This window comes from Molossus molossus, unplaced genomic scaffold (genome assembly GCF_014108415.1).
Source record: "Molossus molossus isolate mMolMol1 unplaced genomic scaffold, mMolMol1.p scaffold_m16_p_2, whole genome shotgun sequence".
NCBI classification, from domain to species: Eukaryota; Metazoa; Chordata; class Mammalia; order Chiroptera; family Molossidae; genus Molossus; species Molossus molossus.
Window position 1 is genome coordinate 48,585,706 of NW_023425355.1, and position 144,179 is coordinate 48,729,884.

The 144,179-nt window shown below is 39.4% G+C and overlaps 1 protein-coding gene, 1 non-coding gene and 1 pseudogene across 2 annotated transcripts; 2 read left to right on the forward strand and 1 right to left on the reverse strand.

Moving 5' to 3' along the window:
- Positions 1–11,595: 11,595 nt before the first annotated feature.
- On the forward strand, positions 11,596–96,769 carry IL13RA1 (interleukin 13 receptor subunit alpha 1). The gene is made up of 11 exons (XM_036270432.1): positions 11,596–11,723; positions 23,270–23,409; positions 35,962–36,100; positions 37,930–38,050; positions 54,848–55,035; positions 63,009–63,160; positions 70,181–70,228; positions 70,506–70,638; positions 73,407–73,503; positions 75,878–75,962; positions 94,113–96,769. Exons 1-11 carry the CDS (start codon positions 11,651–11,653, stop codon positions 94,203–94,205), a joined length of 1,269 nt encoding a protein of 422 aa, XP_036126325.1. The 5' UTR covers positions 11,596–11,650; the 3' UTR covers positions 94,206–96,769.
- On the forward strand, positions 37,540–37,644 carry LOC118636790. The gene has a single exon (XR_004960771.1). It is a non-coding gene; the product is annotated as a U6 spliceosomal RNA (small nuclear RNA).
- Positions 68,420–68,841, reverse strand: LOC118635676 (annotated as a pseudogene).
- Positions 96,770–144,179: the final 47,410 nt, after the last annotated feature.

Consider the following 144,179-nt stretch of genomic DNA (forward strand, 5'->3'; position numbering starts at 1 on the left):
TTAAAAAATGGGCAGAGGAACCAAATAGACACCTCTCCAAACAGGACATACAAATGGCCAAGAGACATATGAAGAAATGCTCAACATCACTAATCATCAGAGAGATGCAAATTAAAACAACAATGAGGTATCACCTCACCCCTGTCAGAATGGCCGCCATCAACAAATCATCAAACAACAAGTGTTGGCGAGGGTGTGGAGAAAAGGGGACTCTAGTACACTGCTGGTGGGAATGCAGACTCCTGCAGCCAATATGGAAAACAATATGGTGTTACCTCAAAACAATCTGTATTGATTCTTTAGAGCAGAGGTTCTCAATCTGTGGGTCGCAACCCCTTTGGGGGGTCAAACAACCCTTTCACAGTGGTTGCCTAAAACCATCGGAAAACACATACTTCCGATGACAATTTATAACAGTAGCAATATTACAGTTATGAAGTAGCAATGAAAATAATTTTATGGTAGGGGATCACCACAACATGAGGAACTGTATTAAAGGGTCACGGCATTAGGAAGGTTGAGAACCATTGCTTTAGAGAGAGAGGAAGAGAGAGGGAGAGAGAGATATGAACATTGATGAGCGAGAACATATATTGGCCGCCTCCTGCATGCCCCCCTTTGGGGATTGGGTCCACAACCTGGGCATGTGCCATGACCAGGAATCAAACTCTTGGTGCATGGGTTGACGCTCACCACTGAGCCACACTGGACAGGAGATTATATCTTTTTTAAAATAAATCCTATTATCTCCTAAACACCTTAAGAAATTTAAAGAATATGTTTACAAAATCTATAATCTCCACAAATGTCTAGAAGTTATTAAATTTAGTTTGTTTAAAGTCAAGTCTACCTGTAACTAAGGAAATTGACTGCTTCAGTACTTTAAGTATAAATATGGTAGGCACTGTGTTAGACACTTTTCACAGGTTAGGTTCCCCTGTACATAACCCTTGAGAGAGAGTTTATAATGTAGGCTGTTAAGTAAGACATGTTTTTGGAATGAATACCTGTGGGAGAGAGGGGAAGAAAGTAGGATTGGGTCTTCAATAATTTTTAGAATTTAATGGGGTCCTGAGATTTTAGAAAATTTGAGAGAATACTGGGGGAGGTAAAACCCCCTTACACTCACTTCAAATCAAATATTTATCTGACTACTAAATTTGGAAGACCCTCTCTCCCATTTCTTATCCTTCTCTCTTCTCTTCTCTTCTCTTCTCTTCTCTTCTCTTCTCTTCTCTTCTCTTCTCTTCTCTTCTCTTCTCTTCTCTTCTCTTCTCTTCTCTTCTCTTCTCTTCTCTTCTCTCCTCTTCTCTTCTTCCTCTCCTCTCCTCTCCTCTCCTCTCCTCTCCTCTCCTCTCCTCTCCTCTCCTCTCCTCTCCTCTCCTCTCCTCTCCTCTCCTCTCCTCTCCTCTCCTCTCCTCTCCTCTCCTCTCCTCTCCTCTCTTCCTCCCTCCCTCCCTCCTCCATTCCTTTTCCCACTTGTTCCTAAAACTGTGTCCCCTCCTAGATTGTTTCACTCTGCATCCTTGTCTATAGCATATGTTTATGTCACCTTCTACTCCATATTCTTTCTATGGATTGCAAGAAATTCAATTGCTCCTGTTTCCATGCTGTAGTTGCATTCTCTTTGATGAAGGCAGATCCAATACTTTCATGAAGACAGATCCAATACATTATATAGAGTTTGGTTTTCTTTTCTTAAAAAATAATTTTCAATCATGGAGAGGCACTTTGTTATTGTATTCAGTCAGAAATGTATTGCATTTCATCTACATTGTAAGTTGAAATTGTACTTTTATAATAAATAAATTTTAAAATACCAACAGCATCTATTTAAAATTTACAGTGAAGAATAAAAGTATATGCTTAATTGCCAAAGGGAAAAAAAGACTTATGGACACAGACAATAGTATGGTGATTGCCAGAGGGAAGGGGGTTAGGGGAAGTGGAGGAGAATAAAGGAGGGATAAATAGTGACAGAGGGCGACTTGAATTGGGGTGGTGCACACACAATACAGTGTATAGATGATGTATTGTATAATTGTGCACCTGAAATCTATATAATTTTGTTAACCACTGTCACCCCAATAAATTCAATAAAAATGAAAAGATTAGACTCTCATTTTCTAGTGAGGTACATTTAAAATATGGAAGTTCAACACCTCTTTTTATTTGTTTTTTTAAATTTTTAATTGCAGTTTAAATTCAATATTAATTTGTATTAGTTTCAGGTGTACAGCATAGTGGTGAGACAATCTAATACTTTACAAAGTGTTCCCCCTGATATTTCCAGTATCCCACTGGCACTGTATGTAGCAATTACAATATTATTGACTATATTTCTTATGCTGTACTTCACATCCTGTGACTATTTTATAACTACCAATCTGTACTTCTCAATCCTTTCACCTTTTTTGCCTAGTCCCCTTACCCCTCTCATCTGGCAAGACACCAGTTCAGTCTCTGTGTCTATGAGTCTGTATCAGTTTTGTTAGTTTGTTTTGTTCTTTGGATTCCATATATAAGTAAAATAATATGGTATTTGTCTTACTATGACTGTCTTATTTCATGGAGCATAATCAAGTGTGGAAACCCCCAGAGAACAACAACAACAACAAAAAATGCCCCAAACTCCACCAAGTGACCACATTCCTTCTTGAAAAAATGTCATGTTACAGAAGACACAGAAAAAGTAAAGCTCTGAAGTAACTGGAGTAAGGAATCACCATGGCAATCAAATACTAAATTAGAAGAGGGCTTTTTTGGTCTGGGGAGGTTTTTCTTTTGGGAAACATAATGTGTTGCTTTTTCCAAGCATCACACACACACACACACACACACACACACACACACACACAACTATACAGCTTGCTAAATTTAGTTGTAGCTATGTCACAACAATGATGACAAAATCTTCCTCTGACCACAGTGTGTTTGAGCACAACTGGTTCCTCTTTCCAGGCTCTAGTTTGTACATATACAAATTTCTAGTGGGTGACTCCCACTCTTTCACAGCAAGATTCTTTCTTGAGAGTGGACAGTGATCATCCAGCTATACTCTACAGGTGAAGGTGCTAAGGAAGTAAATGGTATACTAGCTGGAGAGTTCTCTGGCCTTATACCCATTTCAGAGAAAGTGATGATTCCAGCTGATCCAATTTCACCATGGCCAGCCTAGAGTGATAGACAGAGTTGGCTGTGTATTGGGCAGTACCTTTGCCATCTGGTGGAATGGGAATTAGTGGACAAGGCACCACTGTCTCTCCTCCTGTCCCTGCTATGCCATCAAACCCCTCCACCCTGACTCTCTTAGCCAAGAGGCTTCACCATGGAAGCTTACATATGTGGCTGGCCTGGAGATGAAAGGGTAAGAGGAAACAGGAAATTGAATGGCAGCAAAGGAGAAATGAAAGAAAAAGGACTGAGAACAAATGGGACAAAGTCAGCAGAAAGGAGAACAACTGAAGCGGAACTGCAAGAGATGAGGGAACCCTAAAGATGAAAGAGCACTAGAACCTCTAAAAGTAGTTCTCATTTATTGGTGCTTACTATGTGCTAGGCAGAATTTCTTCAGCTCATTTAATCCTTACAAAAAACACTGTGGTAGACACTACTATGATGCCTATTTTATAAAAGATAAAAATGCTCTTGTAATGAAAAAATAAATAAGCCCCTTCTTCCCCAACAACATTTAAAAGAAATCAAGAGGGGAGAGGATAAAAAGAAAGAAAAATAAGACACATTTCACAAAATCAGATAGTAGAAATAAGTATAAATATATTAGAACTAAACTCTACAGTTAAAAGACAATGACTGCCTATCAGATAGAATAAACAAATATGCACTATATATTGTTTCCAAGAACATATCTAAAACAGAATGGTAGACATGGGAAAGTAAAGATGTGGGAAAACATATCAGACACATACTAATGACAAGAAAGCTTATTAACTTATAATAAAATTTCTTTAAAATAGACTTTAAGGCCAAAAGTATTACTAGATTAATGAAAGTTGCTTCATAATGATACATGACTTGATTCACTATGAAGCTATAAGAATTCTAGATTTGCACACATCTGATGAAATAGCCTCATCAGATATCTATCTATCTATCTATCTATCTATCTATCTATCTATCTATCTATCATCATCTATCATATATCTATCGATCTAGCAAAAGTCAACAGAATTATAAGAACTTGACCAATCCTTCATCATAGTATCATAGTGAGAGATTTTAACACCTCTCTTAGTGATAGGTCCAACAGACCCCCAAAAAATACCAGCAAGGACACTGATTTGACCAACACAATCCACCAATGAGGTTGGACTATAGTCCACTTGCTCTAAGTAGCACACAACCAGAAGGGGCAATTCAGGTGAAGTGTTGTGGGAGAGATGGAGTAATTTGTAGACTAAATTGGGGTGGATTTTGCTACTCCCCCATCCCAACGATCAGTGCTTTCCAAGTGTAAAGTGAGGCCTCAATTCCTTGCTTGCATAGGGAACTGTCCAACAAGCAGATAGGCAAAGTGTCCTCTGGGGATGTGCAAATTAGAGCATTGATTCCTGGTACGAAGTCACAACTGTGCAAAGAGCCCCTTCTTCAGAGAGGCTTTGTGGATTGAGGGGACAACAAAGAGACAAGAAGGACTGGAGGTTTTTATGTTCAAATATAAATATTATGTAAATATAAATTACCCTACATGTCCACAACAAACAATGGAGACTTTTCAGGGCAAGGAGGTGCAGGTGACTAACATGCAAATGATGTTTGAATCTTTATTTTATTTATTTATTTTTTAAATCCTCACCCAAGGATATTTTTCCATTTATCTTCAGTCACAGTGGGAGGAAAGGAGGGAAGGAGGAGGGAGGGAGGGAGGGAGGGAGGGAGGGAGGGAGGGAGGAAGAGAGAGAGAGAGAGAGAGAAAGAAAGAAAGATCTATGTAAGAAAGACACATTGCCTCCAGCATGACCCTGACAGGGCCAGGGACTGAACCATAAGGGAGATACATGCCCTTGGCTGGAATCGAACCTGTGACTCTTTGATTTGCAGGCCAACGCTCTAACTGTTGAGCCAAACTGGCCAGGGCAATGTTTGAATCTTTAAAATGAGGAGCCCTGCCCCACCAGTGTGGCTCAGTGGATTGCCACGGACTGAGAGGTCCCAGTTCGATTCCTGGTCAGGGCGCATGCCCTGGTTGTGGGCTCGATGCCCAGTAGGGGGCATGCAGGAAGCAGCTGATAGAGGTTTCTCCCTCACATCGATATTTATATCTCTCTCTCCCTCCCTCTCTCTCTAAATCAATAAAAAAACAAACATTTTAAAATGAGAATTCCTGAGGCTGAGAAGAAAGGGAGAGAGAGAGAGAGAAAAAGACACTAATGCTGCTAGGGAGCTGAGTGCTGAGGCACCAATGGAGCTGTTAAAGGCTGCCTGTGACAGTATGCAAAGATTGGACCTGTCCTGGGTGAGCTGGGGAAGGGGACAGGGACTAACTAGGGTTGTTTATCTGTGGTGGAGAAGGTGCCACAAAAAGGTGTCAGGGGATCCTGGCTGAGATGTTGGGGGTAGTGGTAGCAATGACAGCACCCCAACTAGAAGCCAAAGGAGGCTGATATGATGCACAGGAGTGTATCCTCTTTCAGAGACCGAAGTGTGGGAAAGCAGAATAGGGCCAACTTGAGAGGAACATTTTCAGCCTGAAGGGAGTGAGGCCACAGAGCCACTGGAATGGATATTGAATGCTTTCAAATAGAACAAGAAAGAATAGGGGTGCCAGGCCCTAGGGGTACACTCTTTCTTGGAGCAGCACCCCAAGTCATTGGGCCCAGGGAAGAATCAGCCTCACAGCCCATGGGTCTGATGGTGGTAGCAGTTTGCTATAGAGGCTGACTAGGTCCCTGAATGTTAACACCTCAAAGGGTCTTTCCCCAGCCTTCTTGCTGCTCAGCAAGCATTAAAGAAGTCTGGTAATTCGTCTTAGAAACCAGCTCTCCAAACACCACTTTTATTATGTCACCACCTTGCTTAGAAAAGTCTGCTATATGGCTCCTTATTGCTTGAGATCCAGCCATAAACTGACTGTTTCGCTCTCTCTCTCCCCCAGTCTCTCTCTCTCTCTCCCTCTCCTCTACTTCCCTTCCCCTCCCCTTCCCTCCCTTCTCCTCCCCTTCCCTCCCCTCTCCTCTCTTCTCTCAATGCTGGTCATACTTCAAGTTCTAGTTCAACTCCAATCTACTCCAAGAAGCCTTTAAATGCAATTCCAACCACACTGGTCCATTTTGCCTTTCCCACAACTTAGACTGGAAGTTTCCCAAGGGTAACAACAAGAAATGCTGCCTTATGTTTGTTGGTTGGTTGTTATCCCTCACAACACCTGACAAAGTGTAATTTCCTCATTCATTAAAATATTTATTGAATATGTACTATGCATCAAGGACATTTCTGAGTGCTAGGGATATAGCTGGAAACAAATCAGAAGAAGTTCCCTGCCCTCATGAAGCTTATATTCAAGTGTGAAGAGACTGAATCACGCAGGAAGGGGGATAGAGGTGAGTGTGGATGTGGTGCCCAGGGTGGCCTCAATCAAATATGAGGTTTGATTGAGGGGAGGGAGTGAGACCTGTGGCTCTCTTTGAGGTAGAGGAAATAGGCAGGGCAAAGGCCCTGAAGCAGGAGTGTACTTGGTTTGTGTGAGGAATGGCCAGGAGGTCAACATGGCTGGAGGAGAACAGAAGAAGAGGAGGTAAGGGATGTAGAATGGGGTAGGCCTTGGGGGCCACTGGAGAGTTCTGAGCAGAGGAGTGTCTTGTTGAATCCAAGAGCCAATTTTTTTTTTTTTTATCCTCACCCGAGGACATTTTTTCATTTTTTGTTCAGATAGAGTGGGAGGGAGAGAGAGAGGAAGAGAGAGAGAAACATCGATGTGAAAGGGACACATCTAGTGGCTGCCACCTGCACAACCCAACCAGGGCCGGGAACAAACTGCAACCAAGGTACGTGCCCTTAGCGGGAACCGAACCCGGGTCTCTCCGGACCGCAGGCCGATGCAATCCAAGAGCCAATTTAATAACTGCTATAAACTTTAGAGATCTAGAGGTGGATGGGCCTCAGCAGACTGACTCAGACACCCCAGCACCATGCTACTCTGCTTCAGGCTAAACCCAAAGGGTCCTGTCACAGCCTCCTGTGCAAACAGTACTCCCTTGAGTGAGCCCCTCTGTACCTGTAGAAGAAAACCACTTGCTGAAGAACAAGAACCTTCAAGTCAATTAAACCTGTACATGGAGGGCATGGTATGTCAATGACCATGTTACATTCATCTCTATCTTCCCTGTGGTGCCAGATGGTATCTTCCCTCAAGTTGCCCCAGATAAACTTAGGATCTAAGGAAGAGCGATGTACTTGCTCTATACACCTGACTTCAAGACAAACTCCCTGGTGTTGTCCCTTCCAATCAGATTACTGTCTCTAAGCCCCTCTTGTGTGAAAATCCTGGGGTCACCCTGGACAGGGTCTCTGTCTTCCAGGAGCTTGAGTCCAGTGGCAGAAATAGACATGCACACAACTCTCTGTATTATTTGCTATGGTATAGAATTTGTCAAGAGAATTTGAGCACACATAGGAGGGAGTAATGACTTTTACATTTTGGGGTTAAAGAATTTTTTAAAATATGACATTTGAGGAATGGAAATGCTTTCTGGGCAAAAAGATTTCTAGTGAGAACATATCAGAGAAGACAAGCAGGGGCCAGGCAAGTAATAAATGCCAAGACAGGCCAGGGAGCAAGTGCCCTGTTGCTATAATGGTCATCCCTGCTTAGCATCTACTGACTTTGGCACACTGGAATGCAGGTCCAATATTATCAGAATTTCTGATTTCTCAAGAAAAGCTGGAAATCTGGGGTGTTATGCAAAGCCTCCTGATTTTCTTTTCATTTTAAATTTATTTAAAAATAAATTTAAACAGGATGTAGGCCAAACAAAACTGCCTACAAGGGATATTCAGCCTAAAGATGGCCAGCTGGCTAGGAGTATGAGAGAGCCCAGTGACTTGGGGAGCCTGACTGGAGATGAAGCTGGGAAGAGTTAGGGGAATGTGCCACGAAAAAACAAGTCTGTAGACAAAGGAGTTGTGACTTCCTTTTGTGGCATTTGAGGGGAGGGGTGGTTACTTATGAACCTTAAGCCAGGAGTGAAATGATCAGATGTTCACATTGGGTAGATCCATCTTGGGGGGGGGGCTTGAAGACTGTATTGATAGTATAAGGGAAAGGCGATAAGGACCTGAGTAGAACAGTGGAGGTGAGGAGGGTGGAGAAAATATCTGAGAGATGTTTTATGATGTAGTGACTGCATGGCTAGATAATGGGGTTGAGAAACTACAAACACTAGATACAAGGAAAGGAGGTGTCAAGGATAAGTACTTTTAGCATTAATCTCTCAAGAATTTTTGGTGGGCATGAGGATAATGGGTGGTTAGGAGTGAAGTACAAAAGATAACAAAGAAGACATTAGCTCAAGATTTCTCAAATTTGGCACTATTGGCATTTTGAGCTAGATAAGTCTTTGTTGTGGGGATGGGCTTGTGCATAGTAGGATGTTTAGCAGCATCCCTGGCCTCTACTCAGTAGATGCCAAGTAGTATACCCACAACCCCAAGTCGTGACCACCAAAAATATCTCCAGACATTGCCCAATGTTCCCTGGGGAGGCAAAATCTCCCCCATTGGGAACCATTGCTCTAGTGTCAGAGGAGGGAAATTCCCTATTTGCTACTTCCCTTTTTGTTTTGCAGTGGCGATGATCTGTTCAGTTTTTGCTTAATAAAAGGTAGAAGACCCTTTGTGAGATTTTTGCCTAAGGAGCCATAATTCTCAGCTATGAACTCAGGATGCTGTCTCTAACTGGTTGGAAGAAGACTTGACTTTGGAAAGAGGGATATTCTTATTTCCTCTCAGATATTTTCTTGTTTGTGCCCTTTCTAACTTCAATCACAGAAAAGGAGAAAGCCTTAATGAGAAGGGGAAAGATAAAAAACAACAACCGCCAACTAGGGGGGCTGAGGTACTTAGGTCAGCATAGAACTCCAGCCACCTCAGGCTTAAGCGCAAATAAAGGCAAATGGTAGTCTCACACCCAAATCTTCAGGGATCAATAAATTAAGGGTTAAAGCAGCTAAACTTGATGTTGATTCGTCATGACTTTGATTACACAAAGACAAAATGAGAGCTCTGTGTTTATTGCATTTCCTGGAAAGCCTTCAATTTATTTTCATCCTCCTCAGTCCAGGACAGTGGCCTAATTTCATCCAATATGCTCATTGAGTAAAAGTACATAAAAATTACAAATAATGTTTGATATTGAAGAAACAGCATTCCTAACCTTGCCACCGCCTTACAATTTTTAAAAAATTTTGTTTAGGATCCAGAGGAAGTGGAACTGACTGAAACAGTCTTACTCACAGACAGCAGGCCAGAACTATTATGGCCACGCCACCACCCTTTGTCTTTTTGCTCACAGTGTTCAAATTTTCAGGGTCTTTTCTGGAGGCTAATGGCAAGTCCTGGACCCTTATTTTCCTAATCATTTCCTGCCATTACTGTTCTTTCATTAAGTACTCGCTTAGTCTATGCAGACAATGTACCCAATGGCACTCTGCCAGTTCCCAGGGAGGGGCTCCTGTTCTCACTGAAGACTTCTTAAAGGCACATGACATAATCATTTTTGTAGAGATTATTATAAAGTTATTGTATAATGTTTATGGCAAATGTCAACAAGTGTGCATGTGTGTGGTGATGGGGAGGGGAGGTCTTAGGTTAGAAAATGGCTAGCCTATTTGCAGGGGAATTTAGAAATTACATTATAAGAAATAATAACTGAGAAGTAACCTCGCAGTTCTAAGAGGCCTTTAAAGTTTACAAAGTGTTCTCATAAACATTATTTTGTTCAATAATATCTGCAGGCAAGGATTTATTATGACCCTTGAACTGCAGGACTCAATATCTCAAAATTTAGCACACGCAAGCCTGCCTCCTGGAAACCTCCCTTGTCCCTTCCCTCCCATAAGGTGCCCCTTCTTTGTGTCCCACAGTTCCTTGTTCTTGCCTTTACAATAGCCCTTTGCACTGGATGTAGCTTTTTGTTGGCAGGGCCTATTTTTAATGACTGTCTACCACAGTTCCTGAAAGGACAATAAATATTCATTGAATTTCGATAGGTTAAACATTCCCATGCCCTTTGGGGAGGGTCGGGACTAGGTGTATTATCAGAATTTTTATTGCTATATTTTTGCAACAGATTCAGGTACAATTCAACCAAAATACACCTCAGTTAGTGGGTCTTGTCTATTCAGACATGACCCTTTGGGGAGGTGGTAACAGGTCCATGTCCTAATCCCAGACAACTGTGACTATGTTACCTTACCTAGCAAAAGGGACTTTGCAGATGTGATTAAATCAAGGGTTTTGAGATGAGATTATCGTGGATTATCTGGTAGGTCCAATCTAATCAAAAGGGTTTTAGAAATGAAAAAGGGACAGTCAGAGAGGAGGAGATGTGACAAGGAAAGCAGAGGTCTGAGTGGCATAGCAACAAGCCAAGAAATGAGGGCCGTCTGTAGAAGCTGGAAAAGGCAAGAAAATGGATTCTCCCTTAGAACCTCCAGAAGGAAGGCAGCTCTGTCCATGCCTTGATTTTAGCCCAGTGAGACTTCTAACCTCCAGAACTGTAATATAACACTGTTGTTTTAAGTCAGCAAATTCGTGGTAATTCGTTACAGCAGCAATAGCAAACAAAGAGTTCCTGGTTTCCTCCATCCCCAGGCTCAATGACCCTCAGCCCCACTTTCCCTATTTAATGTGTATCCTTCTGACTCACTTTACAGCTTCTAAATACATACCCATGAAAAAGAAACACATAGAAAGTTAGTTGTGTGCTTCTTAAAAAATCCAAGTACACAGTATGGCACTGATCCCCATATTTAGAGCTGTGCTTGCCCCCCCTCAACATTATGTATTGTTCAAATATAATTCAAATATACCTTTAGTCCTTTTCACAAAGCCACTCCCGCCCAGTCCAATCTGTGGTCTTCCAAGTCCACCCTATGAGGTCGGGCTGGGATTACTAACCCTGGACTCACAGTTTAGGAAACAGTGGCTCAGAGGCCAACGATTAGAAGCCACGTCTCTAGACTCCCAGGCCAAAGCTCTTTCCCGTAGATGGCCCTGCCCTGGTGCCCAGCAGGGCACAGTCCTTAGCACTCCCGAGGCCCCGCAAGTTGGCAAGCAGCTGCGACGCGGGCCTGGGCGCGGGGAGCGGGGAGCGGGGACCAGCAGGCGCTAGGGCTGGGCCACGACTTGGTCCAGAAGTTTTGTTTGGCCGGTGAATGGACCCGGGAGGGTCCGAGCTCGGAGGGGCCAGGTGTCGCGCGGCTGAGCCAGGGAGCCACTGCGTCCCGCCCCCACCCGCGGCGGCCGGCTAGGGTTACCTGCGGCCGGTGGGCGGGGCGGCCCTTCCCGTCTACGCCGGCCCCAGCCTCCAGGGCGGCGGAGTCGGGAAGTGGGAGCGGGAGCGAAGGAGGCGGAGACTGGCGAAACTGCCGCAGCCGCTCGCCGGGCGAGGGGCTCCGACGCGAGGGGCTGCATGGAGCTGCCGGTACGGCTCTGCGGGCTGTGGGCGCTGCTTCTCTGCGCCGGTGTGGACGCGGCGCCCAGGGGTGAGTGCGGACCCCGGCCGAGGGGCGGAGGGGGGCTCGGCCGAAAGGCAGGCGAGGGCGCCCCGAGGCCTAGGGCCGCGACTGAGGTGGGCGCCAGGGTCTCTTCATCGACGCCCAGTGATCAGCGACGGCGGCCTCCGGCGCCCGCTTCGAGTTGGGGGACCCAGGGGCTGCGGGGCTTTCCGGATCCAGGGTGGCGACAGCAGAGCGGTAGGACGAAGACTCTCCGCCGCACTTCCCTTGCGTGGTAGGGAAGAGCTGAAGAGCTAAGGAGCCCGGCGCCGGCCTGGACTGAAACATGCCTGCGGCGTCAGGGGGCGGCGGGTCAGGACCAGGAATGTCGCCTAGGAGTCCAGGAGGGGATGAGGGGCCTGGAGCCAGTGGGAACCGCGACTGGGGGAGCTGGTCCAGTTCCTGCCAAGGGCCATTCGGACATTTATAACATCACTGGCAGACCATACAAAATTATCAACCTAAAAACAGCCTGCTGTATCTCGTCAGGCTAATTTGGTGAGGCGTGTGATCTTAGCTGGTGTTGATTTCGTGGGCCTTATGCGGCCCACGGGCTAGAGTTCCCCACCCCTGAGTGAAGGGGTGGGAGTGAAGGGACCTTTGAAGGTCCTAGCTCTCCTAGAAAAAGGGTGTGCCTGTCAAGGCCTCTTCTGGCGTCCAAGAAATCCATTGGGAATCCTGGAGCAGCACCCAGGTGGATGCTTTTTGTTTTTTCTTCAATAACCTTTATATTTTGGAATAATGTTTGATTTGCTGAAAAGTTGCAAAAAAAGTATAGAGAGTTCGCATACACCCCTCACCCTGCGCTGCAACTTTTATTGAACCCGTGAGAATCACTGTGAAAAGTTGGGGGCCAGTGACTTCCTCAGCTCCTGGCACTAGTGGCCTTCTGGACATTTTGGGCAATGACAGTAGCTCCAAATTTGATAGGTTTTATTATCACATTGACACGAACACTCACAATTTGCTTATTGCATTTTCACCTGCGTATTATGCTTTTCAACCCAAGTTAAAATGCTGAGTAGGAAACCTTGACGTCCTCTGTAGATTCAACAAAACATATGCAGAGTCTGCTCTGTACCAGTTGGTGGTCCCCTGGCTGAGGATGCAGGGTGAGTGCCCCATAGAGCTTATCTGCTATTGGCAGAGTTGGGAGGAGGGAGCATATAAGATATGTCAGATGGTGATAAGTACTATATAGTAAAACAAAAGCTGGGAAGGTGTTTGCCATTGTAAAGAAGATAAAGTGGCATTTCAGTAGAAACCTGAGAGAGGTTTGAAAATTGTCAATCAGTAATTATTCAACTCTCTGCTTATTACTCAGCCAGGCTCTGCTCCCTTTCAACCTCAGTGTGTACACCATCATCCTTGGCCCCAAGGTGCCTCTTGTTCCCATAATTATTTGGGGAAACTGCTGTCCAGCGACGGGAAGGGACTTAAGGTCATGGATCTCATCAGTCTGATTTTCACAGTGCTACTCTGGCACCCTCCCTCCTATACACATCCTCCCCCACACACCTGAAACAACAGCTGGCCTTCTAGACAATACTGGCAACCCCCAACTTAATCAGTTTTGTCACAAGAGTTCATTGGCAACTTGATTACTTAGAATACAGAAACTCTTTTCCCATTAGAAATCTTGATGGAATTGCATTGAGGTATGATAAAGAAAGGAAAAAAACAAAACAGTCAGGGGACTTGAGTTTTAGTGGCCAGACATTTCCCAGCTGTTGGACCCTGGGCTAGTCATTTCCCCTTATGCAGCAGTTTTCTGTGAACTTTGTAAATTCTAAGGGCTCTTCTAGCTCTAATCTTGCGAGTTTAGAAAATGATTAGGTTACCAGCTTAGTCTAGTCTGTTTAGAATGGTAGCCCACATTGTAGCATGAATTAATAACACCAACTAGTATTTATATAGTATTTACTCTATGTCAGGCAGTGTTTTAAGTTTTATGTGTACTATTTCATTTAATGTTTACACAAAACCTATCCTGTAGGTGCTGTTATTAGTCCCTTTTTGTATATGAGGAAGCCGAGGCACATTGAGGCTAAGAGCCTTTTTGAAGTCTCAGCTGGTAGAGCAGAAGAGCCAGGCTTCCAACACAGCAGCCTGATTTCAGAGGCCTTAACCACTGTATTGGTGCCTCTCTGTTTAGAAGTGAGGGGAGTCCTTGGCCTAGGAGAGGAGTAGAGTGCCTCCCAGAGTAGAACGGCAGGACTGGTTAGGACCCATAAAACTATGTACAGGCCACTTGTTATGAAGTGAATGATCATAGTTCGGAGACTCACTTTATAATGACCAGGCTGTGTCATCCAAACAATAGTAGGTATTGTAGACACTCAGAAGAGGGGAAACTCTGAGGGCTGGTAGTTTCATGGAAGAGGTAAAACTTGAACTAGACCTTCAGGATGGGTGGAATTTGAATAGGTGAAGTTATTTCCTTTCTGTGTGGGGGGAGAGGGGCGTGGGGAATAACAGGAGCAAAGGCCCTGGTGTGAGAGGGTGAGAGGGTGAGAGTGCATTGGCAAAGTCAGTCCAAGCAGAAGAGCTTCATTTGCCCTTGAAGGCCCTGAGTGGGGGGCAGAGTAGGAGAATTACACTGGAGGAGAAGCCAGCAAAGAGACTTAACTGGGTGAGGGGGATTGCTGGAGTGAGAAGCTATGTAGGAGTCTAGGTGTCTCACAGCTTGTAGAGAGGAGGGATCCACTAGAAAGTTGTGTTGTGGCCTGGCCAGTGTGGCTCAGTTGTGGAGCATTGATCCATGCATCAAGAGGCTGCCGGTTGGATTCCTGGTCAGGGCACATGCCCAGGTTGTGGGCCAAATCCTCAGTGGGGGGCACGCGGAGGCAGCCAATCGATTTTCTCTCTCACTGATGTTTCTATCTCTCTCTCCCTCTCCCTTCCTCTCTCTCTAAAATTAATAAAGAAAAAAATTTGAAAAAGAAAATTGTGTTGTGAACACTTCCTGTCCAGGACCATGACTGATTGCCTCACAGGGTTCAGCAGAGTACATTACTATGATTGGAATGACAGAGAGAGATGTTGGTACAAGAAAAAATTGACAGACATTGATGACTAAGTACATGCAAGGGAAGGAGATGGATGACTCATATGTGATTCTTGTGATTTTCTTCACTTTTCCCAAAATATGCTTGCAAAACTATTAGTTAAGCAACATGCCTTATTAGAAAAAGCATTGGTTGTGTTAATTCCTAATTAGAATAGGATATTGTGCTAGATTACCATACAAACTCACTTGAGGTTTGAAGTTTAGTTGGGGGAACTACTTGAGTCCCTCTCTTGTTCCCACTTTGCTTTCTGGAGTCAGCAATTAGTCTCTAAGAAAGGGGCGAATTAGATACCTAAGGAAAGTTTAGCAGGCAGAAGAGAGATGTTCTATCTCAAAGACCATGGGCACATCACTTCCAGAAAAAGAACCAAAGCAATTGTTTAGAACCATTTTGTCCCTTGAAAGAGAAAGAAGCTAGCTAACATTTATCAGTGCCAGGCACTGTTCTGAGCATTTTATCTGTATTAACTCATTTAATCCTCATAATTACTGTTAGGTTATTATAATCACCCTCATGTTAGATATGAGAAAACTGAGGCATAGAGAGTTTAAGTAACTCGGCAGCTAGTAGCAGAGCAGGCACATGAACTCAGGCAGTCTGGTTCCAGAGTCCATGTGCTTTAATTACTACATCATTCTGAAATTATTTGTCCTACTGTATGTGAGCAGCTGTTAGAGACCTTTACAAGAAGTACAGTCTCCACTTATTTATGTAGGTGTCTGTATGTATTATACACACATACAAATGTATTCATATGTATTTAAGCACTTGGAGATTGTATTTAAAGTTTCAGTGTGTATATATCTGTGTGGGTGGAGTATGTATGGGGGCGTGTTTTAAAGTATAGGAAGTAGAAACGTCTCAAGAAAAGTGGGAGGAACAATTAGGAGGGAAAAGAATGGCAGATATCCTCAAGTAGCCTAAAATGCAAAACAATGAGATCTAAAGGACACAGTCTAAAGGATACTTCAAAACAGTTGGTGAAAAAAATTAAACCCATTTGTGAGATTGGAAATAGGGCAGCCTATTTTTCTATTGAAATACTGAGGTTAAAGAAAGACTTTAAGAGGTCTTAAATTACTTGAAAATTGCAATCTGATTTAATCGAACCATAAGTAGGTACTATTTGATTATCAGGGCTTTAATTTTTGTGTGGGAATGGAGGTAAGTAGAAAGGTTGTTTCAGAAAGTTTGCTGCAGTGTGGTTCTGAAACCTGAAAAATAAGGCAGATAATCCTAAAGTAGATTATAGTCTTCAGTAGGAGCAAGTTTTTATTAGAGGCTCTATATCTCAGAAGTGATTTTTTTTTCCAAAACCATCATTGATGTGATATTAGAAGGCCAAAATGGAATAGCTGTACACTCCTGTAGTCACTTAAAATCCTGTTGCCTGAGCCATTGGTACTCCCTGGCACTAGCTGGTTAAGAATAAAGTGCAATAGGAATTTTCTGTTTCCACAAGGACTTGGTCTGCTGTGGGCTGCTCCTTCCCACATTTGGGCCTCTGGTCTACTTTGCTAAAAATCTAATGGTAGTAGAGTTGGGAAAGAGGGAAAGAGTATTGAGAGTTCAGGGCCTTTGGAGGCTGCTATGTACAAAACCAACTGTTGAGGAAATCCAAACTACGCAGTGCCTGTGGGGTTGATATTTTTTGGACACGTGGAATTTTTGGTTCAGTTAAAGAGGAAAGGAGTGCTATAAGTATTGCAGATTATGATTAAGTTTGCCACTTTATAGATAATTTGGGGGGGGGTGTTTTAAAAATTAGTTTAATAAAATTTATTTTGGAATAATTTTAAGTTTATAGAAAGGTTGCAAAGGTAGGACAGAGCATTCTTATACACCACTAACCCAGTGTCTGGAGGATGATCTTGGTAGTCTGGCCTCAGGGGAAGTTCTCAGGAAAGTTTGAAATGATGTCCCCCCCACCACTGTTCATTTCCCTGTGTTTGGCAGAAGTAGTAAACCTCCTTTCCCTGATTTTAGAGCTGGGTCCAAAATAATAGTCAGTAAATATTTGCTGGAAATAGTGGTGGGTTTTCGCCATATGAAACACATTTTTAAGATACTAGTTCACAGTTTCTCCTCTTTTCTTCCCTCTACTGATTAGCTAAAGCTACAGTTCCAGCTGCTTAGTGTCAGACCTCAGGAGAACAGCAAGGGCTGTTAAATATTTCTTAGTACTTCTTTGGAAGAGTTATAAAAACAATTGCCAGATTACATTAGCAAGCAGATGAGCCACTTAAACTCACTGGAAGAACTGCTGAGATGGAAGTGAGATATGGATCCTAAGTGTATGGAACACCAAATTCCTGCAGGAGGAAAACTCAGAAATTTAAGAATACACTCTTCTCTGTATAGCAATAGGTAAGAATGTGGCCTTGGAGCCACATGAATTTCTGGGTTTGCACCAAGCTCTGTCATTCACTAGCCTGAAGATATGGGACAAGTTACTTACGGTCCCTGTGCCTCAGTTACCTCATCTTAAAGATGAGGCTGATAATCCCTATCTGGTAAGGTTGTGAGTATTCAATGGATGAATATGTGGAGAGGTATTTAGAACAGTGCCTGTCTCAATAAATGCTAGATTTTTTTTCCCATTAATTTATTTATTTTTGTTACAGATGTTTCTCCTTTTCCCCCCACTGATACCCCCCTTGCTTTGTCCCCAGCTTTGTTGTCCATGTCCATTGTTCATGCATACATGCATATAACTTCTGTGGTTTATCTCTCCCGCACCACCCCGTCTTCTGGGGATTGTCAGTCTGTACCCCACTTCCACGTCTCTGGGACTACCCCATTCCTTAGACTGTTATGTTCATTATGTTCCACAAATAAGTGAGATCATAGGATACTTGTCTTTCTCTGTTGGGCTTGTTTTGTTTAGGATAATACTTTCCAGGTCACTCCATGTCATCTCAAAGGATAGAGATCATTCTCTTACAGCCGCATAGTACTCCATTATGTATTTATACCACTGATTTTTTAACAATTATTCTACTGATGGACATTTGGGCTGTTTCCAGATCTTAGCTATTATAAATAGTGCTGCTACAAACATGGGGGTACATATATTCTTTCTGATTGGTGTTTCAGGTTCCTTAGGATATATTCCTAGAAAGGGGATCACTGGGTAAAAAGCAGATAAATTTTTATTTTATTTATTTATTTATTTATTTATTTATTTATTTATTTATTTATTTATTTTTAATCCTCATCCGAGGACATTTTTCCATTTTTTGTACAGACAGAGTGGGAGGGAGAGAGAGGAAGAGAGAGAGAGGGAAACATTGATGTGAAACGGACACATCGAGTGGCTACCACCCGCACGACCAACCAGGGCCGGGGACAAACTGCAACCGAGGTACGTGCCCTTAGCGGGAACCGAACCCGGGTCTCTCCGGACCGCAGGCGGACGCTCTAACCGCTGAGCCAAACAGGCCAGGGCAAAAGCAGATACATTTTTAATTTTTTGAGGTAATACCATATTATTTTCCATAGTGACTGCACCAGTCTGCATTCCCACCAGGAGTGTACTAGAGCCCCCTTTTCTCCATACCCTCGCCAACACTTGTTTGATGATTTGTTGATGGCGGCCATTCTGACAGGTGTGAGGTGATACCTCATTGTTGTTTTAATTTGTATCTCTCTGATGATTAGTGATGTTGAGCATTACTTCATATGTCTCTCAACCATTTGTATGTCCTGTTTGGAGAGGTGTCTATTTAGTTCCTCTGCCCATTTTTGAATTGGGGTCTTTGTCTTCCTTTTGTTGAGCTTTATGAGCACTCTATATATATTGGAAATTAACCCCTTATCTGATATATCATTGGCAGTGATGCTCTCCCATACAGTGGGTAGCCTTTCCATTTTGATGATTGTATCTTTTGCTGTGCAGAAGCTTTTGAGTTTGATGCAGTCCCATGTGTTCATTTTATCCTTTGTTTCTGTTGCTTTTGGTGATATATCAGTGAAAATTCTGCTGCATATGATGTCTGAAATTTTGTTGCCTACATATTGTTCTAGGATTTTTATGGATTCATGAGTCACATTTAAGTCTTTTATCCATTTTGAGCTTATTCTTGTATATGGTGTAAGTTGATGGTCTAATTTCATTTTTTTGCATGTAGCTGTCCAGTTTTCCCAATACCATTTATTAAAGAGGTTGTCCTTACTCCACTATATGCTGTTGCCACCTTTGTCAAATATTAATTGAGCATATTGTCTTGGATCCATTTATGGGTTCTCTATTCTGTTCCACTGATCTATCTGCCTGTTCTTGTGCCAGTACCAGGCTGTTTTGATTAAAGTGGCTTTATAGTATAACCTGAAATCTGGTCATGTGAATCCTCCAACTTTATTCTTTTTTTTTCAAGATTGCTGTGGCTATTCGAGGTCTTTTTTGGTTCCATATGAACTTTTGAAGAATTTGTTCTAGTTCTGTGAAGTATGTCATTGGTATTTTGATGGGGATTGCATTGAATCTATAGATTTTTTTGGGTAGTATGGACATTTTAATGATGTTGATTCTTCCAATCCATGAACAAGGTATGTGCTTCCACTTTTTTATATCTTCCTCTATTTCTTTTTTCAATGACCTGTAGTTTTCTGTGAATAGGTCCTTTATTTCTTTGGTTAAGTTTATTCCTAGGTATCTTGATTTTTTTGCTGTGATGATAAATGGGATTGTTTTTTTAGTTTCTCTTTCTGTGCATTCATCATGGGTGTACAAGAATGCTGTCAATTTCATGACATTAACTTTTTATCTTGCTACTTTGCCAAATTCATTTATTAAGTCTAGTAAATTTTTGATGGAGTCTTTGGGGTTTTCTACGTATAGTATCATGTCATCTGCGAATAATGACAGTTTCACTTTCTCCTTTCCAATTTGTATCCCTTTTAATTTTTTTCTTGTCTGATTGCTGTGGCTAAGACTTCCAGTACTATGTTAAATAAGAGTGGCAAAAGTGGGCATTCTTGTCTTGTTCCTGTTCTTAAGGGAAATACTATTAGTTTTTGCCCACTGAGTATGATGTTGGCTGTAGGTCTTTCATATATGGCCTTTATTATGTTGAGATATGATCCCTCTATTCCCACATTGCTAAGCTTTTATATCAGAAATGGGTGGTGGATTTTGTCGAATGCTTTTTCAGCAACGATTGATATGATCATATGATTTTTATCTTTCATTTTGTTTATGTGGTATATCACATTTATTTATTTGTGAATATTGTACAAGCCTTGCATCCCTGGGATGAAGTCCACTTGGTCATGTTGAATACTTTTTTTGATGTATTGCTGGATTCGATTTGCTAGTATTTTGTTCAGGATTTTGGCATGTATGTTCATCAGGGATATTGGCTTGTAGTTTTCTTTCTTTGTAGTGTTTTTTTCTGGATTTGGAATTAGAATGATGCTGGCCTCATAAAACGAGTTTGGAAGTCTTTCTCCTTCTTGAGTTTTTTTGAAATTGTTTGAGGAGATTGGGTATTAGTTCTTCTTTGAATGTTCGGTAAAATTCCCCCATGAAACCGCCTGGGCCTGGGCTTTTGTTTGCTGGCAGAGTCTTCATTACATCTTCAATTTCTTTTGTTGTTATTGGTCCATTCAAATTTTCTCTCTCTTCCTGGTTCAGTTTTGGGAGACTATGTGCTTCTAGGAATTTATCTATTTCACTTAGATTGCCCTGGCCGGTTTGGCTCAGTGGTTAGAGCATCGGCCTGTGGTCCAGAGAGACCTGGGTTCAGTTCCCGCTAAGGGCGCGTACCTCGGTTGCAGTTTGTCCCCGGCCCTGGTTGGGTTGTGTGGGTGGCAGCCACTCGATGTGTCCCTTTCACGTTGATGTTTCTCTCTCTCTCTCCCTCTTTCCCTCCAACTCTATCTGAACAAAAAATGGAAAAATGTCCTCGGGTGAGGATAAAAAACAAACAAACAAACAAAAAACTTAGATTGCCGAATTTGTTGCCGTATAATTGTTCATAATAAATGTTAACAATCCTTTGTTTTTCTGTGTTGTCAGTTATTATTTCTCCTCTTTCATTTCTGATTTTGTGTATTTGGGTTCTCTCTCTTTGTTTCTTGGTGAGTCTAGCTAAGGGTCCATCAGTCATGTTTATCTTTTCAAAGAACAACTCTTTGTTTCATTGATCCTTTGAATTTTTTTTTTTTTTTTTTGGTCTCCATGTCAATTATTTCTGCTCTAATCTTTACTATTTCCTTCCTTCTACTTGCTCTGGGGTTTTCTTTTTGTTTGTTTCTAGATCTTTATGTTCTGAAGTTAGATAGTCCATTAGAAATTTTTGTTCCTTCTTGCGGTAGGCCTGTAGTGCTATGATCTTTCCTCTCAGAACTGCTTTCGCTGCATCCCATAGATTTTGTGTTGTTGTGTGTTCGTTTTCATTGGTTTTCAGGAAAATTTTAATATCTTCCTTGATCTTCATGGTAACCCTTTCATTGTTCAATAACATGCTATTTAGCCTCCATGTTTTCAAATGTCTTTGCATGTTCTTGTTGCAGTTGATTTCTATTTGAATGCCATTATGTTCTGAGAAGATGCTTGATATGTATTCAGTCTTCTTGAACTTGCAGAGACTGAGTTTGTACCCTAACATGTGGTCTATCTTTGAGAATGTTCCATGTGCAATTGAGAAGAACGTGAATTCTGAAGTTTTCAGGTGTAATTCTCTGTAGATGTCTATTATATCCATTTGTTCTAGCGCTTCATTTAGAGTCTGTGTTTTCTTGTTGATTTTTTGTCTAGAAGATCTATCCAGTGATGTCAGTGGGGTGTTGAAATCCCCTGCTATGATTGTATTGCTGTTGATTTCTCCTTTGAATTCCTCCAGAAAAATTTTAATATATGTTGGTGCTCCTATATTGGGTGCATATATGTTTACCACGGTTATATCTTCCTGTTGGATAGATCCTTTCAATATTATGTAATGATGTAGTGGCCTTCTTTGTCTCTAGTTATGGCCTTCATTTCGAAATCCTTTAATCAGATATGAGTATTGCTACCCCAGCTTTTTTTTTTGCTTTCTATTTGCTTGAAAGATTTTTTTCCATTGTGTCACTTTCAACCTATGTGAGTCTTTTGTTGTGAGGTGGTTCTCTTGTAAACAACATACATGTGTCATGCTTTCTTATCAGTCACCTACTCTGTGTCTTTTTATCGGAGCATTCAAACCATTCACATTTAAAGTGATAATTGATTTGTACTTATTTATTGCCCTTTTTGTTTAGTGTGGTTATATTTTTTTTCCTATTTATTCTAATAATTACAGCAGTCCTTATAGCATATCTTGCAGTGCTGGTTTGGTGTTAATATATTCCCTTAGCCTCTTTTTGTCTGGAAAGCCCTTTATTTGACCTTCTTTTTTGAATGATAGTCTTGCTGGGTAGAGTAGTCTTGGATTCAGATCCTTGTTTTTCATGACCTTGATTACTTCATGCCATTGCCTTCTGGCCTGTACTGTTTCTGTTGAGATGTCAGCTGAGAGCCTTATAGGGTTTTCTTCATAGGTAACCTGTTGTTTATGTCTTGCTGCCTTCAGGATTCTCTTTTTGTCTTGAATTTTTGGCACTTTCATTACTATGTGTCTTGGTGTGGGCCTGTTTGGGTTCTTCTTACTTGGGCCTCTCTGTTCTTCTTGAACTTGAATGTCTTCTTCCCCACAGCTCTGGGAAGGAGCACACTGGCCACTGTCTTTTGTGGCCACAACTTAGCAAAGACTCTAGTGTCCTCCAAATCTCGGGTGTCCCCACACAGTTCCAGCCCAGTATGCCCTCCCTCTGCCATAGCCCCCAAGTGAGTGGCTGTGGCTATTGTAACGCTCTGTCCCGGCTCTCTGCGCTGTGGAGCAGGCTTGGTGTTTATTCCCCAAGGTCGCTGCTCACAGCTAAGACTGCTGCTGTCCGACAGCTCCCAGCCCGTCACCCTCTTTCACCTCCACAAATCCTACCTGTGTCCCTGGTTATATCGTTCCTCCTGCTGCTTTTCTGTTGCTTTTTTCCAAGGATTTGTCTTTATTTTAGTTGTAATTCCAGTTTGGTCCTGGGAGATCATCTGTGTAGCTTCCATTCACTCCGCCTCCATTTTCACATCCTTTATGCCCATCTTGTGTGCGTCTGGGTCGCACGGGCCTCTCTGGTGACCTCGCACCCTGCAGGTTCCATGGGTAACTGGATTACACAGTTTCTTTGGGGACCTGGCTCTATGCCTATCTTATGGGCTGCTGGGTTGCACAGGCCTCTCTGGTGCTTCAGCACCTCACAGGTCCCACAAGTAACTACATCGCACAGTTTCTGCTGAGTTGCACAGGCCTCTCTGGTGTTTCAGCTTATTATAGATATTTCTATTCAGTTTTCTTCTTAACGTCTGGGACTTGGAGGAAAGAATTAAATGAACCACCCCAAACAGTCACTGATATTGATAAATTTATTTCTTATGCTTGATTTGAACAGAAACTCAGCCACCGGTGACGAATTTGAGTGTTTCTGTTGAAAACCTCTGCACGGTAACATGGACATGGAATCCTCCGGAGGGAGCCAGCCCAAATTGTAGTCTATGGTATTTCAGTCATTTTGGCAACAAGCAGGATAAGGTAAGTTTTCTGGAACATATGGCATTAATTATGTAAAATGAACACCTTGAATTGGAGCCAAGAATAAGCCAAATTCTAATCTTACTTCAAATTGAGAATTTTATTTTGGGTTATGTCTAAATTTTAACTGGGAAAATTACAGAAACAACTGTTGAGAAAATTGAACATATGAAATTATTTGCTAACTGATAAATGCAATTGAGATTCTCTGCTAGGAAAGACTACATATCTTTATTATGTTAAAATTGGTTTTATTTATAACAATAAATAATTATGGTAAAATTGGTTTCTGTGTTCCTGCCTAAAGCCTTGTATCTATATAACACATTCATTTTCTCACAGAATTTTCACATTCACCATCTTGCTAATCACATGCACAGATAGATACACAAGAACTATGTGATGCAAAGCAAAGGGCTGTATGGCAAGTTGCAAAAAAAAAAAAAGAGTTGTCAGTGGCAGGTAGGGTTATCCACATGATTTCTTGATGTCTGAGGGAAAAAATGAGAGGAATTTTCAGTTTTCAAGTCAGATGTAGTTGACCAATATAAGTGAATTTTTGTTAACAAGATTGGATAATTTCAGGTTCTTTATGATAATCGTATTTGATGGAATTTTCTCTTGGGCTTTATTGGTTTGTAGTGAAGTTGTTACTAGTGACAGTACTTTGGAGGAGTGAATTTGAAACAGGACAATGTAAATCTTGCCTATTACTACTTGAGCCAATTAAACAGAGACAAGGTTGAATTGTATATGAGCATTTATTCCAATATTGCTGGCAGTGTGGGAAAGCAGTGAATCATCCTGTAAAATCTGTTCTCCTCTCAGATATAGCTGGTTGCTTCTATTGGGCATTACATGGGGAAGTAGGCAAAGGGACTAACAATGATTAAAACAGTTACAGACTACAGGTATGGGGAAGTAATGTGAGCTGGGGGCTCCAGTGCACTACCTTTAAGAATTCAAGGTTGTCCATCTTTCCATCATTGGCGGGGGGGGGGGGGGGCAGCTCTCCAGTAAGGTAGATTGGACAGCATTCCTGGGGTAAACTGGAGTCTTCAGCCCCCAGTCAGTTCAGAATGGGCTTTCTTTCATCAGAACAAAGCAATCATGATTGACAGGCAAGGATGTTCACACTTTCTTCTAACTATGGCTAGCACCCCACTATGATTAGTTTTCTATTAGTCTATTATTCTCTCCCACGTCTTTCAAATTGTGAAACCACGAATTCAAGTAGTTAAGTGGCAGGAAGAGTCAGGAGAACTAGGTTCTAGTTGATGTGTTACTTAGCTAGTTCAGTGGCCTGGGGTAAATTACTTTCAATGAAAAGGCCTCTCTGAGCCTCAGTTTCCGTACATATAAAATGTTGGTCTACTCACTTCTCTGTTTTTTCTGGGACATGGAAAATAATGTATGTGAAGGCTTAATAAAGTGAGAATGGAACAAGGTTTTTCCCTTGAGGGAAATGTGCTAATCTATCTTCTTGGACTTCTCCTTGCTGAAGTGTTAATTAAGGTTTAGGTGTTAATTGATAAAGAATTGAGGCTAGGATACAAAAAACGGCAGCAGAGTGAATGGAAGCTACACAGACCATCTCCCAGAACCAAACTGGAATTATAATGAAAATAAAGACAAATCGTCAGGAAAAAGCAACAGAAAAGCAGCTTGGAGAACCACATAACAAGGGACACTGACGCAATCCCCGTAGACTTGCGAGAGGGGGGCTGGGAGCTCACAGTCGGCAGCGGCCTTAGCTGTGAGCAGTGGCCTTAGCTCTGAGCAGTGCCCTCAGGGTAAATTCCCAAGTGGCTCCACAGCACAGAGCATGGACAGAGGCTAAAATAGCCACAGCCACTTACCGTGAGCTCCGGCAGAGGGAGGGCAGACTGGACTGGAACTGTGTGGGGACACTTGGGATTTGGAGGGCACTCAGAGCTTTTGCTGAGTTGCGGCCATGCAGGATGGTGGTCATATCTCCTTCCCAGGGCTCTGAAGAGAGGTGGTGGCCCATCCCTCAAAGATTCAACCCCACCTGGTGGCCACTGAAATGCAAATTGAGGCCCATTAACAACCAGCATCTGCCCCACCCTCGGAAAATCCCCTTAAGCTGAGAACCAGAGGGAGTTTTTCATTTAACTCAGATTCCAAGGTGCTTCCGGTAACCACTACTAATAGCCTCCAGGCAAAAAGCTAGAGGATAACTGTACCATTCCCTGGGCTAACAACTTTAACCAGGAAAGTAAGAATTCACAGGGGTGTTTAACATGGGTCCTCCCTGACTCATCCAAACCCAGGAGAGGGAGCCACAAACAGCAGAACACCAACACCCACGTGGAAAATTGACAGGCTCCAAAGCCCACTGTGATAGCCAAAATGGTGAAACACAGAAACAAAAGCCAAATGAAAGAACAAGAGAACTCTACTGAAGACGAGATAAATGAGGTGCAGTTAAGCAAGTTACCAGAACTAGAATTCAGAGCCATGATCTTGAGGAAGCTCAAGAGCATGTGTAAGGACATGAGCACCATGAGTAAAGACATAGAAATGTTGAAAATCAACGAGTTGGAAATTAAAAACCACCAAGAAGAAATCAAGAATGACATATCAGAAATAAAGACCACATTGGAAGGTCTAAATAGCAGAGTAGAGGAAGCTGAGGACCGAATCAGAGAATTGGAAGATAGGGTAGAAAAAATCAACCAATCAGAAAACCAAAAGGACAAAACAGGAAGACAGCTTAAAAGAACTGTGGGACAACTGGAAACGTAATAATATTCGCATCATAGGAGTCCCCGAAGAAGAAGAATATGAGCAAGGGTTAGAGAATATATTTGAAGAAATAATGACAGAAAACTTTCCTATTTTGGTGAAAGAAAAAGGCTTTCAAGATCAAGAAGCACAGAGAGCCCCAAGTCACAAGAACCCAAACAGGCCCACACAAAGACACATAGTAATGAAAGTACCAAAAATTCAAGACAAAGAGAGAATCCTAAAAGCAGCAAGAGATAAGCAACAGGATACCTAAAAGGGAGAACCCATAAGGCTCTCAGCTGACTTCTCAACAGAAACACTACAGGCCAGAAGGGAATGGCATGAGGTAATCAAGGTCATGAAAAAGAAGAATCTGAATCCAAGACTTCTCTACCCAACAAGGCTGTCATTCAAAATAGAAGGTCAAATAAAGAACTTCCCAAGCAAAAAAAGGCTAAGGGAATACAATAGCATCAAAACAGCACTGCAAGAAATGTTAAAAAGACTGCTGTAATTAGCAGGAGAAATAAGAAGAAAAATAAAAACACACTAAACAAAAATGGCAATAAATACATACATATCAATAATCACCTTAAATGTAAATGGATTGAATGCCCTGATAAAAAGACACAGAGTAGCTGATTGGATAAGGAAGCATGACTCATCTATATGTTGTTTACAAGAGACCCACCTCACAACAAAAGACTCACATAGGTTGAATGTGAAGGAATGGAAAAAAAACTTCCAAGCAAATGGGAAGGAAAAAAAAGCTGGGGTAGCATTACTCATATCTGATAAAATAGATTTCAAAAGGAAGACCATAACTAGAGACAAAGAAGGCCACTACATAATATTGAAAGGATCTATCCAACAGGAAGATATAACCTTGATAAACATATATGCACCCAATATAGGAACACCAAAATACATTAAAAATCTTCTGGAGGACTTCAAAGGAGAAATCGATAGCAATACAATCATAGCAGGCGACTTCAACACCCCACTGACATTACTGGATAGATCCTCTAGACAAAAAATTAGCAAGGAAACAGAGACTTTAAATGAAGCACTAGACCAAATGGTTTTAATAGATATCTATTAAATTACACCCCAAAACTACAGAATTCACATTCTTCTCAAGTGCACATGGGACATTCTCAAAGATAGACCACATGTTAGGACACAAACTAAGTCTCCAAAAGTTCAAGAAGACTGAAATCATATCAAGCATCTTCTCAGATCACAATGGCATGAAACTAGAAATCAATTGCAACAATAACATGCAAAGACCTTTGAACACATGGAAGCTAAATAGCATGTTATTAAACAACAAATGGGTCACCGAGAACATCAAGGAAGAAATTAACAGCTTCCTGGAATCCAATGAAAAAGAACACACAACAACACAAAACCTATGGGATTCAGGGACAGCAGTTCTGAGAGGGAAGTTCGTAGCACTACAGGCCTACCTCAAGAAGCAAGAATAATCTCTAATAGACTACCTAACCTCACAACTTAAAGAACTAGAAAGCAAAAAAAGAAAAAAGAAAAAGAGAAAGAAAACCCCAGTACAAGTAGAAGGAAGGAAATAGTAAAGATCAGAGCAGAAATAAATGACATAGAGACCAAGAAAAAAAAAACAAAAAACAATTCAAAGGATTAATGAAACAAAGAGCTAGTTTTTCAAAAAGATAAACAAGATTGATGGACCCTTAGCTCAACTAACCAAGAAACAAAGAGAGAGAACCCAAATACACAAAATCAGAAATGAAAGAGGAGAAGTAACAACTGATACCACAGAAATACAGAAGATCGTTAACAACTACTATGAACAATTATATGGCAACAAATTCAATAATCTAAGTGAAATTGACAAATTTCTAGAAACACATAGTCTCCCAAAACTGGACCGGGACGAGAGAGAAAACTTGAACAGACAATAACAACAGAAGAAATTGAAGATGTAATCAAGACTCTCCCAGCAAACAAAAGCCCAGGCTCAGATGGCTTCACGGGGGAGTTTTACCGAACATTCAAAAAAGAACTAATACCCATTCTCCTCAAACTATTTCAAAAAATTCAAGAAGAAGGAAGACTTCCAAATTTTTTTATGAGGCCAGCATAAATCTGATTCCAAAACCAGAAAAAGACATTACAGAAAAAGAAAACTACAGGACTATATCCCTGATGAACATAGACGCCAAATTCCTGAACAAAATACTGGCAAATTGGATCCAGCAACATATCAAAAAGATTATTCACCATGGCCAAGTGGGATTCATCTCAGGGATGCAAGGCTTGTACAATATTCACAAAGCAATAAATGTGATACACTACATAAAGAAAATGAAGAATAAAAACCACATGATCATATCAATAGATGCCGAAAAAGCCTTCGACAAAATCCAGCATCCATTTCTGATAAAAATGCTCAGCAGTGTGGGAATAGAGGGATCATATCTCAACATAATAAAGGCCATATATGAAAGACCTACAGCCAACATCATACTCAATGGGCAAAATCTAAAAGCATTTCCCTTAAGAACAGGAACAAGACAAGGATGCCCACTTTTGCCACTCTTATTTAACATAGTACTGGAAGTCTTAGCCACAGCAGTCAGACAAGAAGAAAAAATAAAAGGGATCCAAATTGGAAAGGAGGAAGTGAAACTGTCATTATTTTCAGATGACATGATACTATACATAGAAAACCCTAAAGACTCCATCAAAATTTTTCTAGACTTAATAAATGAATTTGGCAAAGGAGCAGAATATAAAATTAATATCAAGAAATCGATGGCATTCTTATACACCAGTGATGAACTCACAGAAAGAGAAACTAAGACAACAATCCCATTTACCATTGTGGCAAAAACTTTAAGATACCTAGGATTAAACTTAACCAAAGAAATAAAGGGCCCATTTGAAGAAAACTACAGGTTATTGAAAAAAGAAATAGAGGAATATATAAAAAAGTGGAAGCACATACCCTGTTCATGGATTGGAAGAATTAACATCATTAAAATGTCCGTACTACCAAAACCAATCTATAGATTCAATGCAATCGCCATCAAAACACCAACGGCATACATAACAGAAGTAGAACAAATACCTCAAAAGTTCAAATGGAACCAAAAAAGACCTCGAATAGCCACAGCAATCTTGAAAATGACGAACAAGGTAGGAGGGATCACATTACTCAGGTTTTACTATAAAGCCATTGTAATCAAAACAGCCTGGTACTGGCAGAAGAACAGGCATATAGACCAGTGGAACAGAACAGAGAACCCAGAAATGGACCCAAAGCAATATACTCAGTTAATATTTGACAAAGATCGCAAGAACATACAGTGGAGTAAAGACAGCCTCTTTAATAAATCATGTTGGGAAAATTGTACAGCTACATGCAAAGAAATTAAACTATACCATCAACTTACACTATACACAAGAATGAACTCAAAATGGATAAAAGACTTAAATGTAACTCATGAATCCATAAAAATCCTAGCGGAAACTGTAGGCAACAAAATTTCAGACATCACTAACAGCAGAATTTTTATTAATACATCACCTAAGGCAACAGAAACAAAGGAGAAAATGAACACATGGGACTACATCAAACTCAAAAGCTTCTGCACAGCAAAAGATACAATCATCAAAATGGAAAGGCTCCCCACTGTATGGGAGAGCATAATTGCCAATGATATATCAGATAAGGGGTTAATTTCCAATATATATAGAGTGCTCATACAACTCAACAAAAGGAAGACAAAGAACCCAATTAAAAAATGGGCAGAGGATCTAAATAGACACCTCTCCAAACAGGACATACAAATGGCTAAGAGAAATATGAAGAAATGCTCAACATCACTAATCATCAGAGAGATGCAAATTAAGACAATGAGGTATCACCTCATACCTGTCAGAATGGCTGCCATCAACAAATCATCAAACAACAAGTGTTGGCGAGGGTGTGGAGAAAAGGGGACTCTAGTACACTGCTCGTGGGATTGCAGACTGGTGCAGCCACTATGGAAAACACTGTGGTGTTACCTCAAAAAATTATAAATTGAACTTCCATTTGACCCAGTGATCGCACTTCTAGGAATATACCTTAAGAAGCCTCAAACACCAATCAGAAGGAATATATGTACCCCCATGTTTGTAGCAGCACTATTTACAATAGCTAAGTTCTGGAAACAGCCCAAGTGTCCATCAGTAGATAAATGGATAAAAAAGCTGTTGTACATATACGCAATGGAGTACTATGCAGCTGTAAGAAAGAAAGATCTCTTTCCTTTAAGAGGACATGGAGGCACCTGGAAGGTATTATGCTAAGCGAAACAAGCCAAACAGAGAAAGACAGGTTTCATATGATCTCACTTATTTGTGGAATATAATGAACATAACAGTCTGAGGAATGGGGTAGTCCCAGAGACATGGAAGTGGGGTACAGACTGACAATTCCCTGAAGAAGGGATGGTGGGGGAGAGAGAAACCACAGAACTTATATGCATGTGTGCATGAGCAATGACATGGACAACAAAGCTGGCGAGAGGACAGGGAGGACGAGGGAGGGGGAAATCAGTGGGGAAAGAGTCGAAACATCTGTAATAAAAATAAGTAAATTAAATAAGGAAAATAAAATAATCATACTCCAAAAAAAAAAAAAAAAGAATTGAGGCTAGTCAAAAATATTTGCATTTGGAAAGAGTTCCTCTATATGCAGAAGCCTAGCTCTGCTAGGTTTGGCTCAGTGGTTGGAGTATCGGCCTGCGGACCAGAGAGTCCGGGTTCAGTTCCAACTAGGGGCGCGTACCAAAAATAAAGAAAATAAATAAATGCAGATGCCTGTAATATTTCCTTTCACAATATTGGTTTCCTGTTGTTCCTAAGGAGGGGCCTTAGGCATTTAAAATCTTAGTAGCAATTTTTGGAAGTTCGGTCTTGTGAAATTCCCAGAAAGACCCTTGAGTCTCCCCTAAGTATCTAACTGAAATCTCGAGGAGAGGTCAGTTTTTTTCTAACGGGTTCCTATTTGTTAACCTGTTAACTACAATCAAGGATCAGTCAGGTAGACATGCTGATATTTATTCTAGCCTACAAATGGCGTTAATTACTCAGTGTACTTACAGAAATTAAACTTAAAAGTAACTTGAGGAGGCAGTGGAATCAGAATTAGATTTGTAATTTTGTGTCTTCCCCTTTCAAGCTGCGTCATCTTGGGCAAGTAATTTAACCTTTCTGAGCCTCCATTTCCTTGTTTGTAAAAGGCTGGTGGGGGGATAAGCTAATAATAGTACAGTTGACTCTTGAACAACATGGTTGAACTGCAGAGGTTCACTTATATTCAAATTTTTTTCAATAAATACAGTTGGTCCTTGGTATGTGCCTGGTTCGCATCTGCAAGTTCAACCAACTGCAAATCAATAACAGCATTTCTGCTGTTTCCTAACTACGGATCAAAAATACTGTTTTCAATCTGTGTTTGGTTGAATCTACCTATTCCCCACTCACACCCCACCCCCAGTTGTTCAAGGGTCAACTGTACGTACTTCATATGAAGGGCACATGTATTAAAAGGAGATGATCTGCCCTGACCAGTTTGGCTCACTGGTTAGAGTGTTGGCTTGCTGACTGAAGGGTTCCTGGTTCAATTCCTACTGAAAGGCATGTACCTGGGTTGCATGTTCGATCCCTGGCCCTGGTCAGGGTTGTGCGGGAGGCAACCAATCGATGTGTCACATTGATGTTTCTCTGTCTCTCTCTCTCCCCCTCCCTCCCTTCCCTTCCATGCTATCTAAGGGTCAATAGAAAAATGTCTGGGTGAGGAGTAACCAAAAAAAAAAAAAAAAAGGGAGATGATGTTTGTGGGCTCTGGCTGGGTACCTTAGTTGGTGGGCACATACAAGAATCAACCAGTGAGTTCATGAATGGGTGGAGCAGCAAATCGATGTTTCTCTCTTTCTCCCTTTCTCTGTCTCTCTCTAAAATAAATAAATAGCCCTGGCCGGTTTGGCTCAGTGGTTAGAGTATTGGCCTGCGGTCCAGAGAGATGTGGGTTTGGTTCCCACTAAGGGCACATATCTTGGTTGCAGTTTGTCCCCGGCCCTGGTTGGGTCGTGCTGGAGGCAGCCACTCAATGTGTTCCTTTCACGTCCATGTTTCTCTCTCTCTCTCCTCCTCTCTCTCCCTCCTACTCTATCTGAACAAAATAGAAATGGAAAAAAATATCCTTGAGTGAGGATACAAAAAAATAAATAAGAAAAGGAGATGATGTTTTAATGCACCTGGCACAGAGTTAGTATTCAATAATTGTAAGCTTTTATTATTATTACTGTTGTTAGGTTGAACCATAAGCAATTTGACACTTTTGTAGGTAATATTATATGGTGCAACCTAATATTACCATTTGATCTTGTTCCTTCCATTTTGCCCCTGAAGAGACCAAATGGAGACCATAAAGGGTGACCTCTACTTATAGTCATTTATTCCTGCCATTTGACAGCATTGGTGGTTATCAATTCTGCATTTGTGATAAATAATGGATTATTCCTTCCAATCAATGCTGGGGTATTTCCTGTCTGGATCTTTTGAAGGTTACAATTTTGAGGCTGAGAATTAATGGTGGGAGTAATTTTTCTTTACTCTTTTTGTGCTTTGGACACAGCATTAACATCATCAGACAAAACTAGGGTGCATATATCCTTTGAAGCATGTTGAAGAAGTGGCATTATGATATTTTGTACATGTGAAGGGGCTTATGTGAATGTCTAAAGGTCTCAAGTTGCTAAATGAGATAAACCCTTGAGGTCATTTTTAGTCTTTAGATTGGAGGACCATTAAGATGAGCCAAGGATTTATAAATAATTCTTAAAAAACTTAAAAAAAAATAGCTTAAGTGGCTGTCCTCCATGACTGTATTAATAGTTTCCCAATCTGGCAAATAAAGAAGGATCTGGTATCAGAGTTTTGATAGTATCTTTCACCATCAAGAGATAGGCAAGTCTCACCAGGTGAATAAGTTAAAAGACTGTTGTTCTATGCAGGCATTCAGAGAGGCAGAGCTGAAGCTGACACCCATTTCCTTCTGAGAAAGAAATCTGCAACAGGGAAAGTTTTGATCCAGCTAAATGAACATTGATCCTAATGGGGAGGGATCAGGTCAGGACCATTGCCTTGATTTTTTTATTCTCTGAGGGGTGGAGCATAATGTCATATAGCAGCTAGCTACCAGTGGAATGAGTCAACCATAGCTGAAAGTCACATGAGAGCCATAACACATACCTCATTCAGATCTGCTGGGAGGACTATAATTCCTTGTCTGACAGAAAGAGGCGTGCTTGACCTGGCAATCATTGACAATTAAGGTTTCTACTTTATCTATGCCAACCTAATATTATTTACCTTGAGCTTTGAAATAAGTTTTTAAAATGATTCTCTTTCCTCATACTGTCTCTTTTCTAAGTCATTTTATTATTCCTATGATTAAAACATAAGGTTCAAATTTAGATACTAAAGTATTTTTTCAATTAAAAAGTCTATTATAATAAAAATATTTGTGAAATAAAATTCTTCAGCCTTCTCCCTGGAACAATATCTAATATAATAAGAAAACTGAGATTTTTTCCATGATGATTTTAATTTATGGCATTTGACTGCACATTTTCTCCTTGGTGTCTTCAAAGGACAAATGCAGCTTCCCAACAAGAATTATCACTGATTTTTGGGTCAGGGTAGCATCCTGGAATAATGTTGTTTTGTTCAACGTTGTTTTGTTGTAACATTGATGAGATGCTATAAGAACTCAGCTCTTTAATATCTATTAGACTGCGTAAAACTAGTTTCATTATATGTTGTCGTTTCACTTAAAGTTGCAGAACCTACTAACAAAACAACATTAAGTGAGGACTTACTGTGTAGGACTTGTCCTTAATAAAATTGTGAGCTTGATGAAATTTGTTTGGTTTTTAGCTTCATAGACTGAGAAACTTTATTTCCTCAGTACACATTCATCTCTCAAGGGCCGCTTCCTTAGTTTGCCATGAAAACTATAAAGGTGAAATATTCTAGAAACTTTTCTGTTGGCCTGACTGTTGTGTTGCATCCCCGTTGGCAGCAACTGTATGGAAAGCCAAATGATAAGTAGGCTTCTTGGCAAGGATTTAGGAATTAGTTGTGAAAATGTACTTTGCTAAGAATAGCTAGAGGCCCCACTGAGGGTAGGCATAGCTTTGCTGGAATATTCAATGTCCATGGAGCTAAATTACCCTTTCTTGTCTTCCAGCCAGAATTTTGCTAGCAGACATTTCTTCTTCTTTTCTTCCAGAACTGAGAAACTAACTCCCTTTTTAGAGGGCTATCTTGTCTGGATCTAAGAGTTGTCGCTCAGTTTCTATAAAGTGATTTTTTTTCATGTCTTTGCTATTGTTCATGAATTCTTGATTTGCTAGCTACCTCTCAGAGGGCATCATTATGTCCTAGTTTTGGGAGTACCTCACAGTGCCCTCATGTTCAAGTAGTTCCTTGGGGTGGTAAATAGAGTTAGCTATGACAAATGTTTTCCCTTCGTAGCTATCAGCCTGTATATAAAAGGAAATTCTGTCTCCAACCTGAGTCAGAAACTGTTGCAAAACAGGAAACTCCTTGGCTCTCTGATTAAAAGCAACTCCATTCTTAATTATTCCAACTTCGTCACCTTGGAAGATGTTATTTTCTGGAGGAGTCCTTTCATCTCATTATTCTAAATCATAATAACCAGATTTGTGATTTATGTCTGTATGCTGTCTTTATGTTGGCTTTCTGTGGTTCCACAAAGCTTATCTACTTTACAGAATAAGAATGTGGTATACTCAGTACGTGTATCAATTCTTAAAATTTATATGGGTATGTAAGATAGTCAAAATCATCAAACAGTACAGAAAGATGTTTAAAGAAGTCTCTCTCTCTTTGACCCTGAAGTCCCCTTTCTTTACTTCCTGTCCTCGGAGGTGACCAGGATGACTAAGCAGTCCTTTTTCCATTGTTCTTTTTTTGAATCTTCACCCGAAGACATTTTTGCATTTATCTTGAGATAGAGTGGGAGGGAGGGAGAGAGGAAGAGAGAGAGAGAAACATCCATGTGAGAGAGACACATCGAGTGGATGCCACCCACATGACCTCAACTGGGGCCCAGGACAAACTGCAAACAAAGTATGCGCCCTTAGCAGGAACCGAACCCAGGCCTCTCTGGTCCGTGGGCTGACACTCTAACCACTAAGCCAAACCAGCCAGGGCTTTACCTTGATCTTAATGGCATACTGCATCTGCTTGGAATTTAATTTTGATAATCTTATTATATTTCCTTTAGAATTGCTTTTAGACAGTTGATGTTTTAGTATGGTAGGTTTTATAGGTAAATGTCATGGTGCTTATACATTTAAAATGTGGGAAATTGTCTTTTATCTATACCAGGGTTTCTTAATGGTGGCACTACTAACATTTGGCAAAGGATAATTCTTGTTGTAGGAGGAAGGGAGGGTTGTCCTGTGTATTTTAGGATGGTTAACAGCATCCTTTGCTTCTAACCACTAAATGCTAGTAGCAGGTCCCTTCAAGTCCTGACAACTGAAAGTGTTCTTAGACATTACCAAAGGTCCCCTGGGGTGAGGATTGGAGAAAACCACCCCAGGTTGAGATGAATTATCTATACCATTAGATAACTTTCCGTTTTTGTACATCTGGGCATGTTAATGTTTTATTACATAAGTCTATTTCAATGTGTTTGCTATAGCAATGCCTGTTTTTATTTTCTAACCTTAGCAAATTGCTCCAGAAACTCATCGTTCAAAAGAAGTGCCCCTGAACGAGAGCATTTGTCTGCAAGTGGGGTCCCAGTGTAGCACCAATGAAAGTGACAATCCGAGCACTTTGGTGGAAAAGTGCATCTCGCCCCCTGAAGGTAACAATGGAAAGCAATTTCTCTTGATATATAGGGAATAAATCCAAGTTATCCATATGCTTATATTCAGTGTTCATTAATTTATTCAGCTGCAAATATTTGCTGAGTTTAATAAGTTCTAAGCACTTGTACTAGGTGCAAACAACACAATGATCAATATGAGGACATCCCTGCCTTCAAGGTGCTCACCAACACCTTGAATAACAATGCCTAACAGTTATATAGTACTTAGTAATTTGTAAAATGACACACAAACATGCTTTTCCTAAATAAAATCTCATAAGCTTACCTTGTGAAATGAGCAATGCACATATTATCTTTTCCATTTTATGAAGGAACTAAGTGAGTTGCCGTAGGTTTTCAGATTCCAGACCCAGTGCTTAAAAAAAAACCCAAAATATGTACTATCTTCCTCATTATATAGAGACATTAGTTTGATATACAGGATATATTTGGGGAAAGATATTAAAAATGGAAAATGAATTGCTGGCCTGGCTTCTATTCAAGATTAGCCCTAGGAAAAGCTGTCAAGTAGTCAGGTTGACCATTGTCCCCCACCTGCCTTCCCACCCATCACCCAGTTTTCTTTTGGCTTTTATGTTGCATGCAGAGAGTAGCATGTATTGATTAAGAGCAGAGCTACCAGAACCAAAATGTCCAAGTTTAAAACTCAGTGCTACCAGTTTCTAGTTCTGTAACCATAGGTGGATCACTTAGCCCTTCCTCCCTTGTTTCCTCACCTGTAAACTGGAGATGATGGTACCTACCTAAACAGGACTATTGAAAGGATTACATATGTCAGTATAAGTGAGGCACTTAGAATAATGCCTGGCAAAGAGTATATGCTCTGTATATATTATCTATTAATTTTGTGTTGTCTCTTCGTTGTGCAGAGTCCATCTTCTACCTCCAAACCTTAGCACTATGTGGCGTGTTCTTCAGACCATTCTGTCTACCTGCCTTGCACTGATCAAAAGTATATAAAGAAATATTTATAAAATTTGGTACTGCTAGGAGGCTGGGAGCATGGTTAAAATCAACTTACCTCCCTATTCTCATTTCTTTAAGAGTTTAATAAATAATCTAAAAACAATCTAAGTTATATTATGACAGTACAATGGTTAGTGATGGCTCAGTATAGTAACGCTTCAAGGATCCTGAGGGATAACAGGTTTGCATTTTAAACAGAGGCATTTACTATAGAGACATGATGCCCCAACTCAAAAAGTTTTAACAGTAGGTATTTCAGATCATAAAGGTTTTAAGTTCTTAAAGTCGTAACACACAATAGACAACTACTAAGAATTACATTATGCTTAACTTTCCAAATTGCTTCAGAAAGAATGTTCAGTTTTTAAAACAAGATACGTCAGTATTAATCAAAAGATAAGGAGGTAAATTATAACTCAATAAACTGTTTTTAAAAAGATAGATAGATAATGCTCCCTCCGCATCACATATATTAAAATTGGAACAATACAGAGAAGATTAGCATGGCCCTGCTTAGTGATGACACACAAATTCATGGAAAAAAATGTAGATATACAGGATGTTTATATATTCACATTCATTTAGGAATTCTGTAGTCATTTCTTATGATGAAAATATTATTTGACCTTTCAACTCTCTCTCCAGTTAGGGATATAAGGGGGTGCCTCAATAGTAAAGGTATTTTCTTAGTATTGGGAGGTGAGAGAGAACATTGTGAGCATTTTAGATTTGGGTAAACCAGCATGAAACACACTCATCCTCCCCATGTCCCAGAGTGATTGGCTAGTCTCTGCCTTACAAGGAAAGGAGGGTCCTAAACTCTTGGTTGGGTATTCTAGGTGACCCTGAGTCAGCTGTGACTGAGCTACAATGTGTTTGGCATGACCTGAACTACATGAAGTGCACTTGGCTCCCTGGAAGGAACACAAGTCCTGATACTAACTATACTCTCTATTACTGGTAAGTATGGACAGGAGACTTACAGTGGAAGAACTGATTGTGATGGTGTTGGGAGCCTTTAGTCTAACCTAGTTAAAAAAGAAAAGAACAGCCTGGCTAGTGTGGCTTAGTGGATTAAGCATCGTTGTTCCATGGACTGAGAGGTCCCAGATGGATTTCTGTTCAGGGTACAGGTCCGGGTTGCAGGCTCGATCATCAGTAGGGGGCATGCAGGAGGTAGCCAATAGATGTTTCTGACATCCATGTTTCTATCTCTCCCTTCCTCTCTAAAAAAATCAAGAAAAACATATTTTTAAAAAATCTTTAAAAAGCCCTGGCTGGTTTTGCTCAGCGGTTAGAGTGTCAGCCCATGGACCAATGAGTTGCGGGTTCGAATCTGGTCAAGGGCATGTACATCAGTTGCAGTTCATCCCTGGATCTGGTTGGGGTCATGTGGGAGGCAACCAGTCAATGTGTCCCTCTCACGCTGATGTTTCTCTCTCCCTCCCACTTTATCTGAACAAAAATGGAAAAATATCCCCGGGTGAGGATTAAAAATAAATAAATAAATGAATCTTTTAAAAAAGATAGAGAAAAGAACAGCCTATTCTTTTCAGCACACCCAAGAAGATGGGCAGTTTGCTTGAGCGAGAAATGCATCTGATTTTGGTGTCTACTTTTTTTTTAAACTTAAAAAAATAATTGTAGACCCACAAGATATTGCAAAAAATGCACAAGGAGATCCTGCATACCCTTCACCTAGCTTCTCCCAGTGGTAACATCCTATATAACTAGAGTACAATATCAAAACTGTACAACTGGTATCAGTACAATCCACCAAACTTATTCAACATTTACCAGTGTTAAATACACTCATTTGTGTGTGTGTGATTCTATGCAATTTATCAGATGTATTGACATAGAATCGTTCCATTACCACAAGGATTCCTCAAGTTTCACTTTTATTGCCTTTTATAGAACTCTTTTACACCCCACTCTGCACTCCTCTCCCCTAAGTCTCTAGCCTCTGGCAGCCACTAATCTGTTCATCTCTATAATTTTGTCATTTTTGTTACTGGAATGAAATTATACAGCATATAACTGAGGTTGACCTAAATAAAAACTCTGCATGATACCCTTGAGATCTCTCTATCCAAGTTATGTGTATTAATAGTTCATTCCTTTTTTTTAATCTTTATTGTTGAATGTATTACAGATGTTCCTCATTTTTCCCCCACTGACCCCCTCCTCCCCACTCCTGCCCCCCTCCTGCCTTTTCCCACACTGTGTCTGTGTCCATTGGTTATGCATATAAGTTCTTTGGTTTATTTCATCCCACCCCCCAACCCCCTTCCCTTTGAGGTTTGTAAGTCTAGCAACCACTTGGTACTTCTTAATCCCTTCACCTTTTTCACCCATTCCTCCAACCCTCCTTCCATCTGGCAACCAACAAAATGTTCTCTGTATCTATGAGAATGTTTCTGTTCTCCCTGTTCATTTTGTTTGTAGATTCTGTTGTCGATAGATATGTATTCATTGCCATTCTGTTTGTTCATATATTTTATCTTCTTCTTCAAAAAGACCCTTCAACATTCCATATAATAAGGGTTTGGTGGTGATGAACTCCTTTAACTTTTTCTTGTCTGGGAAACTCTTTATATGGCCATTGATTCTAAATGACAGCTTTGTAGGATAGAGTAATCTTGAGTGTAGGTTCTTGCTTTTCATCACTCTGAATATTTCTTGCCACTCCCTTCTGGCCTTCAAAGTTTCTTTTGAGAAATCAGCTGACAGTCTAATGGGAAATCCCTTATAGGTAACCAACTGCTTTTCTCTTACTGCTTTTAAGATTCTCTCTTTGTCTTGAACCTTTTGCATTTTGATGATGATGTGTCTTGGTGTGGGCCTCTTGGGGTTCATCTTGTTTGGGACTCTCTGTGCTCCCTGGACATGTATGTCTGTTTCCTTCACCAAGTTAGGGAAGTTTTCTGCCATTATTGTTTCAAATAGGTTTTCGATTTCTTGTTCTCTCTTTTCTCCTTCTGGCACCCCCAAGATGCGAATGTTGGCACACTTAAAGTTGTCCCAGAGGTTCTTTACACTATCCTAATTTTGGGGGATTCTTTTTTCTTTTAGCTGTTCTGATTGGGGTTTTTTGCTTCCTTAGATTCCAAACCCATGGTTTGCTTCTTGGCTTTACCTATTCTGCTATTGAATCCGTGTAAATTATTCTTTATTTCAGTTAGTGCCTCCTTCATTTCTGACTGGTCCTTTTTTATGCTCTTGAGGCCCTCACTAAGTTCACTGAGGTTCTCACCAAGTTCATTAAGCATCCTTATAAGCAGTATTTTGAACTCAGCATCTGTTAGGTTGCTTATCTCCATTTTGCTTAGTTCTTTTCCTGAAGATTTTTTCAGTTCTTTCATTTGGGACCTGTTGCTTTGTCTCCTCATTTTGGCTGCCTCCCTGTGTTTGTTTCTATGTATTACTTAACGAGAGGTATGGGGCTATCAGAGACCAGATGCTGCTTGTTTGAAAGAATTTAGGAAAACCTGAAGCAGGATCCAGGACAGGCCAATCCTATGGTTAAGCAACTGGCAACAGCTTGGGTGGGCCTGAAAGTTGGGTGGGGTGGGCCTGAAAGTTGGGTGGGGTGGGCGGGGCCTCAGGGAGTCACCAGGGTGGGGGAACCAGTGTGAGCCAGGTTGCTGGAGTCCCAGATATGGCGGCTGTGTGCTGCCCCAGGGAATGGCTCACCAAAGGAACAAAGGCCTCTGACAGCACATTTATCCAGGAGAAAGTCCCCTCTCCAGTGCCAAACAGCTCAGTTCTTCCCTGTATGTTTTTGGCGCCCCCTTAGCTGCCTCCCCTCCAAGCTTAGAGGGAGTGAGTTTGATAAGTCCGTGTGCGGGCCCATTAAGAGGAGCTGCCAGGGGCTCCAGCCGTGTTAGCCTCCCTGAGCCTCAGTTCCCATTGGTTTTTCCAGCCAGCAGTGATGTGGACTTCTCTTCCTAGCACTGGAACCCTGAGCGGGGCACCTGGTGTGGGACGTGGACCCCTCAGTCCTTAGGGAGGACCTTCCCAGCCGAGGTATCCTCCTGATTTTTGTTCACCACACATGGGTGTGGGACCAGCCCCTCCACCTCCGCCCCTCCTACCAGTCTAGATGCAGCTGTTTCTTTAATTCCATAGTTGTAGGACTTCTATTCGCTTGATTTCAGGCGGCTTTGAATGATGGTTGTTCTGTAGTTTAGTTGTAACTTTGATGTGGTTGTGGAGGACACGATACCATGTTTACCTACGCCTCCATCTTGACCGGAAGTCCAGTTTATTCCTTTTTATTGCTGAGTAGTATTCCATGCTATGGATGTACCAGTTTCTTTAAGCATTAATTTATTGAAGGATTATCTTGGTTGTTTCTAATTTTTTGAATGAAGCCTCTGTAAATATTTTTGAACATTTTATTTCTCTGGAATAAATGCCCAAGAATACAGTTGTTAGATCCTATGGTAATTATGTATTTAGTTTTATAACAAACTGCCAAACTGTTTTCTAGAGTGGCTGTATCATTTTACATTCCCACCAGCAATGTATGAGTCATTGGTGTCTGCCTTGAAAAAGGAAAATCATATTATATTCAGGGTTAAAAAGTAGTTTAGGTCCCCACAAGATAACTTACATTTGATATTTGTTACTATAGCTACAAAATCTGAAAAATTCCTAAGTTGATCTTTAATCATTTTTCTTTAAAGGCTAGAATTATTAGCAACAGGACAAGGAAGAAAGGACTAGGTTAATCAATTCAATAAAACGTTAATTAGCACACATTGTGGGTAAAGAACTAAATGGGCAGCTGAAATAAGAAACATATATCTTTTCTTCTAAAAGCTTAAAATGTAGAGAGGTAGCCCTGTCACTTGGATGCCTCTTATTTATCATTATCTTCTTTTTTAAAATTTATTTTTATTGATTTTTTTTTTAGAGAGAGAGCAGAAGAGAGAGATAGAAACATTGATCAGCTACCTTCTGCATGTCCCCTACTGGGGATTGAGCCCACAACCCGGGCATGTGCTCTGACTGGGAATCAAACCAGGACCTCTCAGTCCATGGGATGATGCTCAATCCACTAAGTCACACTGACTGGCCTGTCTTTATCTATCTCAAACATCACTTCCTCTCCAGAAAGTTTTTCTTGACCTCTCAAGTCTAGCTCTCTGTACCCCATCATCATTGTGTCCCATGGTACCTTGTACTTTCCCATGCCACAGTACTCAGCACATTGTGTTGTCATTTCCTGTTTACTTAGTGCTAGCCCTCTCCAGAGTGCAGTCTCCCCTGAGAGCAGGGACTGTATCTTGTTTACCCCTGTGCCTGACATATGGTAGGTGTTCCATATATAAGTTTTGAATATTTGGTAGGATCCAAAGCAAGGGAACATTTGGGACTGGGGTGAGAATTTAGGAGGGATAAACAACTCATAAACATCATAATTCAGCACTACAAAGGGGATGATTGAGTAGATTTGACTCCATAGAGAATTATTAGTGAAGGAGCCAGAGAACTAAGCCTTAAAAGGAGTAGCCTGCCTCTGATGATGTTGCAGTGTAGTCTGGAGAGAGCTGTTATTACAGGCTTTTAAAAGGTCTTAAAAGTTGACAACATCCTGTGTTTATTGTGCTCTTAACTCCTCTTACTTTCCCTGGAATCCTTATTGGTATAATCACAGGGAAGACCTTTTAAAGAATCCATGTCTATAGAGGGGACAGGGAAAGGAAGGGAAGACGTCTTAAAACTGTCTTATTCCATGGCAGACTATGCAGGAAAGTAACCCAGATATAGGAATTGGGCTGACACTAGAGATAGATTGTGGTCTAGTCCTTGGATTTCTTGTAAGAAAAATAGGGAAGTGCCTTGGGTAATATATTACCACAAACCAAATCTTAGAGCAAATTGCAAAATGATTGCCCTCCTGGGTGAATAACTTACAAAAAACTGGACCAACTAATTTGAAAAAGCATTCTTCGTCCTCTGGGTTAATGCAGTGCCTTGCCAAAACTGACAGCAGACAGTACTTGGACTGCCTTTCGGCCTTGGTGCAGGGCATAATGTCCCATCATTGGAAGTGGCTCAAGAAGTCATCCCAAGAGAGTAGTGGTTCGCTGGCACATGAGGGTGCCGGAATCAGGGATAGCACTTCTTGTCACACACATTCCCAGAATTGGTCAGTAGGGTGGACTTTTGCTAGAGTATAGGCCTGTGCTCTCCAACACAGGAGCCACTAGCTACATGTGACTATTTACATTTTAATTAAAATTGAAGCAAATTAAAACTTCATTACTCAGTCTTTTTTTTTTTTTTTCCAAATGAAACATTTTATTGTAAATAGCTCCTTATAGGTATTCTTCGTGCTTCATTCCCACCCATCCTTGCTTTTTTTTTCTGTTTGATTTTTTTTAAATGATTTATTTCAGCACTAGTATTTCCATGGTGTGTGGTGTTACATTAAAATGACCTCCGTTTCTTTGTGACTTTGGTTCCATGTCTAAGACACATCTGTGTGATCTGCTGAAACTGTTTCCATTACTGATTTTTTTTTCTTTACACAATATATGTTTCTTTTACACAATATATGTCTATAGTTCTTCTGGCTTGACATATACATGTTTCATTCAATGCAGCATATATTGGAGATTTTTACCACAGTCATGTAGGAACTGTCAAATAAGAAACCTTTAATAATGGCTTTAAAATACACAGTTGTAGTCCTGGCTACAGAGTAGTTCTTAGCTTTTGATCTCCCTGTCACTGCTATAAACATTTCTATCATCTTTGAAGATTTAGAAGCACCTGTCTTTTTGGGGTCTTATCTGTGTTTTCGGTTACTCTTTAAGAGGCACCTTGACATCAAGGCCATAGAATAAGGGCAAGAGAGAAAAGAATTTCACATGTGGTTAGTGGCTCCGGTATCAGAAAGCACAGACATTGAATATTTCCATAATCCCAGAAAATTTTGTTGGGCAGTGCTGATATAGATTCTATATCTTCTGCCCTCACTATCCCATAACATATTCTTTTCTGGAACTACATCTCCTGGGTTCAAACCTTGGCTCTCTTCCTTACTAGCAAGTGTGATTTGGGGCAAGTGCCTTCTCTTGAGCTTCAGTTTTAGAAATCTGTAAAACAAGGATAGTAATAATAGTACTACTTTTTAAGGTTGTTGTGAGGGCTATTGTATGAAAAGTGTTTAGAGCCATGCCTAACCATTCACATGTATAAAGTAAGCATTCCATACATGATAGCTGTATTGTTTTGCTTTTTATTTTCAATTTTTTTTTTCCTTCATTGATTTTAGAAAGAGAGGGAGGGAGAAGGAGAGATAGAAACATTGATGACATCGATTGGCTGCCTCCTGCATGCCCCCCACTGGGGATCGGGCCCACAACCTGTGCACGTACCCTGACCGGGAATAGAACCGGTGACCTCTTGGTGCATGGGTCAATGCTCAACCACTGAACCATACCCGCTGGGCAGCTGTATTGTTTTTTATTATTCACCCACTCCTTTGCAGATGTAACCATTACACATTGCTGGCCTCCTTCTCCACCTCACAGGACTAGCACCTAGCCCATACTTCCTCTTTTTCTGCTCTCCCCTAGAGAGATTTTCTCCTATCAAAACCACAAAAGAGACACATGGCTTATTCCTTACCAAGCATTTGGAATTGATTTAGATAACAGTTTAAATCATGTCAAACTGCCAGACTATTTCCCTAATACCCAATCCAAAAATGTAGTGTCATTTTGAAGCCCAGAGCAGTGACTTGTGGCTCTGGAGGGATAGTCTGGCACTGAAGGAGCCTGATCTTAATAGCTATAGACTAGCCATGCCAGTGAATTTTAGGGAATTTCTTACCACATTAATCATCTTCAGAGTTGAGGAAACAGTCTTTAATTTGTCCATTCTCTCCTTATGTTTTCAGCGTGAGTCTATGGAGGATTTCAGTGTGTAAATTTTTAACACGAAGCACCTGAATGCCTTCTTAGGTTATCATCTGATCTTTCACAGGAAGCCCCCCCACCCCCCCCCCCCGCACCACCAAATTGTCTATTCAAAGCCAATATTTCTCATTTCCTTATTTTTTCTAAATTACAACAAAAATTTTAAATTTCATATCTGGGGTCCATGAGAATATGTGAAATACTCATGGTACAAAATTAAAAAAGGAATCTCAAAGATTACCCCTTAGAGGTAATCTAATTATTTGAAACAAAAAATGTTCTACATAGTTTTCTTTAGTTATGTAACAAAAATGTCATAAGTGTCTTGGTTTCTGTTTCTGGCTGTCTATGGAAAACATTCTAGGCCTGTCTGATCTAAAAGCTGGCCAAGGCAATGAGTTTTTAAAAGACTGTTTTCATTTATGAACCATTGGGGCCTACAACTAGAAGAAAAGCTTTATGTACTATTTCTTAAGGGATAAGAACATTTTTTTTATATTGAAGCAGTTTTTTTGCATAGCCTTTGAAGGATTAAATATACTAGATCTAAATTTTTATTTTCTTTTTTTAAATACTTTATTCTCTTGGAGCAGTTTTAGATTTATAACAAAAATTGAGAGGAAGATACAGAGATTTTCCATATACTTCCTGCCCGCACACATGCATAGCCTCCCCTATTATCAATATTCCCCACCAGAGTGATACATTCGTTACCAGTGATAAACTACATTAACACATCATTATCACCCAAAGCCCATATTTTATCTTAGGGCTCACTCTTGCTATGGGTTTGGACACATGTATAGTAAATAATATGCATCCATGATAATAGTATCATGCAGAGTATTTTCACTGCCTTAAACAATTCTTTGTTCTCTGCCTATTCATCCCTTACCCCAACCCTAACCCCTGACAGTTACTGATCTTTTTACTGTCGCCATACTTTGCCTTTTCTAGAATGTCATATTGTTTGAATCATACAGTAGTATGTAGCCTTTTCAGAGTGACTTCTTTTACTTAGTAATATGAATTTAAGTTTCTTCCATGCCTTTACATGGCTTGATAATTCATTTCTTTTTAGGGCTAAATAATGTCCTATTTTCTGGGTGTACCCCAGTTTATTTATCCATTCACCTATTGGAGGACATATTGATTGTTTTCAAACTCTAGCAATGATAGTGTATGTAGGATTTCATGTGGACATAAGTTTTCAACTCCTTTAAGTAAATACTAAGGATTGTGATTGCTGGATTGTATGGTAAGAGTATGTTCAGTTTTTAAGAAACTGCCAAACTGTCTTCCGAATTCTGGATTTTGGCCATTTTGATAAGTGTTTAGTGGTATCTTGTTGCTTTAATTTTTATTTCTCTGATGACCTGATATGGAGCATATTTTCATATGCTTATTTACCATCTGTATATCTTTGGTAAAGTGTCTGTGAAGGTCTTTGGCCCATTTTTTAGTTGAGTTGTTTGTTTCCTTGATAAGGTTTAAGAGTTCTTTGTATATTTTGAAAAACAGTTCTTTAGCTGGTGTGTCGTTTGCAAATATTTTCTGGCATTCTGTGGCTTATTTTCTTGATATTGCCTTTTGCAGGGCAGAACTTTTTAATTTTAATGAAATCTAGCCTATTTATTTATTTTTTAAATTTATTTTTATTACATATGTTTCTCCTTTTTCCCCAATTGACACCTTCCTTCCGACCCCCCACATCATTGTTATCTATGTCCACTGGTTATGCATATATGCATGTAAGTTCTTTGGTTTATTGCTTCTCTCAACCCACCCCCCTCTTCAGAAGTTTGTCAGTCTGAACCATACTCCTTTCTATGTCTCTGGGTCTATTTTATTCATCAGTTTATTTTGTTCATTATATTCCACAAATAAGTGAGATCATGTGATATTTGTCATTCTCTGATTGGCTTATTTCACTTAGCATAATACTCTCCCTCCATCTTGTCTCAAAGTGCTGCTATGAACATGGGGGTACATATATTCTTTCTGATTGGTGTTGCAGGCTTCTGAGGGTATATTCCTAGAAGTGGGATCACTGGGTCAAATAGCAGATCAATTTTTAATTTTCTGGGTTCTCTGTTCTGTCCATTGATCTATATGCCCATTGTTGTGCCAGTACCAGTCTCTTTTCATTACAATGGCTTTGTAGTATAACCTGATATCTGGTATTGTGATCCCTCCTACTTTGTTCTTCTTTTTAAAGAATACTATGGCTATTTAGGATGTTTTTTGGTACCATATAAACTTTTGGAGTTTTTGTTCTAGTTCTGTGAAATATGTCATTGGTATTTTAATGGAGACTGCTTTGAATCTATAGATTGTTTGGAGTAGTATGGACATTATAGTGATGTTAATTCTTCCAATCCAGGAACAATGGATATGCTTCCACTTTTTTATATCTTCCTCTATTTATTTTTGCAATTTTCTGTGATTTTATGGGAATAGGTCCTTTACTTCTTCGGTTAAGTTTATTCCTAGGTGTCTTAGTTCTTTTGCTGCCATGGTAAATGGGATTGTTTTTTAGTTTCTCTTTCTATGTGTTCATTATTGGTGTATAAGAATGCCTTCAAACACCAATCAGAAAGAATATATGTACCCCCATGTTTATAGCAGCACTATTTACAATAGCTAAGATCTGGAAACAGCCCAAGTGTCCATCAGTAGACGAATGGATAACAAAGCTGTGGTACATATACACAATGGAGTACTATGCAGCTGTAAGAAAGAAAGATCTCTTATCCTTTGAGACGACATGGAGGGACCTGGAAAGTATTATCCTAAGCGAAACAAGCCAAGCAGAGAAAGACAAATATCACATGATCTCACTTATTTGTGGAATATAACGAACATAACAGTCTGAGGAACAGGGTAGTCCCAGAGATGTGGAAGTGGGGTACAGACTGACAATCCCCTGAAAAGGGGGTGGGGGGGAGAGCGTATATGTTTGTATGTATGAACAATGGACATGGACAACACAGGTGGGGACAGGGTGGGGAGGGAGGAGGAAGGGGTATTCATGGGTGAAAAAGGGGAAACATCTGTAACAAAATTAAAGTAATTAATTAAAAAAAAATACCCCCCCCAAACAAGAATGCCTTCAACTTATTGATATTAGTTTTGTATCTTGCTACTTTTCCAAATTCATTGATTAAATCTAGTAGATATTTGATGGAGTCTTTAGGGTTTTCTAAGTATAATATCATGTCATCTGCAAATAATGACAGTTTCACTCCTCCTTTCCAATTTGGATCCTGTTTATTTTTTTCTTCATGTCTCATTTCTGTAGCTAAGACTTCAAGAATTCTGTTAAATAAGAGTGGCAAAAGTGGGTGTTCCTGTATTGTTTCTGTTCTTACGGGAAATGCTTTTAGTTTTGCCCATTGAGTATGATGTTGGCTGTAGGTTTTTCATATATGGCCATTATTATGTCAAGATATGATTCCTCTCTTTCCACATTGCTGAGTGATTTTATCAGAAATGGGTGCTGGATTTTGTTGAATGCTTTTCAGCATCTATTGATACATATGATTGAATGGTTTTTATCTTTCATTTTATTTATGTGGTCTATCACATTTATTGATTTGCGAATATTGTAACAGCCTTGAATCCCTCTTGGTCATGGCGAATAACTTTTTAATGTATTGGATGTACTTTTTAATGTAATGGATCCGATTTGCTAATATTATATTAAGGATTTTGGCATCCATGTTCATCGGGGATATTGGCCTGTAGTTTTCTTTCTTTGTGTAGTGTCTTTATCTGGTTTTGAATTAGAATGATGCTGGCCTCATAAAAGGAGTTTGGAAGTCTTCCTTCTTCCTGAATTTTTTGGAATAGTTTGAGGAGAATGGGCATTAGTTCTTTATTAAATGTTCAGTAAAACTCCCCCATGAAACCGTCCGGGCCTGTGGTTTTGTTTGCTGGGAGTTTCTTGATTACATTTTCGATTTGCTTAGTTGTTATTGGTCTGGTCAAGCTTTCTATCTCTTCCTGGTTCAGTTTTTGGAGACTATGTGTTTCTAGAAATTTGTCAATTTTGCCTGGTTTGTCCAATTAATTGACTTATAGTTGTTCATGGTATTTTGAAAAAAATCCTTTGTATTTCTGTGTTGTCAGTTGTTACTTCTCCTCTTTTGTTTCTGATTTTGTTTATTCGGGTCCTCTCCCTTTGTTTCTTGGTGAGTCTAACTAAGGGTCCATCAATCTTGTTTATCTTTTTGAAGAACCAGCTCTTTGTTTCTTTGATCTTTTGAATTGTTTTTCTTTTTTGGTCTTCATGTCGTTTATTTCTGCTCTGACCTTTACTATTTCTCTCCTTCTACTTGCTCTGGGTTTTTCTGTTTGTTTGCTTTCTAGTTCTTTAAATTGTGAGGTTAGTCAGTTAGAAATTTTTCTTTTTCTTGATGTAGGCCTGCAGTGCTATGAACTTCCCTCTCAGGACTGCTTTTGCTGTGCCCCTTAGATTTTAGGTTGTGTGTTCATTTAGTTGGTTTCCAGGAAGTTTTTAATTTCTTCCTTGATCTCCTTGGTAACCCATTTATTGTTTAATAACATGTTATTTAGTCTCAGTGTGTTTGAATGTTTTTGTTGTGATTGATGTCTAATTTCATGCCATTGTGATCTGAGAAGATGCTTAATATGATTTCAATTTTCTTGAACTTGTAGAGACTTAATTTGTGTCCTAACATATGGTCTATCTTTGAGAATGTCCTATGTACACTTGAGAAGAATGTGAATTTTGTAGTTTTGGGGTCTAATTCTCTGTAGATTTATCTATTTGATCTAGTGCATTATTTAGAGTCTGTTTTCTTGTTAATTTTTTTTAGAGGATCTAATCGGTGATGTGTGCGAGGTGTTGAAGTCCCTTGCTATGATTGTATTGCTGTTGATTTCCCCTTTGACGTTCTCCAGAGGTTTTTAAATGTATTTTGATGCTCCTTTGTTGGATGCATATATGTTTACTAAAGGTGTATACTCATGTTGGATATATCCTTTCAATATTATGTAGAGGCTTGCTTTGTCTCTAGTTATGGCCTTCATTTTGAAGTCTATTTAATCGGATAAGAGTATTGCTACCCCAGCTTCTTTTTCCTTTTCGTTTGCTTGGAAATTTTTTTTCCATTCCTCTACTTTCAACCTATGTGATTCTTTTGTTGTGAGATGAGTCTCTTGTGAACAACATACATATGAGTCATGCTTTCTTATCCATTCAGCTACTCTGTCTTCTGATCAGAGTGTTTAATCTATTTACATTTAAAGGTATTATTGATATGTACTTATTTATTGACATTTTTGTGTATTATGGTTATGTTTCTCTTCCTGTTTTTTCTACTTACTACAGAAGTCCTTTTAACCTTTCTTGGAGTGCTGGTTTTGTGCCAATATATTCCCTTAACCTTTTTTTATTTTTATTTTTCTCGGAAGCTCTTTATTTCACCTTCTATTTTGAATGAAAGCCTTGCTGGTTAGAGTAGTCTTGGATTCAGATCCTTGTTTTTTATGACTTTGATTATTTCATGCCATGCCCTTCTGGCCTGTAGTGTTTTTGTTGAGAATTAAGTTGATAACTTTATGGGGATTCCTTTGCTTATAACCTGTTGCTTATCCCTTGTTACCTTTAGGATTCTCTCTTTGTCTTTAATTTTTGGGTTTTCAATTATGATGTGTCTTGTTGTGGGCCTCTTTGGTTCTTTTTACTTGGGGCTCTCTGTGTTTCTTATACTTATGCCTTTTTCCTTCACCAAGATAGGGAAGTTTTCTATCACTGTTTCTTCAAAAATATTCTCTAACCCATTTTCATTTTCTTCTTGTGGTACTCCTATTATGTGGATGTTGTTATGTTTCATATTGCCCTGCAGTTCTCTTAGGCTGTCTTCCATTTTTTTAATTGTTTTTTTTTCTTTTTTCTTTTTGGTTCTCTGCTTGGGTGATTTTTTTTCTACCCTGTTGTCTAATTTATTGATCCAGCTCTCGGCCTCCTCTACTCTGCTGGTTATTCCTTCCAGTGTGTTCTTTATTTCTGCTATGTCATTCTTCATTTCTAATTGTTTGGTTTTCAATGTTTCTACATCTTTACTCATGCTGCTGAGCTTTTTACTCTTGCTGCTGAGCTTCCTTATGATTATTACTCTGAACTCTGCCTCTGATATCTTGCTTAATTCCATTTCATTTATTTAATCTTCTGTTGAATTATCTTGTTCTTTCATTTGGGATTTGTTTCTTTGTTTCACTATTTTGGCTGTCATTGGGTTTTAGAGCCTGCCAAATTTTCCCTGTGGGTGTTGGTGTCCTGCTGATTGTGGCTCCCTCTCCTGAGTTTGGATGAGTGTGGGAGCACCCAGTCTTACTTTCATGGGTAGATTTTCAGGCCAAGCAAAGGTTCAGTTATCCTCTAGTTTTTGCCTCTAGGCTACTAGTCTCAGTTACTTGGTGAGCCTGTGGTTATATCCATCAGCTGAATGAAACATCCCTCACGTGTACAGTATAAGAGGATTTCCAGTGGGTGGGGCAATTGCTTACTGGTAGTCTCTAGCTGTTAATGAGCCTCAATTTACATTTCTCTTGCCTGGCCTGGTGATGTTAAATTCCTGAGAGAGGGGCTGTTGCTTCTCCCAGGGGCTCTTTGAGTACGATGGCTACTGTCCTATGTGGGAGTGATTCAACATAAAACTCCCGTGTCTTCCTTCCCAATTCTTACCCCTGAGCCCCAACACCCCAACTCTCTTTACACAGTTCCAGTTCTCTCTGTCCTCCCTCTGCCAGAGGTGAGTGGCTGTGGCTGATTTAGTGCTCTGTCCCTTCAGGTAACTGCTGTTTTTTTTTTGTTTTTTTTTTTTTCTGCACCTCTCCTTCTTGGAAAAGCCTCATCTCTGGTGATCTCAGTCAGGTGCTATGCGGGCGCCTTTCCATGCCCCGCCAGTCTTTGCTGTGGAGCCAGCTTCGGATTTTAACCCCCAACTTTTAAGAGGTAACTGCTCACAGCTGAAACAGCCCTCTGCTGCTCTCTGTGGGCTCCCAGCCTGCCCTCTTGCCCCTCTGCAGTTTCTAGCAGGCTCGATTTGTTGTCCTCTTTGTATCCCTGGTCATAAGTGTTCTCTCCAGCTGCTTTTCAGTTGTTTTTTTCTTGATGATTTGTCTTTATTCTAGTTGTAATTCCAGATTGGTCCTGGGAGACTGTCTGTTTAGGTTCCATTCACTCTGCTGCCATTTTTTTCTCCTGTATGGTCTGCTTTTCACACAAATTTGGAAGATTGGATTGCCCCAGATTGGCTAGTGACCTAGACTTATAAAAGGCAATGCTTGCAAGTCAATGAGTTAATGGTACAGGATCTTTACTCTCACCTACAAGGCCAAGGTCACAATGCTTCTAAGAGGCAGGGCTGGGTATCCCAATCAGTATTCAGGTTCAAGCTTATCCAACACACAAGTCTAATCATACCTCACAAGTGCAGAAGGTCTTAATATATCACCAAAACTGTTCTGTGTGGAATTCAGGGAATGATCCTTGAGAATTTCCTGTTTTAGTGAGAACTGAAGGATGCACAGGTAATTCGTTCTTTTATAGATCATACCTTTGGGTTATATCTAAAAAGTCATTATCATGCTTAAGTTCATGTAGGTTTTCTTTGTCATCACATAGGAGTTTTATAGTTGAAAATTTTACAGTTAGGTCTGCGATTCATTGTGAGCTTAGTTTTTTGAAGAGTGTAAGGTCTGTGACTAGATTTTTTTTTTTTTTTTTGCATGTGGATGTCTAGTTGTTCTGGCACCATTTGTTGAAAAGACTATCTTTGCCCTGGCTGGTTTGGCTCAGCGGTAAGAGAGTCAGCCTGTGGACCAGAGAGTCCCGGGTTCAGTTCCCACTAAGGGTATGTACCTCAGTTGCAGTTTGTCCTTGGTCCCGGTTGGGGTCATGTGGGTGGCATCCACTCAATGTGTCTCTCTCACATTGATGTTTTTTTTCTCTCTCTTCCTCCCCCTCTCCCTCCTGCTTTATCTGAAGATAAATGCAAAAATGTCCTCAGGTGAAGATAAAAAAAAAAAAAGAAAAAGACTGTCTTTGCTTCCTGGTACTGCCTTTGCTTCCTGGTACTGCCTTTGCTCCTTTGTCAAAGATCAGTAGACCGTATTTATGGGAGTAGACCTGAGTTTTATAAAACCTGATTTGCAGCAGAATCCTCTGGAGAATTGCTGTCAAAGTGCTTATTCCTAGCATACTCTCCCAGAGGATCCTGTTTAGAAGGCTTTTCCCAGGGCCTAGAAATCAGCAAAATGAGTACAGATATCCCAGCCGGTGTGGCTCAGTGGATTGAGCGTTGTCCCATGGACTTAGAGGGCCCAGCTTAATTTCTAGTCAGGACACATGTCCAGGTTGCATGCTCCATTTCCATTAGGAGGCTGGCAAGAGGCAGCCAATCGATGTTTCTCTCTTACATCAATATTTCTATCTCTCCCTTCTTCTATCTCTAAAAAAAATTAGTAAAACCATATTATAAATAAATAAATGACTACAGATGATTCTGCACTAACAGGTCAAGGGTTTGGGACTCTTTACTCTTAGTCCATTATTTAAACAGTTTCCCTTTTCTGCTGAAAATTTGCACAGTTCCCATTGTGGCTGATGATATAAAACTCAACTCTATGTCTTCTGCCAGTTACTACAAAACAGAATCCTTTGATAGTGTAGACAATAAAGTGTAATTAATCAGCATATTCTCTCTGCCTGCACTCTGCTAGGTGCTGATGATATTTGAGGAATGGTATGTGTAGAGGTTTTTGAAATGGGAAATAATATACCAGCAGTACAGGTATTGGAAGAGAGTTAAAGCCACATGGTGAGTAAGACACTTAGAAAGCCAGTGTGTTCTGGAACATAGAGCTGGCAGTAATTGGAGGGAACTAGTAATGATGATCCTAGAAGTCAGTCTGGAGAATACATGAAGCCTGAAGTGATTAGGACATGAAACTGGGTGAGGGCAATGGGAATATCACAGAAGAGAATCCAAGAAGCTTTGCAAAGGAAGAAATACCAGAATTTGGTGATAGAATATAAAGAAAGGAGGGGGCAAAGGTGATTTCAAAGGCTGTGATTGAGGAGCCTAGAGGAAATGAGTTCTGACTGGTAGAAATTGGGAACATTAGAAGAAAAGGCAGAATATCAGGGAAGAGGGCGTATATGTTTTGGATGTTAAATTTGAGGCAAGAGTAGAACACTCAAATGGAGCAGTTGGAAATCTGGCACTGGATCCAAGGTGAGAAGTCAGGACTAGGCATCCCTAGCATAGAAATTCTAGTCAGGGGATGGAAGTGATAACTCTGGGGTGAACAGATGAGGGAGTAATAAATAAAGAGGAATGTGCAGATGGCTGTAGACTGGGTGGGAACCCTCTGAGAAGAGGAAAAGGGAAAGGAACAAGATAAGAAAACAAGGAAGGAGCAGAAAGAAAGACCAGAGGAGGACTGTGGAATTCAGCACACGGGATATTTTCAAGAAGCATAAAACTTCTCAGCCTGGCCTCATAACACCTAGTATTCAGAAGAGGAAAAAGAACCAGTACTCATAGCTTCCATAGCTATTGAAAAGGACCAGTGTTCATAAAAAAGGAACATTTGTTTCTTCTTGGGGTATAAAATGGAACTATATAAAATAGGGTTTTAGAAAAAGCTATCTAGCCATATTGTAAATATTGCTTTTTGTGGTCATCTTTAGTCATTAAAAAACAAAACAACAACAAAAACTTCTACCATTGTTTCTTGAGTTCCTTTTTAAAAATAATGCAGAAAATTGTCTCATTTTACCTTTTAGGCACAGCAGCCTGGGAAAAATTCTTCAATGTGAAAACATCCATAGAGAAGGACAACGTATTAGCTGTTCTTTTACTCCTACTAAAATGAAGGATTCCAGTTTTGAACAACAGAGTGTTCAAGTGATGGTCAAGGATAATGCAGGAAAAATTAGACCATCCTTTAATATAGTGCCTTTAGATTCTCATGGTAAGTTTTTGGGTTTTTTTTGAGATTTTTAAAATTATTAATTTATTTTTGTTACAGATATTTCTCCTCCCCTCCCCCCCCAGACACCCTTCTCCCTATCCCACCCCCAGCATTGTTGTCTTGTCCATTGGTTATGCATATGTGCATATAAATTCTTTGGTTTATCTCATCCCTCCCCCACGTCCTCCTCTGAGGTTTGTCAGTCTGAACCGTACTCCTTTTATGTCTCTGAGTCTATTTTGTTCATTATTTTCCACAAATATATGAGATCATGTGGTGTTTGTATTTCTCTGATTGGCTTATTTCAGTTAGCATAATGCTCTCCAGGTCCCTCCATGTCGTCTCAAAGGATAAGAGATCTTTCTTTCTTACAGCTGCATAGTACTCCATTGTGTATATGAATCAGCTTTTGCATCCACTCATCTGTTGATGGACACTTGGGTTATTATCAGATCTTAGCAATTATAAATACTGCTCCTATGAACATGGGGGTACATATAGTCTTTCTGATTGGTATTTCAGGCTTCTTAGGATATATTCCTAGAAGTGGGATCACTGGGTCAAATGGCAGATCAATTTTTAATTTTTAAATTTTTAGGTAACACAATAGTGTTTTCCATAGTGGCTGGACAGGTCTGCATTCCCACCAGAAGTGTACTAGAGTCCCCTTTTCTCCACACCCTCATAAGGACTTGTTGTTTGATGATTTGTTGATGGCAGCCATTCTGGCAGGTTTGAGGTGATACCTCATACTTGTTTAAATTTGCGTCTCTCTGATGATTAGTGATGTTGAACATTTTTTCATGTCTCCTGGCAATTTATATGTCCCTTTTGGAGAGGTTTCTATTTAGGTCCTCTGCCCATTTTTTAATTGGGTTCTTTATCTTCCTCTACGTATTTTGGAAATTAACCCCTTATCTGATGTACCATTGGCAATTATGCTTTCCCATATAGTAGGTTCCCGTTCCATTTTAATGATGGCTTCTTTTGCTGTGCAGAAGCTTTTTAGTTTGATGTAGTCCTATGTATTAATATTTTCCTCTGTTTCTCTTGCCTTAGGTGTTGTATCAGTGAAAATTCTACTGCATGTGATATCTGAAATTTTGTTGCTTACAATTACTTCTAGGATGTTTATGAATTCACGGGTCACATTTAAGTCTTTTATCCACTTTGAGTTTATTCTTGTGTATGGTGTAAGTTGATGGTCTAGTTTCATTTTTTTTTTTTTTGTATGTAGCTGTCTAGTTTTCCCAACACCATTTATTAAAGAGGCTGTCTTTACTCCATTGTATTCTCCTGCCACCTTTGTCAAATATTAATTGAGCATAACGTCTTGGGTCAATTTCCAGGTTCTCTGTTCTGTTCCATTGATCTATCTGCCTGTTCTTGTGCCATTATAAAGCAGTTTTGATTACAATGGCTTTGTAGTATAACCTGATACCTGGTATTGTGATCCCTCCAACTTTGTTCTTTTTTTTCAAGATTGCTGTGGCTATTCAGGGTCTTTTTTGGTTCCATACAAACTTTTGAAGTATTTGTTCTAGTTCTGTGATACATGTCATTGGTATTTAGTGGGGATTGCATTGATTGCTTTGGGTAGTATAGACATATAAAAAATATTTTTCTTTATTGATATTTAGCAAGAGGGAGAGAGAGATAAAAACATTGATGAGAGAAAACATCGATTCACCGCCTCCTGCATGCCCCTCACTGGGGATTGGGTCCAGCACCTGGGACTGTGCCCTGACCGGGAATTGAACGGGCAACCTCCTGTTGCATGGGTTGACACTCAACTACTGAGACACACTGAACGGGCAGTATGGACATTTTAATGATGTTAGTTCTTCCAATCCATGAACAAGGTATTTGTTTCCACTTTTGTATATCTTCCTCTATTTCTTTTTTCAGTGTCCTATAGTTTTCTGTGAATAGGTCCTTTACTTGTTTAGTTAAGCTTATTCCTAGGTATCTTAATTTTTTTGCCACAATGGTAAATGCAATTGTTTTCTTAATTTCTCTTTCTGTGAATTTATTATTGGTATATAAGAAAACTGTCGATTTCTTGATGTTAATTTTCTATTTTGCTACCTTGCCAAATTTGTTAATTAAACCTAGCAGATTTTTCATGGAGCCTTTAGGATTTTCTATGTACAATATCATGTCAACTGCAAATAATGACAGTTTCACTTCCTCCTTTCCAATTTGGATCCCTTTTATTTTTTCTTCCTGTCTGATTGCTGAGGCTAAGACTTCCAGTACTATGTTAAATAAGAATGGCAAAATTGGGCATCCCTGTCTTGTTCCTGTTCTTACGGGAAATGCTTTTAGTTTTTGTCCATTGAGTATGATGTTGGCTGTAGGTTTTTCATATATGACCTTTATTATGTCGAGATATGATCCCTCTATTCCCAGATTGCTGAGCGTTTTTGTCAGAAATGGGTGTTGGATTTTGTCGAATGTTTTTTCAGCATCATATGATTTTTATCTTTCGTTTTGTTTATGTGGTGTATCACACTTATTCATTTGCAAATATTGTACCAGCCTTGCATGCCTGGGATGAATCCCACTTGGTCGTGGTGAATAATTTTTTTGATGAATTGCTGGATTCGATTTGCTAGTATTTTGTTCAGGATTTGGGGATCAATATTCATCAGGAATATTGGCCTGTAGTTTTCTTTCTTTGTAGTGTCTTTTTCTGGTTTTGGAATTAGAATTATGATGGCCTCATAAAACAAATTTGGAAGTCTTCCTTCTTCTTGAATTTTTTGAAATAGTTTGAGGAGAATGGGTGTTAGTTCTTCTTTGAATGTTCGTTAAAATTCCCCCATGAAGCCATCCAGGCCTGGGCTTTTGTTTGCTGGGAGAGTCTTGATTACATTTTAAATTTCTTTTGTTGTTATTGGTCTGTTCAAGTTTTCTATCTCTTCCCGGTCCAGTTTTGGGAGACTGTGTGTTTCTAGAAATTTATCCATTTCGCTTAGATTGTCGAATTTGTTGCAATATAATTGTCCATAATATTTGTTAACAATCCTTTGTGTTTCTGTGGTGTCAGTTATTATTTCTCCTCTTTCACTTCTGATTTTGTGTAATGGGTTTTCTCTCTTTGTTTCTTGGTGAGTCTAGCTAAGGGTCCATCAATCTTGTTTATCTTTTCAAAGAACCAGCTCTTTGTTTCATTGATCCTTTGAATTGTTTTGTTTTTTTGGTCTCCATGTCACTTATTTCTGCTCTGATGTTTACTATTTCCTTCCCTCTGCTTTCCTCTGAGGTTTTCTATCTGTTTGCTTTTTAGTTCTTTAAGATGTGAGGTTAGATAGTCTATTGGAAATTTTTCTTGTTTCTTGAGGTAGGCCTGTAGTGCTATAAACTTCCCTCTCAGAACTGCTTTCGCTGCATCCCATAGCTTTTATGTTATTGTGTGTTCATTTTCATGCTGTCCAGGATTTTTTTTTTTTTATTCTCACCCGAGGACATTTTTCTATTTTTTGTTCAGGTAGAGTGGGAGGGGGAGAGAGGAAGTGAGAGAGAAACATCAATGTGAACGGGACACATCGAATGGCTGCCACCCACATGACCAACCAGGGCCGGGGACAAACTGCAACCAAGGTACATGTCCTTAGTGGGAACCGAACCTGGGTCTCTCGGGACCGCAGGACGATGCTCCAACTGCTGAGCCAAACCAGCCAGGGCTCTCCAGGAAGTTTTTAATTTCTTTCTTGATCTCCATGGTAGCCCATTCATTGTTCAATAACATACTATTTAGCCTCCATTTTTAAAAATTTCTTCTCATGTTCTTGTTGCAATTGATTTCTAATTTCATGCCATTGTGATCTGAGAAGATGCTGAGAATATATGATTTCTTTTTTAATTAACTTATTTAATTAATTAATTTATTTATTTTTAAATTAAAGTATTTATTTTTGTTACAGATGTTTATCCTTTTTACCTCACTGATTCCCCCCTCTCTCTTCCTCTCTGCTCTATCCCCAGCTTTGTTGTCCATGTCCATTGTTCATGCACACATGCATATAAGTTCTGTGGTTTATCTCTTCTCCCAGCACCGCCTCTTCTGGGAATTGTCAGTCTGTACTCCACCTCCACGTCTCAGGGACTACCCCAGTCCTCAGATTGTTATGTTCATTATATTCCACAAATAAGTGAGATCATATGATACCTGTCTTTCTCTGTTTGGCTTCTTTCTCTTAGTATAGTACTTTCCAGGTCCCTCCATGTTGTCTCAAAGGATAAGAGATCTTTCTTTATTACAGCTGCATAGTACTCCATTGTATATATGTACCACAGCTTTTTTATCCATTCGTCTACTGATGGACATTTGGGCTGTTTCCAGATCTTAGCTATTCTAAATAGTGCAGCTACAAACATGGGAGTACATATATTCTTTCTGATTGGTGTTTCAGCCTTCTTAGGGTATATTCCTAGAAGTAGGATCACTGGGTCAAATGGAAGTTCAATTTTTAATTTTTTGAGGTAACACCATATTGTTATCCATAGTGGCTGCACCAGTCTGCACTCCCACGAGCAGTGTACTAGAGTCCCTTTTCCTCCACACCCTCGCCAACACTTGTTGTTTGATGATTTGTTGATGGCGTCCATTCTGACAGGTGTGAGGTGATACCTCATTGTTGTTTTAATTTGCATCTCTCTGATGATTAGTGATGTTGAGCATTTCTTCATATGTCTCTTAACCATTTGTATGTCCTGTTTGGACAGGTGTCTATTTAGTTCCTCTGCCCATTTTTCAATTGGGTTCTTTGTCTTTTTTTTTGTTGAGTTGTATGATTTCAGTTTTCTTGAACCTATAGAGACTTAGTTCGTGCCCTAACATGTGGTCTGTCTTTGAGAATGTCCCATGAGCACTTGAGACGAATGTGAATTCTGCAGTTTTGGGTTGTAATTCTGTGTAGATACCTATTATATCCATGTGATCTAGTGCTCCATTTAGAGTCTCTGTTTCTTTGTTAGTTTTTTGTCTAGAAGATCTATCCCGTGACATCAGCAGGGTGTTGAAGTTCCCTGCTATGATTATTGCTGTTGATTTCTCCTTTGAAATCCTCCAGATGATTTTTAATGTATGTTGGTGCTCCTATATTGGGTGCAGATATGTTTACCAAGGTTCTATCTTCCTGTTGGATAGATCCTTTCAATATTATGTGGTGGCCTTCTTTGTCTCTAGTTATGTCCTTCATTTTGAAATTTACTTTATCAGATATGAGTATTGCTACCCAAGCTTTATTTTTCCTTTCCCTTCGCTTGAAAGATTTTTTTTCATCTCTTCACTTTCAACCTGTGTGAGTCTTTTGTTGTGAGGTGGGTCTCTTGTAAGCAGCATATATGTGAGTCATGTTTTCTTATCCAGTCAGCTGTGTCTTTTTATCGGAGCATTCAAACCATTCACATTTAAGGTGATAATTGATATGTACTTATTTATTGTCATTTTTCTTTAGTATAGTTATATTTTTCTTTCTATTTCTTCTACTAATTACAGCAGTCCTTTTAGCATATCTTGCAGTGCTGGTTTGGTGTTAATATTATCCCTTGGCCTCTTTTTGTCTGGAAAGTTCTTTATTTGACCTTCTATTTTGAATGATAGCCTTGCTGGGTAGAGTAGTCTTGGATTCAGATCCTTGTTTTTCATGACCTTGATTACTTCATGCCATTCCCTTCTAGCCTGTAGTGTTTCTATTGAGAAGTTAGCTGAGAGCCTCATGGGGTTTCCTTTGTAGGTAACCTGTTGCTTATGTCTTGCTGCCTTTAGGATTCTCTATTTGTCTTTAATTTTTGGTATTTTAATGACTGTGTCTTGGTGTGGGCCTGTTTGGGTTCTTCTTACTTGGGGCTCTCTGTGCTTCTTGAACTTGAATGCCTTCTTCCTTTACCAAGTTAGAAAAGTTTTCTGTCACTGTTTCTTCAAATGTATTCTCTAACCCTTGCCCATTTTCTTCTTCTTCGGGGACTCCTATGATGCGAATGTTATTACATTTCCAGTTGTCCCACAGTTCTCTTAAGCTATCTTCCTGTTTTTAAATTGTTTTTTCCTTTTGGTTTTCTGATTGGTTGATTTTTTTCTACCCTATCTTCTAATTCACTGATCCGGTCCTCAGCCTCCTCTACTCTGCTGGTTGTCCTTCCAATGTGTTCTTTATTTCTGATATGTCATTCTTCATTTCTTCTTGGTGGTTTTTAATTTCCAGCTGGTTGATTTTCATTATTTCTATGTCTTTACTCATGGTGCTCATGTCCTTACACATGCCGTTGAGCTTCCTCAAGATCATGGCTCTGAATTCTAGTTCTGTTAACTTGCTTAACTGCACCTCATTTATCTCCTCTTTGGTAGAAGTCTCTTGTTCTTTCATTTGGCTTTTGTTTCTGTGTTTCAACATTTTGGCTCTCATAGTGGGCTTTGGAGCCTGCCAAATTTTCTCTGTGGGTGTTGGTGTTCTGCTGTTTGTGGCTCCCTCTCCTGGGTTTGGATGAGCCAGGGAGGACCCACATTAAACACTAGTGTCATGTGTTACTTTCCTGGTTATAGTTACTAGCCAGGAATGGTACAGTTATCCTCTAGCTTTTTGTCTGGATGATATCAGTAGTGGTAACTTGAAGATTATTGGCTTCTCAGTTGAATGGAAAACTCCCTCATGTGTTCAGAGTAAGGGGATTTTCTGAAGGTGGTGCAGATGCTGGTTGTTAATGGGCCTCAATTTGCATTTCTTTTTTTTTTTTGATATTTTCTTCAGATAGAGTAGGGGAGAGAGAGAGAGAGAGAGACAGAGAGAGAGAGAGAGAGAGAGAGAAACATCGACGTGAAAGGGACACATCGAGTGGTTGCCACCCTCACAACCCAACCAGAGACGGGGACAAACTGCAACCGAGGTACATGCTCTTAGCGGGAACCAAACCCGGTTCTCTCTTGACCACAGGCCGATGCTCCAACCGCTGAGCCAAACCAGCCAGGGCCTCAGTTTGCATTTCAATGGCCACCAGGTGGCGTTGAATCTGGGAGGGAGGGGCCGCTGCCTCTCCCCAGTACCCTAGGAAGGAGTAAGATGACCAGGGTTCTTTGTGGCTGCTACTCAGCAAAAGCAGCTCAGCAAAATCTCTGAGCATTATCCAAATCCTGAGTGTCCCTACATAATTCCAATCCAGTCTGCCCTCCCTCTGTCGGAGCCCAAGGTAAGTGGCTGTGGCTATTTTAGCCTGTGTCTCGGCTCTGCTCTGTGGAGCCGCTTGGGAGTTTAACCAGAGGGCGCTGCTCCCAGCTAAGGCCGCTCTTCACAGGTATGGCTGCTGCCAAGCTGCTGACTGTCGGCTCCCAGCCCCCCTCTCATGCCTCCACAGTCCTACCAGGATTGAGTCAGTATCCCTGGTTATGTGGTCCTCCAAGCTGCTTTTCTGTTGCTTTTTCCTGACGATTTGTCTTTATTTTCGTTGTAATTCCAGTTTGGTCCTAAGAGATGGTCTGTGTAGCTTCCATTCACTCTGTCGCCATTTTGGAATCCACCTCTTACTAGGCAATTTAAATTAAGCTTCCTACATTAATCATGGCTAATCAGAAATCCAAAACTGTATGTCTGACCATGTAAAGCCATTAAAACTATCAGCCCTATTTTGATTAAATTTTGTGACCTTCGTTTTCTGTACTCACATATATATCTCATCGAAATATACTCTGGGCCCTGCATGGTGTGGCTTAGTTGGTTAGACATCATCCTGTGCACCAAAAGGTTGCTGTTTTGATTCCCAGTCAGGGTACATGCTCAGGTTTCGGGCTTGATCTTCAGTAGGGGGTGTGCAGGAGGCAGCCAATTGATGTTGTGCTCTCACATTGATGTTTCTTTCTCTCTCTTTCCCTCTCCTTTCCTTTCTCTCTAAAAATCAATAAACCAGTCTTTATAAAAAGGATTAAAAAATAAACTGTGGAACCTAATTTGTATTCTTCTGTTTGTATCTTTCAGTACAACCTGATCCTCCACATATTAAAAGGCTCTTCTTCCAACGTGATGGCTTATATGTGCTAGGAAAAAAGTCACAGAATTTTCGTAGCCGTTGCTTATCTTATCAAGTAGAAGTCAATAACAGCCAAACTGAGATGCCTTTGATTTTATCCGTAAGTTTTTTTATTGTTGTTTTTTTAAAATATTTTCTCACTTGATTTTCTTACACTGTAACACATTGATATATCAGTGAAATTTAGCTCTTAGATTTGTCACATGATTATTATGATACTGAAACTTCTTACCTGAAATTGGGTGGTAGAAGGTCTGAGGGTTTATGATAGTATTGACTTTGAGATTCAAGCCATACATTGATTCACTTGCTCAAAAATATTTTATTAGCCCTGGTCGGTGTGGCTCAGTGGATTGAGCATCATTCCATGGACTGAGAGGTCCCAGTTTGATTTCCAGTCATGGCACATGCCCAGGTTGTGGGCTTGATCCCCAGTAGGATGTGTGCACGAGGCAGCTGATAGATATTCCTCTTTCACATTGATTTTTTTTTCTCTGTCCCTCCCTCTCCCTTCCTCTCTCTCTAAAAATCAATAAAAACATATTTAAAAATTTTATCATGTATCTATCATGTGCCATGCACTATTTTATGTGTACGTGACACCCAGTGAAAAGTTTTTTTTTTTCCATGAAGCTTATATACTAGAAGCAAAATATGTAAATGAACAAGCTAATTTTAGCGAATGGATGCTTTGAAGAAAATTAAACAGGGTGATATAGTAGAGTGATAGGAGGGCCTGAGGGAACGTAGAGTAGTCATCCAAAGTGATGACATTTAAGATGAGACCGGAATGATGAGCAGGAGCTAGCCATGTGAAGATCCTGGATTGGAGGGGATAGTAAGAACAAAGACTGAAGCAGGAATGAGTGTGGCATGTGTGAAAAACAGAATGGACGCTGGAGTCAGATCAGGCAGATACTTGGAGGCTCTGGTATGGCCATTCAGTTTTCTTGGAGTTTGTGGCAGCTAAAGTATTCAAATTTGAGTAGTCAGTATTGGTTGGATTATACAGTTTTGCTATTCAGAATCTAATACAAAACATGCTGATTAGGGGTCCCTGTGGAGCACTGGGCATAACAGCATGTGGCAGCCTCAGGATATCAATCTCATTGATACATTTCAGAGTAGAGGTCACAAACTAGGGCTCAGACATTTTTATTTGGACCACAAAGTGGAGTTTTGTTTGTTTGTTTTTTAAATTTGAATTTTTTTGCCCAGGTTTAAAACTGTGGTACCCGAGGAATATAGTTTCCATAGGTGGTGCCTTAAGACTACAGGGACTGTGGCACTCACTTGTGTGCCACCCACTTGTGTGCCACCTGCCCCAGCCCTATGTGCATTTGAGTTTTAGAAGTTTGAAACCAAGTATTTTGCATTAGCTTTTAAAGTAGCCCAACATCTCACATGTGGGCAAATTTCTTGGTTCACTTGCTTTAGCTCATGGGAGTTTCAAAATACAGACTTGCAATGCTTTGACTTATGATGAGGCCAAAAACGATATACATTTGGTAGAAACTGTACTTCAGATTTTGAATTTTGATCTTTTCCTAGACTAGCGATATGCAGTAAGATACTCTCTCGTGTGTAATTGATTTTAGTTCAATGCTTCAAACATTCTTCAGGCCCACTGTGCTTTTAGCTGTGTACATGAATGGTGATTACCCATACATCCACTGTTTTTCACTTTCTGTACAGTATTCCACAGATTACATGAGATATTCAACACTTTATAAAATAGGCTTTGTGTTAGATGATTTTGCCCCACTGTAGGTAATATAAGTGTTCTGAGCACATTTAATGTAGGCTAGGCTAAGCTATGATGTTCGGTAGGTTAGATATATTAAATGCATTTTCAACTTATGATATTTTCAACTTATGAGGTGTTTTTTGGGATGTAACCCTATTATAAGTTGAGGAGCATCTCTACTTACTAAAATAAGCCAGTGTTGACCGGCTAGTAACTCCAGAGGGAGCAAACAGGCCCACAGCTGAGCAGAGCTCTTCTGGGCATTTGCAGTTGAATCCATTTCTGAAATAAGAGTAACCATTATCTGAAACAGAAACCAGTGTCCTCATACAGTACTGCAACGAGGAAAAGCAAAGGGCTTCCAGCATGGGGGTGCAGCTTGCATTTCCAGCTAAGTGAGCTTTCAGAAAGCTGAAATCTACTTGACTACTCCAGCCTTTACTCCTGTCTTCTGTCAAATCCCGAATACACATGCTGCTTGTATTACTCATTTGGCACAGAATTATGTCCTGCTACTTACCCTGATCATGTGTGTAGGCCGGTTCTTTCCACTAAAACTATAAGCTCCTGTAGGGAGGAGTTAAGTGGTGTTTACTTTTTGCTGTCCCTTCTATTAATAGCAGTAACTAACAAGTATTGAGCAATTATTATGTACTAGGTATTTTAATAAGCATTTCATCTGAATTGTCTCATTAAGTCCTCACAGTAGTAACCCCAAGGATCTAGATCCTGTTTCCCCCCCTCCATTTTTTACAAATGAGAAAACTCAATCTCAGAGGTTACTCCTAAGATCACATGTCTAGAAAGTGGTAGATTCAAGACTTCAGCAAAAGTCTAAGTTCAAAGATTTTGTTCTTAACCACAGGGGATCACAATACTTTCTCTTAATAGTAAGAGCCATCCTTTATTAAGTATTTATGATATGCTACAAATATACTCTTCTGTGTACTTCTTATACAGTAGCTTATAACAATTCATGAAATAGGTTGCATTTTATTGAGAAACAAAGGCTCAAAGAGGTTAAGTAACTTACTACAGGCCACACAGCAATAAATATGACTTCAAAAGTTGGTCTCCATGTATTAAACTTTGACAAAGAATACTTGACATAACAATTGTGTAATCATCACTTAATGAATTTTTGTTGAATTATAATTACCTTTTTTATAAAGTTCTGAATGGAAGAGAACACACATACTATAGAATTTATTCACCTAAATCAGAACTATAGTCTATGTGGAATTAACTCTGTTTATACACTTGAGTTTAGTGTACTCTCTCCTAGCAGATGGTCACCAGCTGCTTCCTCCCCTAGAATGTCATCAGCTTTTTATGTGCTCCCTGATCTTGAGCTTTGTTGGTTAGATTTTTTTTCCTTTTTGCAAGACTTTTTGAGGAATGATTTTGCCTACTGTTCCATTTAAGAGGGGGAAGTAGGCTGGAACATGAACTGGTGCCATCACATGGGGGCTGTAGTCAGACGTAGCTCATGACAGAATCACAAAGTAAGGAATGACTTGTCTCTGACCACCCCTGTCCCTGCAAACTATCTACTTGCTTCTCTGTGTCTTTGTTTACATTTTCTCATAGAGGTACCTGAGCAACTGATAAACAACACAAGAGGATTTACATTTAAACAAGAGCCCAGAGCCTTTAATTTACACAGTGATTTGCTGATTTTGGAATATGGAATCTCTCAATCTCTTTCTCTCTCTCTCACTTTCTCTCTCTCTTTCTCCCTCTCCCTCTTTATCTATATCCATCTCTATTTATATTTGGGAGATGGTCCAAGGAAGGGACGACATTAACCTGCAACCTGATCCCTCAAGTAGTAGTTGACACTTGTGATTCCCTAGCAGGTTTCTGATTCCAAATGGCCAGCTGTGGGGTACAGTAGTCCCTGAGTGGCTTTTTCTCTGCCCTTATATGAAGTATTGATAGGATGGCCCTTCATCATTCAGTTGCCCTTTCAGCTCTTCACAAGTGCTGGTAGGAACCATTTAGTGAATGACATTGAATGCCAAAAATCATAGCTATGTGTTCTGGTCTTTGTCTCATGTTTAAACATCTCTGATAGAAATAGAATATTTTTATATTAATGTCTAAAAACTATGTTATACACCTGAAACTAATATAATATTGTATGTCAACTGTAATTGAAAAATCATATTTATTTTTTTTAAAATTGACTATTTTTCCACTCCCATCCCCTCAGGCACTGGCCAGTCTGTTCTATGTGTCCATGCTTCTGGTTCCATTTTGTTCATCAGTTTATTTTATTCATTAGATTTTACATATTATACCATATGGTATTTGACTTTCTCTGACTGGCTTATTTTGCTTAGCATAATGCTTTCCAAGTCCATCTATGCTATCGCAAAGGATAAGAATTCCTCCTTTTTTACAATTGCATAGTATTCCATTGTGCAAATGTACAATAGCTTTTTCATGCTGATTTCATTTCCTTTGGTTATGTACACAGAAATGGGATTGCTGGAATGTATGGTAGTTCTATTTTTAATTTTTGAGGAACTGTCATTGTCTTTTCCATAGTGGCTGCACTAGTTACATTCCCAGCAATAGTGCATGAGGGTCCCCTTTTTTCTATATCCTTGACAACTCTTGTTATTTGTTGATTTTTTTTATGATAGCCCTTCTAACAGGTATGAGATTATATCTCATTGTGGTTTTGATTTGCATTTCCTACTGATGAGTGATATTGAATATTTTTTCATATACCTATTGGCCAGAACTAGACTAAGCAACAGGTTTTCATGTGTTGACTTTTTACTCATTTTTGAAATATTTGTATTTCAGGAACTGATTATTCTCTTTACATCAGACAACAAGCGATGTAAATTGTGTGGAATTAAATTTTACATTAACCCAATTATTTTTCATATATTATACTCTTCACAAGACAGAATAATTTATCTCGTTCTTCTTTTAAACTTCTAATTGATGTAGGAGAAAAATTATACAAGTTATATACATTTCAATGATTTTTCACGAGTGATTTTTGCGAATGATATTTCACTTACATAACCAGCACCTCAGAAGCTCCATCGTGACCTCTTTTGGTCACTACTCTCCCAAAGAGCAACTATTAACCTGATTTCTAATCCCATAGATTAGTTTTGTTGACTCTTTTTAAACTTTATATAAATGAATTATAGTGATTTTATTTTTATGTGTGTCTGCCTTCTTTCATGCAGTGTTATGTTTATGAGATTGACTGATACTGTTGCTCGTAGTTGTAGATGGCTCATTCTCACTGTATTCATTCCACTGTGCCAATACAATACATTTAATTTATCCATTCTCCCATTGATGGACATTTGGAGAGTTTGGAGTTTTATGAATTTTTTTGTTGTTGTTAATAGAATCTTTTTTATTCAGAAAAACAATTTTTTTTTCCAACCACACACAGGAGGGGTATGGGTAGGGGGAGGTGTCTGTCCATCCATTCTTGGCTCCCAGCCCATATGGTTTTGGCAGCAATAAGGGGTGTAGGGTAATGGCCCCCCAAAATAAAAATGGTGTTTGTGTCTGTATGGGAGGAAGAAGGGTGCAAAAGCAGTGGGGAGTGGTAGTGGTGGGGGGAAGATGAAGTCAGTACTGGGAACGCCACAGGTGGGAGGCCATTTCATAACATTTCTTGTTGATCATACCACCGTGGACACCTTCTTTGCCCATCAGCAGGACTTGCGTCTTGGCAGTCATGGTTACAGTGATGTTGAAGGTGGGGGCTCCCCCGGTGCTCTTAGTACGAAGATCCATGGTAAATTTCCCATCCTGCAGCAGTGAGTCCTGGATCACAGAACATTTCTGGCCCCCAAGGGTAAACCCATTCAAGAAAAAACTTGACAGGTCTTTGCCAACCAGGACACCAACCTCAGCTGGTGTGATGTTGACGAAGGTTTTCCCAGGGATGGCGGCCCAGACGGAGGGCGAGTCCTTATAGCCACGATGGCCGCGTCCTGACAGGTCCCATCTGCCATGAGGTTGTCGATGTAGGCCTTCCACCCGGCCATGGCGCTGCTACTGGGGCTGCTCTTGGCGCTGCTGCTGGGACCGCGGGCTAGGCTCGGGCTGCCTCGGGCTGGCAGGCGCCGGGAGGTGGAGAGCTCGGGGCATGGACCACGGCTCTGCTAGCTGTTATGACCAGAATTTGTATTTTATTTTTAATTTTTATATTTTATGCTCACCCGAGGACATTTTTGCATTTATCTTCATATAGAGCAGGAGGGAGAGAGGGGGGAAGAGAGAGAGACACACGGACTGGCTACCACCCACAAGACCCCAACCGGGGCCAGGGACAAACTGCAACCGAAGTACATGCCCTTAGAGGGAACCAAACTCGGACTCTCTGGTCTGCAGGCCTACGCTCTAACTGCTGAGCCGAACTGGCTAGGATTATGACCAGAATTTTTATGAAAATTTTTATGCTTGTCTCTTGGTGCATACATTTTGGTTGGACATATATGTGTTGTAGGGTTACATCTAATTTTCTCTGGTAAATCATATCACTTTTCCCAAGTGATTTTGCAAATTTACACTACTAAGAGCAGAAATTGAGAGTACTAGATCCTTCATATCCACATCAACACTTGGTATTTATTGCCTGGTAGGTGTGTGTATTGTTATCTTTTGGATTTAATTTGCATTTTCTGATGAAATTGAGCACTTTTTCATGTTTGTTAGTGATTTGGATATCTTCTTGTGAAATGCCTATTCAAGTCTTTTGCCAGATTTTCTGTTGGGTTGTCTGTCTTTTACTTATTAAATTGTGGGATATACGTATATATGGGTGTGTATTATGTATAAATGTAAATATATATTATATAACACATATATGTAAGTCCTTTGTCGGAAATTGCAAATATATTCTCTCACTCTATGCCTTACTTTTTCATTCCTTTATTAGGATACATTTTGATGAACTGAAGTTTTTAATTTTAATATAGATTATTTTATAAAAAATTGTTTGTGGTTAATATTTTTGGTCCTATTTCAGAAATATTTTTATTTTGCTTCAAGGTCATGAAGATGTTCTATGTTTTTATCTAAATCTTGCTGTATTTATGTATTTATTAGCTTATTTATTTTAACTTTCACATTTTGATCTGCAGTACAATCCATCTGAAATTGACTTTGTAAATAGTGTGAGGTGGGGGGGGGTCAAGATTCTTTTTCCCCCCCATATGGATATATAATTGACCCAGCACCACTAATTTAAGCACCCATCTTTTTTCACTTCACCTGGTTCTTTTTTAATGGAATAAAGGAAACATTGTTGAAAATGGTTAAATGATGTAAAATGTGGTACTTTTAATATTTTTATTTTATTCATTTTTTAAAAATATTTTTAAGGTTGAAGAATCCATATGTGATCATTCAAAATTTGAAGGAAACCTGGAGGTCAGTAAATTCAACTTTAGCTATTTGGGGTTAAACTCGTGAGTAGTTGGGGGTGGGACCTGGTGAGCCTAAATTTGAACTGCTTTGAGAAAGATGACCTATTTTGTTCTGTGTGTTATTGCCAGTTTTATCCAGGAGTTAAGATCAGATAATTTGGATTACAATTCAAGTCTTAATCATATATAGCATTTGTGTGATAATTAGAATTAAGATTCAGAAGCAGAGAAAGAATAAACTGTTAATCTCCCTTGTGTTTTTTTTTTTTTTTTAATTTAAGGGTACAAGTTGTTTCTGGGTTCCTGGTGTTCTTTCTGATACTTTGAACACAATCAGAATGAGAGTCAAAACAAATAAGATATGCTATAAGGATGACGAACTCTGGAGTAATTGGAGTCCAGCGATGAGTATAGGTAAGGGATCAGTATTTCATTAAAACTTAAACCATTGATGCATGGAAACGAAGCTGAAGCAGAAAATAGGATGGGTGAAAGGGACTGTTCTACATTCTTATTATCAGCCAGAGAATATTACAGTTAAAATGTATTTTCTGTTTAATTACTGTTAAGTCACCCAGGTTTAATTTGCAATATATAGCACTTTGGAAATCCATAATCCAAATGGTATTATCTTCTCTTCTGTTCTGTCTCCATCTTTGTTAACAACCTGAAAAAAAATAAGAAGTAGGCATGATTAAATCTGCAGTGCTGGAGGACTAGACTTTGTGCTGGTGATAGAATCAAGACTAGAGTAGTGACCCTTGATGGCATTTAATGGAGATAAACCTATTATCTAGGTTTGAAAAAATTAGTTTCATTTATTGAGAGGTGAACAAGCTATATGTCAGGCTCAAGTATAGGATTGAAAAGACCCGTGATTTATGAATGTGTGTGTTGTAGGGTGGGATATAGGGATTTATTTGACTATAAACTCAAAGTGACTCAACATTGAATGCTTAAGTATTCCTAAAGGCATATGCAGTCACAGGCAGCAGTGATAGTGCAGCACCTAAAACAAGGGAGTGCTGCAGGGTGTGGCATAGTGTCCTGGCCACATCAGAAGTGTGCTATATTCATTCTGGGTACCACATTATAGGAGGTGCATCAGCACACTGGAATATATCCTTGAAAGGGTAATCAGAATGTTGAAGAATCTCAAAATTTAGGGAGAAACAGTTGATGAAGTAAGCTTTGGGAGTCATGATTGATTAGTTCTAATATTGAGGTATTGTCAGGTAGAAGAGGGAATAGGCTATCTTTTCTGTGGCTCCATGGGGCAAAATAGGACCAACTTAAGGACTTTCTAACAGCTATATAAACAATCAGAGAGACAGGTTGTTGAGATAGTCAATTCCCTATTAATTGAGAAACTGAACAAACTATGTGCCAGATAGGGTTGTATTAGTTATCTATTGTTGTCTAACTACCCCCAAAATACAGTGGCTTAAAAAAACACATATTTACCATCTCATAGTTTCTTTCTGTATGAGGAATCTGGGCACAGCTTAGCTAGGTACCTCTGGCTCACGTTCTCTCATGAGGTTACAGTCAAGCTATCAGCAAGGACTAGAGCCTCATCTGAAGACTTGACTGGGGCTGGAGAGTCCACTTCCAAGTTCACAACTAATGTGGTCATTAGAGAGCCTCAATTGCTCTCTGGCTGGTAGAGGGGGAAATATAGCAGGTTGAATAGTATCCCCCCAAAATATGTGTTTAAATTCCAACTCCTGCTATCTGTGAATGTGACCTTTATTGGAAATACAGTTTTGCAAATGTAATCAAGTTGAAATGAGGTCATACTAGCTTAGATTAAGCCCTAAATCCAATGACTAGTATTCTTATAAGTAGAAGAGAGAATTCACAGAAACACAAAGACACATAGCAAACAAAGACCATGTAAAGATGAAGGAAGAGATTGGAGTCTTTATCCAGTCCCTTGGATGTAACTTGATGTAACTACAAGCCAAGGAATACCAAAGATTCTGGTCCCCACCAGAAGCTTAGAAACGGGCAAGAAGGGATTCTTCTCTAGAGTCCCCAGAGGGAGCATGTCCCTGTTGATACCTTCATTTTGCACTTTTAGCCTCCAGAACTGTGAGAGGATATATTTCTGTTTATGCCAACCAGTGTTTGGTGATTTGTTAACAGCAATTCTAGGAAAATAACACAGAGCTCCCCCATCTCTGTTACTTGCACATGGAGCTCCTCACAGGGCTACTTCATGACAGAGCAGCAGCTGACTTCCCCAAGTGAGTGATCCAAGCAAGAAAGAGTGTATGAGAGAACACCCAAGGTGGAAACCACAGTCATTAATAACTTGGTCTTGGAAATGACATTCTATCACTGTTGCTGTTCAGTTCTTTACAAATGAGTCAGTTAGTCCAGCCCATCCTCAAGGGGAGGGGATTACATCAGGGTGTGAACATCAGAAAGCAGGGATCATTTTGGGTCATCTTAGAGGCTGCCTGAAACAATGATGCTAGGCCTTGATAATGCTTTCTAAATGTTCATGCCCTAGTGGAAAAGATAAGCAAATAAATAGACATACGGCATTTCATGTGTTAGGTGTAACAAGGCAGTTAATGAAAGACTTTGGAATTGGATGGTGCTGGATTTGAGGCTTGACTCCATCATTTACTAAACCTTTAGGGACAAGCCAGTAAACTCCTCTGAGCCTTATCCTTCTCATCTGTATAAATGGGAAACAATAATATCTATTTCTATAGCATAGATATAAGCATGTAGAAGCACCTAGTATGGTATCACACATATAGTAGGTGCTCAGTTAGGAATAGTAGTAGTGGTAGTTAGGATTATTTTAGGTGTTCCAATAGCATTAAGTAACCAATAAGAAAAGATACTCACTCTTAATGAGATAACATATTTAACAGTTATAACATCTTTGTTAATAGTGTCTGAAACCTGTTGAGATATCTTGGTTTCAGATAATTTTTAAGGTGTTTATTCATTCATAGAATTTTAGGCACCAGAGCAGGACTCCCCCCCCCCCCAAAAAAAAAATTAACATAACAGAAGATAAGTTAATTGAAAGGTTTTAGAAAATAGGTTGGAGTAGAGGGCAGAAATATCTGTGATCTCACTACTCTAGTAGAGCTGTTCTTTGGTTTATTTCTAAAGGGATTTTATTTCTCATATCTTTCTGTTTGCTTTATATTTTCCAGCTAAGAAGACCAATTCCACACTCTACATCATCTTGTTACTCATCATTCCAATTATTGTTGCAGGTGCAATCATAGTCCTTCTGCTTTATCTAAAAAGGTAAGGCAGCTGCCCAGGTAGACTTGACAGTTTCTGCTAGCCTGGTTGCTAAGGTTATTACTCTGTGTGGGTGTTTGATGTTTGCCCAGTGTATTAAAAGCATTTGGATTATGATGGGTTTTGGTAGTATGGCATGGCAAAGAAGCATTATCATGCCCATTTTCTGGTAAGGGAAGTGTTAGATAGTTTCCCAGGGCTCTGCTCAGTCACTGCTCTCTTTGTATGTGTTTAGAACTGTTGCTATGTTCACTCTACTCTTTCAAGTGTCTAAATTATTCAGTTAGTTGGTAGCTATTGGTATGAAGTTTTAGAAATGGAGACTATTGCTAATTAAATGATTTGTCTGGTATGAATGCAAAGCACATTGCTACTTAATGCTGTAGAAAAGAGAGTTGCGCTAAGTTGAATGTAATACACGGCATTCATTCCTTGAGAATGTTTTCCTTTCTCTATTTCACCATGTGGAATAGACTGGTGCTATTATTTGCTCTTTCAGTAAATATTTATTGTTGAAATAAGGTTATTTTTAAAATATATTTTCTTTATTGATTTTATTTTATTTATTTTTTTCTCCTCACCTGAGGACATTTTTGCATTTTTATCTTCAGATAGAGCAGAAGCGAGGGGTGGGGGAGAGAGAGAGAAACATTGATGTGAGAGCAACACATTGACACATACGACCCCATCCGGGGCCAGGGCCAGGGCCAGGGCCAGAGCCAAACTACAACCAAGGCACGTGCCCTTAGCAGGAACCAAACCTGGGACTCTCTGGTCTGCGGGCCAACGCTCTAACTGCTGAGCCAAACCAGCCAGGGCTCTTTATTGATTTTAGAGAGAGAGGAAGGGAGAGGGAGAGAGAGATGGAAACATTGATGAGAGAGAACATCGATTGGCTGCCTCCTGCATGCCCCACACTGGGGATTAGGCCCACAACCTGGGCATGTGCCCTGGTTGTGTGTGTGTATCTTTTATATATATACACGCACCTATACCTATACCTATACCTATACCTATACCTATACCTATACCTATACCTATACCTATACCTATACCTATACCTAACACAATAGTAAATACTATGACTTCACATAGTGAGTAGTAAAGTTGTGGGGCTGGTAAGGAGAAAGGCTAGATATTCAGAGAGGGAGTATTCCAGGCCAAGGGAACAGTAAGTGCAAAGGCTTCAAGGCTGGGATGAGCTTCGTGGTCTTGCTGGAATAAAGTGTGCAAGGGAGAGAGAGGCGATGAGGCTAGAGAGGTTTCCAGGGCTAGATCATGTAGGGCTGTAGGCCATGGCAAGTAACTGAAATTTTTATCTTATGCATAAGGGGGAAACAATTGGAAAGTTTTAAGCAGGGGAGGGATGTGATTTACTGTCACAAAAGATCTCTATAGTTGCTGAGTGAAGAATGGGCAAGAATAGAAGCAGGCAGATTAGTTTAGAAGGTATTGCTGGGTTTGAAGGGAAAGATGAGGGTAGCCTAAGCTAAGTGTTGGCAATGGAAGTAGTAAGAACTGGTCTGATGTGAGATATATTTTGAAGATAGAATTGATAGCACTAGGTGATGGCTGCTTTTATGAAGGTGCAGGGGAAATTGAGGATTCAAGCATAACTCTTAGATTTTTGGCTTCAGCAAACTGAGTGAATGCTGAAACCATTTACTATGGTGAAGAAATGTGTGAGGAGAGCTGGCTTGAATGTAAAGGTGAGAACTTCAGTTTTGACATACGTTTGAGACACCTATTAGATAGCCAAGTAGACATGTTAAATAGGTAGTTGTATACATGAATCTGGAGTTTAACAGAGGCCTGGGCTAGAGATAGAATTTTGGGAGTCCTTGGCATATAAATGTATTTAAAGCCCTAAGACTAGACAAAAGTGCTCATAAAGTGAGTAAGATAGAGAAGACAAAAGGCTGAACCCTGGGGCACACCAATGTGTAGAGACCTAGGAGATAAGGTCATCTACCATCTCCATGTAAAAATAGAGGAGAGATGAATGTGTTAATTAGCTTGATTGTGGTGATCATTTCATAATGTATACATATATCAAAACATCACATTGTACTTACACCTCAAATATATACGATTTTTATTTGTCAAGTGTATCTCAGTAAAGCTGGAAAAAATGTTAAATGATAGGGTATAACTAGTCTGCTTATCCTAAAGGTCCCTTTATGCCACCCACATTTGATCCTCTTTGGACATTGAATTTTCAGCTTGTTTTAGAAATTTCTTCACAACTGCTCTATCATTAAAGATGACTTGCGTACTATGTCTTTAATCCAAGCCTTCTTTTAATATGGCTGTATTTAAGTGTAACGTTCCTATGGGGCGAAATATTTGATTTTTAAAAATGTCTATTTTCTTAAAGGCTGAAGATCATTATATTCCCTCCAATTCCTGATCCTGGCAAGATTTTTAAGGAAATGTTTGGAGACCAAAATGATGATACCCTGGTAAGCTGTGACTCCATGAGATTCAAAATTGGTGGTTTTGGAGGCTATGGAATTTGTTTTTAGTTTAGTAAAATACAGGGTGTCCCCAAAATGTATACATGGCGTCTGTAGATTCTATTACATTTTGAAAATGAAATGCATTTTAATAAACACTGGCTTTATAATTATTCAAAGTGTGTATACATTTTGGGGACACCATATATATATATATATATATATATATATATATATATATATATAAAAAATAAAATTAACCACTTTAACCATTTTTAAGCGTACAGCTCAATGGCATTAAGTACATTTATAATGTTGTGCAACCATCATCCCTATTTCCAGAACTTTTCCATTATCCCAAACAGAAACTGGGCCCATTAAACAATAACTTCCCATTCCCCTCAGTCTGGTAACTTCTATTCTACTTTCTGTCTTTCTGAATTTGCCTACTCTAGGTGCCTCATATAAGCAGAATCCTTCAGTATGTGTTCTTTTGTGTTTGGCTTCTTCCATTTAGCATAATGTTTTCAAGGTTCATCTATGTTGTAGCATGTGTCAGAATTACATTTCAAAATTGGTTATTTGAAACTACATTTTATTTAAAATATTAATAAAGAGCTGATTAAAAATGTTGTATCTCAGTCCAAGCATAGCATTTAAGAAGTCCCCAGAACACTGTCTATCTCATATCATTTGCCTTCATTCTCTCTCTGGGGTAGGGGGCATATTTGATCCAAATATGTTGGGCAAAGAGTCTCAATTATGAAACTAGCCCAATAGGCAAGGCTTCTGACTCTCTATCGCTTGATTTAATATAAATTATAAAGATAGGGTAAACAATTGAAATTGATTCTGTTCATGTTATTGCCTCGAAAGCTGTTCTCTGAAGGTATGGAAGTAAAGCAAACTCATCAAGACTGTTATCGTTTGCTGCAAATTCTCATGTTTGTGGCTAGAAAACCTAGGACCTTATGAAAACAAAGGGGTTTGAAGTTACTCTGATAAAAACATTCACCCAAATAAAATAATGAAGACATTAAATGAAATGAATATAAATAATATTATATATATCCTAAATAAGTAATATCAGGGATAGAGCAGTTAATTTAGGGAAGTAGGTCAGCATAGCAGATAATAGTCTGGGCTCTGGAGTCAGATTGTCTGGATTCAAATCTCTGCTGTGTCATTTAACCATCTATTTGACCTTAGGGAACTTCCTTAACCTCTCTGTGCCTCCGTTTTCCCATTTATAAATGGAAGGTAATGGTAACACCTGCTTCATAGTGTTGTTATATGGATTAAGTTTATTTAATACATAAAAACTGCTTGGTTTGTCTGGCACATTATAGATGCTTAGTAAGTATTAGTGATTAGTATTACTATTGATAATACTTCCCATTTATCTTTAGCCCTCAAACAATTTTTGTACTAATGAGTGATTCACAATGGCAGCAATAACATGTGGCTAGGGAAGAAAGACAGTGAGGCTGACATGCTAGTTGAGGATGATTCATTCGTATCACTTTTTCACCACGTCATGATCACAGACAGTGGGTAACTGCCAGACCTTGGGGGATAGGGCACCACTAGGCAGGTAGTTCCAGAAGTCAGCTCCCTGAGGAGGAGATTGTACACTGTAACTGAGGTGACTATGACAACCAGTGATTCTTCAACTTTAGTTGAATCACAATCAACTAGAATGCTTGTAAGAACATAGAATCTTGGGCCCTAGCTCTAGAAATTCTGATTCAGTAGGTCTGGGATGGGGCCCAGGAGTCCACATATTTGACAGGAGCCCACAGATGATTCCTATCCTGGCAAGATAGTCTGTGGACTAGACTTTGAAAATTACTGTTAAAGTCTATTATGTGCCAGGCAATATACTAAGTGCTTTGCTTATATTCCCTTATTGAGTGCTCATAACCACTCTGTGATGTAGGTGTTTTTAGTATCATTTTACAGATGAGGAAATGGAGCCTCAGCAAGGTTAAGTAACTTTACTGAGGTCACACAGCTAGTAGGTAAAAGTTAGGTGAGATTTGACCCAGGACTGTCTGATTCCAGAGTCCTTTCTTTCCACTATGCTGCATTGTCTCTTGTAAGATAGAATGCTTGTCTTCAAGAAAATCACTTCTTCAAAGAGTTCTGTATGATAGAAGTAGAAGGTTGGGATAGGGGAGTTCTGGGAAAAAGATGTTGCATGACATTATGGCTAGCCTTATATGGGAAGGTATTAGGAATGTCATTCTGATAATAGAAGAGAATGGATTAAAGGGGGGAGGCACTAGCAAACTGGGAAACTAGTCCCAAATTTGCCCCATAGACGTTTTGTTTGGCCAGCATGATATGTTTAATGTTTTTCAATTTGGAATCTTAAACAGGGCACACACTCTCCAATTCATCTTACCCCTACCATTCCTAATTGCCACTGTGGTTTCACACGATGACCTAACATGCCAGACCCCTAAAAGGCACTTGAGTTTGCTACTATTAGCAGAATGAAGACCAAAGTCCCATGACACAAACATCCAATATCTGTAAAAACATGTTTGGACTCACTGATACACACAAGACATGCCAACCAAAGCATAGATAAGATATAAATTTCCAGCCTAATAAATTTCTAAGAGGTGATAATAGCCAGTGTTAACAAGTAGGTAGGGAACTGACACTTTGTATGCATTGCTGGGGGGGGGGCCTGTAAAATGGTATGTATTCCTGTTGGAGAGCAACTTGGTAAATTGTAACAAGGATCTTTGATCTTGCAGTTATACTTTTAAGAATCTATTCTAAGGAAATAATCCATCAATGGCTAAGGATTGTCAATGCAGTATTTGTTTCTAACATGAAAAATTAGAAACCAGCCCAGCCAGTGTGGCTTAGTGGACTGAGCATCATCTCATGGACTGAGAGGTCCTGGTTCAATTCTTGGTCAGGGCACATGCCTGGGTTGTGGGCTCGATCCCTATTAGGGGGCATGTAGGAGGCAGCCGATCAATGTATCTCTCTCACATTGATGTTTCTATCTCTCTCCCTTCCTCTCTCTAAAATAAAAAACAAAATCAGTGAAAACATAGTTAAAAAATTAGAAACCAATGAAACAACAATTGAAATTAGTTTTTTAAGTTAGGTTTTCAAAGCATTTAATGTCATAATAAAATATTCATCATAAAAGAAACATATCATAAATGTGTATTGTATTATAATCCTAATTTTTTTTTAAAAATGAATGAATATGTACACAGAACAACGAGTGGTTAAACATGGGTTAAAATTACCATCTCTGGCAGAGCGATTGTGGGTAATTGATATCATTCTCTCCCTACCTTTCTGAAATTTCCAAATTGCCTATAATAAGCATGTATTAATTTTATGATAAAAATAAACCCTGTATAAGTTATTAAGGTAACAGAGAATATTGTAATCATTGAGGTCTGAGAGATAATAGGGACTTGAACCAGGGTGGTAGCAGAGGAAATTGATGCGAGACATTATTAAAGGAAACTCATTAGACTTGGTAACCCTCTGTGGGTGATGAAAGGCGGGTAGAGAGTAAAATATAATTTCAAGATTTCAAGCCTGGATGATAGAGTGAATGATGGTAACACTGACAGCAAAATCAGATCAATTTTTTTTCTCGGAGATGGGGAAATTTTTTTTTTTTCCAATTTGCTGTCTAGAGGATAATACATTGTCCCAGTGAGTCAGATAATGCTATAATTTAGTGAGGTGGATACACTGATAAGATGGACCACTAAAAGCATATGATGATTTTGTTTGTGATGGTTGCAGACCATTATATAAAATCAATATTTAAAACTAAAAGTCTAATAAAAATACAAGTCTGGGGATAGGGTAATAGAACAAATTTTCATATGTTTCCTTTTTAACCACATGAACAATCTTTACGTGGCAGCAGTCTTCCCAAATTGAACTGCACATCCAGCAGAAAGGCTACTCTTATTTCTAGAATCATTGAATTAAAAAATGAACATGGGCCCTAGTCGTTTTTGCTCAGTGGTTAGAGCATCTGCCCACAGATCAAAAAGTCCCAGGTTTGATTCCAGTCAAGGGCACGCACCTTGGTTGCGATTCGTCCCTGGCCCTGGTTGGTGTAGTGCGGGAGGTAACCAATTGCTGTGTCACTCTCATCGATGTTTCTCTCTCTCTCTTTCTTTCCCTTCCTCTCTCTCTAAAAATCAATAAAAGAAAAAAATTAAAAAATAAAGCAAAAAACTTCTAAAAAAAGGAATGAACATGGCCCTAGAGGTCATCTAATGAGGTAGAGGTTTACATGGTTAATGATATTTCTTTAATTATAAAATTTTTAAACTCTAGATTGTAGTCCTACCCCTTCACTTGAGAGATGGGGACATTGGGGGCTACAGAGAAATTTCTCAAAGACTAGTACTTAGATAATTGCAGAACCTGAATGAGAAGCCATTCTAGCCCAAATTACTGTCTCATAATCCAAAGAAATAATCCATGCCCTTTCTAAACACTTTTTCCTTCCACAGTACACCATTAGTAGTGGTTCTTTAAAAAATCATTTAGGTGTGGCCACAAATTAATTAAGTCTTCTGTGTCGTTTTCCATTAGGTTTCAAGTGTTTTGACAGTGTTTTGTTCATCACTATAGTAACATTTTGGCCAACAGCATTTCTTCCTGTTCCTTCGCTGTTTGCCTTTTCTCTATGACTAGTTGGGCTGCTGGCCATATTGTGGGGATACACACAGGGGATTGCTTCTCCTTTGCATCTGTATTTCTTTTTCATCCACAAAAAATTATCTCTTATTCTCCTACTTCTTAGAAACCAATTATATTTTCAGTGCCAGTTTTGCATTCCTGACTGGAAAGCAGCTTTTCAACTTGGCGTTAACTTCAAAATATTGCTGATTTTTTTACTTCAGTATATCTCTTTAAAAACTAAGAATGTTATAGTCAAAATAGCATGATCATACTTCAAGAATTATTTACTTATTTATGTTCCCTCACCCGAGGACATTTTTGCATTTATGCTCAGACAAAGCTGGAGGGAGAGGGGGGAAGAGAGAAAAACATCCATGTGAGAGAGACACATCGAATGGTTGCCACCCACACGGCCCCAACCAGGGCCTGGGACAAACTGCAACTGAGGTATGTGCCCTTAGTGGGAACCGAACCTAGGACTCTCTGGTCCGTGGGCCAACACTATAACTGCTGAGCCAAACCGGCCGGGGCAGGAATTATTTATTTCTTAGTATTATCTAATACTTAGTCCATATTTAAATTTTTTCCAACTGTCCCAACTGTCAAGAGACAGGTAATAAATATTCAAGTGTCCCATTAGTGAGGCTAAGATTGACCACTGTATTTAAGATAATAACAGCATGTCCCCTCCTGCCATCTACACTTATTTTCCCCCTTGCCACCTGAAGATAATCTCTGTGCTGTTATGTTAGCAGCCCATCAATTCTTCAGCTAATGCTTTTTATACCAGTTGGTATCCTTGTTTGAATCACAAATTTTATTAGGGGTTATGAAATGATTATTTTTCTCATCTATTTTTTAATCTATATTTATAAGATGGCACTTTTCTATAAAGCACTGCTTTCAGGCATCAGCTGGACTCTTTGGATGTTCTGAAATTCAGTTTCTGCTAGAAAGGCAGATACATGTTTAATTCTTTCTTTTCAACTATCAATTTAAACTTTTTTAGATGAGTGGAAGGGAGGGAGGGAGGGATTGAGTGTGAGAGAGAGAGAAACATTGATGTAAGAGAGACACATCGATTGGTTGCCTCCCGCAGGACCCCGACCAGGGCTGGGATTGAACTTGCAACCCAGGCACATGCTCTTGATGGGAATCAAACCCTTGACCCATTGGTCCATAGGCCAATGCTCTAACCTCTAAGCCAAACCAGACAGGGCTAATTATCAATTTTTAAAGTGAGGGGTTGGATTATTAGCCACCTCAAATGATACCAAATTAGTCCCCTCCATGGTTCTTTTTGGAGCTGCAATGATTTTAAGGCATGGGGGACCTATACTTCATACTGTACAACTTTCTATTATGAATGTTGATCTGAAGAAAACTGGGGCATGTAATCGCTTGATTTGTGTACAAAAGGCCAATGTTTTGCGTGGTACTTATGTGCATGAAACCCACTTCACTTCTATGGGAAATTCACTGTGGGAAATAACCAAATCTTGTAAGTACTTTGAAATTGAGAATTGAAGTTCCATTTTCCTATGAAATTTATTTATTACTTTAAAATATAAAAGCCTGTATAACACTATTTTTCTAGGATTAGATGACTTGCAACTAAAAGTCAGTTGTGTTAGCCTCCTAAACACTGATTTCTTTCATCTATGATATTTTTTATCTTTGGCCATTACTCTGTTGTTGATTACCTTGTTTAAAAACCCAGCAATGTGAGAATTGAATTATGAGCTGGTATTTTTGTGGATTTATTTTCTTCTACAAGTAATTTTAAAATTAGACTGACATAATTTACAAAATTGAAGAATAGGCCAGAGCCTTTCTATTCATTCCTTTTGTCTTACATGGCCATAGTCATAGACGCAGTGTTCAGGAAGAGGCCATGTGCTGATTGTGGGTGAAAATGAGAGGAATCCAAGTTTCAGAAATGAAAAAAGGCAATTGAAAAAATGAGTGGATCTTTAGAGGCCTTTTCTCCTGCAGTGTTCACCTAATTGAAACAAATCACTTTATTCCTGTCCAGCACCGCTACGCATTGGGTCTCATGACCAGAAACCAATGAAAGTATAATGTTCAGGGTACATTTTAAAAAAATTAAATTTTTTCTTTTAAAACAATATATATTGCCCTGGCCGGTATGGCTCAGCAGTAAAAGCGTTGCCCGCGGACTGGAGAGTCCCAGGTTCAATTCCGGCCAAGGGCACGTGCCTCAGTTGCGGTTTGTCCCCAGCCCCAGTTGGGGTTGTGCAGGTGGCAGCCACTTGATGTGTCTCTCGTGTCGATGTTTCTCTCTCTTTCTCTTCCTCCCTTTCTCCCTCCAGCTCTATCTGAAGATTAATGTAAAAATATCCTCAGGTGAGGATGAATCAATCAATAAAACAATATATATTTATTGTAGAGAAATTAGAAATACAGATAATCAAAGGAGAAAAATAAAATCACTCTTAATCTTACCACCCAGACATAACCATATTTAATGTTATGTGAACAACACAGAGAAATGGAAATACTTTTGTTGGTAAATGGAATAATAGCAATATCAACAACAATAGTAATAGTTCATACTTATTGTGTATCAGACACTTTTTGAGGCACTTCACTCATTAATTTGTCCCTATTATACAGATGAAGAAAATGAGGCACCAGGGGTGTAACTTGCTCAAGGTTATACTCCTAGTACTGTTGTAACCCAGGAGATCGACCACACTCAGACTCAATTTTTCAGTTTTTGGGGATGTTTTATTACCTGCGCAGGGACTGCAGCCAACCTACACAGAGGAGAACTGCAGCCCCGAGCTCAGGGGGAGGGTTGCTTATATAGGGCAGGGGTCATTCAAGAGTTTAGCAGAGCAAGCAAGCTGCGTGTACAGAAGTGGAGGCAGTTAGCGATAAGCAGGAGGGAACGGAGGTGGGAAGGAGCTGAGGCGAAAGGGAACTGGGTGAACTGGGTCAGCATACATCTATCCTGCTATTCATTCCATTATCCAAGTTTTATTTATTTATTTATTTATTTATTTATTTATCCTCACCCGAGGACATTTCTCCATTTTTTGTTCAGGTAGAGCGGGAGGGAGAGAGAGGAACAGAGAGAGAGAGAGAAACATCGACGTGAAAGGGACACATCGAGTGGCTGCCACCCGCACGACCGACCAGGGCCGGGGACAAACTGCAACCGAGGCACGCGCCCTTAGCGGGAACCGAACCCGGGTCTCTCAGGACCGCAGGCCGACGCTCTAACCGCTGAGCCAAACCGGCCAGGGCCCATTATCCAAGTTTTAAAACCTAACAAATTCGAGACGGATATCAGCGGTCAGTCAGGTGCAATACACACATGTTGAACAGTTACAGTTTTATGGGGTAAAGGGAGCTTCAGTTTCTCCCTATCAGTTTCTTTACAGAGCATGCAGGACACTCTGGCCTTGGGGCCGTTTCTGTTCTCCCTTTTCCTGAAGGATGTTGCTTTTCAAATTCCCAGTGAAGGTCAAACTCTGGTTAATTTTTATGGGGCTAAAGCCCTCTATAACATTCCCCATTGTTCATCTTGCTGTCTCTGAGGTTGTTAATTAGGGCAGCTTAAAGACAAGTTGGATTCTAAGGACAGTGAGCTACAACAGTACATAGCAGAGATAGGATCCAAACTTATTCAACAAGCATCAGAGCTGGGATCTGAACTCAGGCATCCTGATTCTCCACTCCAAACTTTTAACCAATCATATAATATGTTTAAATAAAATGCTCATATTTCATTTTATTTGAATTCAACGGGAAAGAAATGGGTTAAACTAAAGGAATTTCTGAACTTTTGACAAATAATAAACTCATTTTAATGATTACTGAAAAGAGGAATTTTTCCATATGTTCTCCCTCATTCTCTCCCCATTTTCAAAGTTGTCCAGCATCTACATTGTTAGTGCATAAGGCCATTATATACTACATTGTTTCCCTTATAGCCCTCATCTGTGTGGGTATGTATAGGATGTCCCCAAAAATGTATACAGGGTGCCTATAGATTCTATTACATTTTTTTTTATTGTTGAAAGTATTACAGATGTCCCTCCTCTTTTCCCCCATTAACCCCCTCCTTCCCACTCCCACCCCTCTATTGCATTTTGAAAATGAAATGTATTTTAGTAATCACTGGCTTTATAATTACACTTTTTTTGGTGTATATATTTTTGGGGGACACCCTATATTTGATGTTCACTACCGGTTTTTATGTCTCTCCAGTCATTTTGGTTGTTTGAAGCTCTAAAAGTTTTCTCAGGAAGGATTCATGGGACCAACATTTCCTAAAATATTTACACATTGATAGAGTTTTTTGCATTAATAACTGAAAATCATTTTAGCTGGATATAAAAATCTATGGCTCATACATTCTTGCCTTGAGTATTTTAAATGTGTCATCCATTTTCTTCTGGCATAAAATATTTTCAAAGCCTTCTGGCAATATAATTTTCTTTCTGTATTAAAACATTTGGTGTTTTTTGCCTGGTTGTCAAAAGATTTTTCCTTCAAAGTCCAATAATTTTACCAGAATATGACTTGATGTTGTTGGTCATTCTGAGTTAATTTTCCAAAGTATATGGTGTGCCCTTTCAGTATGTGGTTTCAGATTTTTTAAAAATTTCAGTAAAAATTTCTTGACTTATAAACTTTAATTATTATGTTTCCTTTTTCCCTTTGACTATCTTCGATATTTGCCACATCCTCTTGAATAATTTGTATCACCTTCATTTCTTCTTTTTAAATCCTCACCTGAGGATATTTTCTAATCGATTTAAGAGAGAGGAAGGGAGAGAGAGAGAGAAACATCAATATGAGAGAGATACAGGGATAGGCTGCCTCCCATAGTCACCCCGACCAAGGATTAACCCTCACTCAGTGTGGGCATGTGCCCTGACAAGGAATCTAAACCTTCTGGTGCATGGATCATGCTCCAACCATCTGAGCCACACTGACCAGAGCACCTGCATTTTTTTTTTTTTTTTTTTTTTTTTTTACTGAAAAAGTCCTCCTCACCTGGCTGGTGTAGCTCAGTGGACTGAGCATCATCCCATGGACTGAGAGGTCCTGGTTTGATTCCTGGTCGGTGCACATGCCCAGGTTGTGGGTTCGATCCCTAGTCGGGGGCGTGCAGGAGGCAGCCAGTCAATGTTTCTATCTCACTCTCCCGTCCTCTTTCTCTAAAAAAAATCAATAAAAACATATATTTTTTAAAAAGTCCTCCTTTTCATCTTCTGTTTCTTCTAAGGTATTATCTGTTGTGTTTATTTGCTCCTTGTTCCTTGTAGCTTAGTCTTCATTCTGAAGTGATATTCTTTTACTGTTAATTCTTTCCTGCATTCTGTCATGAAATTTCTGAGTTGTTCTTACTCTGAATTTTTATATTCTTCCATATTATGTGCATTTTTTAATATCATATAACTTTTTCTTAATATGGTTGAGCTAGTTTTAAAATAATAGATTTTAGTTTTCATCATTTTTGGTGGATATATCTTTCTGACATGTTTTAATTCTGTAAGGATATTCTGTTGCTTATTTTTACATGAAATTATTTTCCCTGAAGTTTTAGGAAGAGGCCTGATTTAGGACAGTTTTTTTTTTTTTTTTTCTAGTTTTATGGCTATAGAGTCCATCTTCTATTGTTTTTGAGAATTGTTCAAAATTATAGCTAATTCCTTTCTGCCTCTTTTACTTTTATCTGTTTTGTCTCTCTTCTCCCTTTCCTGGCTAATGTAGAGTCCTTCCCACCAGTTTCTCCTCAGACAGGGACTTTGCCCCAGAAGGGAGTTTTGAATGGTTTTGAGAATTAATAGGGCCCAGGCAGCTCCTGGTTATACCATGGACTCCTTGCATTCAGTCACTCTTTAAAGGTGCAAACCCTTGTCAGTCTTAGTTGTTGTTCATAAATTAACTTGCTTAGGTTTGAGTGAGTTTTTTTTTTTCACAGTTTTCAGATCTATCAGATGCCCTGCTGATTCTTGCTACAGACTCTTCCCTAGATGACACTATTTTGTTCATGTAGCCATCTCTAATTTGTCTCCATCTACTCATATTTCAGGGTTCATGAGGGAATAATTTTCATCTTTTTGTTCTTTGTTTTTAATTCTCACCCGAGGATACTTTTTCCATTTATTATTTTTTTTAGAGAGAGTGGAAAGGAGGGAGAGAAGGGGTGAGAGAGAGAGAGAGAAACATCAATGTGAGAGAGACACATCATTTGGTTGCCTCCCGCACGACCCCTACTGGGGCTGGGGATTGAACTGCAACCCAGGTACATGCCCTTGACTGGAAATCAAACCCAGGACCCTTCGGTGCATAGGCCTATGTTCCAACTTCTGAGCCACACTGGCCAGGGCTCATCTGGTTGTAGATTGTGTCCATGGATTTCAGTTTTGCTTTCCTACTTGTGATTTAAAAAAAAAACAACAAAAAACTTATCTTTATTGTTGAATGTATTACAGATGTTCCCCATTTTTGCCTGCATTGACCCCCTCCTCCCCACTCCCTTTGAGGTTTATCTCTTCTCGTCCCCCATACCCCCTTCCCTTTGAGGTTCCTTAGTCTAACAACAAATTTGTACTTCTTAATCCCTTCACCTTTTTTAACCATCCCCCCAACCCCCCTCCCATCTGGTAACAAAAAAAAAGTTTTTTGTGTGTGTGAGTCTGCTTCTGTTCTGCTTGTCCACTTAGTTTGTAGATTCAATTGTTGATAGATATGTATTTATTGCCATTTTATTGTTCATATTTTTTATCTTCTTCAAAAAGAAGCTTTAACATTTCATATAATACTGGTTTGGTGGTGATGAACTCCTTTAGCTTTTTCTTGTCTCGGAAACTCTTGATATGGCCATCAATTCTAAATTATAACTTTGCAGGACAATGTAATCTTGGTTGTAGGTCCTTCCTTTTCATCACTTTGAATGTTTCTTGCCACTCCCTTCTGTTCTGCAAAGTTTCTTTTGAGAAATCGGCTACAGTCTTATGGAAGCGCCCTTGTAGGTAACTTACTGCTTTTCTCTTGCTGCTTTTAAGATTCTCTGTTTGTCTTTGACCTTTTGCATTTTTATTATGATGTGTCTTGGAGTGGGCCTCTTTGGGTTCATCTTGCTTGGGACTCTCTGTGCTTCCTGAACTTGTACATATGTCTGTTTCCTTCACCAAGTTAGCGAAGTTTCTGTCATTATTTTTTCAAATAGGGTTTCAATTTCTTGCTCTCTCTCTTCCCCATCTGGCACCCCCATGATGCGGATGTTGGTACGCTTGAAGTTGTCCCAGAGGCTCCTTACACTGTCCTCATTTTTAAAAATTCTTTTTTGCTGTTCTGATTGGGTATTTTTAGCTTCTTTATATACCAAATGGATGGTTTGCTTCTTGGGTTAACCTACTCTACTATTGATTCCGTGTAAATTATTATTTATTTCAGTTAGTGCATCCTTCATTTATGACTGTTCCTTTTTTATGTTGTTGATGTTCTCTCTAAGTTCATTGAAGTTTTCATTAACTTCCTTGAAGTTCTAACTAAGTTCCTTGAGCATCCTTATTTTTGAACTCTGCATCTGATTGATTGCTTATCTCCATTTTGTTTAGTTCTTTTCCTGGAGTTTTGTTCTTTTTTTATTTGGGACATGTTTCTTTGTCTCCTCATTTTGGCTGCTTCCCTGTGTTTGTTTCTATATATTAGGTAGAGTTTCTATGTCTCCTGGGCTTCATAGGGTGGCCTATTGTTGTAGGTGTCCTATAGGGTCCAGTGGCACAGCCTCCCTGATCACCCCAGCTTGACCCTTGAGGTGCACCCCTCGTGTGGACTGTACACCTTCTGTTGTAATTGAGTCTTGATTGTTGTTGGCACATCAATGGGAGGGATTTACTTAAGGTGATTAGCTGCAAGGACTGGCTGTGCCCACTGACCACTGGCCTCTGACTACCTTGGAGGATCAGCTGGGCAGGGCCCCACCGCACAGAGTACAACTTACTTCAGCAGGGCTCTGGTACCCACTGAGTCTACTCCTTGAGTGTGTCACTTGTAGAGATGGTTGGGTGATGGTGGTGCTTCAGCGTGTTCTGAAGCTGTCCACTGGGTGTGCTGGCTCTGGGGCAAGGTGTGCAACTGCCTGTGTTCTACCTGGGGTTACCAGGCATAAGCTACAAAGTGATCTTCAGATGGCTGCTTCTTGTGCTGGGCTTGGAGGTGCTCAGAAAAAGCCAAGTTGTGAACGAAGGCTGGCTGCTCCTAGTGCCAGGCCTGGGGCAACTTAGCAAGAAATATAGGGCTCACTGAGGCCAGGTGCTGTTTGTTTGAGAGAATTTGGGGAAATGTGAAGCAGGATCCAAAACAGGCCAATCCGATGGTCAAGTAAATGGGAACAGCTTGGGTGGGCCTGAAAGTTGGGTGGGGCCTCAAGGAATCACCAGGGCGGGGCAAACAGTGTGAGCCAGGTTGCTGGAGTCCCAGATATGGCAGCCATCTGCTGCCCTGGGGAAGGGCTCACCAAAGAAACAACAGCCCTCCTCCAGCAAATCTATCCAGGAGAAAGCTGCCTTTCCAGCTCTTGCCCCAATGCCAAACAACTCAGTTCTTGCCTGTAGGTCTCTGGAACCTTTTAAACTGCCTACCCCACATTGAAACCTGGAGGAAGCGAGTCTGAGTGAGTAAGTCTATGCCTGGGCCCTTTAAGAGGAACTGCCTGGGGCTCCAGAGGCCTCAGCCTCCCTCAGCCTCAGTTCCCGCTGGTTTTTATAAGCAGAAGTTATGGGGACTTCTCTTCCTGGCTCTGGAACCCTGAGCTGAGGGCCTGGTGTGGGATGGGGACCCCTCACTCCTCAGGGAGGACCTTCACAGCCGAGGTGTTCCTCCTGATTTTTATCCACTATGTGTGAGTGTAGAACCAGCCTGTCCATGCCTCCTCCCCTCCTACCAGTCTTGATGTGGCTTCTTCTTTAATTTCCTAATTGTAGGACTTCCTTTCAGCTTGATGTCAGGCAGTTCTGAATGATGGTTGTTCTGTAGTTTAGTTGTAACTTTGATGTGGTTGTGGGAGGAGGCTAGTACCATGTTTACTTATGTCACCATCTTGACCAGAAGTCTTCCTACTTGTGATTTTTATGGTGGCATTTTGGGAGATAAAAATCCATGCTGCCAACCACCACCTTTGTTAGAGGAATTTTCTCTAAATGACACACCACAAGCCAAATCCTGCCTGCCACTTGTTTGTATATAGCCCGCAAACTAAGAATGCTGTTTATATTTTAAACATTTGAATAAAATCTAAAGAAGAATACTATATCATAGCACATGAAAATTATATAAAATTGAAATTTCAGTGTGTATAAATAAAGCTTTGTTGAAACACAGTCATACCAATTCATTTATATATTATCTATGACTGCTTTCATGCTATGACAGGAGAGTTGAGTTATTGGGACAGAGACTATATGGCCCTCAAAGCTGAAAATATTTATTCATTGACCATTTACAGAACAAGTTTGCCAACCCTCATCTTATAATATAATCTTTAATGGCTAAAGAGTATTCCATTGTGTGAATATATTATGATGTACTTAACCAAGTCTATTATTAGGCATTAAGATGAATTTTAAGGGGTAGGATCAATGGGTCCAATGGCAATTCAATTTTTAATTTTTTGAAGAAACACCATGTTGTTTTCCATAGTGGCTGCACCATTCTGCATTCCCACCAGCAGTGTGCTAGAGTCCCCTTTTCTCCACACCCTCACCAACACTTGTTGTTTGATGATTTGTTGATGGTGGCCATTCTGACAGGTGTGAGATGATACCTTATTGTTGTTTTAATTTGCATCTCTCTGATGATTAGTGACAGTGAGCATTTCTTCATATGTCTCTTGGCCATTTGTATGTCCTGTATGGAGAAGTGTCTATTCAGGTCCTCTTCCCATTTTTCAATTGGGATCTTTGTCTTTCTTTTGTTGAGTTGTATTAGGACTCTATATTTTGATTATTAACCCCTTATCCACTATGCAGCTGTAAAAAAGAGAGATCTCTTACCCTTTGAGACGACATGGAGAGACCTGGAGAGTATTATGCTAAGCAAAATAAGCCCATCAGAGAAAGACAAGTACCACATGATCTCACTTATTTGTGGAACATAATGAACAAAATAAGCTGTTGACCAAAAGAGACCCAGAGTCATGGAAGTAGGGAACAGACTGACAAACCTGAGAGGGATGGGGGTGAGAGGGGTGGGAAGAGATAAACCAAATAATTTATATGCATATATGCACACCAATGGACACAGACATTAGGCTGGGCAAGGCAGGAGTGGGGTGGGAGCGGGAAGGAGGGTGTCAATGGGGAAGAAGGGACGTCTGTAATACATACTTTCAACCATTAAAAAGGTGAATTTTGAGCTTCATTATTATAGACATCATTTCGCAGCTAATATTAGCATATATATTTTATTACTGTCTTGGGATAAATTGTTACAAGTAAGATTGTTAGATCAAAGAAGGTTATATGCCTCTAAACTCTTTGATTGGTATTGACAAATTGTCATCCAGAAAGGATATACAGGTTAAATGTCTATTAAGGATAATAGTTAAATATGTTTTGGTGCATTTGTGCAATGAAATATTATGTAGAGATTAAAGAATGAGATAGATCTATTTTACTGATGTACACAAATATATAATATATGCTATTAAACACTTTGGTTACATATGTAGGGTCTGAGTCCTTCATAGTAAAGAAATGGGGGCACTAGAATACACACACTTAAACTTTCACAAGAAGCCTAGATCACATCTAGTTTTTACCAATTTATAGACTCAATGGTATGTCTGAATGGTTGTTTTGCCATGCTTTTGCCTGAATGTATCTAATTTTAAAAAATAGTCTTGCCAATTTGATAAATGAGGAAAGGACATCTTGTTTTAATTTTACATATCAACTTTTATATTTTTTCATATGTTCATTAGCTTGAGTTGATTCTTTTGTGCAATTCTTTTTATAATTTTTTTCTTTATTGATTTTAGAGAGAAGAAGGGAGAGGGAAAGAGAAATAGAAACATCAATGAGAGAGAACATTGATTGGCCACCTCCTGCATGCCCCCCGCTGGGAGTTTATCCATGTAGCCTGTGAGGTCGGGTTTAACGTAATGTTTCAAGTGCTTAGCCAGTTATCTTAGTGCCATTTATTGAATAAGTAATTATTTTATGGTTATATAATTTTTTCAGATTGTTTTTAATTGGAAATCTGTGTATTTCTCATATTTTAAAATCAGGTTTGTTGCCCTGGTCAGTTTGGTTCAGTGGTTAGAACATTCATTGGCCCATGGATTTCATTCCTGCCCAAAAGCACACACCTGGGTTGCAGGTTTGATCCCTGGCCCTGGTTAGGGTTATGTGAGAGGCAGCCAATCTATGTGTCTCTCTAACACCAATGTTTTTCTTCTTCTCTGTCTCCCTCCCTCCCTTCCATTCTATCTAATAATCAATGGAAAAATATCCTTGGGTGAGAATTAACAACAACAACAAAAAAATCAGGTTTGTTGATTTGATTTACATACAATAAAATTTACTTTAAAGAAGTATAGAGTTGGAAGAGTTTTAGGAAATGTATGCAATTTTATAGCCACTACTCGAAGCAAGATAGAGAACATTTACGTCATTCCCCAAAAGTTCCCTTTTGTCTCTTTGCAGTGAACCCTCATCCCCTGATCCCATACTCTTGCAAACACTGATCTGTTTTCTGTCCATAAAATTTTGCCTTTTCCAGAATATCATATAAATGCAATCGTACAGTACATAGTTTTTGAGTCTACCTTTTTTTTTTTTTAAATCCTCATCCAAGGATATTTTCCCACCAATTTTCAAATAGAGTAGGAAAGAGGGAGAGAGAAAAACATCAATGTGAGCCCTGGCCGGTTTGGCTCAGCGGTTGGAGCGTCAGCCTGCGGTCCAGAGAGACCCGGGTTCGGTTCCCGCTAAGGGCACGTACCTCGGTTGCAGTTTGTCCCCGGCCCTGGTTGGTCGTGCGGGTGGCAACCACTCGATGTGTCCCTTCACATCGATGTTTCTCTCCCTCTCTCTTCCTCTCTCTCCCTCCCGCTCTGTCTGAACAAAAAATGCAAAAATGTCCTCGGGTGAGGATAAAAAAAAAAAAAAAAAACATCAATGTGAGAGAGACACACCAATTGGTTGCCTCCTGCATGACCCCAACCAGAACTGGGGATCAAATCGTAACCGAGGTAGTGCTCTTGACCAGAATCGAACCTGTGACTCTTTGGTCTGAGGGCCGATGATCTAACTGCTGAGCCAAACTGGCCAGGGTGTCTGCCTTTTTTCTTAGCATAATGCATTTAAGAGATATCCATGTTGTTGCATGTATCAGTAGTTGATTTCTTTTTATAACGGAGCAGTATTCCATGATATAGCTGTACCACATTTTATTTAACCATTCACTTAGTCAAGGACATTGGGGTTGTCTTCAGTTTTAGGCTTTTATGAATAAAGCTGCTATAAACATTCATATATAGGTCTTTGTGTGGACATATTTCTCTTGGGTAAACACGTGGGATTGGGATTGCTGGGTCATGCAGTAAGCATATGTTTTGCTTTATAAGAAACCATCAGACTGTTTTCCATAGTGGCTGTACTATTTTAGGTTTCCACCAACAATATGTGAAAGATCCAGTTATCCTGGATTCTTGTTAACACTTGTAAACATTTCTTATTTTAGCATTTCTAGGAATATCAGGGTAAATAATTCATTTAGACTAATTTGAATGTTTTAAGCAGTGTTTTCCAACTCATCCCTCCATAGGCTTTCTAAGATTGGATCATTTTTACTTGCTCAGTCCATCTCCAGTTGCTCAATCTGAGGCAGCTGAATAGCCATTGTTGCTCTTGTTTCTGTTTTTCTTCTTTCCTATCCTTTCCTAGGATTGTAGAACCATAAATCATAAAATCAGAAAAGGAGCCTAGAAATAATCTAGGGTAGGGTTGGCAAACTATTTCTGTAAAATGCCAGATAGTACAGTTTTCCCTCTGTATCCATGGGAGACCCCCCCCCCCCAAGATAACCAACATCTGTGATGCTCAAGTTCCTTTTATAAGATAGCGTAGAACATTGCATACAGTTGACCTTCCACATGCACAGATTAACAACCTTGGATTGAAAATACTATTTTTGATCCAAGTCTGGTTAAATCTGTGGATAAAGAGGGTCTTTTAAGATAGCCATTCAATGTCACATAACAATCCCATGCTTTTTCCCTCTTTAAGGTTAATTCCTGATTGTTTTGTTTCATTAATTGGTCAAATAGATAAGATTCTTAGGTTAAAAAAAACATAACAGGAAACACACTCATGGTTTCATCCATGCAAAGCTAAAAATAAGCATTGGCTCTGAGTACTCAGGGAAATAACATTATTTAGAAAAGTCATCATGTGTGTTTTTTTCCCTTTCTTCCAGCACTGGAAGAAGTATGACATCTATGAGAAGCAAACCAAAGAAGAAACTGATTCTGTCGTGCTGATAGAAAACCTGAAGAGAACCTCTCAGTGATGGGGATAATTTATTTTAACCTTCAATGTGACCTTGTGAAGATTCATCCCATTTTCTGTTTGTTATCTGGGAACTTGTTAAATGGAAACCAGAATTACTGGACCATTTAAAAACAGGCAGCTCATCAGAGCCACAGGTTTTTATGTTGAGTCATGCACCAAAAAAAACACAAAAAACAAAAAAACCCAAACCTAACAATATTGGGCCCTTTGGAGAAGACAGTAGAGTTATTCTCACTGAATTATAAAAGCAGGCATCTTTTATGAAGGTTTCAAACTAGGGGACAAAGCAAAAAGTGTTGATGACAGTAGAGTTAATTTTATCAAGAGATGTGACAGCTTCCTGAGGGATCTATACCTGCTTTGTATTCTTTGTGTTAAACAACTACCAACTTTTATTTTTTGGGAAACTCATTTTTGCATGCAAATACTAATGCTGAACTTGAGTCACAGAGACCACCTAGGAAATAGAATCGAAAAGAAAAAAAATCTCTTATCTGTTGTTTGGGATCCCATTAAGTAATGTTTGTGACTATTAAAACTTAAGGGTCCAGAATCATCATCCCTTCAGCAGCATTTTCCTCTACTTTGAAAGGCCTAGACATCAGTGTTGGTCAAAACGGGGACAGCTACAGAAAAAGCAGTGGCATCTTCTTTTACCAAGACCTTTCAATGTCGTTGCAGGCTTTTAAGGGCAGCAGAGAGAATAACTTACTGGGTATTAGAGTTTGAAGCACTGCATTCTCTAGTGATATATTGTTTTTTCTTCTCCTCTACTATTCATATAAAGTATTTACTATGTGTCCAGATTGTGCTAGGCCACAGGTGTGAGGCACCTCCCTCAAAGGGTTGGGACAATCTGGTTGGGACTCCTCGATTCTTACCACTTTCTTTTTCTCCACCAGCCATTTTTCAGACCTTTCAAGTCCCCAGTTCCCACACCTGATCTCCCGTTTTGCATTTTCCCTCATTGTAGTCTTTTACTTTTCAATAGATATTAGACTATAAATCTGCTCAGAATACCTAGAGGAGCAGGGAGTGATTTGTATCTGAGGTAAATTGTGAATTGACTGAGAAACAATGACAAGTTCTTGCATATTTTGTAACTTCTATGTGAATCTGCAGTTATTCAAAGGTTTTCAGCATTTACTGTTTCTCTATATAATTTCTAAAAAGAAAGGAGATATTATCTTCACTTAGAACTTTGCTATTTGCTTGATAAAAAGAATAGTTGTGTTTTCCTCTTTTCCCTTATGGTCACGAATAGGTATTAGCAGGTTTTGTGTCTTGTGTAGATAGCCAGCATCCAAGGCTCCAACGTTTGTATGTATTTTTTGCATATGTTAGGGTTCCATTCTCACCCATCCCCACAACATGTATATTCTCTCTACCCTTACTTCCTCCAAATGTAAAGAACTATGGAAATGGCATTGCCCCTCTGCCTCAGTGTTTCTCTCCTTACACACATAGACTCAGATTACTAGTAGGGACTTGAGAAATTTGTATTCCCCAAACATTCACCCATTTGTATTTATCAGATGGTGCTGCTTGTAATTCCTACTGTTAAGAGAAGGGAGATCAGAGATCCCTGCTCTTCATAGGTTTGGGGAAAAGTGGAAACCTGCTTGCACTGCAGGGAAGGAGCACTGTGACCCTAGCTTTTCTAAGGAAATTGGGCTTTAGATCAAGGGTAAATGCCAAAGTGTTGCCTCCCTGCACTTTTATTTTTGAGATCAGATTGAGGCTGGGAGACAGGTATAGATGTTCCACTTTGTTTTACTGTTCTCTAAATATATACATACATACATATATATATCTGGTTTTCCTTTGTAGGAATGAGATTATTTCCTAGCCAGGTCTTTTATAATTCTGGGAAGCACAATGCCAAAATGTCTCACCCAAAACCATTTTTCCTCTTATCCTATTTAGATGGCAGTGGCGGGGGGTGTGCTTTGATATTCTTATTACCCAAGGAACTACTGGTGCTGACAGTTGTGCATCATGGGATTAGGGAAATTGTAGTTTGTTCCCATCCTCTTCTTTTAGCAGTAAAATAATTGAGGAAAAGGGGAGCAATGAGTTGTGGGAGTAGCCAGCTATGGCTGTTTTATAATTGTTGAAAAGTGACCCCCGGATCTTGGGAGCTCTTGGAGACTTTAATACAGGGTGGGGCAAAAGTAGATGTGCAGTTGTTCATATGGAAAATAATTCAATAATTAACAAATAATTTTAATACAAGAATAAACTCTTTCATATACTAACAACTGTAAATCTACTTTTGCCCCACCCTGTACATCAGTGGGATTCTCATCACCAAAGGAAATTAGTAGGTTCATTTACTATTTTATGTTTAACCTATACAGATATTTTTCTCCACATACCTAAGTAAACCTACTGTAAGAATGTTCATTCTTATTCTTTCATTCAAATAAGTGTTTTCTTCATCTGGGCACTAAAGGGATATGTGAAACAATGTTAACATTTTTGGTAATGCCTTCAACTAGGGATCATTATGTTTAATTTCTTATAGGAACGCTTGAATAAAATAAATACTGTCTTTTTATATGCCATCCAAATGTTTTCCTTTGGTATTGTTTTTGGAAAAGTAAATAGTGGGTGGAAGAAAAAATTAGAGTTAAAAGAATAAATGTGAAAAATTCCAAGATAGCTATTTTATCTTACAATCATTTATCATAAACTTCCCTGCTACTCTAGGCTATGTCTTCTGCTAAAACCATGCCCTTAGTTTAGTACTAGTAAGCCTTTGCAAGCAGTACCTAAAAGGACATTAATTATTTGATAAATTAAAGTTATGGTAACTAAGGGAAATGGAAAACTGGGTGCCCTAGCACTCTGCTGATGGGAATGCAGACTGGTGCAGCTACTATGGAAAACAATATGGAGTTTCCTCAAAAACTTAAAAAATAGAACTGCCATTTTACCCAGTGACCCCAGTGATCCTGAGAATACTTAAACACCAATCAGAAAGAACATATGCACCCCTATGTTCATAGCAGCACTATATACAATAGCTAAGATCTGGAAGCAGCCCATGTCCATCAGTACGTGAGTAGATTAAAAAAGCTGTGGTACATATACACAATGGAAGACTATGCAACTATAAATAAGAAGGATCTCTTACCCTTTGAGATGACATGGAGGGATGTGGAGAGTGTTATGCTGAGCAAAATAACCCAGTCAGAGAAAGACAAGTACTGCACGATCTCATATGTGGAATCTAATGAACAAAATAAACTAACAAAATAGATCCAGAGACATGGAAGTAGGAAACAGACTGACAAACCTCAAAGGGAATGGGGTGGAGGGGAGGCAGGAAGAGATTAGCCAAAGAATTTATATGCATATATGCATAACCCATGGAGACAGACAATAGTGCAGTGAAGGCAGGCTGGGGCAAGAGCCAGGAGGAGGGGATCAATGGAGGAAAAAAAGGAAGGACATCTGTAATACTTTCAACAATGAAGGAAATTTTAAAAGAAAAAGAAAACTAGTTCTTTCTAATATTAAGCTTAAAATGGAGTACAATACACTTAAGGAAGCTATCATGGTATACATGAAATGGGACCCCTAGTTGCAAATTAATCACATTAGCAAATTAGACTTGAGACTGAGAAAATCAGTTTTCCATAACTGTCTTTTTAAGAGATGGTGATGTAGTTTCATATTTTCTGTAACTACAGCAAAATGATTTACATGTCACAGAGGGTTTTTATCTCATTTGTGTTAAGCTCTAGGAATGGGTCTTGAGCCAGACCACATTTGTTAATTACGCCGAATCTCCACAGGATCTAAACCCAAGCATGTATATAGGGGTACTGATCTTGGTCAGGTTAGTTCTGTTAACTATCTAGAATGATCAAGAAGATTCTGGAAATATACCTCCAGGTAAGTATAGCTTTGTTTTTAACAAGAAACCTTATTTATTTATTTATTTATTTATTTATTTATTTATTTATTATTTATTTATTAACTTATCTTTATTGTTGAATGTATTACAGATGCCCCCCCCTTTTTCCCCATTGACCCCCTCCTGCCTTCCCCACACTATTGTTGGTGTCCATTGGTTATGCATATATGTACAGAAGTTCTTTGGTTTATCTCATCCTCCCCTTCCTCTCCCCTTCCCTTTGAGGTTCATCAGTCTAACAACCAATTTGTACTTCTTAATCCCTTCATCTTTTTCACCCATTCCTCCAGCCCCCACCCATCAGGCAAGCAGCAAAAAGTTCTCTGTATCTATGAGTCTAAGAAACCTCCTTTTAATTCTTCGTATACCAACACACTGAGTACTATGACAGAAAGTATTTAACTAAAGACCGTGGGGTTGTATGTCTATATGAGATCAACTGGAAACAAATTCCATCAGCCACAAACAAGGTCACCTTATCTCAGGGGGAGAGGAGTCAGAATGATCTAAACACATATATTTCCAGAGTCTCTTTCCTTTTAAATCCTAATTATTAGATCAAGCAATAAATTTTTTTCTTGGTAAACACTGTAGCTGAATCTTGGCGCGCTTTTACTGCAAGGGAGGAGTTTTACTGACATTTGGATGTGCTAGCTATTATATCAATCCCCAAGATGATTTCTTCCTGAAGTTTCTTTGGCCTCTTTCCTAATGGCCACTTTTAGTTTATCAGCTATAGCAATAGGAACATATTTTACTCCTAGTTTTCAGCATTTATTAGGTAGACCATTATATAAAAGGGAAAAAAAATAGTTATTGAGTAGCTACTGTGTGCCAAGTTATATGTATTATTTCACTAGATCCTTAGGTGAGTATCATGAGATAGGTTACATTATAGTCTTTATTTTATAGATGAAGAAGCAGGCATAAAATGAATGATGTATTGTGTGCAAGATCACACAGTTAGTAATTGATTGAGACAGAATTGAAAAACAAGTCAGCGCAGTTTTCCAGCTTATATAATACACCTAGTGATGTATTTATTTGTCTAAGAAGGCAACTACCTAAAGAAGAAACATTTTACATTATTGCTTGTTAACTGGAAGACTGAGACTTTAAATCATTTAATTGCAAAGTGAGATTTTTACAGTGTCTTAAGATTCATTTGTCCATTCATTCATGTATGTGCCAGGCAATGTGCTAAGTTCTAGGAACTTAGTGAATAAGATGTGGCTTAGTATCAGGTGGTTAGTCAAGAGGAGGCTACTTTGTTCAAGGGAAAAAAATCTAGCTTAGAATTTAGGAGTTTCAAATGACCTTTGGCAGGTATTTATTCCTTTCTGCATCTGCTTTCCCATCTATAAAATGCAGATGTTAGACTTAGTGATTTCTCATCCCATCCAAATCTCATAACAGTGGCCGTAAGTTGTGGAGCTCATTTAGAAGTGAGGATCTTTGCTATGAATAGTAGCAATACAATGGGAAGGTCCCTTCCTCTCTTCAGGCATCTGTAAAATGAGGTTGGACTGATTAGCTCTATTTTGACACCCAACATAAACTAAGATGGCTTCTGTTTTACATATCAAGAAAATATGTTTTCAGTCATCTCCCACTCTTAGCTACAGGAAGGAGCTACTTAGCAGTAACTTCAAAAATAAGCAGACTAGATCCTATAATAATAGGAATTGATACATAGGATGAGTGCTGTGGTACATCAAAATCAGAATTTCTACAAGGGCACAGCCATGGTTGTGCTTAATAAACATTCCTTAATAAGCTTTGCAGATCTTAGGTCATTTTGCCTAGAAACATAAAAATGGATTTTGCATAATATAGATTGTATAATGACTACATTTTATACATTAGATAAAATAGTAGATTTGATTTCAATACTTGCAAATTTGGTCATTGAATTTAATATCTTGATTTTAATTTGATCAAAACAAAACATGTACATACTTTATAAAGTCAGCATACCACAGGGCTTACAAAAAACAACAGTCTCTTGCCCCAGACCTCCTTAGCCCTGATCCCTTATCCCAGAAAAGATGCCCACACCCTAATCCCTGGGACCTGTGAAAATGTTACTTTACATGGCAAAAGGGACTTTGCAGGTGTGATTAAGATTACAGACCTTAAAATGGAGAGATTATCCTGTATTATCTGGGTGGGCCCAATCTAATCACTTGAGCTCATAAAAACAAAGAAATTTATCTAGATGACAGTGGAAGACGAGGAGAGATTCAAATTATGGAAAGGACCCATTGGTGATGGAAGGAGACTTGACTTGGAGTCATGAACACACAATACAGTGTACAGATGATGTATTGTAGAGTTGTGCACCTGAAACCTGTATAATTTTATTAACCAGTGTCAACCCAATACATTCATTAAAAAGAAAAAGAAAAATACAGAAAGGACTCAAAGTGCTGTTGCTGGCTTGAGGATCAAAAAGGCCATGTAGAAAGTGTTAGGAGGAAGTGGATCCTGCCAACAACCAGAATGTGCCTGGAAACAGAATTTGTCCCAGTGCCTCCAGATAGGAGCCCAGACTTGCCAACCCCATGATTTGGCCTCATGAGACCCAGAGCAGAAAATTCGGTCATACTCTGCTGGATTTCTTTTTGTCTTAATTGAATTTTTTATTGGCCAGATTGGGAAAATAAAATCTATTGAAAAAGTTTGTATAAAAGTATAATATTATGTGCACAAACTATTTCAATATCTTAATTTTTTGGCACTGAGTGTAATATCCTAGCAAATATGCAGTATTTTGTATGGTTTTATTAAGAAAAAATAGTATTTGATTTGACCACATCCCTGATAGGTAAGAAATGTGAGAGAGTGAGAAACGAATAATCTGTTTACAAAAGCATCTTTATTAGTGGGGAAAGTAAGGTAATTTGGATGGTGCTATACTTCAGACCTACAGAAATGTGAGATAATAAATCTGTGTTGTTTTAAACTGCTTTTTAACATTTTTATCTGTTTCTTTTAGTATATTACTCTTTACTTCTCAATAACACCCTAATACTTACTTAATGATATTTTTATTTAGGTTTAGAAATGATCTATTTCTAAATTTCTGGTATGGAATATTGAGGAACTAGCCTTCCTATCCAACACACACACACACTCACACACACACACACCACATGCACTTACACTTCTCTTCCACAAATACAAAAAAGTTTGGTTGAAATATTCAATATTTGCATTATACCATATAATTATTGCTCATAGTTCATCCATGTGGAGTACCATTAATTATATATATATATATATATATATATATATATATATTTTTTTTTTTTTTAAATCTTTATTGTTGTATGTATTACAGATGTTCCTCATTTTTCCCCCATTGACCCCCCCTCCTCCCGTCCCGCCCCCCTCCCACCTTTTCCCATACAATTGTCTGTGTCCATTGGTTATGCATATAAGTTATTTGGTTTATTTCTTTCCACCCCCCAACCCCTTTCCCTTTGAGGATTGTCAGTCTAGCAATGAATTTGTACTTCTTAATCCTTTCACCTTTTTCACCCATACCCCCAACTGCCCTCCCATCTGGCAACCAGCAACATGTTCTCTGTATCTATGAGAATGTTTCTGTTCTGCCTGTTCATTTTGTTTGTAGATTCCATTGTCGATAGATATGTATTCATTGCCATTTTGTTTGTTCATATATTTTATCTTTTTCTTCAAGAAGACCCTTCAACATTTTATATAATAACAGTTTGGTGGTGATGAACTCCTTTAACTTTTTCTTGTCTGGGAAAGTCTTTATATAGCCATCAATTCTAAATGACAGTTTTGCAGGATAGAGTAATCTTGGTTGTAGGTTCTTGCTTTTCATCACTCTGAATATTTCTTGCCACTCCCTTCTGGCCTGCAAAGTTTCTTTTGAGAAATCAGCTGACAGTCTTATGGGAACTCCCTTGTAGGTAACTAACTGCTTTTCTCTTGCTGCTCTTAAGATTCTCTCTGTCTTGAACCTTTTGCATTTTGATGATGATGTGTGTTGGTGTGGGCCTCTTGGGGTTCATCTTGTTTGGGACTCTCTGTGCTTCCTGGACTTGTATGTCTGTTTCCTTCACCAAGTTAGGAAAGTTTTCTGCCATTGTTGTTTCAAACAGGTTTTCGATTTCTTTTTCTCTCTCTTCTCCTTCCAGCACCCCCAAGATGTGAATGTTGGCACTCTTGAAGTTGTCCCAGAGGCTCCTTACACTATCCTCATTTTTTTGGATTCCTTTTTCTTTTTGCTGTTCTGATTGGGCGTTTTTTGCTTCCTTATATCCCAAATCAATGGTTTGCTTCTTGGATTTACGTACTCTACTATTGAATCTTTGTAAATTATTCTTTATTTTAGTTAAAGCCTTTGTTTCTAACTGTGCATCCATCATTTCTGACTGGTCCTTTTTTATGCTCTTGAGGCCCTCACTAAGTTCACTGAGCATCCTTATTGTTATAACCCAGGAGAGTCATCCTCACTCAGACATTAAATAATTTTGAATATTAGGAGCTATATTACTTGCTCAGGGAGTGCAGCCAACCTACACAGAGGAGAACTGCAGCCCCGCACTCAGGGGGAGGGTTGCTTATATAGGACAGGGGTTACTCAAGAGTTTAGCAGAGCAAGCAAGCTACGTGTACAGAAGCAGATATCAGCAGGTAGTAACTGCACAAGTTGTTTATTTTATATTTCTTAACATTTACTAGACCCTAGCCTTGAATGTCTCATTGCCCCGTCTGGTATCTCCTGATTAGTTAAGCTCATGGTCAATACCCTTGTGGTCATGGCTGATGCATACCTTCCTCTTTAAGAATTTTTGCAAAAATAACTCGGGCTCAAGGAACCCAGGAGAAGTTCCTTCTTCTAGCAGATGGAGAATTACTGGGTTATAACACTTATAAGCAGTATTTTGAACTCAGCATCTGTTAGGTTGCTTATCTCCATTTCGCTTAGTTCTTTTCTTGGGGTTTTGTTCTGTTCTTTCATTTGGGACCTGTTTCTTTGTCTCCTCATTTTGACTGCCTCCTTGTGTTTGTTTCTTTGTATTACTTAACGAGAAGTATGGGGCTATCCAAAACCAGATGCTGCTTGTTTGAAAGAATTTAGTAACACCTGAAGCAGGATGCAAGACAGGCCAATCCTATGGTGAAGCAACTGGCGACAGCTTGGGTGGGCCTGAAAGTTGGGTGGGCCTGAAAGTTGGGTGGGGTGGGGCAGGGCCTCAGGGAGTCACCAGGGCGGAGCTACCAGTGTGAGCCAGGTTGCTGGAGTCCCAGATTTGATGGCTGTCTGCTGCCCCAGGGAAGGATTCACCAAAGGAACAAAGGCCTCTGATAGCACGTCTGTCCCGGAGAAAGCCCCCTCTCCAGCCCTCGCTCCAATGCCAAACAGCTCAGTTCTTCCCTGTAAGTTTCTGGCGCCCCACAAGCTGCGTCCCCTCCAAGCTTAGAGGAAGAGAGTCCGATAAATCTGTGCGCGGGCCCTTTAAGAGGAGCTGCCTGGGGCTCCAGCCGGGTCAGCTCCCCTGAGCCTCAGTTCCTGCTGGTTTTTCCAGCCAGAAGTTATGGGGACTTCTCTTCCTGGCACTGGAACCCTGAGCGGGGCACCTGGTGTGGGACAGGGACCCCTCAGTCCTCAGGAAGGACCTTCCCAGCCGAGGTAGCCTCCTGATTTTTATTCGCCACACTTGGGTTTGGGACCAGCCCGTTGAGCCTCTGCCCCTCCTACCAGTCTCGATGCAGCTTCTTTAATTCCGTAGCTGTAGGACTTCCATTCAGCTCAATTTCAGGAGGTTTTGAATGATGGTTGTTCTGTAGTTTAGTTGTAACTTTGATGTGGTTGTACGAGGACGCGATACCGCGTTTACCTACCCGCCATCTTGACCGGAAGTCCGTTAATTATATTAATTTGATTTTCCCCAAATTGTCTCTTTTTTGGTTGGATTTGGTTTTCTATGTACCTGTCATTAGTTCAGCCCCAAACTTTCTGACAAAACCATAAAACTCCACTCAGTATGGTCAAATTAGGTAATCTATGAGTTTCATTTATTAATCTTGGAGACAATCCTCACCCTCTTTTGCATTCTGGAATGGTTGGCCTCTAGACTTGCCGCCCAGCTGTCATCCTGGGATTCCCCTTGCTTCTCTTCTGTGTTAGATTATTTTTTCTAGATCTCAAGTTTTCCTCTTTCGTGTTTTAATGCCCCAATTTTACTAGAAAGACTGCATGGGATGTAATTTTAACAAAACCCTCTGTCTCTCAATATATCTTCACATGTGGTTAAAATATTCATTAGGTGAAGAATTCCAGATTACAACAATTTCCTTTCAGAATTTTGAAAACGTTATTCCAATATGTTCTTACTTCTAGTGTTGCTTTTTGAAAAGGATGATTCCCTATTCTGTGTATAACTTTTATGCAAGCTTTAAAGTTTTTCTTTTGGTCTATAGTGTTTTAAAATTTAACAATGATATGCTTCCTTGTGCACTTTCTTCCATTTACTGTGCTGAGCTTTTGTGAGCCCCTTCAATCTAAAAACTTATCCTTCATTTTTGAAACATTAGATTATTTCTTACATGATATTATCCTTTCTATTTTCTCTAAATTTAGAACTCCCATTAGCTGGATATTGGATGTCCTGGACTGATTCTCTAACGTTCATATTTTTGTCTCATGTTCCATTTAATCGTCTTTTGAGTCTACCTTTTGGGAGATTTTCTTAACGTGATCTTAACTTGCCTTAACTTGAGCCTCAGTTTTTATCCTTAAAATGGTGATAAAAGGACCTACCTCATAGGGTTATTGTGTGATATCAATGAAATAAACCATGTAAAGTGAACTTCAATAAATGGTAGCTGTGATTGGACCCATTGTTATTCTGGTACCAATCCCTTTGTCCTTCTGTGAAAGTGACAGTCTTGGTGGCAGCAATATATTTAGCTTTTACAATATTATATTATACTATTAACCTTCTTTGTACTGAATTGGTAATGAAACAATATTTTCCAATTGTGCTGTTTTTAGAAAAAAAATTGATGGTATAAGTCTAGTTAGCAATATTAGAATGTTAGAATTTGAATCTCAACTTTTATTTATGCATCTAAAAACTTAAAATAAAAAAAAGTAGTTCCTTCCCCCTCCCCCTCCCCTTCCTCCTCCTGGTTGTTTGGAAAATAAACAGATTCACTCTCTCCCCTCATCCCTGAAATAGATAAAAACTGGAAAAATAATGCTGGAAAGCTGTTGACAGCAAAAATAGCTAGTTTGAAGCCCAAACTAACAATTTCCCAGGATAGGAGAACAGTGCAAACCTTTAATGTATGAGGATTAATACACATTCTTCCATGCAGCCCAAGATAAGGCTGGCCAGTTCCTTGAGCCACTGAAGAGGCTAACAGACTAATTGATAAATCTTAGCCCCCAAAAGAGGCCTGGATTAGCCGTGAGTTTCACAGCCAAGAGCTGTTCTGCCTGCACGGCGGGCCCCATGGAAACCAGAACTAGAATCACAGAGAAAGAAGGTCTCTATTTATTTATTTGTTCATTTTTTAGTATATGTGCTGCCAAAGCGAGCACTATTTGTTCATTTTTTTCCAAACAGAAGTGATATTAAAACTATGGGCACCAACCAATCAGATCTTATACCAGTGTAATTTTTTGGTGGGGTCATACTAGAATGTAGCAATCCTGGCTTCAGCAGGGTATTTCTTAAGTGCCTACCATGTGCCTGCACTATATGAGGCTGGACAAGTCAATTCTGTTCTCTTAGTTTCAGTTTTCTCAAAATGTAGAAAAAAGGAGTACATGCTCTACAGGGGTCTCTTCAGGTCTAACATACACAACCAACAATATGGTAATTTTTTTGTAGTTTTTAGAAAGGTAATGGAAGCAGATATAGAAAAACAGCTGCTGACCCAAGACTTTTAATTTGCAAATATGGACAAAACAGAAAGTGATTTATGAGTAATTTTTAACTTGAGAATTAGAGTAAGAATGAATTCTAAATGTCTTCTTTCCATGATGGCTTTAAGTGGGAGATAAAATTTGTTTTATACCTTTGCCATTCAAGCTGCACTCCAGTAATTTCCACCAACACTCATACACAAGATGCCTTCCCTCTTTCTGATCTACTACTTTCTTTTAGCTGGCTACCAACCCCAAATACTGTCTTTCATTGGCTGGAAGTGGCTTGTCCATTCTGGCAAGAGTCCATATTCCAGGACTTTCTGAACTTCCTCTCTTCCCAGATTTGTTCTGACTAATTTCTTTTTCCTTTTGGCCAGTTCCTTCTTATAACACAGTTGATTACGTCATTCTTGCTAATGTGGTCAAGGAAGGCTAAGATGTTTGTGGGTTATTATTCTTTGATAAAATTCATATTACAAGGAGCATCCCCCAAACCATGCTATCACTTTCTTGGTGGATTTTGGAAAATCTTTTATTATGGAAAAATTCAAAAATAAAAGTAGAAAGAATGTTAAAGTGAATGACCAACCACATACCCATCATCCAGCTTCAACAATGATCAAAGTGTTCAATCTTGTTTCATTTATATCCTCACCCATTCTTTACCCCCAGTGAATGATTTTGAAGCAAATCCCAGATATTGCATCATTTCATCTATAAATACTTCAATATACATCTCTGAAAAACTAAGATTTTATTAAAAAATAACTGCAATACCATATAACACTTTTATTTTTTAATCTTTAATAAATAATTTCATTTTTTTATCCTCACCTGAGGACATTTTTTGATATTTTGTTCAGATAGAGTGGGAGGGAGAGAGACAGAGAGAAACATCGACGTGGAAGGGACACATCGAGTGGTTGCTACCCACATGACCCAACCAGGGCCGGGGACAAACTGCAACCGAGGTACGTGCCCTTAGCGGGAACCGAACCCAGGTCTCTCCAGACCGCAGGCCAATGCTCCAACCACTGAGCCAAACCGGCCAGGGCCTATATCACACTTTGAAAAATTAACATTAACTGCTTAATATTATCAAATATCCAGTGTTCACATTTACCGATCGTCTCATAAATGTTTTTCTTCTATAATTTGTTCAAATCAGGATCTAACAAGGCTTATGGTAAATTTTTGGATACTGATACTTTGTGATATAAAAGGTCAAGGATTTGAGAGCAAGCAATTGTTTGGCCCTCAAAACTATGCTATGTTGGCATCTAGTAATGAATGTGGCCCTGTCACTACAAAGTAGCTTTTTTCTTCCTTTCTAGATTGCTGTGACTAAATATTAGTTTAGTATTTCATTGGACTCTGGAAATTATAAGAACAGTAAGACATCTGTGAAAGAAGTGAAAAGTCAACCTTGGTGTTGAACTTTGAAAATTCTTACACAACTGATACATACTTTTCCTAGGGAAAATCCCCTGCACACACACATGCATGCACACACACACACACACATACAATAAAATGCCAACTTTTAATATGTCTAAGAATGTTTTTGCAAATGGCAATATAAAGCATATTTGTGTTGTATCATTTCCCCCCTCAGGTTAAGGACCAATATTTTAGTACATTGGAAATATGGTATTGAAATAGCGCTTCAACATAGGTTAATTATGGCCAAAATGGTGCAACCCCTTTATGATATTTTAAAATGCACTGAAAATTGAAGATGGCAGCTTAGGTAAATGTGGTATTGCCTCTTCCCACAATGACAGCAAAATGACAACTGAACTACAGCACAACCATCATTCAGAAACACCTGAAATTGAGCTGAATAGAAAACCTACAACTATGAAATTTAAAAAGTAGCCACATCAAGACTGGTAGGAGGGGCAGAGGCAGGGACAGGCTGGTTCCACACCTAGGTGTGGCAGATAAAAATCAGGAGGGACACCTCGGCGGGGAAGGTCCTCCCTGAGAAGTGAGGGGTCCCTGTCCCACACCAGGCGCCCAGCTCAGGGTTCCAGTGCCAGGAAGAGAAATCCACATAACTTCTGGCTGTAAAAACTAACAATAATGGAGGCTGAGAGAGGCTGAGGCTGCTTGTGCCCCAGGCAGCTCCACTTAAAGGGCCTGTTGATGGACTTACTCGAACTTCCTACTGCTAAGCTGGGAGGGGAGGCACCTTGAAAGGCACCAGAGACAAACAGGGAAGAACTGATATGTTGGGAATTGAGACGAGGGCTGGAGAGGCAGCTTTCTCTCAGACAGACTTCCTAGTGGAGTCATGTGTTCCTTTGGGGAGCACTTCCCAGGGGCAGCAGATGGGTGCCATATCTGGGACTTCAGCAAACTGACTCACACCGTTTTCCCTGTGCTGGTGATTCCCTGAGGCCCTGCCCCACCCAACATTTGGGCCCACCCAAGCTGTTTCTGAAGGTTTTACCATAGGATTGGCCTGTCTTGGCTCCTGCTTCAAGTTTCCTAAAACCATTCAAACAAGCAACATTGGGTCTCAGGGAGCCCCATACCTCTCACTAAGTGGCCCCAGGCCCGACACTAGAAGCAGCCAGACTTGGTTCACAACTTGGCTTTGTCTGGGCACCTTCAAGCCCAGCACAAGAAGCAGCCATTGAGTTTCCAAAATGGCGGTGGAGTGAATGGAAGCTACACAGACCATCTGCCAGGACCAAACTGGAATTACAACTAAAATAAAGACAAATCATCAGAAAAAAGCAACAGAAAAGCACCTTGCAAGGACGATATAACCAGGGACACTGAATCAATCCTGGTAGAATTATGGAGGCATGAGAGGGAGGCTGAGAGCCCATAGACAGCAGTCCACTCCAGAGCACAGAGGGTCAGGACAGAGTGCTAAAATAGCCACAGCCACTCACCTTGGGGTCCAGCAGAGGGAGGGCAGACTGAACTAAAACTGTGTGGGGACACTTGAGATTTGGAGGGTGCTCAGAGCTTTTGCTGAGGTTTAGTGACGCAGGACGGTGGCCATCTTACTCTTTCCCAGGACTATGAGGAGAGGCAGCAGCCCCTCCCTCAGAGATTCAATGCCAAACAGGTGGGCCATTGAAATGCAAATTAAGGCTCATTAACCACCAGCATCCCAACCTCGGGAATTCCTCTTATGAACACTTGAGGGAGTTTTTCATTCAACTGAAAACCCAAGGCTCTTCAAGTAACCACGACTAATAGCCTCCAGGCAAAAAGCTAGAGGATAACTGAACCATTTCTGGGCTTGCAATCTACCCAGGAAAGTAAAACTTCACGGTGTTGTTTAACATGGGTCCTACCATGCTCATCCAAACCCAGTAGAGGGAGCCACAAACAGCAGAACACCAACACCAACAGGGAAAATTTGGCAGGCTGCATAACCTACTGAGATAGCCAAAATGATGAAACAAAGAAACAAATCCTAAATGAAAGAACAAGAGACACCTACCGAAGATAAGATAAATGAAATGCAGTTAAGCAAATTATCAGAGGTAGAATTCAGAGACATGATCTTGAAAAAGCTCAACAGAATGTGTAAGGCCATCAACACAAGAAGCAAAGACATAGAAACATTGAAAATCAGCCAATTAGAAATAAAAAACCACCAAGAAGACATAAAGAATGACATGGAAGAAATAAAGAACAAATTGGAAGGACTAAACAGCAGAGTAGAGGAAGCTGAAAACAGGATCAGTGAATTAGAAGACAGGGTAGAAATAAAACAAGCAATCAGAAAACCAAAAGAAAAAAACACAATTAAAAAAAAACACAGGAAAACAGCTTAGAAGAACTCTGGGACAACTGGAAACATAATAATATTCGCATCATAAGAGTCCCCGAAGAAGAAGAAAATGAGCAACGGTTAGAGAATATATTCAAAGAAAGAGTGACAGAAAACGTCCCTAATTTGGTGAAGGAAGAAGGCATTCAAGTTCAAGAAGCACAGAGAGCCCCAAGTAAGAAGAACCCAAACAGGCCCGTAACAAGACACATAATAACTAAAGTGCCAAAATTTAAAAACAAACACAGAATCCTAAATGCAGCAAGAGACAAGCAACAGGTTACCTACAAAAGAACCTGCATGAGGCTCTCAGCTGACTTCTGAACAGAAACACTAGAGGCCAGAAGGGAATGGAATGAAGTAATCAAGGTCATGAAAAACAAGGATCTGACTCCAAGAATACTCTACCCAGCAACGCTATCATTCAAAATAGAAGGTCAAATAAAGAGCTTTCCAGAGGAAAAAAAAGGCTAAGGGAATAAATAAGTACGAAACAAGCACTGCAAGAAATGTTAAAAGCACTGCTGTAATTAGTAGAAGAAATAGAAAGAAAAATATAACCACACTAAAAAAAATGGCAATAAATAAATACATATCAAAAATCACCTTAAATGTAAATGGATTGAATGCTCCCATAAAAAGACACAGAGTAGCTGATTGGATAAAAAGCATGACTCATATATATGATGTTTACAAGAGACCCACCTCACAACAAAAGGCTCACATAGGTTGAAAGTGAGGGGATTAAAAAAAATCTTCCAAGCAAAGGAAATAGGAAAAAAAGCTGGGGTAGCAATACTCATATCTGATAAAGTAGATTTCAAAATGAAGGCCATAACCAGAGACAAAGAAGGTCACAACATAATATTGAAAAGATCTATCCAACAGGAAGATATAACCTTGGTAAACATATATGCTCCCAATATACGAGCACCAAAATATATTAAAAATATTCTCGAGGACTTCGAAGGAGAAATCAACAGCAATACAGTCATTGCAGGGGACTTCAACACTCTGCTGATATCACTGGATAGATCCTCTAGACAAAAAATTAACAAAAAAAACAAAGAATCTAAATGATACACTAGACCAAATGGATTTAATAGATATCTACAGAAAATTACACCCCAAAGCCATAGAATTCATAATTCATATTCTTCTCAAGTGCACATGGGACATTCTCAAAGATAGACCACATGTTAGGGCACAAATTGTCTCTACAAGTTCAAGAAGATTGAAATCATATCAAGTATCTTCTCAGAACACAATGCCATAAAACTAAAAATCAATTGCAACAAGAACATACAAAGACATTTGAACACATGGTGGCTACATATCATGTTATTGAACAATGAATGGGTTACCATGGATATCAAGAAAGAAATTAAAAACTTCCTGGAAACCAACGAAAATGAACACACAACAACACAAAATCTACGGGATGCAGCAAAAGCAGTTCTGAGAGGGAAGTTTATAGCACTATTGCCTACCCCCAAAAAACAAGGAAAATTTCGAATAGACAATCTAACCTGACAACTTAAAGAACAAAAAAGCAAACAAACAAAGAAACAAAGAACCACAGAGCAAGTAGAAGAAGGAAATAGTAAAGATCAGAGCAGAAATAAATGACATACAGAACAACAACAACAACAAAAATCAAAGGAACAATGAAAAAAATAGCTGGTTCTTTGAAAAGATAAACAAGATTGATAGACCCTTAGCTAGACTCACCAAGAAACAAAGAGAGAGGACCCAAATAAACAAAATCAGAAATGAAAGAGGAGAAATAATAGCTGACACCACAGAAATACAAAAGATCATTAAAAAATAGTATGAAAAATTATAGGCCAACAAATTGGACAATCTCGGGGAAATGGACAAATTTTAGCAAACTCCGTATCCAAATACAGACCCGGGAAAAGATAAAAATCTTGAACAGACCAATAACAACTAAGGAAATTGAAGATGTAATCAAGACTCTCCCAGCAAACAAAATCCCAGGTTCGGACAGCTTCACGGGGGAGTTTTACTGAACATTTAAGGAAGAACTAACACCCATTCTCATAACACTATTTCAAAAATTTCAAGAAGAAGAAAGACTTCCAAACTAGTTTTATAAGAGCAGCATAATTCTAATTCCAAAATTAAAAAAAAAAAAAAACACTACAAAGAAAGAAAACTACAGGCCATTGTCCCTGATGAACATAGATACCAAAATCTTTAACAAAATACTAGCAAATCAAACCCATTAATACATCAAAAAAAAATTATTCCCCATGGCCAAGTGGGATTCATTCCAGGGATGCAAGTCTGGTACAATATTTGCAAATCAATAAATGTGATATACCACACAAACAAAATGAAAGATAAAAATGATATGATTATATCAATAGACACTGACAAAGCATTTGACAAAATCCAGCACCCATTTGTTTTCTTTATTGATTTGTTTTTGTTACAGATGCTTCTCATTTTCCCCCATGCACCCTCCTCCCCTCCCCCACCTCAACCCCAGCTTTGTTGTCTATGTTCATTGGTCACGCATACATGCACGTAAATTCTGTGGTTTACCTCTTACCCCTCACTCCCCTCTCCTCTGAGGCGTGTCGGTCTTTATCCTACCTCTATGTCTCTGGGTTAATTTTGTTCAGTAGTTGGTTTAGTTCACTGTATTTCACAAATAAGTGAGATCATGTGATATTTATCTTTCTTTGCTTGGCTTGTTTTGCTTACCATGATAGTCTCCAGGTCCTTCTATGCCATCTCAAGGGATAAGAGATCTTTCGTTCTTACAGCTGCATAGTATTCGATTGTGTACATGTACCACAGCTTTTTAATCCATTGATTTACTGATGCAGAACCCATTTCTTATGAAAAGGCTAAGCAATGTGGGAATAAAGGGATCATATCTGGACATAATAAAGGCCATATATGAAAGACCTACAGCCAATATTATACTCAATGGGAAAAAAACTAAAAGCATTTTCCTTAAGAACAGGAACAAGACAACGATGCCTACTTTCACCACTCTTATTTAACATAGTACTGGAAGTCTTAGCCACAGCAATCAGACAGTAAGAAAAAATAAAAGGGATCCAATTTGAAAAGGAGGAAGTGAAACTGTCATTATTCGCAGATGATATTATACTATACGTAGAAAACCCCAAAGACTCCATCAAAAATTTACTAGACTTAATAAATGAATTTGGCAAAGTAGTAGGATACAAAATTAACCTCAAGAAATTGATGGCATTCCTATACACCAATGATAAACTCACAGAAAGAGAAATGAAAAAAAACAATCCCATTTACCATTGCAGCAAAAATATTAAGATACCTAGGAATAAACTTAACCAAAGAAATAAAGGACCTATTCGCAAAAAATTACAGGTCTGTGAAAAAAGAAATAGAGGAAGATATAAAAAAGTGGAAGCCATACCTTGTTTATGGATTGGAAGAATTAACATCATTAAAATGTCCATACTACCAAAAGCAATCTATAGATTCAATGCAATCCCCATCAAAATACCATCAACATGCTTCACAGAACTAGAACAAATACTTCAAGAGTTCATATGGAACTAAAAAAGACCTCAAATAGCCACAGCAATCTTGAAAAAGAAGAACAAAGTTGGAGGGATCCCATTACCAGATTTCAGGTTATACTACAAAGCCACTGTAATCAAAACAGCCTGGTACTGGCACAAGAACAGGCATATAGACCAGTGGAACAGAACAGAGAACCCAGAAATGGACCCAAGGCAATATGCTCAATTAATATTTTACAAAGGTCGCCAGAACATACAGTGGAGTAAAGACAGCCTCTTTACTAAATGGTGTTGGGAAAATTGGACAGCTACATGCAAAAAAAATGAAACGAGACCATCAACTTACACCATACACAAGAATAAACTCAAAATGGATAAAAGACTTAAATGTGACTCATGAATTCATAAAAATCCTAGAAGAAAATGTAGGCAACAAAATTTTAGACATCATACGCAGCAGATTTTTCACTGATATATCACCTAAGGCAACAGAAACAAATGAGAAAATGGACATGTGGGACTACATCAAACTCAAAAGCTTCTGCACAGCAAAAGATACAATCATCAAAATGGAAATGCAACCTACTGTATGGGAGAGCATAATTGACAATGATATATCAGATAAGTGGTTAATTTCCAACATATATAGAGTGCTCATACAGCTCAATAAAAGGAAGACAAAGAACCCAATTAAAAAACTGGGTAGAGGAACTAAATAGACACCTCTCCACACAGGACATACAAATGGGTAAGAGATATATGAAGAAATGCTCAACATCACTAATCATCAGAGAGATGCAAATTAAAACAACAATGAGGTATCACCTCACACCTGTCTGAATGACCACCATCAATACATCGTTAAAAAACAAATGTTGGCGATGGTGTGGAGAAAAGGGGACCGTTGTACACTGCTGGTGGGAATGCAGACTGATGCAGCCACTATGAAAAACAATATGGTGTTACCTCAAAAAATTAAAAATTGAACTTCCATTTGAACCAGTGATCCCATTTCTAAAAACATACCCTACGAAATCTGAAACACCAACCAGAAAGAATATATGTACCCCCATGTTTATAGCAGCACGATTTACAATAGCTAAGATCTGGAAACAGCCCAAATGTCCATCAGTAGATGAATGAATAAAAAAGCATTGGTACATATACACAATGGAGTACTATGCAGCTGTAAGAAAGAAAGATCGCTTATTCTTTGAGACGACGTGGAGGGACCTGGAAAGTATTATCCTAAGTGAAACAAGCCAAACAGTGAAAGACAAGTATCATATGATCTCATTTATTTGTGGAATATAATGAACATAGCAGTCTGAGGAATGGGGTAATTTTCAGAGACGTGGAAGTGGGGTACAGACTGACGATCTCCAGAAGCAGGGGTGGTGGCAGAGAGATAAAGCACAGAACTTATATGCATGTGTGCATGAACAATGGACATGGACAACAAAGCCAGGGACAGGGCGGGGAGGGTTAGGGAGAGGAGAATCATTGGGAGAAAAAGGAGAAACATCTATAAGAAAAAGAAATTAACTAATTAATAAAGAAATTAAAAAAAAAAAAGTGTCCTTGGGTAAAGATAAAAAAAATGGCAATAAATACATATCTATCAACAAGTAAATCTACAAACAAAACGAGCAAGCAGAACAGAAACAGACTTATAGATACAGAGAGCTTTTTGTTTTTTACCAGATGGGTTGGAGCTGGGAGGCTGGGTGAAAAAGGTGAAAGAATTAAGTACAAATTAGTTGTTAGACTGATGAACCTCAAAGGGAAGGGGAAAGGGAGGGTGAGATTAGATAAATCAAAGAACTTCTAAGCATATATGCATAACCAAAGTACACAGTCAATAGTGTGGGGAAGGTGGAGGGTGACGGGATTGGGGAGGAGGGCATCATTGGGGAAAAAACGGGGGGTGGGGCATCTGTAATATAGTCAACAATAAAGATAACTTAAAAAAATATATATATGATTCCAAAATGATGGCCGAGTGAATGGAAGCTACACAGACCATCTTCTAGGACAAAACTGAGATTACAACTAAAATAAAGACAAATTGTGGGGGAAAACCAACAGAAAAGCTGCTGAAGAGGACCCATATCACCAGGTACAGAAAAAGAACACCAAATCGAGCCAGGTAGGAATTGTGGAGGTATGAGAGAGCAAGCTGAGAGCCCATGGACAGCAGCTGCCTTGGGGTTAAAATCCCTAGCTGGCTCCACAGTGCAGAGGGCTGTGACAGAGCACTAAATTAGCTACAGCCACTCACCTTGGTCTTTGGCAGAGGGAGGGCAGACTAGAATGGAAATGTGTGAAAAGACTCAGAATTTGGAGGGCACTGGGTCTTTTGTGCTAAATCACTTTCTCATACGACAGTAGCCATCTTACTCCAAGAGCCCCAGAACCCCGGGGAGAAGCAACATCCTCTCCTTTAAGAATTTAACACTACCCAGACAGGCCAGAGAAATGCAAATTGAGGTGCATTAACAGCCAACAAGCATGTGCACAACCTGCTGGAAATCCTCTTATGCTGAACACCCGAGGGGTTATTTATTCAGTTGAGAGCTATAACCCAAAGCTCATCAATTAACTGAGACTAATAGCCTCCAGGCAAAAAGCTAAAGGATAACTGAACCTTTCCTGGGCTTGTAAATCTACCCAGGAAAGTCAGACTTGACAGTGGTGTTTAACATGAGTTCTCCAACATGCATTCAAACCCAGGAGAGGAAGCCACAACCAGCAGAACACCAACAACCACAGGGAAAATTTGGCAGGCTCCAAAACCCACTGACAAAGCCAAAATGATGAAACAAAGAAACAAATCCCAAATGAACAAACAAGATAATTCAAGAGACGATAAAATAAATGAAAGGGAATTGACCAAGATATCAGAGGGAGAGTTCAGAGTAGTAATCATGAGAAAGCTAAACAGCATGAGTAAAGATATAGAAACATTGAAAACCAACTAATTGGAAATGAAGACTGACATAGCAGAAATAAAGAACACATTGGAAGAAATAACCAGCAGAGCAGAGGATGCCAAGGATCCGATCAGAGAATTAGAAAACGGGGTAGGAAATATCGCCCAAGAACACCAAAAAGAAGCAAAAAAAACCCCCAAAACAAACAAACAAACAAACAAAAACCCCAGAAAGACAGCCTATGAGAACTGTGGGACGAAATGAAACACAAAAACATCTACATCATAGGAGTGCCAGAAGAAGAATAAAATGAGCAAGGGTTAGAGACTATATTCGAAGAAATAGTAACATAAAACTTCCCTAACTTGGTAAAGGAAAAAGACATACAAATACAAGAACCACAAGGAACCCAAGTAAGAAGAACCCAAAGAGGCCCACACCAAGACACGTAATAATTAAAATGCAAAAACTTAAAGACAAAAAGACAATCCTAAAGACAGCAAGAGATAAGCAACAGGTTACCTAAAAAGGACCCGCCATAAGGCTATCAGCTGACTTCTGAACAAAAACATTACAGGACACAAGAGAATGTCATGAAGTAATCAAGGCAATGAAATACAAGGATCTAAATCTAAGACTACTTTATTCAGCAAGGCTATCATTCAAAATAGAAGGTGAAATAAAGAACTTCCCAGACCAAAAAACAAAGGCTACGGGAATATATTAGCATCAGACCAGCACTCCAAGTATTGGTAAAAGGACTTCTGTAATATGCAGAAGAAATATGAAGAGAAACATAACCATAAAGAAAAAAATGGCAATAAATAAGTACATATTAATAATAACCTTAAATGTAAATGCATTAACCACTCTGATCAAAAGACATGGATAAGAAAGCATGACTCATATATACATATTGTTTGCAAGAGACCCACCTCACAACAAATAACTCACATAGGTTGAAAGTGAAGGGATGGAAAGTTTTCTTCTAAACAAACAAAGAAAAAGAAAGCTGGGGTGCAATACTCATATCCGATAAAATAGACTTCAAGATGAAGGCTATAACTAGAGACAAAGAAGGCTAGTACATAATATTGCTAGGATCTATCCAACAGGAAGATATAACTTTAGTAAACATATATACACCTGATATAGGAACATCAAAATATATTTTAAAACTTGTGGAGGACTTCAAAGGAGAAATCAACAGCAATGCAATCATAGCAGGGGACTTTAACACACTGCTGACATTACTGGATAAATACTCTAGAGACTAGACAAAAAATTAACAAGGAAACAGAGACTCTAAATGATGCATTAGATCAAATGGATTTAATAAATATCTACAGAGAATTACACCCCAAAACTGCAGAATTCACATTCTCCTCAAGGGCACATGGGACATTCTCAAATAAAAACTACATGTTAGGACACAAACTAAGTCTCTACAATTTCAGGAAGATAGAAATATTATCAAGCATCTTCTCAGATCACAATAGCATGAAACTAGAAATCAATGACAATAAAAACATTCAAACACATGGAGGCTAAATAGCATGTTATTGAAAAATGAATGGGTTACTATGGAGATCATGGAAGAAATTTAAAACTTTCAGGAAACCAATGAAAACAAACACACAACAACACAAAATCTATGGGACGCAGTGAAAGAAGTTCTGAGAGGAAAGTTCTTAGCACTACAGGCCTACCTAAGGAAACAAGAAAAATTTCTAATTGGATATCTAACCTAAAAACTTAAAGAACTGGAAAGCATACAAAAAGAAAACCCCAGAGCAAGTAGAAGGAAGGAAGTAGTAAAGACCAGAGCAGAAATAAATGACATGGAGACCAAAAAAAAATAATTCAAAGGATCGATGAAACAAAGAGCTGGTTCTTTGAAAAGATAAACAAGAGCTAGTGACCAAGATAAACAAGAGCTTGGTGAGCTAGACTCATCAAGAAACAACAATAGGGGACCCAAATGAACAAAATCAGAAAAGAAAGAGAAGTAACAACTGACACTACAGAAATACAAAAGATCATTAAAAAATAGTATGAACAATTATAGGCCAACAAATTGGACAATCTCGGAGAAATGGACAAATTTTAAGAAACGCATTCCCAAAAACGGAACTGGGAAGAGATAGAAAACTTGAACAGGCCAATAACATCTAAGGAAATTGTAGATATAATCAAGACTCTCCCAGCAAACAAAAGTCCAGGCCTGGGAGGATTCACAGGAGAGTTTTACCGAATATTCAAAGAAGAACTAACACCCATTCTCCTCAAACTATTCCAAAAAATTCAAGAAGGAAGACTTCCAAACTTGTTTTATGAGGCCAGCATCATTCTGATTCCAAAACTAGATAAAGACACTACAAAGAAAGAAAACTACAGGGCAATATTCCTGATGAACACATGCCAAAATTCTTAACAAAATATTAGCAAATCAGATTCAACATTCCATTAAAAGAATTATCCACCACAACCAAGTGGGATTCATCCCAGGGATGCAAGGCTAGTACAATATTCACATATCAATAAATGTGATATACCACATAAACAAAATGAAAGATAAAAACCATATGATCATATAAATAGATGCTGAAAAAGCATTCAACAAAATCCAGCACCCATTTCTGATAAAAACACTCAGTGATGTGGGAATAAAGGGATCATATCTCGAAACATTAAAGGCTATATATGAAAAACTTACAGCCAACATCATATTCAATGGGCAAAAAACTAAAATCATTTTCCTTAAGAACAAAAACAAGATAGGGATGCCTACTTTTGCCACTCTTATTTACCATAGTACTGAAAGTCTTAGCCACAGAAATCAGAGAAGAAAAAAATAAAAGGAATCCAAATTGTAAAAAAGGAAGCAAAATTGACATTATTTGAAGATGACATGATATTGTACATAGAAAACTCTGAAGTCTCCATCAAAAATCTTCTGGATTTAATAAACAAACTTGGCAAGGTAGGAGGATACCAAATTAACATAAAGAAATCAATAGAATTATTATATACCAATAATGAACTCACAGAAAGAGAAACTAAGAAAAAAATCCCATTTACCATTGGGACAAAAAAATTAGGATACCTAGGAATAAATTTAATAAAAGAAGTAAAGGACCTATTTACAGAAAACTACAGATCATTGAAGAAAGAAATAGAGAAAGATATAAAAAAGTGGAAGCATATACCTTGATCATGGATTGGAAGAATTAACTTTATTAACATGTCTATACTAACCAAAGCAATCTATAGATACCAACAACACATTTCACAGAATTAGAACAAAACTTCAAAAGTTTATATAAAACCAAAAAAAAACTCCGAATAGCCACATCAATCTTGAAAAAGAAGAATAAAGTAGGAGGGATCACATTACCGGATATTAGGTTATACTACAAAGCCATTATAATCAAAATACGCTGGTACTGGCACAAGAACAGGCATACCTATCAATGGAAGCAAGCAGAGAACTCAGAAATTGACCCAAAACATTATGTTCAATTAATATTTGACAAAGGTGGCAAGAGCATAGAATAGAGTAAAGACAGCCTCTTTAATAAATGGTGTTGGGAAAATTGGACAGCTACATGAAAAAAAAAAAAAAAAGAAACTAGACCACCAGCTTACACCCCCATACACAAGATCTCCATACACAAAAATAAACTCAAAATTGATAAAAGACCTAAATGTGACTCGTGAATCCATAAACATCCTAGAATAAAATGTCGGCAACAAAATCGCAGACATCACACGTAGCAGAATTTTCACTGATATGATGCCTAAGGCAAGAAAAACAAAGGAAAAAATTAATACACAGGACTATATAAAACTAAAAAGCTTCTGCATAGGAAAAGAAACCACCATCCAAATGAAAAGGGAACCCACTATATGGTAGAGCATAATTGCCAACAATACATCAGATAAGGGGTTAAACTCTTAAATATATAATGTTCATCCAACTCAACAAAAGGAAGACAAAGAACCCAGTTAAAAAATGGGCAGAGGACCTAAATAGACGCCTCTCCAAACAGCACATACAAATGGCCAAGAAACATATGAAAAAGTGCTCAGCTTCACTAATCATCAGAAAGGTCCAAATTAAAACGACTGTGAGGTATCACCTCCAACCTGTCAGAATGGCCGCCATCAACAAATCATCAAACAAGTGGAGGCAAAGTGTATGGAGAAAAGGAGACTCTAGCACTCTCCTCGTGGGAATGTAGACTGGTGCAGCCACTGTGGAAAACAATATGGTGTGTCCTCAAAAAATTAAAAATTGAACTGCTATTTGACCCAGTGATCCCACTTCTAGGAATATACTCTAAGAAGCCTGAAACACCAATCAGAAAGAATGTACATAACTCTATGTTCATAGCAGCACTATTTACAATAGCTAAGATCTGGAAACAGCCCAAGTGTCCATCAATAGATGAGTGGATAAAAAACTTGTGGTACGTATGTACAATGGAATACTATGCAGATCTAAGATAGAGAGATTTCCTATCCTTTGAGACAACATGGAGGGACCCGGAGAGTATTATGCTAAGTGAAATAAGCCAACCAGAGAAATAGAAATACCACACGATCTCATTTATTCGTGGAATATAATGAACAAAAAAAAAGCTGATAAACAAAATAGATCCAGAGAAATAGAAAGGAGTATGGTTCAGACTGATAAACCTCAGAGGAGGGGGTGTTGGTGAGGTGATGAGATAAAGCAAAGAACTTATATGCATGTATGCATAACCAATGTAGATAGACAACAATGCTGGAGTGGTGGGCTGCGATTGGGAGGAGGGCGCCTAGGGGGGGAAAAGAAGAAACATCTGTAACAAAAATAAATTAATAGTAAAAAAAAAAAAAAAGAAAGAAAGAAAGAAAGAAAAAAAATGCACTGATATTTCAAATTAGGGTGAAAAATCTGGTTTATGAGTCTGAATGTTAGATTAAGAAAAATTATGAGTGGTTAAATATGTGCTTTAAATCTGCTGAGTATATAGTCATACAGATTTTGGTAGGTTGCTGCCTTCAATACCAGTGGGTAATATTGATATATGGCATATGAGTATCACCAACAGGATTTAGTAGATATATAGTAGTCAGGAGCAGCATTACTGCTGGAGGGTCTGGTTTATTCCACTCTACTTGTTTTGTTTTTTTTTATCCTCACCCGAGGACATTTTTCCATTTTTTGTTCAGACAGAGCAGGAGGGAGAGAGAGGAAGAGAGAGAGAGAGTGAAACATCGACGTTAAAGGGACACATCGAGTGGCTGCCACCTGCATGACCCAATCAGGGCTGGGGACAAACTGCAACCGAGGTACGTGTCCTTAGGGGGAACCAAACCCCGGTCTCTCTGGACTGCAGGCTAATGCTCTAACCACTGGGCAAAACCGGCCAGGGCACTTGTTGTTGTTGTTTTTTTATTTTTTATTTTGTTTTCTTTATTGATTTTTAGAGAGAGGGAAGGGAGAGGGAGAGAGAGATGGAAACATCGATGAGAGAGAACATCGATTGGCCGCCCCCTGCATGCCCCACACTGGGGATCAGGCCCCAAACTTGGGCATGTGCCCTGACTGGGAATCAAACTGGTGACCTCTTAATGAATGGGTCGATGCTCAGCCACTGAGCCACACTGGCTGGGCTCCTCTTTACTTTTTAATTTATTCATTCAAGAAGCCTTTAAATGAGTATAGATTATATGGAAGTGCTATGATGGATTCAAAGAAGGCTGGAACATATTTTCTGTCTCATTGTGTTGTATAGTCCAGGGAAAGGATGAAAAATTTGTCGCATGTTGGTGACCAGATCTCCCTGGAGTACTGTTTAGAGATGAATTTTGAGATTGAGTTTGTGCTCAGTAAGAGGACAGCTAAGATCTATTAGTGATGTCTCTCATTGAGTGCTGGTGGGTGGATGACTTGAAGCATTTGATTCACACATTGTCATCCTGGGTTAAGGAATGGAGAAAGATATTCATGCATATAAATAATTAATAATCTGCAAGGCAAAATATTTACAATTAGAGCTGTAAAAGGAGGTCCAAATAAAGTACACTGTAGACAGGCAGTGGAAAGAATGATGGGGGTAACAGGGCGGCGAACAGACTTATAAAAATTTCTTGAAGAAGGTGCTTGTTGATATATGCCTTGAAGTATGAATAGAATCTGACTAGATTAACAAAAGGGGGCATTCTTGTCCTTGGAGGAGTTTGAGTAACAGCACAGATCATGGTGGCAAGATGAATTGTGGGAGGAAAATTATTGAGATAAGCAGATGAGTTAGGAACTTAGTCAGGAGGTTGTGAGGATCTCCTGTGCCAAACAAGTTGGAGAAAAGGGTACAGATCTGAAATATTTTAAATATGGCTTTACCATGACTTGATGAATGGATAGAAATGTTTAAGATGATATAGAGAAGCAAGGGCTTTGGTGGAGGGTGAAGATGAGATGGATAAAGAATATGAATTCTGCCCTGGCCGGTTTGGCTCAGCGGTTAGAGCGTTGGCCTGCGGTCCTGAGAGACCCGGGTTCGGTTCCCACTGAGGGCACGTGCCTCGGCTGCAGTTTGTCCCTGGCCCTGGTTGGGTCGTGTGGGTGGCAACCACTCGACGTGTTCCTTTCACGTTGATGTTTCTCTCTCTCTCCCTCCCACACTCTATCTGAACAAAAAATAGAAAAAATGTCCTCGGGTGAGGACAAAAAAAAAAAAAAAAGAATATGAATTCTGTTTTGGACATGTTGACTATGAGTTGTTGGAGGGAACCATTGCTCATGATTCCAACAAGGTTGGGAGGCACTCAGGGGTGGCAATGAGAGGAAAGCAACTTCAAGAGTCATGGTCATGGGATCCAACTACCAGGAAAAGACAAATGGGGTCACTCCCAGAAGAAGACACATTACAAGCCTTCTCAGCACAGGGTGAAGAAACTTCAAATCTAACTAAGCCTGCTATGGGGCAGTCATGGGATGGCAAAGGAGACACAAGATAGAGCACTTACTAAGAACTTGCAGTTCAAGAGTAACACATTGCTGCCACCTGGGGACTGCATGTAAAAATTGTAATGGCAACATTGTGAAATCCACTTAGGGAGAGGAGACATATTTCTGAGCCAGCAAGACCCCCTTCTCTCAAAAGCCTTTTATACTTCTTCCTTGAATTCTTTTTAGTTTAGCTCTATTTTTTGTCCCCAGTGAAGAAAACCATGCAGGCATGTGTTCTGTAGTATTCTTTCTTTCTAGTAGGGTTTAAACCTTGACAGCAACTATTTCTGCTCAGCTATGCATTGTAGCGCTGACTTGAAATCTTTCAGGCTACACCTACTGCCCTTCAGCTACCAGGAAGGGTCTGACCAGGAGTGCAACGTCCTGCTGGATGCACCAAACCCCTGGTTTTGACTGAGTTACTGGCTGGCTCTGCCTTTTGGTACTAGAATATCCTTCTTTTTGCCTCCAGGGTCACCACTTACTCATTGATGTTTTTTTTTTTTTTGTCAATCTCCTTTATGGAGTGGTACAGAATCTTCATGTTTTTGTTCATTCAACAAACATTTCTTGAGTGGCTACAGTATGCTAAGAACAGAGGATACATTGAGGAGCAAAAACAGACAGGGCCCCTCAAAAATTGTATTACAGTCTAACTGTAAAGACAACAACAATAATATGATATGTGATAATTGAAGTAAAGGTTATTCATGATGCATTGAAAGGCAGGTTAACAGGGGAATCTGACCTAGTCTTGAAGGGTAGTAAAAACTTTCCTGAGGATGTAACATTTAAGCTGAAATTTGAAGGACTCATAGGAATTAGCTAGGAGTTAACTGTTCTGAAAAAATATAAAACCCACAAGGCTGGGAAAAGAAGGAGCCATCCTACAGGTTCCTTTGTCTTCTAGACTGATAGTATAGTATGGAGATTTAAGAGATTTACGCACAGTCCAGAGGAGAATCATTAATCCTGAACTGGCATGTCCAGTAAAGTGAAAAGTATGTGTCTTAAAGAAAAATAATAATTCCAACAATAAAAGTAATGACACATAGAAAGAGAGAACGAAAAAAAAAAATTCAAATTAGACTGCCCTGGCTGTTTTGGCTCAGCTGTTGGAGCATTGGCCCGTGGACCAAAGAGTCGCAGGTTCAATTCCAGTCAAGGGCACATGCCTCAGTTGTGGTTCATTCCCAGCCCTAGTCGGCGTTGTGTGGAGGCAACCAGTCAAGGTGTTTCTCTTACATCAATGTTTCTCTCTCTCTCTCTCTCTCTCTCTCTCTCTCTCTCTCTCTCCCTCCCTCCCTCCCTCCCACTCTATCTGAGGATGAATGGAAAACTATCCCTGGGTGAGGATTAAAAAGAAAAGAAAAGGAACAGATATAAATAAAGAAAGAAATACTAATTTATTTATTCTTTTTTAACTTATCTTTATTGTTGAATTATTACAGATGTTCATCATTTTTCCCCTATTGACCCCCTCCTCTCCACTCTCTTTGCCCTCCTGCCTTGCCCCACACTGTTGTCTGTGTCCATTGGTTATGCATATATACATATAAGTTCTTTGGTTTATTTCTTCCCACCCCAAACCCCTTCCCTTTGAGGTTTGTCAGGCTAACAACCAACTTATACTTCTTAATCCCTTCACCTTTTTCACTCATTCCCCCAACCCCCCTCCCATATGGCAACGAACAAAATGTTCTTTGTATCTGTGAGAATGTTTTTGTTCTGCTTGTTCATTTTGTTTGTAGATTCAATTGTCGATAGATATATATTCATTGCCATTTTGTTTGTTCATATTTTTGATCTTTTTCTTCAAGAAGACCCTTCAACATTTCATATAATAATGGTTTGGTGGTGATGAACTCCTTTAACTTTTTCTTGTCTGGGAAACTATATGGTCATCGATTCTAAATGACAGCTTTGCAGGATAGAGTAATCTTGGTAGTAGGTTCTTGCTTTTCATCACTCTGAATATTTCTTGCCACTCCCTTCTGGCCTGCAAAGTTTCTTTTGAGAAATCAACTGACAGTCTTATGGGAACTCCCTTGTAGGTAACTAACTGCTTTTCTCTTGCTGCTTTTAAGATTCTCTCTTTGTCTTGAACCTTTTGCATTTTGATGATGATGTGTCTTGGTGTGGGCCTCTTGAGATTCATCTAGTTTGGGATTCTCTGTGCTCCCTGAACTTGTATGTCTGTTTTCTTCACCAAGTTAAGAAAGTTTTCTGCCATTATTGTTTCAAATAGGTTTTCGATTTCTTGTTCTCTCTCTTCTCCTTCTGGCACCCCCAAGATGCGAATGTTGGTACATTGAAGTTATCACTAAGTTCATTGAGCATCCATATAACAGTGTTTTGAACTCTGCATCTGTTAGGTTGCTTATCTCCATTTCACTTTGTTCTTTTCCTGGGGTTTTGTTCTGTTCATTCATTTGGGACCTATTTCTTTGTCTCCTTATTTTGGCTCCCTCCCTGTATTTGTTTCTATGTATTACTTAACGAGCGGTATGGGCCTAGCTGAGACCAGATGCTACTTGTTTGAAAGAATTTAAGGAAACCTGAAGCAGGATCTCAGACAGGCCAATCCTATGGTGAAGCAACTGGCAACAGCTTGGGTGGGCCTGAAAGTTTGGTGGGGCAGGGCCTCAGGAAATCACCAGGGTGGGGCAAACAGTGTGAGCCAAGTTGCTAAAGTCCCAGATATGGTGGCTGTCTGCCACCCCAGGGAAGGGCTCACCAAAGGAACAAAGTCTTCTGACAGCACATCTATCCAGGAGAAAGCTGCCTCTTCAGCCCTCGCTCCAATGCCAACAACTCAGTTCTTCCCCTGTATGTCTCTGGTGCCTTTCATCTGCCTCTCCCATGCTGGAGCCTGGAAGGTGTGAGCCCGAGTAAGTTCATGCATGGACCCTTTAAGAGAAGCTGCCTGGGGCTCCAGAAACCTCAGCCTCCCTCAGCCTCAGTTCCTGCTGGTTTTTCCAGCCAGCAGTGATGGGGACTTCTCCTCCTGGCACTGGAACCCTGAGCGGGGTGCCTGGTGTGGGACGGGGACCCCTCAGTCCTCAGGGAGGACCTTCTCAGCTGAGATGTCCCTCCTGATTTATATCCGCCACACGTGGGTGTGGGACCAGCCTCCGCCCCTCCTAACAGTCTTGTTGTGGCTGCTTCTTTTATTTCGTAGTTGTAGGACTTCCATTCAGCTTAATTTCAGGCAGTTTTGAATGATGGTTGTGCTCTAGTTTAGTTGTAACTTTGATGTGGTTGTGGGAGGACCTGATACTGTGTTTATCTATGCCGCCATCTTGACCGGAAATCTAAGAAATACTACTTTCATTGAAGCCTTGAAATGCTATGCCTTGGTTTCTTTCTTTTTTATATTTCTTTCTAAGAATTGAACCAATTTTTAAAATCCCCCTATACATTCACTTTAACTGGAACATAATGTCTTAAATATTCCAACAAGTTTTACTTGAACCACATTAACAAATCAAAATCTAGCTGAATTTCAGATTCCTCATTGATAAAATAGGGATAATAATAATAGCTACACCCTGTGGTTTTTGCAGACACAATGAGTTAACACTTGCAAAACACTTAAACCAGTTCCTGGCCCACAATAAGCACACAATACATGTTAGTATTATTACTTCAGGGCTGACCTGTTTATGAAGTGTGTCAGGGGAAATACAAGCTGATGGAACATTGCTTCAACATTATGTCATGGAAGAGGCTGGTTATGCCAACTACACAAAGGGCCATTCCTGACCCTAGAAGTGGTAAGTGAAAAAAAGAATCAAGGCCAGTACATTGCATATAAGTCAGCTGGTTTGCAGAAGGACACACAGAGAAAGCTTACTATGTAACTCATGTTCGTAATGGACTTCCTCTTCCTTCATTCCTAACCAGTAATCTAGTCTCTACCCAAATATCTCCAGAAACAGGGAGTTTCTTATTTTTAGAGAAAGGTCATTTTGTTCATTGGTAGACAATTCTGATTTTTAGATCTTTACATTGTATAGTGTAAAATCATAGTCCTCATATGTTCTCCTCCTGTTAATCTTTCTTCTCCCCTTGGGAACCAAACAGAACCAAAAATCTTCTTCACAATTGGCAAAATTAGAATAAGGACTATAGACTGCACTGTTGTATCACTGTCTAACTTTCTTAATTTCATAGCTGTGCTGTGGTTATCCATGAGAATGTCCTTGTCCTTGGAAATTATGCTGTGAAATATTAAGGAGAAACGTGTCATGATGTATGCAACATACCTGAAAATAGTTAAAAAAAATAGAACATTAATATATAAGTAGTGACAGAGAACGTGATAAGATAAATGCGAAAACATATAAAATTGGTGAGATCTGAATAGATGGTATATGAGAATTTATTGTAGTATTCTTGCAATTATTCTGTAAATTTTAAATGATTTCAAAATAAAAAGTTAATTTAAAAATTCTTCCTCTTCCATATGACAGTTCTTCAAAGATTTGAGAACAATTATCACATTTATTTTATTCTATTTTTCTCTCTCACTCATTTGTTCATTCATTTCTTCTTTCTTTCATTCCTCAACAAATATTGATTATCTGCTTTGTGCCAGGCACTGTGGATACAGTGGAGCAGATAGTCAGTCAATTTTATCTGCTTTCATGAAAATTGGGGGCACTTAGAGAAGACCAAATGTCATCAAATTATTCCACAAATAGTTTTAGTCTTTCTGTGGTAGAATTACAATGGAAGAATGGGGGTGGGTGGCATGAGAAAGCCTACCATAAGGTTCTAAACCTAGCAAATGGCTCCAGCATCTAAGTTTGTAAGGATGCAAGGGCAGTGAGCCAGAGAGATTAGCACACTTTTTTTTTTTTTATGAAATCTATTGGCTGAGCGGAAGGATTTATGGGCTCGGGTGAGCAGCTTCAGACAAGCATTTGACAAGTTGTTCCATCTGCTCCCTTAAATGTCACAGAATTTTGAAGAGATTACCTGGATTTGAATGTCAGCTGCTGTGTCCCAGCAATGTAATTGTGAAACAAATAGAGTAGCCTCAGTGCCTCAACGCAGGCTGGAATCAATCAACAATAGGAGTCCCTAGCTGACCTCTCAGAATATTCTGGACTACCTTAGGAACCACACCCCAGCTTCTCCCTTGCCAGTTCTCCTGCCCCCATCAATCACAGCCATGCCTGTTGATACTGTTATGATAGTTGTGCCCCTTGCCACATAGTTTTGAGCTTGGGTTTAAGTTGGACTAGAAGAGTCCTGGGGACAGAAACTCTAACATGAACTATGCCAGTTTCTGCAGCAGGATTTGCTTTACAGCCTAGATGAGAAAACTTAAGCTTCAGAGCCTTCAATATGTATTTTTCCCAAGAAAAATAGCCATTAAATCTTTGAAGATCAAGCTGAGGGTGTGCATGTAAGGCCAAGTGCCAAGAACATAATAAGTCCTCAATGAATGGCAGCCATCTTTCTTTTCATTATTGGTGCCAAGTGGGCCAGGTAAGGGAAAACATAGTAGCATGAGGATGTTGGTTATTGAATACCTACAGGGCACCTCTCTGTCAGGGGACAGGAGACAGGGCTCCAAGTGAACAGTACAACTTACTTTCGCCTGTCTCATAGTTTTGGTTATCACATGCATCTAGTATTTTAAATAGTCATTACTCAAAATCTAGTACACATTTTATTCATTCATTCAATGAATGAACTGAGTATTTGCTATGTACCAGACACTGTCCCAGATACCATGGTTATACATGTAAAGAAAATAAGTAAACACAAACCTCATATCTGTATATACCATGACAAATTTCACAGTGCTTTCATATCCATAATTTCATTTGATTCTCATGACAACCAAATGAGATAGATTCTATTGTAATTTATCTCCATTTTATAGATGAGGAAACTAACACACTCTGAGATTAATTCATTGTTCTGAGAGTGGCAGAGCTGACATTTGAGCCCAGGCCTCCAGGCTGCATATTAGGGCTCCCTTCATTACACAGATAGCCACCAGTCTTATCTACTTGTCTCCAGCCTCCCTTTTCCACCTGGGCACTCAAGGTTTTCCAGCGTGCCTTCTGCCTCTGCACTCCACCCACCTCCTCTCTTACTCTACATCTGGTTTATGATGCAGTAGTCCAGCCAATCAGTCAGTCAGTAGGGATTTTTCCAAGTACTTAGCACTATCATTTCACAGTAAATATATCCCAAAGGGGCACTTGGGCCTCAGTCACCTCAGCCAATCCAGACTAGCAGGGAGGGGCTGATCCATATTTCCTAAAGTGCTGCAGCTGTGCAGATGTCATTGAACCTTTAACTGGGGCCCTCTATGGTGGTGGTCTGGGTGAGTGCTCTCCTATGTTCAGAGACCTGAGGCAGAGCAAGAAGAACTGATGAAATGATAGTTTTGGATGCCAGAACCCTCATCAGAAGTTTGACACTGGGCTCCCTCAGTGTTGTCCTGTGCTCTCCTGTTGGTAAAACATTCCTAGAAATCTTACCACTGTATTCTGGAGATTTGGTCAGTCTGCTAGACTGTTGCAATTAAAGCAACTTCTAGGGACACCTATTTACAAAGTGCAAGAGATTTTGATCTTCGGTGAAATTATACACTTGCAGTGTACAAACTTCCCAGGATACAAAGCACCCAGGATTTTGGACATGCTTTATCCATCTTAAGACATATAAATAGCTCAATAAAGCAGGTTTTTTTTCCCAAAATTATTTGAATCTCCTGTGGATTAATGGTTATGATCAACTCCATGCCAACACAGTGCAGTGGGACGTGCAAGAGCTTTGGTGTAGCTGGACCTTTTTTAAAATCATGACCTTGCCTCTTCCAAGCTGTGCAACTTTAGGCTTCTTACTTAACCTCTCTGAGTCTCAGTTTCTATTAAATGTAGCAATCCACAGGATAGGTTTTAGAATTAAGGGAATTGGCTTACGTAAAGCCCCTGACACAATACCTAGCACATTGGAACATTCGATAAATATTCCTTTCAACCTCTTTTGGGCGAATTGAGGAGGTAAAACCAGTCTGAAAGAGTGAAAAATATAAAATGTAGTTGTTTAAAAATGCAATTTTAATATTTTCACATATTTACATGAATGGAAGATAGGACAATAACAGACATGCAAGTGGGACTCAATTAATTTTAATGTACCTTAAAAAGAGCTGTAGGAAGAAATAATAATAGATGATAGTTATTGAACATTCATGTGTTAAAAACAATACTTAAGACTTTACAGATGTTATCTCCTTTAATCTTCACAATAACATTTGAGCTAGATATGATCATAAACTCTGTTGGTAGATGTGGAAACTGAGGCACAAGAGGATTAAGAAACTAAGAACTAAGTGACATATGCAGAATTCAAACCTAGTTGATTGGCCTCCTGAGCCTGTGTACTTCACCAAATTACCCCATCTTTTTCTAAAGTGTAAAACATAGCCCTGGCTGGTTTGACTCAGCAGTTCGAGAGTCGGCCCACAGATCAAAGAGTTGTGGGTTCAATTCTGGTCAAAGGCACGTATCTTGGTTGTGGTTTATCCCTGGCCTTGGTCGGGGTCATGCAGGAGGCAACCAGTTGTGTCCCTCTCATGTTGATGTTTCTCTCTCTCTCTCCCTCCCTCTCTCCCACTCTATCTGAAGATAAATGGAAAAATATTCTCGGTTGAGGATTAAAAAGAATAAAATAAAATAAAGTAAAAAACATAGCCTTTAATTATAGTATGCATCATTTTCATTTAGGTCTAATAAACGCAATACTGAGGCAGAAGAATACGAAAACTATAATTCTGGCTGGGGAACCAGCATTTTATTCTTTATCTCTCCCTGATAGTTGAAGTGTGAATACATATTATGAAAGAGTCAAATACTTATGAAACATATGGCAGTTGTTACTCTTAACATTGGTTGACAGGGTTAAATATTGAACGTACTTTATGAAATGTATAATAAGCAAAAAGGGCTATATAATTTTTAAAAGAAATTAATGCTTACACAACATTCAGTGAACAACTATGTACAATTTTACCAAACACTCCAAAATTAGTATTTTCCAAAGAGGTTTATAATGAAACATACAAATTGGGCAAATTATTTTAATTATACTTATTTTTTTAAGAAACAGGTTTTGGATTTCCAGTCAAGATGGCGGCATAGGTGAATGCTGTATCAGGTCCTCCCACAATCACATCAAAGTTACAACTAAACTACAGCACAGCCATCATTCAAAACTGCCTGAAATCAAGCTGAATGGAAGTCCTACAACTATGAAATAAAAGAAGCAGCCACATCAACACTGTTATGAGGGGCGGAGGCGCAACGGGCTGGCCCCACACCCACATGTGGTGGATATAAATCAGGAGGGACACCTCTGCTGGGAAGGTCCTCCCTGAGGACTGAGGGGTCCCCGTCCCACACCAGGCACCCCGCTCAGGGTTCCAGTGCCAGGAGGAGAAGTCCCCATCACTGCTGGCTGAAAAAACCAGCAGGAACTGAGGCTGAGGGAGGCTGAGGCTGCTGGAGCCCCAGGCAGCTTCTCTTAAAGGGTCCATGCATGAACTTACTCGGGCTCATACCTTCCAGGCTCCAGCATGGGAGAGGCAGCTTGAAAGGCACCAGAGACATACAGGGGAAGAACTGAGTTGTTGGCATTGGAGCGAGGGCTGGAGAGGCAGCTTTCTCCTGGATAGATGTGCTGTCAGAAGACTTTGTTCCTTTGGTGAGCCCTTCCCTGGGGTGGCAGACAGCCACCATATCTGGGACTTTAGCAACTTGGCTCACACTGTTTGCCCCACCCTGGTGATTCCCTGAGGCCCTGCCCCACCCAACTTTCAGGCCCACCCAAGCTGTTGCCAGTTGCTTTACCATAGGATTGGCCTGTCTGAGATCCTGCTTCAGGTTTCCTTAAATTCTTTCAAACAAGTAGCATCTGGTCTCAGCTAGCCCCATACCGCTCGTTAAGTAATACATAGAAACAAATACAGGGAGGGATCAAAAATGAGGAGACAAAGAAACAGGTCCCAAATATAAAAACAGAACAAAACCCCAGGAAAAGAACAAAGTGAAATGGAGATAAGCAACCTAACAGATGCAGAGTTCAAAACACTGCTTATAAGGATGCTCAATGAACTTAGTGAGATCTTCAGTGAACTTAGTGAGGGCCTCAAGAGCATAAAAAAGGGCTAGTCAGAAATGAAGGGTGCACACTCAGAAATGAAGTCGGCACTAACTGATATAAAGAATAATTTACACGGATTCAATAGGAGAGTAGGTAAAGCCAAGAAGCAAACCATCGATTTGGAATATAAGGAAGCAAAAAAACCCCCAATCAGAACAGCTAAAAGAAAAAGAAAAAATCCCCCAAAATGAGGATAGTGTAAAGAACCTCTGGAACAACTTTAAGAGTGCCAACATTCGCATCTTGGGGGTGCCAGAAGGAGAAGAGAGAGAAGAGAGAAAACCTATTTGAAACAATAATGACAGAAAAGTTTCCTAATTTGGTAAAGGAAACAGAAATACAAGTCCAGGGAGCACAGAGAATCCCAAACTAGATGAATCTCAAGAGGCCCACACCAAGACACATCATCATCAAAATGCAAAAGGTTCAAGACAAAGAGAGAATCTTAAAAGCAGCAAGAGAAAAGCAGTTAGTTACCTACAAGGGAGTTCCCATAACATTGTCAGCTGATTTCTCAAAAGAAACTTTGCAGGCCAGAAGGGAGTGGCAAGAAATATTCAGAGTGATGAAAAGCAAGAACCTACTACCAAGATTACTCTATCCTGCAAAGCTGTCATTTAGAATCGATGACCATATAGTTTCCCAGACAAGAAAAAGTTAAAGGAGTTCATCACCACCAAACCATTATTATATGAAATGTTGAAGTGTCTTCTTGAAGAAAAAGATAAAAAATATGAAGAAACAAAATGGCAATGAATACATATCTGTCAACAATTGAATCTACAAACAAAATGAAACATTGTCATAGATACAGAGAACATTTTGTTGGTTGCCATATGGGGGGGGGGGGTTGGGGGAATGGGTGAAATAGGTGAAGGGATTAAGAAGTACAAATTGGTTGTTAGCCTGACAAACCTCAAAAGGAAGGGGGTTTGGGGTGGAAAGAAATAAACCAAAGAACTTATATGTATATATATGCATAACCAATGGACACAGACAACAGTGTGGGGCAAGGCAGGAGGGGGAAAGGAGTGGGGAGGAGGGGGTCAATAGGAGAAAAATGATGAACATCTGTAATACATTCAATAATAAATATAAATTAAAAAATAAAAAGTAAAGCCAGAAAGGTTAAAACAACAACAACAGGTTTTGGCCCTGGCCAGTGTGGATCAGTGGTTAGAGTGTTATCCTGCATGCCAAAGGGTTGTGGGTTGGATTTCTAGTGAAGGGCACACGTACCTGAGTTGCAGGTTCAGTCCCGACCCCAGTCCAGGTGTGTGTGGGAGGCAACCAAGAGATGTTTCTCTCTCACATCTCTCTCTCTCTCGCCCCCTTCCCTCCTTCCTCACTCCCTAAAAATAATGGAAAAAATATCCTCCAGTGAAGATTAACAACAACAACAAATTTTTGTTAAGCTGTACTATTTTGAAACTTAATGTTAAGGTCCCACTGAATGTCTAAAGCAATATAACTATACATTAAATGCTTTCAAGCACAATCTTTCATTTTAATATAAAGTATACTGCACTGATACAGAGAGCATTTACATTTCTCTTTATTAGATCCAATAGTATACCATTGTTGAAAAGTAAATTTTTCTTACTAAAAAAATGAATGCAAAAAAAAAATATTCTAACCTTATATTGGGTTGTGCTTTGCTAAAACAAACCCAACAAGTACTTCTCTTAGAAAGTCAAATCTTCCTTTCTCCCTCTCCAGCCCTAATCCATCTTTTAATCTCATGGACACTTAATTTAGCAACCCTTTTCTTTAAATATATGGAATAAATAGCCTGGTGCAGTCCAACATTTTAATAGTTCAGTGTAGTTCATATAGACCAACATGAATGAATTTAATTTTATCGAAAATAGAACATATGTACACAAATGTGCATAAACCATCTATGTACATTTTAACAAATAGTTAAAAAAACACCCATGTAACCATTAGTCAAAATAAGAAATAAAACACTGGGACACCATGAAAGCCCTGTGTAGGTCTTTTTTTTTTTATAAATCAAAACTCCTCCCTCACCCCCAGGGGAACCACTCTCCTAACTTTTATGGTAATATTTCTTTGCTTCCTTTTAGCTTTTTAAATCTCTGTATGTATGTCTAAATAATATAGTTTAGTCTCACCTGTGTTTGAGCTTTATCTAAATGGATCTATATCAGAAGAATTAGCTTTTTAAAAACAGCTTTATTGTGATATGGTGAACATACATAAAATTCATCCTTTTAAGGCATACAATTCAGTGGTTTAAAAAACATATTCTGAGTTGTACAATCATCTTCGCAATAAATTTTAGAACATTTTCATCACCTCAAAAAAACAAAAAAACAAAAACCTTGTACCCATTACCAGTCATTCCCTTTTCCCCAGCCCCTGAAAACCATAATCTACTTTCTGTCTCTATGGACTTGACTATTCTAAACATTTCATATAAACAGAATCATACAATATGTGGTCTTTTTTGACTAGCTTCCACGTAGCATGACGTTTCCAAGGTTCATCCATGTTGTAGCACAAGTTAGTACATTACTCCTTTTATCTATCCATCAGTTGATGGATATTTGGGTTGGTCCCACTTTTTGGCTACTTCTAATAATGCTGTTATGAACATTCATGTACACGTTTTTTTAAACAATTAAAATCTTTTTCTTTATTGATTTTAGAGAGGAAGGAGAGGGAGAGAAAGAGAGACAGAAAAATTGGTGAGAGAGAACATTGATTGGCCCCCTCCTGCATGCCCCGCACTGGAGATTTTGCCCACAATCTGGGCATGTGTCCTGACTTAGAATTGAACTGATGACCTCTTGGTGCATGGGTCAATGCTCAACCACTAAGCCACACTGGCCAGGCCAAGTTTTTTTTTTTTTTTTTTTAAAGTAGGAGAAATATATCTTTTTAAAAAAATATGTTTTTAAAATTAAAATTCAATTTACATTTGACCCTGTGATCCCACTTCGAGGAATATACCCTAAGAAGCCCGAAACACCAATCAGAAAGAATATGTGTGCCCCCATGTTAGTAGCAGCACTATTCACAATAGCTAAGATCTGGAAACAACCCAAATGTCCATCAGTAGACAAATGGATAAAAAAGCAGTTGTGCATATACATAATGGACTACTGTGCAGCTGTAGGAAAGAAAGATCTTTTATTCTTTGAGACAACACGGAGGGACCTGGAAAGTATTATCCTAAGCGAAACAAGCCAAACAGAGAAAGACAAGTATCATATGATCTCACTTATTTTTGGAATATAATGAACATAACGGTCTGAGGAATGGGGTAGTCCCAGAGACGTGGAAGTGGGGTACAAACTGACAAACCCCAGAAGAGGGAGTGGGGAGGGAGGGAAGAGATAAATGACAGAACTTATATGCATGTACGCATAACCAATGAACACGGACAACAAAGCTGGGGATGGGGTGGGGGGGATAAAGAGGAGGGTGTCAATGGGGAAAAAAAGAGAAACATCTGTAACAAAAATAAATACATTGAGAGAATGAGAGTAAAAAAATGTTTTTATTGATTTTTTAGAAAGAGATGAAGGGAAAGAGAGATAGAAACATTGATGTGAGAGAGAAACATCTATCAGCTTCCTCCTGCATGCCACCTACTTGGGATTGAGCATGCAATCCAGGCATGTGCTCTGACCGGGAATCGAACTGGGACCTCTCAGTCCATGGGATGACACTCTATCCACTGAGCCACACCAGCCAGGGCAGTGTACAAGTTTTTGTACGGACATTGTTTTCATTTATCTTGGGTATTCACCTAGGAGTGGAATTATTAAATGATATGGTAATTCTGAATTACATTTTGAGGAAATTCCAGACTATTTTCCAAAGCAGTCCCAACTTTTTACATTTCCACCAGTAATACATGAGGATTCCAATTTATTCATATCCTTGCCAACACTAGTTATGGTCTTTCTTTAAAGTATAGACATCTTAGTAAGTATGAAGTGGAATCTCATTATGTTTGATTTGCATTGCCCTGATGGTTAATGATGTTGAACATCTTTTTATGTGTTTATTGTCCATTTGCATATGGACAATGTCTGTTCAGATACTTTGCCCATTTGTAAATTGGGTTATTTGTCTTTTTATTGTAGAGTTGTAATGTACTTTGTATACTCTATATACAAGTCCCTTGTCAGATAAATAAATGATTTGCACATATTTTCTCTCATTCTGTGGCTTGTCTTTTCCCTTTCTTGACAGTGTTCTTTGATGCACAAATGTTTTAAACATCGATGAAGTCTATTTATTATTGTTTTCTTTTGTTGCTTGTGCTTTGGTGTCACAGAAGACTTTGCCTAACTAAAAGTCACAAATATTTACTTCTATGATTTCTTCGAAGAGTTTTACAATTTTAGCTCATGTATTTAGGTGTACAATATATTTTGTGTTCATTTTTGTGCATGGTATGAGATGAGGGGTCTAACTTCATTATTTTGTATGTGTACAGTTGTCCCTGCATATTTATTGCATAGACTATTCTTTTTATCCAATTGAATGATCTTGATACACTGGTCTACATGCAAAAAAAAAGAAAGAAACTAGACTATCAACTTACACCATACACAAAAATAAACTCAAAATGGATAAAAGACTTAAATGTGACCCATGAATCCATAAAAATTCTAGAAGAAAATGTAGGCATCAAAATTTCGGACATCGTACACAGCAGAATTTTCACTGATACATCACCTAAGGCAACAGAAACAAAAGAAAAAATGAACACATGGGACTACATCAAACTAAAAAACTTCTTCACAGCAAAATAAACAATCATCAAAATGGAAAGGCAACCCACTGCATCGGAGAACATCATTGCCAATGATACATCAGATAAGAGGTTAATTTCCAAAATATATAGAGTACTCATACAACTCAACAAAAGGAAGACAAAGAACCCAATTAAAAAGTGGGCAGAGGACCTGAATAGACACTTCTCCAAACCGGACATACAAATGGCGAAGAGACATAGAAGAAATGCTCAACATCACCAATCATCAGAGAGATGCAAAGTAAAATAACAATGAGGTATCACCTCACACCTGTCAGAATGGCTGCCATCAACAAATCATCAAACAACAAGTATTGGCGAGGGTGTGGAGAAAAGGGGACTCTAGTACACTGCTGGTGGGAATGCAGACTGGTGCAGCCACTATGGAAAACAATACGGTGTTACCTCAAAAAATTAAAAATTGAACTTCCATTTTACCCAGTGATCCCGCTTCTAGGAATATACCCTAAGAAGCCTGAAACACTAATCAGGAAGAATATATGTACCCCCATGTTCACAGCAGCACTATTTACAATAGCTAAGATCTGGAAACAGCCCAAATGCCCATCAGTAGATGAATGGATCAAAAAGCAGTGGTACATATACACAATGTAGCACTGTGCAGCTATAAGAAAAAAAGATCTCTTATCCTTTGAGATGACATGGAGGGACCTGGAAAGTATTATCCTAAGTGAAACAAGCCAAGCAGAAAAAGACAAATACCACATGATCTCACTTATATATGGAATATAATGAACATAACAGTCTGAGGAATACAGTAGACCCAGAAACATGGAAGTACGGTACAGACTGACAACCCTCAGAAGAGGGGATGATGGGGGTGGGAAGAGATAAACCACAGAACTTATACGCATGTATGCATGACCAATGGACATGGACATCAAAGCCAGGGATGGGGCGGAGGGGATGGGGAGAAGGGTGTCAATGGGGTAAAAAAGTAGAAACATCTGTAACAAAAGTAAAATTAAAATAAAAAATCAAGTGACCATAAATGTATGGGTATATTTCAGGACTCTTAATTCTATTCCATTATGATCTGTATACCTATTCTCATGCCAGTACCACATAGTCTTGATTCTGTAGCTTTTTATACGTTTTGAAGTTAGAAAGTGTGAATCTTCAAACTTTGTTCTTTTTCAAGATTGTTTTGACTATTCTGGGTCCTCTGCATTTCCACATAAATTTTAAATAAGTTTGTCTATTTCTACCAAAGAAGCCAACTGAGATTATGATAGGGATTACAGTACATTCATGAGATCAATCTGTAGATCACCATTTTAGCAATATTAAGTCTGCCAATCCAGGAAAGTGAAATATCTTTCTATTCATTTAAATCTTTTAATTTCATTCAAAAATGTTTCATGGTTTTCGATGAACGAGTCTTGCACTTCTTTTAAAATATTATTCATAAATATCTTATTTTTTGATGTCCTTGTAAATGGAATTGTTTTCTTAATTTAATTAAATTTTTTTTTTTGCCTCACCCGAGGACATTTTTCCATTTTTTGTTCAGATAGAGTGGGAGGGAGACAGAGAGAGAGAGAGAAACATCAATGTGAAAGGGACACATTGAGTGGCTGCCTCCTGCACGACCCAACCAGGGCTGGGGACAAACTGCAACTGAGATACATGCCCTTAGCAGGAACCGAACCCAGGTCTCTCTGGACTACAGGCTGATGCTTTAACCGCTGAGCCAAACCGGCAAGGGCCTTAATTTCATTTTTGGATTGTTCATTGCTAGTGTATAAAAATACAATTGGATTGTGGATATCGATCTTGTATCTTACAATCATGCTGAACTAATTTATTAATTCCAGCAGTTTCTTGGTGATTTTCTTAGGACTTTCCTACATACAAAATCATGTCTTTTACAAATGGAGATAATTTTACTTTTTTTCCCAATCTGGATGCCGTTTATTTATTTTTCTTGCCTAATTTCCATGGCTAGAGTCCCAAACATAATGTTGAGTAGAAATGTCAAGAGATAAAATTCTTGACTTATTTTTACTGCTTTTTATTTCATTCATTTCTGTTCCTATTTTTATTATTTGTTTCACTAATTTTGTTGTGCTTATCTTGTTGTTTGTTTTCTTAAATTTTTAAAATTATTGAAAGATGGCAGCAGGCAGGACTGGAGGGAGGGTGAGTGTGTGTGAGAGACTGAGTGGACCTGAAGGTGGATGACCAAACTTGTGCAGTGCAGAGACGCAGAGCAGAAGGTTCCTGTGCTGTGGACAGGAGCAGCAGCTACCATAGTAAGTGGCTCTTCAGGGCGCTTCTCCCTGTGCCCTGGGGAAGTCCCACCATTTTGGAAGATCCTGGGTCTTCCCTGGGAGGAGGCAGTGAAAGTGGCTAGGGCCCAGCAACCTGAGCCCACCAGTGCATGTGGCACCCTGTGTCAACACAGACCAGTGCATAGTAGTGGAGCTGTCAAGGTGCCAGTTGTGGAAGCTGCAAACAACCAGGAGCCCAGCATCATCCCCCACAGTAGCAGCCCTATCAGAGTCGAGATATGCTTTCAGCAACAGAGGCTGGGGAGCAGACATCCATCCCCAGGCAACAGAAGCACAGACCAGCAGCTGAGTTCCATCCCCCAAAACTACAGAAAAGGCCGAGCAGGAGTTGAACCCCACAGGGCAGCAGCACTCCCTAGACACCAGCTGTGGGACCTGGGGCTCCACAGAGGTCTGTGCTACCCAGAGGCCCATAAGAGCAGAGGAAAGCTGGAGCCCGAAAGGAACTGGTGTGACTCAGCTGCCCACAAGACAGGTGTGAAGTCAGGTCTCCAAAGGTACTATGCAACACAGCTGCCCATGGTATGGGCAGGGAGCATGGCTCCAACAGGGCCTGAGCTATACAGCTACAGGTGGCACCACCGACCAGCTGGGAACACAGTGCCAGAGGGGTCCACATGATCCAGCAGCAGCACCTACCAGGACATGCCAATAACAGCCCCCAGTAGTCAATCTTCCGGGATCCACAGCAGGCAAGAGGCGGCGCAACAAAACAGTCTGGGAGGCACAGTAGCCTTGTTTAATATACAGTGAACTGCCAACACATCCAAACATCCTTCACCAGGTCTAGAGCTACCAGACGGCTAAAATGGGGAGACAAAAAAACAACACCCAAAGGAAAGAAAAAGGAATGACAAGAAAATGAACTACAGCAAACGAAAGACAGCAACTTGTCAGATAAAGAATTCAAAGCAATGATTTTAAGGGTGCTCAAACAATTTGGTGAGAACTATAAGCAACTTAATAGGAATTATGAAGAGCTCACTGGGAACTATTTCAGCCTTTAAAAAAAAAGGGTAGAAGGTATGCATAAAAATCAAGAGGAAATAAAGAATGACATAGTGGTTATGAAAAATACATTAGAAGGGTTCAATAGTAGACTAGAAGAAGCTGAAGACTGAATTAGCGACTTAGAATATAAAGTAGGGAAAAACACTCAAAAATAGCACCAAATGGGAAAAATAAATAAAAAGCAGGAGGAAAGTTTAAGGAAGCTGTGGGACAATACAAAACATAACAACATTTGCATTATAAAGATAGCAGAAGGAGAAAAATCAGAGAAAGGAATAGAGAACCTGTTTGAATAAATAATGACAGAAAAATTTCATAAACTGGTGAAGGAAAAAGTCACACAAGTCTAGGAAACACAGACAGTCCCAAGCAAGATGAACCCCAGAAGACCCACAGTTAGACACATCATAATAAAAATGGCAAACATTAAAGACAAAGAAATAATCTTAAAGGTAGCAAGAGAGAGACAGAAAGTTACCTACAAGGGAGCTCCCATTAGACTGTCAGCTGATTTCTCAGTAGAAATGATGCAGGCCAGAAGGGAGTGGCATGAAGTGTACAAAGTAATGCAAGACAAGGGTCTGAATCAAAGACCACTCTATCCAGCAGAGCTACCATTCAAAATTGAAGAAGAGAACACAGGGGGAGACTTCCGTCAAGATGGCGGCATAGGTCAACGCGGTATCGCATCCTCCCACAACCACACCAAAGTTACAGCTAAACTACAGAACAACCATCATTCAAAACAGCATGACATCAAGCTGAATGGAAGTCCTACAACTACGGAATTAAAGAAGCAGCCATATCGAAACTGGTAGGAGGGGTGGAGGGGCTGGTCCCACACCCACGTGAGGTGGATAAAAATCAGGGGGCTACCTCAGCTGGGAAGGTCCTCCCTGAGGACTGAGGGGTCCCTGTCCCACACCAGGCACCTTGCTCAGGGTTCCAGTGCCAGGAAGAGAAGTCCCCATAACTTCTGGCTGGAAAAACCAGCAGGAACTGAGGCTCAGGGCGGTTGAGGCAGCTGCAGCCCCAGGCAGCTCCTTTTAAAGGGCCTGCTCACAGACTTATCAGACTCACTCCCTCTAAGCTTGGAGGGGAGGTAGCTCGAGGGGCACCAGAAACATACATGGAAGAACTGAGCTGTCTGGCATTGGAGCGAAAGCTGGAGAGGGGGCTTTTCCCAGGACAAATGTGCTGTCAGAGGCCTTTGTTCCTTTGGTGAGGCCTTCCCTGGGGTGACAGACAGCCACCATATCTGGGACTCCAGCAATCAGGCTCACACTAGTTACCTCACCCTGGTGATTCCCTGAGGCCACGCCCCACCCAACTTTCAGGCCCACCCAAGCTGTTGCCAGTGGCTTTACCATAGGATTGGCCTGTCTTTGATTCTGCTTCAGGTTTTTCTAAATTCTTTCAAACAAGCAGCATCTGGTCTCTGATAGCCCCATACTTCTTGTTAAGTAATACACAGAAACAAATACAGGGAGGGAGCCAAAATAAGGAGACAAAAAAACAGGTCCCAAATGAAAGAACAGAAAAAAATCTCCAGGAAACGAACTAAGCGAAATGGAGATAAGCAACCTAACAGATGCTGAGTTCAAAATACTGCTTATAAAGATGCTCAATGAACTTAGTGAGAACCTCAGTGAACTTAGTGAGGGCCTCAGGAGCATAAAAAATGTCCAGTCATAAATGAAGGAGGCACTAACTGAAATAAAAAATAATTTACACAGATTCATTAGTAGAGTAGGTAAAGCCAAGATGCAAACCATCGATTTAGAATATGAGGTAGCAAAAAAACCCCAATCAGAACAGCTAAAAGAAAAAAGAATCCAAAAAAATGAGGATAGTGTAAGGAGCCTCTGGGACAACTTCAAGCATGCCAACATTCGCATCTTGGGGGTGCCAGAAGAAGAGAGAGAACAAGAAATAGAAAACTTATTTGAAACAATAATGGCAGAAAACTTCCCTAACTTGGTGAAAGAAACAGACATACAAGTCCAGGAAGCACAGAGAGTCCCAAACAAGATGAACCCCCAAGAGGCCCACACCAACTCACATCATCATCAAAATGCAAAAGGTTCAAGACAAAGAGAGAATCTTAAAAGCAGCAAGAGAAAAGCAGTTCGTTACCTACAAGGGAGTTTCCAAAAGGCTGTCAGCTGATTTCTCAAAAGAAACTTTGCAGGCCAGAAGGGAGTGGCAAGAAATATTCAGAGTGATGAAAAGCAAGAACCTACACTCAAGATTACTCTATCCTGCAAAGCTGTCATTTAGAATCGATGGCCATATAAAGACTTTCCTAGACAAGAAAAAGTTAAAGGAGTTCATCACCACCAAACCATTATTATATGAAATGTTGAAGGGTCTTTTTGATGATAAAGATAAAATATATGAACAAACAAAATGGCAATGAATGCATATCTGTGGACAATTGAATCTACAAATAAATTGAACAGGAAGAACAGAAACATTCTCATAGATACAGAGAACATTTTGTTGGTTGCCATATGGGAGGGAGTTCAGGGAATGGGTGAAAAAGGTGAAGGGATTAAGAAGTACAAATTGGTTGCTGGACTGACAAACCTCAATGGAAAGGGGGTCTGGGGGTGGGAAGAAATAAACCAAAGAACTTATACGTATATATGCATAACCAATGGACACAGACAACAGTGTGCAAAATGTGGGAGGGAGGCGGGAGTGGGGAGAAGGGGGTCAATGGGGGAAAAATAAGGAACATCTGTAATACTTTCAACAATAAAGATACAAAGGAAAAAAAAACAAAATTGAGGAAGAAATAAAGAGATTCATTAATAAAAAGAAGCTAAAGAAATTTACCACCACCAAACCAGCACTGCAAGAATTGCTGAAGGGACTGTTGTAAGAAAAAGAAGAAACACAGAGAGAGAAAGGAACACAGGCATAAAATTAAAATGGCAACTAATAACCATCTATCAATAATTACCTTAAATGTAAATGGCTTAAATGCCCCAATCAAAAGACGTAGGGTAGCTAATTGGATAAGAAAACATGATCCATATATATGCTGTCTACAAGAGACCCACCTCACAACAGAAGACTCACATAGAATAAAAGTGAAGGGATAGACAAAAATTTTCCAAGCAAATGGAAATGAAAAAAAAAAAAAAGCTGGTGTAGCAATACTCATATCTGACAAGGTACACTTAGAAGCAAGGGCCATAATGAGACAGAGAAAGTCACTACATAATATTAAAAGAATCAATCCAACAGGAGGATATGACCCTGGTAAACATATATACACCAAATTTGGAAACAGCAAATTATATTTTAAAACTTCTGGAGGACTTCAAGGGAGCGATCAATAACAACATGAGCATAGTGGGTGACTTTAACATGCCACTGAAACCAATGGATAGATCTTCTACACAAAATTTAACAAGGACATAGAGGCCTTACAAGACAAACTAGATCAGTTGGACTTCATTGATATTTACAGAACATTTCACCCCAAAGCTGCAGAATATACATTCTTCTTAAGTGTACAC

Coding starts and splice junctions, on each gene's coding strand:
- IL13RA1 (XM_036270432.1), top strand. CDS start 11,651: ATGGAGCTGCCGGTACGGCTCTGCGGGCTGTGGGCGCTGCTTCTCTGC. Junction 11,724..23,269: donor TGTGGACGCGGCGCCCAGGG/GTGAGTGCGGAC, acceptor TGATTTGAACAG/AAACTCAGCCACCGGTGACG. Junction 63,161..70,180: donor AGATGCCTTTGATTTTATCC/GTAAGTTTTTTT, acceptor AATATTTTTAAG/GTTGAAGAATCCATATGTGA.